Source organism: Poecile atricapillus, chromosome 1 (genome assembly GCF_030490865.1).
Source record: "Poecile atricapillus isolate bPoeAtr1 chromosome 1, bPoeAtr1.hap1, whole genome shotgun sequence".
Lineage (NCBI taxonomy): Eukaryota > Metazoa > Chordata > Aves > Passeriformes > Paridae > Poecile > Poecile atricapillus.
The window spans coordinates 86,519,987-86,639,792 of record NC_081249.1 but is presented as its reverse complement, the minus strand read 5'-3'; the positions used below and the strand labels follow the sequence as shown (position 1 = coordinate 86,639,792).

General features: G+C 42.7%; 3 protein-coding genes and 1 long non-coding RNA gene across 7 annotated transcripts; 1 reads left to right on the top strand and 3 right to left on the bottom strand.

The window, feature by feature from the left end:
- Positions 1–736: 736 nt before the first annotated feature.
- Positions 737–37,669, bottom strand: LOC131583301 (alpha-2-macroglobulin-like). Of its 4 annotated transcripts, none has more exons than XM_058847271.1 (36): positions 37,483–37,669; positions 33,310–33,493; positions 32,463–32,619; positions 31,864–31,916; positions 31,147–31,167; positions 28,651–28,819; positions 26,763–26,847; positions 25,946–26,069; positions 25,100–25,214; positions 24,865–24,974; positions 24,290–24,451; positions 23,811–24,038; positions 22,441–22,504; positions 21,047–21,189; positions 20,556–20,705; positions 20,179–20,349; positions 19,359–19,458; positions 17,889–18,015; positions 15,918–16,146; positions 14,732–14,858; positions 14,025–14,146; positions 11,595–11,646; positions 10,871–10,954; positions 10,586–10,762; positions 9,598–9,682; positions 9,257–9,413; positions 8,902–8,976; positions 6,644–6,809; positions 5,624–5,847; positions 5,040–5,258; positions 4,523–4,650; positions 4,083–4,173; positions 3,437–3,511; positions 2,919–3,021; positions 2,320–2,361; positions 737–881 (listed from the first exon to the last, which is right to left on the bottom strand). In XM_058847271.1, exons 1-36 carry the CDS (start codon positions 37,569–37,571, stop codon positions 856–858), a joined length of 4,434 nt encoding a protein of 1,477 aa, XP_058703254.1. In that variant the 5' UTR covers positions 37,572–37,669; the 3' UTR covers positions 737–855. The 4 variants fall into 4 exon arrangements, with proteins under 4 accessions (XP_058703254.1, XP_058703237.1, XP_058703246.1 ...); XM_058847254.1 differs by having other exon boundaries at positions 19,365–19,458; positions 37,483–37,631; XM_058847263.1 differs by having other exon boundaries at positions 19,368–19,458; positions 37,483–37,631.
- Positions 37,670–46,702: 9,033 nt separating this feature from the next.
- LOC131583331 (ovostatin-like) lies at positions 46,703–70,671 on the bottom strand. The gene is made up of 35 exons (XM_058847299.1): positions 70,592–70,671; positions 69,932–70,115; positions 69,435–69,591; positions 68,262–68,314; positions 67,379–67,399; positions 66,180–66,348; positions 65,511–65,595; positions 64,585–64,696; positions 64,113–64,227; positions 63,808–63,917; positions 62,494–62,652; positions 61,937–62,164; positions 61,565–61,622; positions 60,941–61,086; positions 59,719–59,868; positions 59,000–59,170; positions 58,557–58,689; positions 57,891–57,987; positions 57,158–57,386; positions 56,472–56,595; positions 56,031–56,149; positions 55,532–55,583; positions 54,797–54,880; positions 53,735–53,911; positions 53,153–53,234; positions 52,521–52,677; positions 52,030–52,104; positions 50,912–51,077; positions 50,441–50,661; positions 49,653–49,868; positions 49,116–49,240; positions 48,848–48,938; positions 48,214–48,282; positions 47,099–47,204; positions 46,703–46,764 (listed from the first exon to the last, which is right to left on the bottom strand). Exons 1-35 carry the CDS (start codon positions 70,654–70,656, stop codon positions 46,703–46,705), a joined length of 4,368 nt encoding a protein of 1,455 aa, XP_058703282.1. The 5' UTR covers positions 70,657–70,671.
- Positions 70,672–73,373: 2,702 nt separating this feature from the next.
- LOC131583335 (uncharacterized) lies at positions 73,374–81,433 on the top strand. Its single transcript, XR_009278495.1, has 2 exons — positions 73,374–73,427; positions 80,848–81,433. It is a non-coding gene; the product is annotated as an uncharacterized LOC131583335 (long non-coding RNA).
- Positions 79,466–108,851, bottom strand: LOC131583322 (ovostatin-like). The gene is made up of 36 exons (XM_058847286.1): positions 108,787–108,851; positions 107,103–107,286; positions 106,297–106,453; positions 105,064–105,116; positions 104,544–104,564; positions 103,623–103,791; positions 102,881–102,965; positions 102,095–102,212; positions 101,365–101,485; positions 101,027–101,136; positions 100,001–100,159; positions 99,026–99,250; positions 98,756–98,813; positions 97,600–97,745; positions 97,081–97,224; positions 96,309–96,479; positions 95,605–95,725; positions 94,435–94,525; positions 93,547–93,775; positions 93,207–93,333; positions 92,463–92,584; positions 91,757–91,808; positions 91,330–91,413; positions 90,161–90,337; positions 89,614–89,695; positions 88,567–88,723; positions 88,024–88,098; positions 86,567–86,732; positions 85,787–86,007; positions 84,482–84,697; positions 84,229–84,353; positions 83,953–84,043; positions 81,535–81,606; positions 80,877–80,979; positions 80,037–80,111; positions 79,466–79,584 (listed from the first exon to the last, which is right to left on the bottom strand). The coding sequence occupies exons 1-35, from the start codon at positions 108,849–108,851 to the stop codon at positions 80,059–80,061; spliced, it is 4,350 nt and encodes a 1,449-aa protein (XP_058703269.1). The 3' UTR covers positions 79,466–79,584; positions 80,037–80,058.
- Positions 108,852–119,806: the final 10,955 nt, after the last annotated feature.

Below are 119,806 nucleotides of genomic sequence, written 5' to 3'. Positions count from 1 at the left end.
GAGGCCTGTAGACAGTTTTATCAAAGCACCTATATGATTTAATTGAATGTACCATTTAAACTAGGCTTAGGCAGGTAGGTTAGTGGCAAATGCCATTAGCTGCTCCTTGGGAATCTCCCAGAAGCAGCAGACATGAGATAATGGAAGCTTCCACAAGAAGGCTCAAGCTTCAGCTGGAGAACAAGCCACTGTAAGTTAGCAGCTGAAGGCATAACGCACGCACACATCCCTCCTGACCCCGAGGCACTCACTAATCATTGAAGAGGGCAAACTATGTTCCCTCCCACTCTTCTACAAACAAGAAACAATCCCAGGAGGGGTGTCTACAGGGAATATCACAGAGGACGAATTTCATGTAATATTAGTTGATCTTCCAGGCTGTATAATGGTGGTAGGCATGGATAGGCCTCTGCAGAGACCAGTTCAGTAGAGGTTATGGTTTGTAAGCCAGGGGAGAGAAATTTTTCCCAAGAACTACCTATCCTGCTCCATTGATTAGACTGCATCTCAGATGATAAGTTCAGAGAACATAACACAGAGACAGATATATTAGAAGGGCTGACCCCCACTTACATCATTCTGCCCTCTTTTTTTCCCTCACTTGTTAGCCTTATTTCCCTGCACACAAGCATTGTTAGATGGGTTACACTTTAACCTAAGAAGCCAGGGAGATTAAAGCTATGGCTGAAATATGAGCAGGAAAAATCAGAAGTGGAAACAAACTGTTCAAAAATAATTGGTGAGTATGGTTAATTTATTTGTAATGTTCACTTTCCATTCCATGTAGTCATTATTAATCTGTCACACTGTGTGGTGGTGGCGAGGCAGGCGGGTTCCTGCATCTGGGAGTGTTCTTCAGTCATTTCCCTGGTCTACTTCCTCTGCAAGGATGAAAGAAGATGGGAGGGAACAGAAGTCAGACAGATATATCCATCTGCTTTCTAAGGCTGAGAGACAGAGGGAGCAAGATGTGGATGTGGAAGCCAGGTTGTGTGGGAAGCACAGTACAGGACAGAGAGCTGCTGTTTTACCAGGGTGGAGGGTCATCCACAGCACTCACTACTTGTGTCACCTTTGAGGTAGTGTGAGATTGAGAGAGGGCTGAAATTCTCCCTGTCCCACTGAGAGAGAGAAGCAGAGTGGGATTTGTCATGACCAAAATGTACACAGGGGCACAGTGTAAGCAGGCAAGGCTGGTCAGTGTAGCAGGGAGACATGTTCTGTTTATTTCTCTGCAAAACATGGCAGAAATATACTGCACTCCTACTATACAGGGCAGGGAAGGAAGCTTGGCAACTGGGATCTGCCTTTTAGTCAGTGCGGGCCACCTTTGTACATTTAGACTAGTGGATGAGCCTCTTAGGTAGCAATTTCCTATCAACCTTTCCAAAGAAGATAAAAATCTCTGCTTTTTAACAGAACTGGGGAAAAGTAGCCTAAAATCTAAGGTTTCCCCATGAGTCTCACACTGGACAACCAGACCACACCAAAATACCCTTTGGAAATGTTTTACTGTCCACTCAATGTTTGGACTTATGCACATGTTTCCATGAAGGGAGGCTGCAGGTCCAGAATTAGCAGAAAACCATTGCACCTATGGACACAGTCCAAATTAACAAGCAGTATGGAATTGAAGTGTAGGAATTCAGATTATTTTCTACTTTTTCAGATAAAACCACAAAAGGAGATAAACGCCACCATTTACTACCAGCAAAAGGCAAAGCTTTTGCCTTCTCCAAGTCCAAATCACTTTTTCTCTGTTCTCAGGTGTCACAGTCATCAGGTCCTGTGAAAAACCTTTTCCCAGGAACTCTGCTTTCCAGAAGCCTCCATATTCCAAACACCTGGAACTGGGCAACTGATGGAAAGCAAAACCTGCCACCCTTTGTGCAGTATAGGACAGGAGAAATAACCTTGGTAAGAGCTTTTTACAGAAGCTCCTAAATTACCTGTGCTCCTAAGCCAAATACACATGGCCTTGCATTGCAGAGAATCCCCCAAAGATGACTGTATTCTGTCCTGCCAGCTCAGACTCCAAATCAAGACTGAGGGCTGGTTACCCAGGGCCATGAGGCACAGCTGCCACCTGAGAAACCCTGGGGCAGCAGGAACCTAAGCAGGAAGCAGCTGTTCCTCCAAACAAACCAAAGGCAAACTTTCCATCTCTGTAACTCCCATGCTCTCTGATTTATATCCAAGATCTGTGCCTGTAAGTTGGGCCAATGTCATCCAAATTCAAACAGGAAGAGAAGCACTGGCTGGATGACCAAAAATACAATGAAGAAGATGTGGAGAGCAGTGAAGGAAGCAGTACCCTACCTGTGGTGCAGGGAGAGCTGTATTCCTGTGTGGCAAACTCATCTGGAAAAGAGAAGGGAAGGCAGAGTGAGCTGCCATGATCCCTGGCACTGCTGGCAGGGGGATGTTTTTCCCAGGCTCCCAGAGCAGGCTGGTGCCACCATCCCAGTTTCCCCCAGAGATCCCAGCTGGGGTGGGGACAGCCCCAGTGCCAGCCCTGTCTGGCGGCAGTGGCAGCAAGGCAGAGTCACCCACACAGGCAGCTCCAGCAGGGTATCTCCAGGGCATCTCCACCCCAGGGTAGCCAAGGGCTGCTCAGACACCTCCTGCCAGCACACTGGGCTGAGGTGGGGACAAACTGCTCTGTCAGTGCCAGCCTGGCACAGCAGCCAGGAGAGCAGAGGCACAAGGAGCAGCAGGTCTGCCTGGAAGCACAGGCACGGCCACGCTCCAGGGCCAGAAATGAACACGGCACCCCCGGCATCCACGGCTCCACCCCAGCCCCTCTGCACTGCCAGGGCTCAGGCAGGGCTGGGGTGGCAGTGCCAGGCTGGGGGCAGCTGTGGGTCCCCACAGCCCCCGTGCCCCTCCTCGCTCCCACAGGCACTCCAGGCACTCACCTGTCTCGTAGTAGTCATAGACCTTCACCTGGGCTGGCTTCAGGCCCCGCACGGGGATGTCCCGCTCCACCGTGAAGGAGAAGCTGAGGCTCTCCCTGCCCAGCTGGGGAAGGGAAGCAGTAGAGGCTCAGGGGGGCTCTGCACTGCAGGGGCTCCCCTGTGCCTCTGCACTGACCCCAGGCCCCCGTGCTCTCCCCTGCCACCCATGCTCAGGGGGGGACACAGGGCTGTAGGACTGGCTGAGGGGCAGGGGCAAACCCTGGGACCCTTCCCCACCCTCGGGGAGGCTCTGCTGGTGGGGAGATCAGAGCCTGATCTGTGCCCAGGGTGGAGGCAATGCCTGCTGAGGGCTGGGAGAGAGTTGTCCCCTATGAGACTGACAAGGTGAGTGATTTGTTTATGCTCTGTGCTTACAAGCCTGGAGATGTTAGCAATGCTCTCCACCCCCATTTTGTGCTATCGCCACTGTGCTGTAGAGCTCAACACGTGCCCAACAGCGGCCCTGGGTTCGTCCTCACCTGCTCGATGTACAGCAAAACATGGTTTGTGTTCACTTCTGTCCGCTGGATCTGGTGAAACCGTGTGTTTGTGAGCTGGAAAAAGGAGTTGTGGAGGAGGTTGATGATCTGAAGGGGAGTTAGTAAATCCTCCTGACTTTCTCCCCACCACTAAAGGCTCACTATGTAGGTGCTGAGAAGTAAAGCACAGGAAATGCACTTCCCAGAGGACTTGTCAAACACTGTGGTATGAAGTCCCATGTACTAAGTCTTCCCTTAACTCCCACCATCTCAGGCTCTTTCACCTTCTTGACACAAAAATTGAATGAGGGACCAGAATTGTCATGGCTGTCATGTATCTCCCAAGGCCCCCGAATCCCTGATAATAGATCTCATGGTGCCCTTCCAGCTTTCGATCTGGGGCTAAACAGCACATATAACTGCAAGCTACCACAAGAGCTTGAGGAGAAGGAAGGGAATGCTGCTGCTGGCATCCCTCATTCACCCCTACTCCAGAGCTGAGGGGTAGAAGACCTGGAGGAAAAGATGGACAGGTCTAAGAGAGAGAAGATACAAGGAAAATAATTAAATGCTAATTTAAATAATGAAATTGATACTCTAGATTAAGGATAAATATCTTCAAGAAATGCTTCACACAACACCCTACCTTCCTCACTGAGGACTTCAAGGGGACGAATCCTGACAGCATCTTCACATCAACTATCACCATGTTGGAGACATTGCGCTCCCCTGTGTAACTGAGGAACCAAGCAACAAAGATTCAGTGCACATCAACCCAGAGCTGGGCACACTTCCAGCTTTTCCATAACACTTGGCACCCCACTAATGCCAGGCAGTGCAGCACCTTCCTCTCCAGCTGTGCCAGGTTCTGCTAGTCACCTACACAGCCTCCCACTAGCCCAGCCTTGGGCTGCCCACACAGCAGGACAAGTTCTTCCTCCAAAGCCTCTCCTCACAGAACATCTGCCTCCTGCCCACCTTCCCAGGAATGTGATGCACTCCCAGACTGCCCCACCACAGGGACAACCAGACCTCCCCCAGCTCCCATGGCTCAACAGGAAATCTCAGACCAAAGCACAGACTCACCTGACATTTATGCCAATGTCAAAGACCTTGTGAGCCTTGGAGTCCACACACACCTCTGGGATTGTGTACACACGGAGCAGGAAGGGCGCCTTCTCCTGCGTGGGCTGCACGTTGTACCTCAGGCTTGTCTAGGGAACAGCAGCAGCTCTGTGTGAGCGTGTGTGTGTGTGTGCTCAATGGGGAGAGAGGGGACCCTCGCCCCACACAGCCAGCCCACTTCTCACAGCTCTTCCACACTGCAGAGCCTTCCCTCCTCTCCTAAACTTTCTCCTCCACATTCCTCTAGTCTTTCTGTCCTCTTCCCTTTACCCACAGCCTCCCACTTCTCCCCTCTCTCCTGTTCTTCATTGTCCTCTACCTCAATGGAAGGACTAAATGACCTTAGAGTCTTTTGGCTACTGATCTAGACTCAATGATCTCAGGCTCTTTTCCAACCTGGATGCTCCTACGATTCTGTCCTCTCCAGCCTGGCCAGGAACTCCCCTCCCAGGATGCCAGCTGTCCCCATCACCCTCACCTGCAGGTAGACGCATCCTTCACCAGACACCTCCACGCTGTACTCCCCTGGCACCTGGGGAAGGGGCACGCGCTGCAGCAGCAGCCGGTTGCTGGGATCCACTTGGAAGTCGTGCTGGAAATCCCCTCCAGACCGCAGGGCCACTTTGGATGCCGCCCCGCTCTTGGCATAGGTGGCAGCTCCATACAGGGACAAGGCTTGGAGAGCCACCACTGTGTCCTGAAAGAGATGAGTCCCAGCAGCCAGGGGATGCAATTAGTCTCTCCACAGCCTGTCCTCTCACAGGCTGCCCTTTCTGTCAGCTGGCACCCTCCCCTGCAGCCTCACTTTCCCCAGTGAAAGACAAAGAAGAAAAGACAAAAGGAAAGAGCAGCTCCAGCATATTTCCTTTCCCAGGGGCACTACCTGACATATTTGTCTGTAGCCTCTGGAGAACCTGACAACCATGGGAGGTACTGCATGGATCTATTGCAGGGTTCCAGTTCCCACCTTCCTGACAAAACTTCCTGTGCTCCCACCCGGCTCTCTGACATGTCCCACCTTCTGACCTTGATGTGTGGCGTGGCCAGAGGGAAGCAGCTCACCTGGGTGGAGGAGAAGCCTCCACTGGGATTCTGCTGACTGCTGATCCACTTTGCAATAAGGGATGCAAACGACAGCTCCTCCTGGGCAGGGGCTGGCTGCGAGCTGAGGTGAGCCAGGAGCACGTAGGCCGTCATCTCCACTTCCGCAGAGGGAGCTCGGTGGCGATAGTATGGGAGATCAGCCTCGGGCTCCTTGCCAGGCCGCTGCCAGTGAACAGACCCATCTTCACAGGAGCCAGGGACAGAGACAACAAGCAATTGTTACTATGAAATATTGCAAGGGGCTTCTTGAGCTGCTGCTGCTCCAGCTGGGAGGACGGAGCCTCCAGGATATGTCTGTCATGAAGGGTGAAGTGGGAAGGGTCAGGCTTACACATTTTGCAGCTTTACAATGAGTATGGGAGTGCTGAGACTCATCCAGTACTTTGTCCTCCACACTCCACACTCACATTTATGGGCTACTGCTCACTGCTTGGCCAAACCCTCTGTCCAGCCTGATTTAGGCAGAATAATTCCAAAGAATTATAGGATTTTCCCTGACAACTCCGAACTTGTGCCGTGGCCTCCAAAATGCCCTGTGAGCTCATTTTTTCTCTCAGCACACCCATCTCTTCTCTGACTGACCTGCCTTGTCCTCTGCAAGGTCACCTTTGTTCTGTGTTGAGCCCTTGGCCTGGAAGGAAGGGATGTTCCTGAGCGTTGCTAAGCCTTTGCTAAGCAGTGCTGGAGTGGTGAGAGCAGTGGGCTGAGGAGAGGTGGGAGCAGAGCCACCCAAGGGCTCAGCACCAAGGGGATGGTGCCTGGTGCTTCCTGGTCAGCTCCCTCTGGGCAGAGAAGAAGGACCAGGCCCTGAGAGGGACTTCTCAGAAAAGTAATCCCTTTGCACAAGTCTTTCCTCTCCCTGCACCTTTCCCTACCCACACTGGCCAGTGCCTGCTGCCACTGCCCCACCAGCAAAAGCCATTTCACCAAGGGAAGGTGTAAGGCTGGTGAAAGGCATGTCCCACCAGGAACACTCACCCTTTCTCACTGCTTCCTTTTCAAGTGAGTCAAGCAATGCCTTCCGCTTCTCCCTGTTCCCTGCCAGGGCAAAGGCGTATGCCAGCAGTGCCTTGGTGTACACATGGTTTTGTTCCTGATTGGCTGCTGTTTCCAGGCAGAACAGCGCATTCCGCACCACCGAGTGCTGGAAGAAGAGAGAGGCTGAACTGGAGGTTATCATAGTGAGCTCCATCTTAGAAAAACAGGAATAGGGATGCTACCTGTGGACCCTTAGCATCCTACTCTTTGACCTGATAAAGATTTTACCATTGAAAAAGATAAAATTCCCTCCAGACCTAAGAATTCTTAGAAGAAAATGGCAGACAAAGGCTGTTCTTTTTCTTGAATCTAATTTTTTAAATATGTCTTGTTGTAATGGTTTTTCTGAGTTTGATTTCAAGACTGTGAAGCAGGGCTCCAATCCTTCTTCCTTGAGAAGAACTGGCCTGGTTGTGTTCTGGAGTAAGAGGAGTTCTCTGAAATATTTCTTTGCTTTAAGCATACTAATTACGTGCTTTCCTCCTGCAGCTATTATCCTGAGACTCTTCTGTGCTTTCACCCTATGCTTATTTTTGGTTTTTTCCCCTTTTCCAGGGCATTTTTAAAAAAATTCACTTGCTTGAAATAATGTAGATTCTAGTTTGGTGGTGAACCCTGCACAAGATAAAAATGTGTGTTGTTTTGTATTTTCTACAATGTTTTTTGTGATGTTCACATTAGCAAATCATGTATTGGTTTAAGAGTGCAATCACTACAGTGAAGTAAAATGTAGCTACTTTACATGGTGTTATGACTAACAGACATTGTTACGCCACAACCTTTCAGCAAGACACAACTACTCCTCATTTGTGATGGAAAAGCTGCTATAAAATTGAAAAAGTAGCTCTGCAGGGAGACTATGCCATGACCTGAAAGCTAACAGCACATTTACAGCTTAATAAAGGGTCTAGAAGGAAAAGACATATTTTTCTGTTGCTTTGTGCTTTGACTTTAACTGTGTGTGTACTGGAAGATGAAATAATTTGTGATCCCTTTTGAAGAAGCAGTTTTAAGCAGGTTTTAAGAAAGCAAAGAATAAAACCAAATTTGGTTGTGTCTATGCCTACTACTGTTTGTAAGGTAAATGCTGGGGAGGAGTGCAGTCTAATGGCAGGATGTGGCAGTAGACATACATGCTAAGGACAATGCTATTAAGGTTTTTATGAGGGTTTAATATGGCCTATTTTACTTATAGAAATACTCTGTATGAGCCTTAATTACTTAAGGACTGTGCTAATCTTAGTTTAACTTGAAATGCTCCCATACCCCACTCAGATTGTGACAAACCCCTTCTGTCGCATTCAGTGGCAGTTTTGGACTCAGAGAGGGAGCTGGAAAACATCCTCATTATCCAATACAGTTCTGCCTGAGAGCTTGGTTTCTAAACACAACATATAACAAAGAAAGAATGGTCTTCTAGTGAAGTTAGTGTCATCCATGTCACCTTACTGACAAAATATTTCCTTCTGCTTGTTCTTGCTACACACGAAAAAAACTTCAGACACAGAACAGTCTCTACTACGTTTGGAGTAGAGGGATTGCAACAGCCTGGCAACCACACTGGCTCAGCAATCCTTCTGCTGTCATTCATACCCCAGTTTTACCTGCACCACTACCTTGCCTCAAAGTGAGTGGGTCAGAATGACCAAACCCACACTGCTCTTAAGTAGGTCACAGGCTTTTCATAGTGCCATGATGGTATTCCCTATAGGTATATCTTATTATTCAAGCATTAAGGATGGGGATTTCCCATCTAGAAGAAGTAGAGAAAATGACAATGGATTCCTGAGTGTGCCATCCTTTTTTACAGACCTGTGGTGTTGTATCCGCCCAATAGGCCCAAGAGTGGTTCAACAGGATTGTACTATGCTAAGAAACAAAAGGAGATTTCTGTAGGTGTAGAAAACCTATTTGGCTCACTTCAAAGAATCAAATATCACTTAACCCACTGTCAGTGCAAGCTGTATGGAGCAAATCCACTAAAGAACTCAGAAAAATGTTAAGTGAAATGTGTACACGGGCTGGGACAGGAGAGGAAAATGGAGGAAGATGTTCCTTCAGTCTAGGCTTAAATGAAAAGATTATTCAGACAGGATTTCTTCTTTCCAAAGGTAAAGGGACCTGATAATCTGGGTGTGGGGACACTAGTTGGGCAGGTTAGTACCATCTGTGGCTCAGGTTGGGGTGCAGACACGTACGGTTACAGGCAGAGGAATCTCCAGCAGTGCAATAGTGATGTAGGCTGCCAGTGTGACCTCGTCATTCACTCCACCCTGCAGGGAAACACAAAAGGACTTGTTGATCCCTCACAGTGCCACTAGCTTCTCTCTGTGCTACACATCTACATCCTGCAGGGACAAATTCTCCCTGGCCTCCTTTTCATGCTGAGTCCTTCAGAAGACGCTGCTGACTTCTTCCTGCTCCTGTGATAGCCCACATATATAACTCCTCATTCCTTCCCACGCCCCAAGTGCTGAAGTTACTCTGTCAGTGCCAGAGTGACTTATGGTCAAGTTCCAGCCTGACAAAACCCATGTGGAGCCAACACTTTACCTTCATAGCATTGTTCAGGAGCGTCCCAGAGCTGCGGAAACATCCATTCTCCTTCTGCTTTTGAGTAAGCCAGTTCAAAGCATCCTGGATGTGCTTCTCCTCTATGAAGATGTGAGGCCGGGCCTGGGCAAAGGACTTGAGGACAAAGGCTGTGAGCCTAAAAGTGATAGAGGGAACCAAGACATCCTGAGTAGGTCCTGTATCAATCAGAGGTCATAGGGCCCATTTAACTTCATCTCCACCTCCATTCCAAATTTCACAATGGACAAGTACAAGAATACACTGAAGAATGAGAGGACATGAGAAGCAGGAAGGAAAAGCCAGAGGTGCTGAAGTCTTACCAGGTATTTCCAGCTTGCCCATAACGTGGCCCAAAGGTGCTGTAAGAACCATCCCGGTGTTTGTATTTCAATTGCCTCTGATACCCTGAAATGAAGAGTGAAAATATATTTCAGTTTCCACAGTGCTTTTCAAGGAGCAGTGCAAAGGAAATGCAGCAGACATGGGACACACTGTCCCCTTTGGCTATGGCACAGATATGTACTAATGTAATACTGCTGCTCAGTATTAGAAAGGAAGTTCAGGGAAATCCCCAGCTCTGAATATCTCTATTCTTGTGCTCTTCCTCTCTCCAAAAACACCTGGAAACTGACTATCTGCAGTCATTGCTGCTCTCTGCCCAAGACTTCATGAGGATGCAAATGCTTCCTAGACTTGAGACAGATGTGAGAGTGGTTCCCAGAGGAGAGCTGATTAAAAATGTGACTCTTACACACGATAGGAATGCAGAAAACAGGATACTTTTCTCTGGAAGAAATGCAATTTTCCTGCAAAAATTTTCCTGCAAAAATACTGACTCACAACAGCCCCTTGCTAGTTGGCAGATGCTCATCATGTGTATATGTCCTGTTGTGTCTCTCATCATGCCCTAGCTAATGTGGTAAAATTCTACCCGATTCAAAGATGAGCAGTACTTTCTACACCTCAATGCTAAGGAGAATTCAAGATCTACATAAGCAGCTGCCATGATTAATGGTAACAGTCTGATTTATGTATTTCATATAACCCTTTTCTTATGAAGAGAAATCCTGAGTTATTGCCAGCCCTGGACTTTTTCTGTGTTCTTGTTTGGATGCTGTTGTCTCTCATCCTCTACCTCCAACTCAGCTGAGTGTAGGATTCCTTCTTACAGATACTGTATTGTATAGCCCTAACCTGCCAGTACCTGCTCCCTTCTAGAGACAGCTTCCAACAGATCATCCAGGCCAGTGGCCAACAGTGTCCTTACCCAGTAGCCAAGGGAAGGGATGAACAAAGGCGAAAGCTCACCGCTCACTAAGTACCCAGTGGCCTTGGACTTGACCTCTTCACTCAGCTGCCCTGTCTTGTTCAGATAATCCAGGACGTAGATGTTGGGTGCAAAGAGGGCCATGTTCTGCTCCCCACAGCCAAAGGGCATCTGGAGGAGCTGGTGCAGGTTCTGCATGGCAGTGCCCATGATGTCACCTGGGCAAGGGGACAATTAACAGTGTGTGAATTGGCCATTAGGCTGAGAACAGCCTGAAGGGCAGTGTTCTAAAATAGTATGTGACACTACAAGGAGGTTTTACTTACCTAGCACTGAGAAATATGCTCTGGCTGAGTCATCCACCACAGTCTCTGGGAGAACCAAGGAGACTCTTTCTGACACTGACTCTTCTGGGATAAAAAGCAGATAAATTTGGTTACAATTCCAGATGGATCTACAATGCATGGGTAGCAGCTATCCATGGGTGAGACACTATCCCTTGAAGAGGGGTTTCCTGACTTAAACAAATCCATTCATCTGTAATTTTGTTGATGAATTTCCTGTCATGCAAGTTTTGTATTGGGCCTGCAATACCCTCACATGCAGATTGTCATGGACTTCTACATGGCAACATTCAACCAGCCTTGACTGACAAATACACCTTTTCCTGCCTATTTTTCTGGCATTTTCTGCTTTGGTGGGCAGACCTGGCTTACTGCAGAGTCTGGTTTGTGATTTTACATCTGTTAAATGAAAGGTGTTAGAGACAACTGTATCAAATCCCAAATACTCTCTCCTTGCATTGACCTGGCCAGACTAATTTCCTAAAAGATGTGCTCCTCCCTCTCTAATTGCAGACATTATTACATCCTCAGCTCTTCTTCTACAGGAAGAAATGTTTTCACTAACATCTGGACATACATCTAGTTTGTTCAATTTTTTCAGATCCCTACATCTTTCTTCTCAGTAACACTCACTAACCTTTTATTCCACCTTTGTCTTTAGTTTCTACCTCAGCAAAGAAAGTTTTGGAAAACAAATGGCTCTTACCAGATGCACAGAGCAGAGAGTTGTACGTGGTTTCCACTTCAGTCCCTTCCGGCTTGGGGAAAAGGGCAAGAAAAAAAAAACAACAAAAAATGAGAAACAAAAGCAACAGAAAAGGAAGAAATATCAAAAAGGAAAGTAAAAGGCATTCTTTGAAAATTGCCTAGAAATTTTTCTCCTCCACGTGCTAAACTGAGAGTAATTGAGGACTGTAACATACTGGCTAATTACAAGTATGAAATGTAATAAATTTTCTCTTCTTTTTTATTACTGAGAGAGGCCCTGCAGCTTCACAGGTTGTGATGGAGATAACATGCAAGGTGATGTTATCAACAGAGACATGGGACCTGGTCATCCAAGTTGCCAGTCACAGTGGCCCAGTCTAGCAGAGCTCTCCAGGCTGTGGTGATGGCTGAGTGCCTTGCACACTGGGTGGATATGTATGCAAGAACTTTGACTGGTGGCAGCTACAACACTCCAATGCACCTACAAGTGACATGCTACAACAACCAAAATTTAAATGCGTGCCACAATCAACTGGTTTATAAGTTCTAGTCTAGACTCTGAAGTCAGAAAATAATCCCTCTTTTCTGTTGAGATGGGTGAAAATATTTTGCAGAAAACTCATGTATCAAATGTTTACAAGAAAACTTTTTTTTGGTTAGAATTTATTTTAGTGACATCCTTGCACCAATTTTTTAACTTCTAAATAGGACAGTTCCCATTGTTACAGTACTGGTTTCCAGTTTTGCCAGATGATATTTTTTCCCAGCATGTAAACAATGGTGTTATTGTCTTCACTTTCTCACAGTCAGAATATGTTGTCTCTCAGTCTTCAGTATGAAAAGACAGAAGAGTATTAAAAGAGCAGGAAAAAAAAAAACAAAAAGAAAAAGTTTTTTTTTATAAACTGTAACAGAGTTAAATGCTTCTGTTTGAAAAGTCACCTTCTTGTTTGTTTTATGTCATTCTGATATGCAAATAAATGAGAAATCCATTGTTTTGTTTGATTTTCAGCAGGAAATTAAAACATACAAACTGAAATTGTTTGAAAGATCTTCCTTTCAGAACAGATGAAAATTCCTGGGTGAAAAAAAATCCCTTTTCTAAAGAGCTCTCAATGAGGCTTGGATTCTTGAGGGGCAGAAAGATGCCCCAGGGCCTCTGGCACACTCACTTCTCTCTCCCTCTGGGATGCACTGCCTGCTGCAGGGAATATTGTCATCCATGTGCTCAACACAATGCAGCTTCACCCCAAGCATGTTACACTGCATCCATCCCTGCTAATTAATTGTTCAGCCTTGGATGCTAATCTCCAATTCCATCCCATCAGGGCTTGCTGTAGATTAATTACCACATTACAATAACAGGATAGGATGAGCAATCTCTCAGACACCCTGACAGAAGTAACTCTAGTACTTGTTCAGTAATTTATATTCCCCTGCCATCTGCGAGAGAAGACTTTACAGTGCTCTGTTTTCCTGTATCTTCAAAGAACAAAACAGTCTTTTTCCTAATGCATACATGAAATTAGGAACATTTCCTGAAATGCTGAACAGTTGTTCGTGTATTATAAATTCAAATCCATTTATAAATAATTAAAAAAAAAAAAAAAAAAAAAAGTCTGCCAGATAGGAATGTTGTTCCATTATTACATTCTGGTTAGCAAAACATTTCCTGAGGCTACATGAATCCTAGCTCTTCCTTACTGAAAACTGGAATGTCTGCAATGTAAAGAGGACTTATTATATGGATTTCCCTATACAACAAGCTGGTACTTTTTGTTTGCTAATGTGTAGCATCACTGGGAATTTTATGCTGGGGATTAATTTTATGACTGGCAACTTATGTGAAAAGCTATGTTTTTCATTGCAAAACACTGCTTAAGAAAAGAAGTCTACAAAAGAATGTGAAAAAAAAAAGGTTAGTTACACTGTTTTGAACATTCTTAGAAATGTAATAAGCACAATTCAAAGCAGTGATGGTAGTTTTGTTTAGAAATATTTGTAGATTGTAGTGACTGTTCCATATTCCAGAGTACTGGCCATGGGCTGGAGGAGAAACATAAGCTTTCTGGTTAGTGTTTCATTCACAACCTATCCCTGTGATTTATTACAGGCAAACCCAAGGATTTCTCATTTATCTCTGATACAATGTGTCTCAGAAAAGCCTGTCATTATTGCCTGTGTTATTATTCCTGTCCCTCTATGTAATGTAAGACTCTGCTTTGTGAGATGGCAACATTATGAGTTATGGGCTCTATTGGCCTGTGTTAGATTCATCAGTGCTTCTTCTGTAAAAGCTTGTAGAATAAGAGTCCCACAAGCCATTATTGCTGCTCCCACAGCTACACCAGAAAACCTTTATCACACAGCACCTCTTGCTGCTACTATTGCCTCTTTTCTGTGCCACCAAAATTAGCAGCCCACCTACCTCCACCAGCAGCTGTCTGATGACCGTGTCCTTCCGCCCTTTCTTAGGGGTCTCCACAATGTAGTTCCCACAGGGCTGCTGGCTCTGTAGGGCCTCAGTGGTCACTGAGAACTCCACCTGCCCTGGAGAAAACAGGAGTCAGTCAGTCCTGCCAGGCAGAGTCAGGGAAATATGGGTGTGTTTGTGCTGGGAACTCTGTGATGCATTACAGAGAAGCTTTTCCAAGAGGAGAACTGAATCTGAGACAGGGTTTTATGTTGATGCAGATGCAGCCTTCCAGTTCCCCTCCTTTGTGATGCCCACCCAAGCAGGTGTTAGTCCACTGGCATGAAGAGTAGTGATGGGCTCATAAATCAAATGGTCTTTTTCTGTGAGGCTTCAGAGAAAGCAAGCTTTGATTAAAAAATTTCAGACCCAAACAGGTTAAGACAAGACATTCTTAGCTCTACAGCTGGAATGACTGGGTTCTTTTCATGCATTAAGGTGATTTATGATTTCTGTTAGAATGTTGGGAAAGCCATGGCCTGTAATGTTTGTTTAGGACCTGGAAACACTACGCCCAGTGCCCTGTCTCAGCCTCAGGGTTGGACTTCTAAGAGAAAAGATCCTTCCAAACAGATTTGGAGTCACTAAGATCATCACACCAAAGATCTGATGCCATACACTGACATCTGACCCCAGTATCTCCTTGTCTTCTGGTCTCTTACCTAGAGATCTTGGTGTTACTGCCCAAGCAACAGTTTTCCTTTCGTTCACACAGATGCAGTAGGATTCTTCCCGTTTCCCCACTGGTACAGCCAGGAAATTGGTAGATTCAGCCAGAGACACACTGACCTGCCAGGTGTGCACAGAGGCATCATGAGGTTTGGACTTGCAGAGAAACTGGAGTTATTGCAGACAGTGCAGTACATGGAAATAGGTAGTGGAGCTGGTTATACCATGGTTTCTGAGGACATTATGGGAATTGCAGAGCAAGAACTGCCTGATAAAGGAGGAAATGACTGAAATTTGTACAGTTGTAGGAGATCAGTGTAGAGAACAGGATCTCTGGGGAGGAAATTGATTCTGGGAAAATGAATAGCACAGACCAGTTGTGCCATGAATTAAAGATCTCCCTCATAGTTGTTTAGGTGAAGAGATAAAACACCAGCAGTGGGAACAAGTAAAGGAACAAGGAAAAACAGAATAAGGGAACAAGGAAAAGTGGAATAAAGAGCCTGAAAATAGCAAACAAAACAGGAAATACAGGGACATAAGTAAGAGTGCATTGGAATGACTGGATAAGTGCCCCTCCTTGGTTCAGCTTCATTCCTTTTAGAATAAAAATCTGTACTTATAAAAAACTAAGCAAAGGTGATTGAGATTCTGTATTAATCCTTTCCAAAATTTTCTCTTGTCTTTTTTTTTTGCTAGAAAAAAATGCAGGTAAGAATGGCAAAGCCATATAGCTCTCCTATAGTATTTTAGTGACAGATGCAACAAATTACAGAAGTCTGCACATTCCAGAAAATGTTCTGTGAAGTTCTGTGATATGAGACTAAAGGCTGAACATAAATATCCACCCTGGTGAACCTGAAATTTCCATTTGGGTATGCAATGATTCTGTGATCTGTGAAGTTCTCTGTTTCTGTAGAACAGTAACATAAATTTGTGATGACAAGGCTGGGTGTCTCAGTAGCAGAACTTCAGGCTCTGAATAAAATGCAGCTTTTGAAACTTTGGCAGGAAAACACATTCCCTCTTCATTGAATACAGCAAGGATTTGCACATATACACACCTACATGAAATTACATTTGCAGGTCAGTCATCTGGCTTGGAACAGCTCGTTAGAAATGGCCCATTGTAGTCTCCCCATGGCTGTTAGGCTGAGCAGAGCTGTGAGCATCCCTTACCCTGATGCAGGCAGGCAGGTAGTTGAACACGGTGGCTTTCAGTGTGAAGGACTCCCCACGCACTACAGAGTAGGGCATGGTGAGCTCGACAAAGAAGGGCTGGAAAGCTCTGAGGGACACTGTCGGGGACAGGCCAAAGCCTGTGTCTGCTGAAGTGCAGAATGCATTGGCTTTCCACTCAGTGATGGTGTCAGGGATGGTCACTTCCAGATCAGCTTTTCCCTCAGGGCTGGTGAGGGACAGAGAAAATTTCAGTTATATTCTGGTGTTCATCTATTCTCCTCTCAGCCTACTGAGCAACATCTGCTGACAGCAAACCCCTGACCAGCTGGGATATAGGCATTGGCTTTTGCATATTCCTCTAAAGCATCCTGTACATAATCCTTAAAAATCCTTAAAAAGTCCATTTGTCTACTAGAAATATTCCTCTCACTGAAATACCCATGCATCCACTGAGGCTTTAACCTAGTCCAAGGCTTTGGTCTAGTGACCTGTCATAAAGTTCCTTTACCTTTAAGAAAGTTAAAGTTGCTGGGGTCTCCTGAGAGTCTTTTCTCTTGACCAATTATCGGTCATTGCTGAGAATTGACCGCAGTTTTAGCCATTGAAAAGTAGAATCAACTCGTGAACCCCACCTTGAAGTGTACACCCAGAAGTCTGTGGTGCTCTTTTGTTTTCCTGACTGTGAAGCGTGGCGGAGCTCGGGCTGGCCTCCGGTTCCCTGCCCAAGCCATGTGGCCGGGCAGGGGCCGGGCCGGGGCCGAGCCGGGCCCGCCGCGTCTCTCGTCTCCCGGCCGGGAGATGAGGCTTGCCCCGAGCTAAGTCGGGCTGGGCCGGGCTCGGCCCGATCTCTGGTTCAGCTGGAGGTTTTGCTGTAACTACATTTACTAGAAAACTGCTGAGTGAAAGAAGAAAGGAACTCTGAGCTTGCAGCAAGCAAAGACAGAGACCACGCTCTCTAAAAGCAGCTATGAAGAACTTTCCAGCGCAGACGGCTCTAGCTCCTGTTCAGCAGAGATCACCGAACCATCTACAAAAGCTTAGGCAAGATTTTAACTCTTTCTTATCCAGATGAGACTTGCGGATTAATCTTTTCATCCAGAGAGAGAAAAGGAGAGTGATCAACATGAAAAGAGACTTTATAAACTACTAGTGGCAAGAAAGAAAAGAGACTTCAAGAAAGGTAGAGAATTAAGGAAATGCTTTAATTAAGCTGAAATATCTTTCTGTTAAAACTATGGAAATGGACAATGAAGTCTTGAGAAAAACCCCTTTAATTCATAATAGAGTATAGAGAAGAATAAAGTGTTTAAAGTGTAAATTTGAGTAATAAGTGAAGTAATTGTGGTATAGTGAAGTGCTGAGAAATTTGAAACCTTGAGAGGCAATGAGAAAAACTGTTTCTTAGTGAAGCTCACAGAAGCAAATAAAGAATACTTTTTTTGCCTTTGACTAACTTATCCTTAAAAATGCTATCTTCAAACTCATGACCCATAACACATTTTCAGTGATGTAGAATGGGAGGGGTGGGCTTTAATAACAGTAGCTCTGAGCAGCTGATATCAGAGAAACGAGAAACTATAACAAAAATAGTTTTCTTGTGACAAACTCCATAAATTAACAGAAAAGAACTTCTGTTTCTCTACAGAAACTGAAGAAAAGACTATGGAAAGAATTAGAACTGTTTAAACCATCAAAATTATACAGTTTTTTGTCTCTGTTGTCATGTAAACAAAAGAATAGTGAGCAGTGAGAAATGAAAAAGTTTTTCTAAAAGTTTATTCTAGTGTTCTTATTCTTGTAGTTTGTCAATAAACTCTTCTTTATTCCTTTTAAGTTTTTATGCCTGGTTTGCTCTTATTTTAATCCATATCTCACAGCAAGAAATAAATAATTCCTTTTTCCCCTTTTTGTTAATTACTGGTTTAAAACCACAACATGACCATATTCTACATTCCCTTAAACACTTACTTGACTGAAACTATGTCCCAGATCCATGTCTCAGGGAAGTATTTCCGGACTGTGTCCATAGGATTGCCATCAACCATATCTTCTGCCATGTGATAACTCAGTTCTCCATGCAGATTCATTGTAGTGACTAGCAAATTCATTCGAAGACAGGAAGAAAGGAAAAGATGTGTCAAACTCCATTCCAAACCAGGAACATACTTTCCCTCTAGGTAGTTGTTATTCTTAGGTCAAATTTTAAAATTGAAAGAACAGCTTTGACATCTTGGCTACTGGAAACATTAATTTCTCTCTTGCCATCTCAGTATTTAATTTTTCTTAATGCTGCTGCTCTTCTTACAGAGGTTGGGTGAAGGTGAGCATTCTTCCCCCACTGCCAGCAAACCCATTGTGCCAAAAGAACCATGAAAGATCCTGGTTTTGGGGGTATATTTCTATACCAATACAGAATAAAACATGAAACTCACTGTCTCCAGACATTACCAGGACACATATTTCAATAATCTGATTGAAGAACTGATTGCATTTATACATGACCAGAAACAGAAGCTACACTTAGCCCTCTCTCTAGGAATTTAAAAAAAAAAAAAGGATACGGGTCTTTATATCTCTGGCCATTAGCAAATACACAGGAAGATGCTTTCTCACAGTGTTGCATACTGTTGTGCCTTTTTAAAGGCTTTTCCATCAGCCTTAGAGGAGTTTACATCTTCTCAAAATAGACAGCTGTCTTGAGCCATACTCTGATGACAAATCCTCCATTTCTAAACCAAAGATCTGATCTCTTAGGTCAAATTGAAAGAAGGCCAGAAGCTGCTACTTGAGCCAAAGCTACAATTTTTTAATTGGAACTGGGGTACTGCACCATAGAAATCAGTAACTGAAAGTGATATAGGTGAGTCTTTTATATAGTCTTTCTAATCTCAGATCTGTTAAAGGAAACAAGCAAACAAAAGCAACATCATTATCTTCAGTCACTGAACCTGTAGAGAAGTGACATGACCTACCTAGCCTCTCACAGTCATGTAAGTGGGGAAACTGGGAACACAACCAGATTTCTCAGCCCCCAGCAGTAAAACATTGACCCATGGGCTTGTACCACCTTCTCATTTGTCTTTCCCCACTTTTGCTCTAGTTGTTTCTCTAGCTATTGCTAGAATGTGGCTGCCTAGAAGCAGATGCTCCTTTTATAGGTTTTCATAGCTGGACTCAGATCTGATGGGAAAAAAACCAAAAACCCACTGCTTTGTGGTGAAAGACTCTTTTAGTGCCTAAATGCCCTCCCCTGTTGTAGGGGCTGGTGTGGGAGTCACCAAGCACACACAGTTCCAACCAGGCACATCTGGCTGCCTGGGAAGATGAACACAATCAGATCTGCCTGTGTAATTAATATTCAAAGATTCAAAGAGGGAAGGAAAGAAGCAGGGTGGTAAATTTTAGGAGGTTGTGTGAGAGGTAAAACCAAGAAGGTACTAGAACCACTGTAACTCCTTTCCATCATGTGTTCTGGATAATGCTCGCAGAGTTCAGGCTTATGGATCTTGCTGCTAGTGAAGACTTTTAAGCCCAATTCCTAGTAAACAAAGAGAAAGAAGAACAAAAAAATATGCAAAGAAATGGTTTGAAAATAAACTTTATTTAGTATGTCAAGAATGGATGTACCTAAGTCTGGTATTTATCAGAATAACAAAGGATCGTTTGTAAATTCCAGATAGGCTGGTTTGACACAGGTGTGGAGTCTCTATCATGTTATTTTCATACTAAAGCTAAATGCTGGCATCATTAGATGGAAAGGTAAGGCCACAGACCTACCTTGGGGACCTGGGTGAAAATGGCATGTGTGAAATGCACTGGAGTGAGGGTACCCAAAAAACTTTGTGCAGGACAGTTTGGATGGGTATGCTTGGATTTGTGGGTTATCAAATTAATTGATACTTTAATAAATACCTATTTAACTGGAGGAAGGAAACATGAATAGATGAGGAGTTTCTAATGTTATGGCACTAGAGGTAATTTCTCAGGACTGTTTCCTTACCAAAGCCCATTTGCAGGTGTCTTTGCTATGGGGAGACCTTTCAAAGTTTTAATGGTTTAGGCAAGCATTCAGTTACTATTTACGGACTAAGTAGATGTGGGAACTGGGCCTGGTTATTTTCTTGCATACAAACATGAGCAAGTTTACAGCAAATGAGCTTATTTTTTTATTAAGAAGCCCTTCAGGGCAGGTGAGAAGAAGAGAGGAGACTGAATTTGAAAAGGGTAAAAAAAAGAAAAATGAAAGGCTGATGCTTACTTTGAGAATTTCATAGGCATCCCCTTCACCATCAGAAGAAATGGGTATGTAGAGAAATCCATTTAATGACAGATTGTCAAGTGATACACATGGATTAACATTGTCTTCTTCCAAGTAGTAGTCCCTGAAGCTATAACCCTGGCTTTCCTTCAGTGGAAGAAGCTGATACACCTGTGGAAATGCAAATAACAGGGAACAATGCAGCAGGTCACAACTTACAGGGACAGACACAACCTAACACTCCATTGGTAAATGCCAGCTTCTAAAAGTGTAAGGAGTGCAACTGTAAACATACAGAGCCCCGTGTCTATAGTGGTGCTAGTGGGTACTTGCTTGGTTCCTGTACTTGCTCATCACCAAAAGTAGCCAAGACTTACAGAGCTGGGAGAAAGCTCATTTTCAGGCTTCATAAGGAGAACACTCTTGTCCACTGCATGCAGGGCACACAGGGATCTTGGAGAGGTGTGGAGTTGCAGACGTGTACTGGAAGCAGGAAGACCTTCCTTGGGTGCAAAACTCAATCTCACCTGCAAATCCAAAAGGAAGTTCAAGCAACCACATTTCCAGACATTGTTACATTATTATTCTGACACTTCTAGCCTTGTGAACTGATTTCTGCCAGTGTCTAATGTATATTCACCTTTTATCAATGTAATTGGTAAGGATGAGTGATTCACTTTTTGTTTCTGTCTTGCCCCACTTTTCATTTTCACAGCTTTGTAGCTTATTCTGGTCACCAGTTCTCAGTCAACATCTGGTCAAAACATTTCATGAACCCATTGTGAATCCTGCTTTCATTCCAGAAATCTAAACTGAGCTGCTGTCCACAAGACAAACATGGGTTGCATAAACCATGTCTTATACTCACTTTATTGGGGAGGCACATTTCAACCTGGAAATCTTCTGAACTGGCGATGACTTCCCCACTGGGTGAAGTGGTGTACACAAGCATCTGTGCCACGGGAGCAATCGCTGCCTCAACAGAGAAGCTCAACTGAAATGTCCCAGAAGCTAACAGAGAGAACAGAAGGCTGTTCAATCAGCAAGAGGTTCCAGTATATGCATTTGCCTTCCCCAGATAAAAAATGTCAAGTTCACTTATGCTGAATATTTTTAGTTCTCAGGGGCTGGAAAACTGACATATGACTAAAATCTATGGCTGCTGCTGAAGACACCTGCAATCAAAAACTTATTGTGAATTGACAAAAGACATGAGTTTGGAGGGCCTCAACTTGGCTTCTAGATTCTCCCCAGTTAACATGTGGCATAATTTCTTGATGTTCACAACCCTTTATTCCCTCAAGCTCCAAGATCTTAAAAAAAAATGTTGATGCAAAAAATAGTAACATGACTATTACAAAGGGTGACAGCAGTCAAGGTTGTAGAGTGGCTGAAAGAATAACTTGGCAAGGATACTGCAAAGCAAGTACTTATCAAGCACACCAAACTATTACTCCAAACACAGTAGAAAATGCCCCTCTGTGCTGGAAAACACTATCTGTGCCTGAGCTTTATGTCACAATCTAGACAAGGTGGCAGAACATCCCTTGGTACCAGCCCTGGTGGGAGTTTAGTCACTGCTACTAGTGGGGATACAGAACTTTGTACAGCACACGAGATCTTTTACTGCCATAATCTGTTTATATCCAATGCAGTGCAGCTCCTTCTCACAGACTTACAAAATATCTCCCTCTTCTCATTGTCAAAAGACATTTAAAGTTGCATCACAGCCTGTATCTGTTACTGAAACGTGTAATCCTTGGACATTCATATGAATAAATTTAAGTGTGTTGATTAGAATATAGGTATGCATGTGTTTACATGCTTACAGGGCAGGAACAATACAAAAAAAAGAGAAAAATTAGGGAAAGTGAGAGAGACAAAGAAATGGAGGTACACTCTTCCTGCTTGTTGTACATGGGAGTCTGACAACCCTGGTAAGCATCCAAATCAGAATAGGCTAGAGTGGACATCAGACAATGCTGCTTTTAGGAAATGTCCAAAACATTATACTTATTTTTCATTGAATTTTCTAACATTTTCTCATTAAAAAAATAGCACCTGTTGGAACCTGTTGGAACTCAGAGAAAACAAAACTAACCAAAGCCACTTCATCTAAAAAGGCTTAATTTTGAAAATTCAAACATTATGTGTAAAGTTTGAATGAAATGTTAAATTTAGTGTTTGAATTGAAGTCATGTATCTACATCCCCCTGCCCCAAATTACCATCAGAAATGTTAAAAAGGCATAGATCTGCTCACCCTCTCCAGGATTCACAGTCAGCTCATGGGTGTCAGCTAATACGATTTGTCCCTTGGCCATCACCTGTGTAACAGAGAAATCTTCCTGGAACTGTTGTTACCAGTGTTGAAAGGCAGGAGATATTCACTGGGTAATAATTGTAAGAGTGTGAGCAACACCAAGAAGATGCTAAATAAGTGCCAGGCTGGAATTTACTGGGTCTTTGGAGACAGAAATATTTGCCTCTAGGAAGACCACACTGATCATACTTTGCTTTTGTACGTATTACATATATAGATTAGGTTCAAATGCATTTTGCCTCTAACCACACATGACTTTGGGAGTCATCTGCACATTTCTAACTATCTGGAACAGACTAGAGGTCAAAAAGTCTCCTCATTCCTCTCTCAGTTGCATTGTGAAACAATATGAAGAAAAATTTCACCAGGATTAGTTTTATAACTACACAAAATTGGGACAGAAGACCACAGGCTGCAAAGTATAAGAGCTTGAACAAGGTATCTGAAGTCAGGCAGTAAGCAATCGCCTAGATGCTTCCTTTAATTCCCTCATTTCTAGAAAAAGATTCCTTTTACACAGTCAAAAATGCTTTCTATTCAGTTACTTTTGATATGGAATATTTATTCCATAACTTCATATTTGAATTTCAAATGTGGGATCCACATCTGTAAAAATGGAAGTTCTCTCACTGTTTGTTTACCTGCTGTATGCACATGCTTAAAATCAATTTTCCCATGCAACTGGGATAAACAGGTATCTTGTCCTTCCATTAATTGTTAGTAGTCTTGAAAATAAGCACATAAGCACATCTCTAGCACAGGTTTCTATTTTCTTTTTTGGATATCAGCCTAAGTCCCCTGAGGTTCTGTTCAGTGCACCAGAACGGAAGTGTCTCTTCTACTGATATTTTTATTGCTCTCCAAAGCTACTCTCCTCTTCTCTGCTAGTGTCATTAAATGGGATAAATGGGAAAAAGAAATTTAGGGAGAAAGACATTCTGTTTGGATATTCATGTGATTCTTCCTGTTCTCCTGAGAGAGACTGACATGTCATTGTTTGGTCACAGTTCAATTAGTCTCTCTCCTATGATCCCTAAAATGAACAAATTTGTAGTTCTTAATGCCAGCATGTTACAGTCCATTCTCATTACTGTGGGCTCCCAAAATTCTGCAAGCAGAAGACGGAGAAAAGAGAAACATTAGGGAAGTGTATTTAGATTGCACTGTTGCAGGCCACACTTTCCATCTTAAATGCTCTCCATCATTACTGGGCATCTAGCAGTGCTCTGGTTGCTCATCATGGAACACAGCTAGGGGCGACACACTACTTTCTGTGTCTGTAGATCAACCCAACCCCAAATATGTCTTACCAAATAATAAATGACAATTTTCTTCTGCTCGCCTATGGCCTCTGGTGTGAAGATATAGTGCACCTGGACCTCTGCTGAGGAGCCACAACTTAATGTCTCAGGCTTTGGCTCAATTTTGAGGAAGCTCTTACTGAGAGAGTAAGAGCGAGTTACTCTGCGCGTGGTATGCTCATAGGATGGTGTCATCCAGTCACTGTCATAACAGTTCAGTTCAGGTTTATGATCTGCCTGAGAAAGAAGAATAAAAGGTTCATAGCCAAACAAGATCAGGTATAAAGTCACATAAAAGTCCACTGAAAAACTCTGTATTTCACATTCTTAGGGGATTATGGATAACATGCAGAGAAGACACAGAGAAGTGAGGTGACCCACCAAGAAACTTGCCTTGCTTTCCAACTGGCAGAAAAGACTGATAACCCATGGATAGACATTTCCCCTGTTGAGAAAGACAGAGGCTCACCCCTGTCACTGCCACTCACTCGAATTTCCAGGGAGAGTTCTGTGAAGCTGATAGTGTCTATGGAAAACCAGGATTGTCCCTGTTCATCTGTAGTGTAATTCCCTTTGTATTTGTTTCCACCCACAGTAATCGTGATGGTTTCATTGGCAAGTGGAGCATCAGTGCCATCGACCAGCTTCACCTAACAAAGCAATAACAAACTTCAGGTTTTAAACTAGCAACAAAAAACAATTCCCAAGTAATACACCCTCTCCCCTCTTTTCCTCCTTGCCAGGCAGGATATTTCTTGATAGAGAAGAACAAAGGAAAAAAAATGTGGAAATGTGTGAGGCATGCCCTGAGTTGTCTGAGGGAACAACTGAGAAAATTCTCAGCAAAACAACCTGGTCAGCCCATGGAAATTATCTATTAGGATCCTAAGTTCCTCAGTAGTTTTAACTCCCCCAGCCAGCTTCCTTTGGAACCTCCACCATGTATCACCTGCCTCCTGAACCACGCAACCTGCACACCCCACTACTGAATCCCCACTGATGGGATTGTGCACTTGTGTGTTTGCTGTGCCATTCATTGCCCATGGTCTCAGAAGTTCCCTACCATCCCAAAGAGAGGGATCCCTGGTTTGTACACATAATCCAACAGGTCAAAGTGGATTCTGCTCATGGTGGACGTGATACCGCAGGAGCCAGTTCCAGTCATCTCTATTCCTGAGACAGAGCACAGTAAAGAGGGATTATTAATGAATTTCTAGTCATGTTACTCCACTTTCCTCCTGTTTGCCAGTTCCTCCTGTCAGCCTGCCATCACTTTGCCTTCTTCATATCCTACATACCTGTGCCATCTTCTGTGATTTTGCCTTGTACCTCAAGGCTCATCTCATATCCCTTGCGTAGGAGCTGAAACACCTTGGTCCTCACCACACCAGAAACACATCCACGAGCATCTGCCTAAGCAAGGGATTGAAGAGAAAATTGAAATTCTGTGAAGAGAGTTTATGCCTTGAGGAATGAGAATAGATACCCCAAACCCAACATGCTTAGCTTCTGTTCATGAAATTCTAGAATTTCTTCAAGGGTTGTGTCCAAGACCAGAACTTGTGTTCAGCCTGTTTCCTAGTGTTTCATCCACATATTTTCTGTGATCTGTTAGGTTTCTGACACACAGTTTTCCAAGGGCCACACTGGTTTCCTTGTCAATTCTCTCCTGCCCTAGTTCTGTTTTTCTTTGTTTCTTCCATTGTCTCCTCTCTTTATCATGTTGCTCTTTCTCCTGTATTTGTCTCATATGTCTCACAATACCACCTCATCTTTGTTCCTTGTTCTCTATACAGCCTTCTTGTTTTCTCCTCATCTTCGCTCCTTGCTTGCAGTCAGTCCCTCTCAGTTAGAAAATTCCTTTAAAGTTTCTTTTCTCAGTTTGTGGATTAATACCAAAGACCTTATGGCTGGCAGCTGGAGCTTTGTCACTAGTTTCAATGGGGTCAGGTTTTCATCATCAGTCCTGTTTCCAGTTTAATGGTCCTTTTGTTAAGAATGCCTTCCTCTGGCATTCTCAGCTTTTCCCTGGAGAGAATGCTATCTCTGATGCCCTACTATATTCCAAAACATTTGATCTCTCTTGAGACAACATTTCCCATTAACCTTCAGAAAAACCACTACATTTTGATCCTGGGACTCACCTGTCTAGTGAATTCTTCACACACAGATTCTGCTTCTTTTCCATAACAACTTGAAGCAGACTGGGAAAATTTCCGGCATACCTGGACATTCACCAGACCAGGAACAGGCTTCCCATAGGTGTACCTAATCACAATGTGTTAAAAAATGTATCAGATAAGGAGACAATCAGTCACACTCAGACACATCTCCTTAAAGACCTCTGTGGATGATTTCCTAATACTTCTTAAAGGCTGACTAATCTGACATTTTAATGATTTCCATCTTTTCCATAGTGACATTCTTCCATCATCCATGGAAGATACATTCATCCTGCTCTAGGTGGGATGCCTCTGCAGAGAAAGGCTGACTTCAAAAATTATTTCAGCCAGGAGCATTCCTGTATTACAAACTGCTCAGGGTTCAATGAAGGAATGGAAAGGCAATCAGGTACTCAGAAGGAGTGATTTGTGAGTTAAAAATGAGAACACTGGGTTTGCATCAGCAATTTAAATAATGTCTTATCTGACATCTTGTAGTATTTGAGGGTTCAGTATTGGCAGAGAAGCTCTGAAGAAATGTAAAGACAGGAAATGTGAAATAAACTGGGAAGAGAAGGATGCAGATTTGTTGAACATAATCTTCTAAGGAATACAGGGAAGACCCTTCACTTTGATTGTTCAGGCCAAGCAGCAGGTTTAGGACTGACAGAATGAAATAAGTGTTCACTATATGCCTGGGAAATGTTTAAAAACCCTCCCCGAGCACTTCTCTTGGTCCTCAGCAAAAAGGCAGAGTGAAGGATAAGCAAGAGAGATTTACTGGAGCTCTGTGACTCACAGACCACAGACAGACACTGGAAGCTCGCTGTCCTTAATCGTGATCATCTTTGGGACCTTCACCAGGACCTCGAACCTGGGCAGCACTAGACAGAAGAGAGAAAGTCTGGTGTGAGAAGAGTAAATGAGAGCTGTGCACTACACAGAAACTCAAGCACAGAGCCAGGTTCATCTACATATGAACCTCTCTGTGGTCTTCAGTATTGCTCTCTACCCCTTCCATAGGTTTTCTCAGCTTTCACCACTGTTTGGCCTCAAAGGCAATTAAGGAAGTTTGTAGTCCTTACCTTCCCTTATTTTCAGCACAAGCTTATGTGGCACCAGACAGCTGAGCAGATCCTTCACCTGTGTCCATTCAGAAGGACACGCTGGTCCTGTGTGTTGTGTTCACAATGCATAATTTGCAGGTGGGACTTGGAACTGCACATTCACCACCTTTGTAATTTACCACATTGAAATGCCTCAGATCACTGATCCTCTTGGCTGATTCTTACTGTTCTGGAGATCCAGAGTTACTCCTGGACACACTAGAATGTGCCATGGGATATCGTCCTGCATACCCAGAGAGTGCAAGTGAATCTAGCCACAGACCCTCAGTCCGATATTTTCAAGTGGAAGAGGCAGCACTAAAGCCCAGTATAAAGGGGCACAAGTAAAATACATATTTTGCTCCTGACGATTGAATTACATCCCTCTTCCCATATTGCATCCTGCAGCCCTATGCCTACAATTCCTCATGCCCAGGACTGGACTGAAGCATGCAATGTCCTGCTTCCAGGTGGGGCAGCTGAGGGCTTTTTCACAGTGCAAAGAAATAACAGCAGAGTGGGTGCACATCCAGGAAATGGAAAATAACCCTGGGTTACATGGTTTGGACATAAATTTGCCTCTAAGATGGGAGGCAAGGCTTAATGTTTCAACCCCAGGGCACGTTTCCTCAAAAGACTGTAAGAGAAACAGCAATAGGAGAGATTCATAGGAAAAGGACTGAAAAACAAAGAAAAGAAAAATCAGTTTAGTAAGAGGCTAACAAAGGCACATATATCTGTGATTTTGTGGGGCATCTGTCACCATGGCAGGTTGAAGCCTATAACCTGTTTTGTGGTCAAATTATCCACCATGCCTGACTCAAAGCCAATTAAGTCATCTCCCATGGACTTCAATGGCAAGCTATGGTCTGCATATTCCAGAAACAGCAGGTCCTGATCAATATTTGGTAGAGTCAGTAGAGTCAGTGGAGAGCCTGGGAGTGTGAAGCACTGGGCAATCAGCCTTTTCAAATGCGTGCTATGGTCAGAATACACATCTATGATCACCCAGAAGTTTTGTTAGAGAACTGGGGGTTAAAAGTCTCCCTGCAGCAGCATATTTCTCCTTACTCAGTCTCTCCTAGCAGCCTGTTTGTAACATTCGTGGCTTGTTCTTCAATCACAAGTTTTCTACCAAACATGCTTTCTAAGCTTTCACAGAAACAAGAGCAAAAATAGAGAGGTTTATGAATGGAGAAAGAGATCCTATGCAGATGATGAGAGAAGAAAAAGAGAGTCACCAAAATACTGTCATCTCTTCCTTCATATTTAGTGCTACTTGCAGCAAGCTGCTGAACTGGAATCAATTAAGGCAAAGTTAGCTGAAATTGGTGCCACAAGCCATGCTCAGGAATTCTGGTGTGTCCTGTGCTCCCAAGGGCACTATGAGCAAATACAAGCTCAGGCAGGTTGTAGAGATGCCATAAAATCAGCAACCACTTCTGATATTTAGTGCTTTCTGGCTCAGCCCCTATGAACCTCATTGCCTGTTATATTCAGTCCCTTCCTTCTCCATGTTGTTCCCAGAAAATTCCAGAGTGGTCACAGTAAAAGGCATTACTGTCAAATTCCTCTCCTTACCAAATTCCTCCACGCTGAAGGAGTGCTCCACATGGGATGAGAAGCTCTTCTGCACGACTATTTTGTAGGAGCCTTGGATGGGATCCGAGGTGAGGGGGAAGGAGAGCTGTGTAAATCCTGTTTCTAGTTCCACCCCTTGCCACTGGTACACGCGGTTCCTCTGGGGATCCTGCAGGTGAGGGTAACAGTGTCACAAGACAGTACAGGAGAGTGCCAGGGACAGAGCAGTGCAGTGCCCAGGATATGCACATCCCAGCTGGCAAATACCTTTCTGTAATTATTCAACAATCTGTGAGGTTCTGAAAATACTTACCTGTCAATTCTGCATACCTTGCATGCTTTTTAAACACTTCTTACACTCAGGGGCGTTGTCTCCCCATCTGCTCTACCTGTAAAGGATGGGGCCAGGAAGCTAGGCAAGACAGACTGGCAGGATAACAGAAGGGAGCAGAATTGATATCAGAAGTAAGTGGAAGACATGGAGAAAAGAGGGAAGTTTCAGCTTCCTTGACTGGCCATACAACATGCAAAAGTTTTGGTTTCCCCTGCCTGGAATGAAGACTGCTGAAGTACCAGTACACAATCTGCTGAGGAATCAGACACCTGACTTATCTATGGGACTGAGAAATGTACATGTTTAAAGAGTTCTAAGATAGTGGGCAGGTGGGTTAGATTAGGTATGAAGATTAGGTATGGTGACAGGAAGAGAGGAAAGTATATTTTCACATATAGGCATCCAGCTGAGGTTCCTCCCTTGTGTCTTCATGCTCCTAATGTTGGAGCTGAAGTCTCACCACTACTATATTTGTGTATTGCTCATTATTGACTATCAATTATTGATCCCCTCAGCCCCAAATTTCCTGTAGAAGTCACTGAAAGAGCACAGTGGTCCTGAGTAGTTTAATGTAGCCTTTTCAGGCTCCTCGGCAGGATGGTTAATGTTTATAGTCTTTCATTTTCTGCCTGCTCTTTGCATTGTACCTTGGCAGTCACCAAAAGTTTATTTACTCTAGATAGGTGTGTGACTCAAGGTATGTGACTATGTGCACTTACTGCACTGAGATATTATCTCAGGGCTTAGGGGAAATGGAGATGTGAATGACATCTCCCAGCTGGAGAACATCAGTCAGGGGGCAGAAGAGGGAGCCATGCTCCTGAGAAGCCACCTGCAAGGGTGGCACAGTCAGTAAAATGCATCTCATGGCTCTGACCAAACCTCTTCATCATCACATTTCAACCCTGCTGAAAAGCTCACCACTTATTGTGAGGGACACCACTGGGCTTCCTCGCGAGAGGAATTCAAGAAAATGTTCACATAAATGTCTACATTTCAAGCTGGACTTGTGAACTTGTTGCCATTCATGTGATGTATCTGTAGGGAAAGCCTGAAAACCAGTTTGTTCTCTTCCTCAGGAAGGTGTTCTATTTTTTAAAATTACATAAACAATAGGTCATAGAATAATAGTTCAGAAGTAGCAGACTCATAGGATCTTCTGCCTCTGTGCTTCACTAAGATAAATTAGTGACATATAGGGTGTGAATTGATGGACATTTATTTCCTTACAAGTGCTGACTCTAAGGCTGTCACCTTTCTTCACTCCTGCCACTCTTTCCTTTGGTTCAGTCCAAGTTGCATGCAATCATGTGGTAAACTGCACTGACAGATCTGATCTGGCTGAAGAAATTACTCTAGAGTAAACCGGTGAGTTTTCTGCTATGGGAGCTTCCCAGTCTACAGGAGTGCCTTCTAGACAGCTGTGAAATCCAAAGAAAGGGCAGTACTGGACTGAGAAGGGGTATTGAGGAAGGGAGAGGGGATGGTGAGGAGGAAGGACAAGGCCTACATAAGCTGGCTTAAACAGCACAGACAAATGCCTTGCTTTACAGACTAGAGCTGAAAACACAGATGTCCTTCCTAGGGATTTAAAATTGAAGGCTTTCATGGTATTGACACATCCTCACATAGGTTATGAAATTATTCAGCTTGCTAGGCAAAAGTGAGTGCATGAATCATTCCAACATCTTCCTTTCTAACTTTTGCCTGCCACTGAAGTTCAACCATTTAAAAAAACAGCAAACAAAAAGAACATGCTTGGGAAGACAGGGATTGTCTACTCACCTAATTTTGTTTCTTTGGTTTTGATAGCTTATTTAACACTGGTCTCTAATTTGAACCACACTTGGCAGACAGAAACTCTCAGTTCTGACTGGGAAGAGCAATAAGCCATTTTGATGACCTCTAGCCAATAGTAGTTCTGTTCATAGCATGGCTTGTAATGATCAATTAGTTTTCTTTTACAGCTCATTCTGTGATCAAAGAACCATTGCTGGAAGTTATTTTGATGCCTGACTACTCAGCCTTTCTTTAACCAAGGGGAAAAGGTCACATGCCTGTGATCTTTCCCTTGCCCCTCAGCCTGAAAACACAACTGCTGGGGACTGGTACCTCTGTGCCTGCACGTTCTTCTGCAAATAATGTTGTGGTTATCCACTCACCTGAACGTAGACAAAGGGAAACTGTGGGAAAAGAGCAAAAGAAAATCAGTGTTAGAAATATTAATCACACAGAAGCAATTTCCAGATTTGGACTGAAGGGCAGAAGAACAAACTTCTTAGAAGTCCTTTGGTTTTGTTTCCTTTTCTGTACTTGCTCCTTTTCCTTGGTTCTTGATGGCTAAGGGAATCTTTTCTATAATATTTTAGGGCCCTGACCTTTTGTCTTACCACAGTATGAAGATGTGACAAAGCACAATTTTTCAAATAATTTGTCTGCATGAGGAACTGATTGTCAAATAAAATAAAAGGTGGGCTTGCACCTCTCACCAGATCCATAAAACCAACTTCTTGTCACGCTGCTCTCTAAGTGTGGGATTGCACCCACTGCCAGAAACAGCTGCACACCTGTCACTACCAATGGAAACTTGTCCCACACATTTTTTTTCAGTAATGACATCCCTGCCCACATGCTTAACCACATACATTGAGCTGCAAATCTGCTTTTAAACATCTATATGCTTCTGAAAAAGGGGATTTTTTTTCAGCCAATAGAGATGGGTGGAGTGTGTCCTAGGATAGAATATGGAGCAAGTAAAGCATGGTGTGAGAGAGTATCATATGTTTTAAAGGCTGTCATAAGTGGTTCTGGATGATGACAACAATGGTGTTAATTAAGGATTAAATCTCCTGGCTAACAAGAAGCAATTAAGGCTCTACCTTCTCATTCAGCGGGTAGAAGTCTTTGTCCAGAGAGACGATCCGAAACTGAACTGAAGAGTGCAACAGAAAAAAATGGAAGTTCCACTGTTAAATTTGTAGCCATCACCAGGAAATGTCAATGTTTCAATAATTTATAACTCTGATCAACAGGCTCTGAATTGAGATCTCTAAGTAAAAGAAACAATTACTTCAGGTTCTTTCTCTTGCAGGTAGTGAGGGGCAGATAAATTTAGATAGATAATCAGGTCTTGGCTGAATTGAATTATCTCTTGGGAGTGCCTGTCCTGCTTTGTTGATTCTGGTGCAACCAAGGGAGACTATGCCTGGCAGTCATCCCAGTTTTGTGCCTCTGCTTGAGCAGAATGAATCAGAGCCTGTGCCTACATCTGGCTGAGATGCTGTGCCTGGAGAATGAAGACTAGGAATGATGGAAGTGCCATGAACTAGACCTCAGCTGACACAAATAAGATTTACTGAGCACCTTAGATCCCCCCATAAAGAAATCTGAGACCTTTAATAGAAGTACGGCACTTCTGGAGAATGGACCCCTTAAGATTTTATGCTGTCAGAGTCAACACCAGCACAGTTCCTGGTACCTGTCTGTCCAGGCTTGTAGATAGGTTTGTCTGTCTGGATGAAGACCAAGCTTTCAGAATTCTTGATCAGCACTGACTTGCGGCTCTTGAACTGCAGTGTGTCCCCTGTCACCGTCACAGTGAGAAACGCCACCGATGTGCTATTGGATTTTGGAAGCTAAGGAGAATGAAGAGGATAACTGCTTTACTGATTCACCCCATTGCACTGAGTCTTGAAGGAAGAAGTGCTAGCTGGGTCAGAAAGTTCCCTTAAGGGACAAAAAAGGCTCAGTGCAGGGAGCAAGAAAAAAACATGATTGCCTTCCTTCATTTATATACTCAGAGAAATATTGAACCTGATTTTATTTTAATCCATCACATGATTTATCAAAAAGAAAATTAACCCAGATTCATTAACTAGGGTATAGAACCTGTTGCTTACGTTACTCACCAACCACCCTTCTGCAGTAAAAAATTGTGCATAAGCTGCAGAAGCAGCCATATGACTTCATGGACCTCACTGTCTTTAACAATTCCCCAACTTCTACAGTTTTCACGCTATTTTATTCTCAGCCTTACACATATCAAACAAACATGGGGCACATTTTGTCAATCAAAGTTCCAGAAGACTTCTCTAAGACATGCACGCAGAGAAGTACCACGTGGGACACAGAATTTGATAATGGGGGAAGATCAGTCCTCATAAGACTACCCCTGTCAGATATCCACATTGAGTTAATCCTTTTGTTTGACTTATCTTGGGGGTCTCTGATTGCAGCATGTCTTATTTCTCGTTTCTGGACTGCTTGTATCTACTATGCCACAACAATGAGCACAACAGGTCATCCCACAGGGATGAGATACTCACAGAGAAAGGGATACAGGTGAACACATCTTTCTCTGACACCACATCATCAATCAAGCTCCTGTTCTCCCCTAGGTACTCGAGTGTGGCACTCAGCGTCACAGACTCGTTCAGGTGAGTCAGCTGAACACAGACTTTCTCTTGAGAATCCGTGTGTATCAGAAAGGGCACCAGCACCAGGTACTGCCTGTGAAGAGAGGGAAGCAAGACAGATCAGAAACGTGAAACAGTTTTAAGGCAACCGTATTAAGTGAAAGAAAATTAACAAATCAGCATGCCTAATCCATTGTCATCCTTTCGAATTGCAGTGCATATAACACGAGCATTCATTTTATTTTGGGTTTATACATATTAAATGGTCTAACTAATTAGCCTAAAAGCAGGAAAATGCTTGCAGTAGAAGGAACAATTTCTATGCTAATAGAGAGTGCTTTACAAAGGATGTTTTGTTTGCCTTCACAGCAGGGGAGTAAGGATGGTTTGAAAGGTTTCAGGCTGTTAATTGAATTTTGTATATCCCACAATCTCCTTTTGAGACTCAGTGGCATTAGCTAAAAACAGCTGAGGAAAGAAACCCACCCACTTGTCTGGCTGCTCCAATCTTTGCCTATGCAGGTTTCCAAATCCTTCACATGCTGAGCAAAGATGTGAGTGCTTGCAGTTTGGGACCTTATTAAGACGAGCACACAAAGGATTTCAGAGTGTAGTGTTTTATTGCAACTCAAGTGTACTTGCATCTTCAAAGAACTTTTGACAAAGGTCCCTCACAAAGGACCTTTAAACTAAGCTGCCACTCAATAAAAGGGATCATTTTACTAATAAATCAAATTATTAATTCTGTCCTGCATTAATTGGTTGAAAGATAGGACAGAAGGGGTAGGAACCAGTGAAAACCTCCAGAGTTTGTGCTGAGACTCCTGCTCTTCAGTACAAACCTAAATGATCTTGGAGGTACATTTTTTTTCATAATTGTGCAGGAAAAGAAAATTCTAAAAAATTGACTTACACATTTGTGGGAAAGATTTTTTGTATGATAGAACTGAGTAGCAAAAATGGCAAATTAACTGTTCATAAAGGGAAAATAATAAGTGAGCTCCTACCACTCAGGCTTGAGCACTGTTGGTCAGTCTTGGAAAATTCTCAGTCAGTAATCAGTAACAAATAGACTACTCAGAAAGGAATAGAGGACAAATACAGCTGCATCCATCCAGAGCTACATTTTTACCTGGGCTCTGAGCTTTCTGGGGAGTCCTAAAGCTATTGTGGAGGCAGTGGGATCCAGGCAGTACCTGCATTTCCTTCCCCATGAGGCAGCACTGTGATGAAATGTGGTGAGGAGCCTGCTCTGAGCTCTGCTCAGCCAGTGCTGCTGCAGAAGCTGTGAAAAGAAGGAACTCCAGCCTCCCAGAGAGTGAGTTACAGCTTGTGACTCTCTACTTTCTCCAGTGTTTCCTTTCTTCCACAACCTTCTTACCACGGCCTCAGCCCATGCCGCTTCCCCTAATGCCATTCCCCCTGTCAGTGGCACTGGCAATGTGACAATAACATCCAGTCTGCAGAAAGGACAGCATGACCTAGTTCGTGGGGAATTTGGCCTCATTTCTCTTCCTGTTCACTGTTCTGCTGAAATTTTGGCCAACTTGCAGAACTTCCCCTTAGGCTGGCTTCCCTGCTTTTGAAACAAAGATATAAACCATGCTGTCTATAGACCTCTCTTTAGGTGTTTTGGGATGTGTTGTTGAGAAGAGACAGATAAATTAAATTACTATGAGCATTTTAAGTAACTTTGGTCACAAAATCCATGTATAGACATTCCGGGACAAAAAGCATCTGGGCTGACAAAAGAGACCTCAGCATGCAATGAGCTGTTCTGACAAGAGAGGTGGTGACTCTGACAGAGGCATGCATCAAGGAGGAATAGGAAACCATAGAGATGGTGGCTGAGGTAAAAATGGTGAGTCTGTTTATATGGAAAAGGTAATACTGTAGCTTAAGGTAGAATAATGTCTATCTGTTTATTGACTCTCAGCTGCTTACTAGAAAAAGCACCCAACCAAAGAAAGCAGTGAATTTCATCAGCCCAAATCCATAACTGCCAATTCAAGTTTCATTATGACCAAATGCAGAGTATTCCCAAGCATGTACACTGCATTGTAAAACAGCTTACATGCACAACCAGAATAGGACAACAATACCTTTGGCTGCATTCTTCCAAAGTCATAGAAGTTTTGGTTACAAAAGATGTCTGGATGTCCCAAGCCCACCTTCCCCGCTGCAACAGGACCTTTGCAAAGGACGCTATACATGGAATTTCTACCATCTCACTGGGTTACCTCTTCCGGTGCTGCACTAACTTGATGAAAGTGTTTTTTTTTCTAATACATAATCTTAGCCTTAATTGTGTCTCCTGTCCAGCTGGCCACCTCTGAAACAGAAATAGCAGCAGCAATTTCTGCTCAAAGAAGTGATACCACTACTTGCATAGGGCACAGTAAGCAAGTCTTGGTTGGAAGTTTAATTTTTGTCTTCAGTTCAAGGGTTGCTTCCTTTCTGTGTTGTATACAGCTATCTGTGATCTATCCTGCACCTGCAACAAAACCACTACCATCAACTACCTAGCAGCTCACTGCTCAGAACTGCCTCCCTACTGGGCTCCTGTCTTCCTTCTGTAGGCCCAATAACACCCTTCTCTCTCCCACCTCTCATCCTTTCTTTGTTCCTCCCTCCCAGAATGGGGCTCAGGTAAGTGACAAAAAGTACCCAACAAGAAAGATGGAGAGAGACTATTGCCAAGGGACAGGACAAAGGGGAATGGAGACAAACTAAAAGAGAATTGGTTTAGATTAGCTATTAGGGAGAAAATGTCTTCACTCTGAGGGTGGTGAGGCAGGGGCACAGGTTGCCCAGACAAGCTGTGGCCACCCCATCATGAAGTGTTTAAAGCCAGGTTGAATGGAGGTCTGGTCTAGAGAAAGGGGGTTTGGACCTGGATGATCTTTAAGGTCCCTTTCAGACCAGGCCATTCTGTGGTTCTATGATTCTATGTTGCCCATAGGTCTGAGCAGTATGGTTTCATTCCCTTTCCCCCTGATGTTGGGCAAGGATGAATTAAGATTAAGTAATCTTCATTACTTAGTGACATCAGATTACTGTAGGGAGACCAGGGAGCTCTGCCTGACCCCAAAGCAGACTTGGTTGGCTGATCTACCCCAGAAGCACACCAGCAGGGCAGATGGATGAGGGACTGATGGTACAGTGTGAGCCAAAGGTCCTTCAGGCTGACCCAGTTACAGCTTTACCTCTGACCACACAGTAAGTGGCAGCAGCAATGCTACACCTCCTGCCAGCACTATGGCAGCGCTCATGGGCATAAAATCTCTGCATCCAGCATTACATTCTCACCGTGCTGCTGAGAACTGCGCCTCTGTCAGCACAGCAGGAAGAACAGCAGACAAGGTCTGAAGAGGGAGACTGCTCCCACCCAGACAAGAGGCTTTAGAGCCACACGCTCTGGTGGGCAAGGCTGGGGCGGGCATGCCGGACTCCAGCCCGCCGTGCCATGCCCGCTGCCCAGAGCCATGGGCACAGCTCGAGGTGCAGCTGCTGGGCTGCACAGCCCTGGCGTGGATGTCCCGGGAGGGCGCTGGCACCAGCCTCCCTGCTGCAGGAAGAGAATCTAGGTCACAGATCCTCTCTGAGAACGAGTACATCTGATGCTGCCAAGGGAAACAAACTGGCAGGAGAAAGGGGAATAAACTGGCTTGAAAGCAACAGGAGAATGGAGAGAAGTAACTCAGTGATTGAAATGAGGATATTCTGGGAAAGGTAAGCACCTGGATTCTAGCATCATGCCCGCAAAATCCCAGGCCCTGAGAGGTTTCTGGGTAGAAACATATTTAGGCAAATACTGAGGAGCCAGGTCTGCACTATCAGTCAGCTGCAGGGCAGGACTGAGGGCACTTGAGCAGAGACTGGGGAGAGGGTGGAAGGAGGCCACTGGCAGAGGTAGCGGTGGAGAGGGGGCCCAGGGCTGGACAGCCAGGGGATTACAGGATGGGAGTGGGGAGCACTGTCAGAGCTGTGCAAAAAACTCAGGGCTTGGTTATTAGTGGGAAGAAAACTGAAGGAAAAAGGCAGCGCTTAGACATCCCTCCCCCCTCCGCCTGTGTAGCTTACGGTTCTGTGTTGAGAGGAGTATTTCCAGGAAGGAAGAAGAGAAGAAGGAGGAAGATGTTTGGTTTGCTGGGCAGCTTGTCCTTCCCCATGGAGCAGAGCAGGTCGTGGTGAGCCAAGCAGTGCTGCTGTTTTCCTGCACCTTGTAATTCTCCTCAACTCTGTGCTCTGTCAGCCTCTTTATAGCTGCTCTCTGCAAACAGCCCGGGGGCTGGAGGAGATAAGGGCTGGGGGCCAGGGCCCATCCGGAAACAGGGAGAGGCAGCAAGGAGGAGCTGGAACAGAGGGACAGTATTTGGCCAGGGACTCTGCAAGTGGGGGAAGGGTATTTATTTGGATAATGCTTATATTAGAAATCTTTGAGTGATTCATGCCCTGCTTTCCTTAACCCATCAGATATCCACAGTGTTGGGGATATGAACTGTGTTCGGCACATGGTAATATTCCCTGTGGGCAGCATCCAATCACAGCAATCTGATTTAAATTTCCACAATATTTCCTTCATGGTTCCTCTTCATCAGCACTTTAAAATATATTATTTTGACTTGGAATGATTGACACAAAAGATTAAATTAATAAGTTAATACAGGCCATCGTGAATATTGATAAATTTCAGTCACAGCATGCCTTATTCTGCAAAGTTTCATCTGAGCTATACACTCCTCACTTCTTTGCCTGGCAAAGATGACACAAAAATTTGATGTGTCCTACACCTCCAAGTCTATGACCACTGTGGAAAACACATTTTCACTTGAAGATAAAGTAGGATATTGAGCTGTGTAATTTCAGTCACCTTAATCCAGTTCTGGTATACTTTCCACTGATTTCTTTTCAGTTTCTATTCTTTAGCTTTGTAGGTGACTGCCAATTATCCAAAACTAGAGTGGCTGGCTGGTGATTGCAACTGCAGGAAGAAAAGGTGTCTGTGGTTGGGTGTAAATACTCTCAGTACTATCACAACAGTGATACATGGGGCAATCCTTGTCTTCTTCAGGATCTTAAGCAATTTTGGAACCCCTGTTACCAAAAGCAAATAATCCCAAGAAAGACACTTGTTTCTCTAATATGATCTTGTTTGATCTCCTCAAGGACAGTAGCACAACACTCAACCCTCAAAGCCAAAGCCAAGCAATAAATTGAACTTTAACCTTTGGCTTTGAAGAACAGCCGTGTGTGGAAAGAAAAAGCTGAAGAAACATTTCTTGAAGACACTGATATCATGCCTGTGGTGGTCCATGCACTTTCACCTAAGAACTCCTGTTGGAAACCAGCAGCTCTAGTAAAGGAATGTCTCTCTTTAGTGCCCACATCAGCTTGTTATGTGACAGGTTAGAAAAAGTCTTCTGCAGATTTATAGAAAAGCTCTTATATAAAAGAGCTCCAGTTAAAAAAATGCATTAGCTGTTCAGCTAAAGGCAGAAAAAAATACTACAGAAGAAAAAAAATCAGTATTGTTATTTTAAAGGAAATACAGATGATGATATTAGTTTTCCCAGTCTGTGAATATAAAGCAAAAAAAACTCAAAATAATTTATTTTGTATAAAAAAAAAAAAGTATGACTGGAAAAGGTCTTTGGATAAATCTATAGGAATAACAGCAACATCCAAAGATGAAAAAAGGGGTTTGTCTTTGTATAGTAGACAAAATACTTCACAGACCACAGTGAAGGGAAGGTCATCTATCAAAAAACATCAGTCAATATGAACATTTTACAAGTTGCAACAAGCAGGGACAGGAAGATACACAGTGAAACGAAATACCATAAAACAGCTTCATCAGCTAAACTTCAAATGAAACTGAAAATGTGAGTATGAATAAAGATCATTCACTTTAGCTGCTTGTTGAATAATTTAACTTGAGAGAAGGGCCTGGCAGCAGATGAACTGCCTTTCCCAGACGTGGACAGCTGGGTTGTCAAATATAACTCATATTTCTGTGCTGTCATATGAACAAATGAGTAAATTCAGGCATGACAAAACCATCAATGAATTATTTTTATTTTAATGCACTTTGTAGATTAAATTGTGAACCAGATTGGTAGCTGAATTTTATAAATGATCCTGTGACCATATTTTGCATGATGTGAAGAGGCCATCTGTAGGGTAAGCCCTATAAAAAGCAGGAGTTTTCTGTCTCTCTCAGCTAGATTATAACAAATATCCACTCTATGTATAATCTTGGTCTTGCCTTAGAAGAAATTGATACAGTGTGTTGCAAAAAAGGTTATAAACAAGATTGTTTACCCACAGGCATGAGAAATCTTCAGTGTGTCTGTTTGATACTTACAGTACACAGCACACGCAGAGTAGGATAAATTGTTGAAATCGCCTTATAAAATCCATCTAAGGTAACTAGTGAATGATATCTAATAATTTTAAAATGTGTAAACAGGAAACTGCTTGCATGTTAGCCGATATTTTTGGATATTACAGAGAATTGAAGATAATCCCTGATGTAGTAACAAATGACAAGTTATTTTAATTTATACTTTTGTACTAGAATTTTGCCCAGGAGGTAGAAAAAGCCAAAACATTTACAAATGTGTCTCAGAACAGCACTCAGGACAATCAACTATGCTCTTTTTGAGTCATATAACTCTTCAGATAAAAATTTACAATGTAAAAAGATATATTAAATGTATATAGACTTTCTGTTTAGCTTTGGCTGTTAAATTATTGTCTGGGCTATGTCTCCTCAGGTACAGGCATCTCATGAAGGTTCTTCTGCTGGCCCTGAGGTTATGTTCAAGTCAGGTTGAATAGTGTTGGAGCCAGGCTTTCTTCAGAGGTGCGCAGTGGCAGAAGCGAAGGCAATGGGCCAAGCTTCGTACAGAGAAACGATGAGGAAAGGAAGGAAAAAAAATGTTTCTCCCAAGGGCTATGTAACAACAGAACAGGCACCCACAGGGGCCATGAGACATCCATCCCCAGAGACCAGCCACTCTTCATGGCACAAGGCCATGAGCAGAAGTGCCAGTGGAGAAAAAACACCCATAGTGTCCAGGCATTCCAGAGATTTCTGACATTTAGATTTAAAATTCACTTAGCTAGAAAGCAGTAAAACTCCAAATCACAGCCTCCCTCTGGAAGGCTGCTTGAGGTGCCAATGCCACCTCCCTGTGGCACAGCCTGTGCTGTACCCCCTGGAGTAACACCCACCTGCTCCTCAGCCCTGCCTCCCAGAGCCTTCTGTCTGAGCCAAGGGGGCCAAGGGGAAGGGCTTTGTGCTCAGCTCGTTTCCTGACTCGCTGGGTAACATAATGCACGGCCATCAGGCTCTCTCTGTGCTACAGCTAGGCCAGATGTTTGGTGCCCAAGTCATCAGCCTTTTCCCAGTGCAGAGAAGAGCTGGGGCTCAGCTGGTGTGCTCATCTGGGTTTTGAGATGGAGGATGCTACAGGAAAGCCAAACAAGAAAGTCCTAGTGGAGTATGAGGCAAGGAAATCAGATATTGTCATATTTCTTTCTTTCCCCTGCACCTCTGCTTTGCTCTGTTTCAACTTATTAGGCAGGGCAGAGCTGAAATTTCAGGTCAGGGGAAGGTGTATGAGCCTTGACACAGCTGGAGAACAAATCCATTTATCAGGAATCTTTTTAACACAGTGTCCTGCTACAGAGCCTGTCCTGGGGACAGGACAAGACCTCTCCTAAGCAGCCATGAAGAGAGAGCCAGCTGTGCATCCCACAGTCGATGCACAGGACTTCCCAGATGTGCTTTACCTTGGCACAGACCTTGGGGACACACCTTGCCTTGACAGCAAGGACAGCAAGGGGAACCAGTGGGACCTAGAGCTTATCACAGCTGGAGAAGTGAAGTAGAAAACCTCTGGCACAATTATGCAATTGCTTCCAGTAACAACCCAGCCTTAACCTCCCTATGGGTAGTGAGCCAAAGGGTTGGAGGCTGAAAAAATGTGTGAGGTTAGCACTTTAGCAGAGTCCTGTCAATAGCCAGTGGTGATTTTTATTCCCTTTACCTCTGACTGCCTTGTTATCTACCCTCTCTTTTCTCTCAAACAGGACTTTTTAAATCTCCAGGTTATATTTACACAGTGTGACAAGATGGGGTCCTGAAGCCCTGCTGAAATCATCTTCTTAAGGGAGATCCTGGTTTGCCCAGCAGCAACAGTGATGTAGCAGAAAGGATCTCTGTGTGCTGGGCTGCAAGAATATCAGAAAGGGGAAGAGTGAGATGTTCCCTTGAAGGAGTCTATTAGGTCTTATATTCAGTGTAATGCCTTGCTTTTAGGATTTTCTTGACCCTCAAGAGGTGACCTTGTACAAGGTCAAGCAGAAAGGAACTTCCTCTTGCTGTGAGCTACAGAATTAGCTTACACTATGTTGCTTTTTCACTTGAAAAGGTCTCGAGGAAAGTTATCATTGTTGCTCTGAATAATCAAAAATTGAAGTGTATGAGGGATGTTCCTCAGGAAGTCCTTCTCTGATGCTCAAAGTTTCACAGCCAATGGTGCCAGAGATGTGACCACACTTCTGTGTCACCTGACTGATGAATCAGATGGTGGGGATCAATTCAGTACAGACAAAGGCCTACCTCCCTAATTGTCCACCAGGTACAAATGAACTCAACAAAGAAATCATCAGAGAACAAGATGACAGAGCAATTTGACATTGCCATTTGTTGGCTGAAGGATTCTGACACATTTCTGGTCTTCTCTGATCATTGAAGTGGTTGGCCATTACTTACACTTCATATTTGACACAGGTGCTGAGAAGACCTGAACATCAAAATGATACAGGTGGGGTCTTGCTGTGCTGTTGTTAATAGCTTGGCACTATTACCTGTGACACTGCAGGGATCACAGAGGATTTGAGTGAAAAGATGGAGCAACCAAACTCCCTGGACCAAGGACTCCTTTGTCTGACCCTAGCTAAGCATTTGAGGGATGTAAGCAAGAAAATGCTTCTACACTAGAGCTCATTCTTCTGGAGAGACCCCTTTTTTTTCCTCTAGATTTTGCATCCTGCTGCCTGCACTGTGGATGAGACTAATCTTCTACTGTAAAAAAGTTGAGGTTTACTTTTCAAAGCAGGTATGATCATTGTAAGTCCTCTTCTTAACTAGGGCATAACATCAGCTTCTTGCAGATCCTGGAGTGTGGACTCCACATGAGCAGCAAATCAATTCCCAGAGTACAAATAAATTCTACAAATAATTATTTAACACAAAAAGGAAGTAATCTTGCCAGAGCATTTTAGTCAAAGACATTATGATGTGATTACACGTTGTTAACTCTTCTTTATTAATAAGAATTGCATTTCAGAACAGCTTTTAATGTACTTCCAGCAGAGCCATGCATGGGCCCATAGGAGATCCAAAAGCTTCAGAGCAGGTACAAGGACACTGGCAGACACCCACAGTGAAGCTGGGAGTTTCCCATTTATTGTAGTGTTGCTGACTCAGTTCAGTGTCCTACACAGCAATTTCAGCTTTTTTCAACTGAGATGTGCAATACCAAGGACAGTAAGCCAGTGCATGAGCCTTTGAGTTGGCAGCAGTAAGGTACCTCATTGCAGCTCTTGGGCCAGTGAGCCTGATTTTATCACATTGGACAACAGAGTTTGCTTAGTTTGTAAGTCTTAAAAATGACAGTAATTCTACCTTCTGAGGCCTGGAACACTCCCCAGATCCCTGGCACCTCAGGATTATGAGATGACAGAGGAAGAAATGACATTCAGTCTAATGGGTGTCCCAGGCTTGTTCAGTCCGCAATTAATATACTTGCTTCAGTTAGAGGTGTGTGTGACCTGATTTTTTGAGCCTGTAAAGGTTTTCAGCCTGTCAGTGAAAAATTCTCTTCCCAAGGGAAAGTTTCTTGAGAAAGTTTCTCTCTTGAGGACTATTTTTATAAATAGTTTATAGTTCTCAAAACAATACTGTACAGCTGTGTTGAGTGTATTTTCTCTTGTTCTACCAATGGGACTAGAGAGGTGTTGTTCCCTTTACCAATCATGTCAAACCTGTATTGAAACACCTTATAAAAGGGGCTGAAAGGTCCTGAAATAAAGCCCTTCTGATGATCCTCTTTCTGCTGTGGAACTGAACTCATGCTCCTTATTTCGTGTCCAACAGCGACAGGTGTGCAGCACAAAACCTAGAGCTGAAACACAACACCAAAGTTCCAGACATCTTGGAGGTGTTGGAATGTGTTTTAAGAATACTGCTGTTCCCTGTGGGAGTGGAAGCCAGGGAGACATGATCTAGATGTAAAAATCTGGAGGGAGAGTGTGAGCATGGGATATTTATTAGATCTGACTGCAAACACCAATTATCTGTTTGAGTTGAAGGATAAAATTGGGTAACAAACATTACATTTCAGCATGCAAAGGAAGAGATTGCAGTGGGAAATGAGCATTTCATGTTTTATTAGTTAGGTTTGGCCTAGCAGGAAGATAAGGTTTCATAAGTATGATAAAAATGCACTTTTTTTTTTTTTTTTTTTTTTTTTTTTTTTACCAGGACCTTGTTTCTTCCCAGGAAATTATGTTTGGCAGAACAGAATAACATATTTGGCCAGACCTGAGGGGGGATTTTTATGAGTTCCATGTGAGATGCTGAAGCCTTAACTTAATTGGTCTTACATTCCTAAGGAAGATATACACCCTGTATCCACATCCACTCAGTCTGCTCCCCTTTTCAACCTGGTTACTGTAACTATTGATTTATCTTGCTTTAGTCCAGCCCAATGCTCATGTAAATCAAGTCAGTTGCTACAATCTGGGCTGTGTCAGGAATACAAAATTCACAGACTTTCTTGCTTTCCTCCTTTTCCTCCTACTGCCAGTGATGTTTTAATTCTGCATGGAGATCAGAAATGTACCCAAAGCTATTTCATGTCCCACAGATTTCTCATCTGTGGAATTTAAGAAAATGGTTTTTTATAACACCAGTATCATGCACATCCTGCATAGCCAGCCCTGTGGAATTCTAAACCTCAAATTTTTTGCTGCATTTTGAAAAAAAAATTATTTGGGTGGAGGAATATCCTGTGTTGACTGGATGATTAATTTTCACTGGGGGAAAAAAAAAAAAAGCAAGCCTGCATGCAGCTTTTAGCAAATCTCCTGGTGGAATGAATAGATCCTGTCAAAACACATCCTAACCCTCGGCACTTGAGCAGTTTGCACTTAAATTCCTGCTCGGGCCCCTGTGGGTCCCATTGTCCCCCCCAGTGCCCGCCTTGCTCCATCCCTGCTCCTGGGAAGGAGGAGCAGCATCCGTGTTTCTTTCCCGAGCCCTCCCAATGCTGCTGTGCTAACGTGTTAGTGTTTGCAGAAACTACCACGACTCCAAGCGTGACAAAGTAGGGGATGACAAGAGGTGCAGGAAAACAGGGAGGCTTGCTGCTGGTGGCCTGGTTTGGACAAACTCTGACCAGACTTGTGGACTGGAGGCCCTGATGGGGTGAGATCCAGGATGTGGGACCAGGTGATCACCAGGCCAGGACTGCAAGCTGCCCCATTCCTCACCCTGTCCCCTGCTAAGCGTGATGCAGAGTCACTCTGTGATCATAGAACCACAGAATCACAGAATCACACAGTTGGAAGAGACCTTCAAGATCACTGAATCCAACCCGTGCCCTAACACCTCAAATAAACCATGGCATTGAGTGCCACATCCAGTCTTTTTAAACACATCCAGGATGGTGACTCCACCACCTCCCTGGGCAGACCATTCCAATATTTTATCATTCTTTAAGTAAAAAACTATTTCCTAATATCCAACCTCTATTACCCTTGGTGCAGCTTAAGGCTGTGTCCTCTCGTTCTGTCAGTTGCTGCCTGGAGAAAGAGACCAACCCCACCTGACTACAGCCACCTTTCAGGGAGTTGTAGAGAGTGATAAGGTCACCTCTGAATCTCCTTTTCTCCAAGCTAAACAACCCCAGCTCCCTCAGTCATTCCTCACAGGGCTTGTGTTCCAAGCCCCTCAGCAGCCTCGTTGCCTCCTCTGGATGCACTCGAGTGTCTCAATGTCCTTCCACACCTAAACCCCTATTCTTATGCTACAGGGGCAAAGGCAGTGCCCCCACAGGGCTGGGGAAAGGTGAGGGGTTGTCCAGCAGCCATGAGCAGTGGGTGCCATCTCTGGATGTGGGGGGACTGAACACGATGTGTATTGCAGTAGTGGCCAGTGGTGGGAAAGTGCTGCAGGCAGGACAAGCGTGTTCCTCTCCTCATCCTCCCCCAGGCAGAAGTCACGACACATGGACTATCATCAAAATGCCTCTTCTGTGACACTGAAATAAAGCCAATGCCCAATGTAAAAGGGAGGTTTATTGGTGGAAAGTTATACATGATTATGCTACAGAACTGGAGAGATGTGATGTGAAAGGAAACAAAGAATCAGACACTAGCTCGATCAACATCACAGAGTCCCACTGTCATTCCCAGGGTGCAATGGCCCTTTCCAGGACTTCATGACAGAAGAACATAGGGTGCTTGACCACTTGTTCAACATTTATGGTGCTCCTGCAGGCAAAAATCCAAAAGAAAATAACCTCAATGAGAGCAAACAAATAGCTGCAGGTTACAAAATACGGGTATTTTTAAAAAGAAAAATACAGGGTAGTCGGTTCTTTCTGTGCGAAGCAGCAAAAAGCTGGACCAAGGTCTTGCAGCAAGCTGTGCCTGGACCCCTCAGAAACTGCTCATCAGATAACAGCAGCAGAATTTCTGTGCTGAACAGGATGCAGACCTGACCTCCTCTACAACCAGCATCGTATCTCTGACCAGTTATTTCACCACCTCCATGTTTCATGTCAGTTTTTTTCTCCTTAGATAAGGCATTTATTGTCCCAGAAAAAGTTTCTGTTATTCCATGTGGAAAACCTTGCTTAGGCCTGGGAAGCATAGGCTCCAGAGGGAAGACTTTCAAGGATAGACAAAGGTAAATGGTTCTTTGCTACATATCTATGCTTTTGAGGAAACTTTGAAGGTATTTTGCAGTCTTTCCATTATTCTGCACTTAGAATTTTATTCTAGAAGCTGAGTCTGCCCCATGAACCGTGATGTGGTCCCCACTTGGATTCCACTGGTGTCAAGGGACAGTATCTGGCCACTGTCTCTGCCTGCTCTCTGAGAAGCCTCATGAAGACTTTGTTTCTTTGAGAATAGTTCCTGTTCAGCCCACTCTGCTCTTGCTGTTTTGTACTTCACTTTCTTATCTGCTTATTTTCTGACTTTCACTTACCTTTTCAAATCCTTAGTCCATTTCTGCAGCAACATCTTTGCAAGGTGATGAGTATTGAGCAACAGCATACTCTTCTGGAGAAGAATAGAAATATTCTTGTTACCCTGGAGAACACTTCTTGTGCCTTTCCCTGGAGGTGGATATAACCTATACATGCTTAAACTGGAGATCCTTGAAATGTCCTTTACTCTGGTGCATGTATTTTCATAATTTTCTAGTCATGCCTGTTGGTCACCTTGGGCATGAGACCAAGGTCAATAAAGTGAAATGAGTCTCTCCCCTGGCCCTAGATTCAGGTACTGATGGAGTTCAGAGGAGTGCTGGTGGCAGCAGGACTGGTTCAGGCATGCTGTTCAGCTGTCCCTGTCCCTCTCCCACACTTCACACTGGTTCAAACCTAAGACATACCTGTTTCATAGTAGTCATAGATCTGCACAGCAGCTGGCTTGGGGTGGGTAACTACAAAGTCCTGCTCAACCGAGAAAGTGATTTCTTTCCTTTTCTTCTGTGAGATCTGAAATGGAAGGTCAGAGATCACATCAGTCTTGTTATCTGTACAGCACCATCTAGAGCAGACAAGGGTGGTAACTGCCAGGCTGCATATTCCAAATACCACACCTACAGATATGGGACAGCCATTATCTAAACGTGTTTGGAGAGTCCAAAGTGAAACTGAGCTGAAAAGTTAATAGATTTTCTGTCCTGCTTGTATCACCCAATTCTGTAATTATTACATATCCAGTTGCCAGAGGTGGGAAAATTGTCCAGAGGTGTTGCCGCTGAAGATGAACAGATCACACGGACACAGGTCGAGGTGTGGTGAAGAGAAGAGAAAAGCAAGCTCAGAAGCTGAGTTTTCAGGGCGACACAGAGGCACTGAGTTTAATTTTCCAGGGTCTCCCAATGGTCAGGATGATAAAGGCTAGTTTTCCAATCACTCCCATTTCAGACGTGCACATTATGTGCCACCAAGAAACTGGGAGTGAATTTACAGCACTGGGATATTGGCTTCTGTTAGTGCCCTGAGCAAACTGTTTACTGAATAAATTCAGGGATTCAGGGATTGGATTACAGGTAAAATTTTGCAATGATCTAGTGTAAGAGAAGCAAAGAAAATCTTTCCAGAGGAGAATGAAAGCAGTGTTTCCTGTGCTGTTGGCAAGATAGAGGTTTATAAGAAGCCTGCCAAATAGACATACACACAAGGGAACCTCTTTTCAGGCATTTATCTGCTTTTGACTGAAAGGAGAAAGAATTTTGATTAATTTAAACATGCTTTTTTTATTAATTTTTTTTGTTTTTTAGTTGCTGGTATCACTTTGAATCTGTTTGGAAGGTTGGGATGTTACATGCAGTTTGAAAAGTAACAGCTTAGTGATTACAGTAGAAAACTGTTGAGGAAGAAAACATGATATATGCACCATATAGGGTATATTCATATTCATATATTCATATAGATTCATACCTATTACATGCTGTTTCCATCCTTTGTGAAAATCAAATAGACAGTAACCAGAACTTACATTTTGCAGATAAAAGAGGACGTGATTTTTCTTGTTTTCTACTTGCATCACTGTATGACTGTCAATGAGCTTCAAAACAAGAAAATCAAGATTAATATATTTGTAAAATATTGCAAAACAAATGCTGCTTCAGACCCTATTGCTGCATGTCTGTGGTATTCATTCTTCTCCTAGTCAAGTTTCAAGGGCTGATAGCTGACTTTTAGAGTCCAAACATTGCTGAATAGATTGAAAGAATGGACAAAAACCTACCACTTGACTTAGTTGGGGGTATGAGCTCTTTCCAAATGCACAAGTCACTGCAATTCACTTGGGGAATTCTGCCTGACTCTGGTGTGATCTATGTTTCAAAGCTAGTCTGAGAGGTTTCCCACCCTTTCTCCACCCAGGCAGTGCCAGCTCCTGGTTACAGCTGCCAGCTGCTCAGGCTTGAGCTGAAGCCCTTCCTAGTTTCAAATATAGGAGGGTCTGTGTGTTTGAAGTTCCCTGGAGGGCATTCCCTCCTCCCAGTAATGAGCAGTGCAGCCATGCAAACCCTTCACACAGTCTGTGGCTGAATGGTTCTTAACCATGCCTCTGGTTTTCTCCTCTGTCCCTGTGGAGAGTAATTTAAGCCTTGCTCCTCTAAGTTTACCTTATCCAGGGAAGACTTAACAGGAACAAAGCCAGAGAGCATCTTGACATCAATAATGAGCATGTTGGAGCTGCTGCGTTTCCCCGTGTAGCTGAAACAACAGAGTACCCTGTCAGCGGTCTTCTGGGATACTGTGTCTTACAGGCTGATATCATCAGCATATCGATCAGCTTGTGGTTCTTGACTTCATAAGCTGAAGTGAAAACACACAGCAATGCTCTCTGTGTGTCTTGTCATCTGCACAGCTGGTTTGCTGATGGCACATTACCTGCTTATGAGGACAATATCAAATTTTGCTGGTCTGTCCTGTGGGCAGGAAGCATTTGATGTCTGTACGGAAAGCAGAAATCCAAAGGATCCCTCTGGAAGGTGAATATTGTATCTCAGTGCTGCCTGGAAGAGGAAAAAACCTTTTTGTTCAAGAATGCCAAAGATTTTCTTTGCATTCCAAAAAAACAATTGTCAGACTTAGTGAATTTTTCTGGCAATGTTGCACTTTGTTTTAAGTGGAAGATCCTTGCTTATATCAATGATGAACACCTAAGATTTATACTCTTTAAAAATCAAGGTGCTTGTACCCAGAGTCACCTCCCAGAAAGAAACCAGATGTTGGTCAGAAAGGACTCTTTTTGCATGCCAGAACTCCCAGGAGTCAGAATGTGGGATGGGGAAAAGAGTGTTTAAATGGTTTAGGGAAATCAAGCAATTAGGAAAAATAAATAAAAGTCAGCTAGAAAATCATCAAAACAATGGCTATCTTGTATGCAAAATGTGAGACACAATGAAGAAGAAAGCAGACATTTACTTGCATAAATACACATCCGCTGCCATTCATTGTCAGGCTGTATTTCCCAGGGACCTCTGGAAGGGGAGTCTGTTGCAGCAGGAGCCTGTTCTCATTGCTGACAGTAAATACCTTCTCAAAAGGCTTTTTGGAAGTGATCTTGACTCTGTTTTGTGAAGCAGAGTTGTAGGTGGCCTCACCATAAGCAGCGAGTGCTTGAAGGGCAATGACTGTGTCCTGAAGAAAAAGAAAATAATGAAAGACAATTGGCTACACAGCGTGACCAGTGCAGGGGGGATCAAAGTCACTGTTGCAATCCCAATCGCAGTTGCTCCGTCCTGAATGTGTGTATAACTCCAGTGTTCCCATACAAAGGAGCCATTTCATTCTCTCATGTATGATTTAGGGTAGAAGAATCTGACTCCTAATACAAGGGTCTCAGAAAATAAAATATGAGCAGCAGAGTGCGCTTCTAGAGCTTTTCATAGTGATGAAGCCTGTGTTTTATGAGGACCTACACAGAATTCATGGGTCATTTAACAGATGGAACTTGGTGTTTTCTAGGCTCACCCCTGACACAAATATCTGTGTTTATTGCTAGTCAAATTACTCTTGAGTGGTTTTAACCTTTCTATAGTTAGGAAAAGGGAGAAAGAAGTATTTTGGTCTCCTAATATAAAGGTTTGGCTTCTCTCAGAGACAACAAGTAGAAAAGAGAAACAGGACTAGGTAGTCAGAGGCCTGCTGGACCCCTGAAAGAGTGCCCCAATTCCTAGCACTAGCTGTGGAGTGGAAAGTAGTTTTGGCACCTGGGTAGAGGAGAAACCTCCATAGGGATTCTGCTGCCTGATGATCCACTGCACAATCCCTGAGGCCTTTGTGAGATCCTCTTTATTCCGGTTGGGTTTGTGGAGCAATGCCAACAACACATAACTGGTGATCTCAACTTCAGCTGAAGGGGCATGGTCAAGGAAGGAGGGAGATTTGTCTGATGGAGACCTCTCCTCCTGCTCCCAGTGCAGTGAGCCATCTGAATAAACAAAGAGAGGAACCAATATCTATTATTCACTGCTCTGTACTGACTTGGAGTCTCACTGCATCCAGGCCTCTTCCTCAGAAGGGCTCTCTGCAAATCAATGAATGCACTGCAGGTTAACTCCACAGATTATTCGTGCGGTTTGGTTCAAGTGCCCACACTCTCAGTAGTGTCAAGGTTAGACCATCTATAAGATCTGTTCCATCTTCCCACTTCCCAAATTCCCCAAATGACTGAAACTCACCAACTTCCTTTGCTGATTTCTGTAACTCTTCAAGGAATGATTCACATTTTTCTGCCTTGCCAGCTAAGCAGAAAGCATAGGCCATGAGTGCCTGAGTGTAAACTTCACTGATACCCTTCTCAGACGCAGTCTCCAGACAAAAAAAGGCATTTCGGATTACAGGGTACTTAAAAACAAAAAAGCATATGGGTCTAATTCAGGACAGTAGTCTTCACCTGCTCAAAAATTTATTTTCTTTAAACATGTTCCTTATCCTATCACTATCACAGCAATGAGAGTGGGACTTCAGCTTGTATAATGACTTCAGGAGAGAGAATACAGCATTCTTCACGGAGGGATTTTGCAGAAAACATCAAACAAATCAAATAGCTTTCAATGGTGTCCTTGATGAGGTTAGTCTATACGTTTCACAGATAATTCCTTCTGTTCATCTCCATGATAATTATTTGCTCTGCATTTCTATAGCCAAGAGTTTGTTGTCTTAAACAAATCTAACTTAGTGGTTCCTATTCTCACTGACTTCGGTGTAACTTTAATTCTGCAATGCTGTACTAGGTTTACACCTACAAAAAATGTACAGTTTGACTCTGTGTCCTCAGAAAGGATATGAAAAAGTGGAGGCTAACTCCTGTATTGAAGTCTAACATCTCTGTAGTACTGCCAACTTTTTGAAAAGGACAGATCAGCTTTTGCTCTGATGGGTATTTGTTTTTCCAACATATCTTTTAGTTCCATTTGTAGATTTTATAAATTTACCTGCAACAACTTACTTTCTTGACAGGGCTGTCTTTGAGGCTAAGCCATAGTGTGTGGGTTTCTACCTGTCAAGTCTTTTTATTGGAAACTGAAGGGTGTCATTGAATGTTTTGTGTCTCACAAATAGAAGATCTGATTCCACTGAGGTTTGTACAGCTTCTGCTCGAAGACTGGTGATTTAAGAGGTATAGAAATGGGGATTTTCTCTATCATAGCAACCAGTGCAGATGCAGAGCATGGTCACCTACTCTGGGAGCTCTTGCCCTCTCTTTGTCTCTCTTTACTAGCTGGACAATTTAGCAGATGCTGGACCCAAGGTAACAACTAGGGACCAGTTCCATCTGAATATCAGAGCAACTTACCATACTGGCGTGCCCAGCTTCCAGCATGGCAATGGTGGTGTAGGCAGAAAGGGACAGCTCGTCATCTACTCCTCCCTGAAAACAACACGGAGAGAAGAATAATCAGTAAATGCCACAGCTGAGAGCCTTTAAATATGAATTGCCATGTCCCATCTGAAAGAGTATGGTGAGTTCTGGAGGCAGCCCAAAGGGAAGGAGAGCATTCACATAGCTCTTGAATAGCTCACAAATCTAGAGAAGCCTTTTGCTATTAAATCCAAAAACATAACTTTTTCAAGCTTACAGTCCTGTAACCCTATCTCATGTGCACATAACATGTAAAGTAAGTGTACAAAAGCTGACTGAGCTGAAAATAATAATTATAAGATGTGGAGAATTAGCCCTTGGAAGAAGACAGGCACTTGGAGTGAAATATAGTCTTTGGCAGTAGCAGGAGAACATATCCTTAGTGAATAAGTATAAATTTGACCAAGTAGTAAATTCTCTGCTACCTTCAGGGCATTGTTGAAGAGTGTCCCGACACTCCGGAAACAGCCATCTAACTTCTGTTTGCTTGACAGCCACATCAGGGTTTGAGACTGGACACGGTCATCAATATAGATTAAGCGACCAGCTTGTGCAAATGATCTGTACACAAAGGCAGTGAGCCTGCAAGGGAAAGATGAAGCTATGAGATGAGTGCTGGAAGAAACAGAAGAAATCAGCCCTCCCGTTTGTGCTGTTGAAGAGCATGAAGTGTCACAGCCAGTGTGTCATGGCTTGCTTTCTCTGTGTCTGCTCCTCAGAAAGAGAACAGTTAGAGGAGCAGTAGCTAGATGGGACACGGGAAGGATGTCCAGCACACCCTGTGGCTGATCCTGACTATAGAGCACCACAGTGCAATGGGTTTCATAGGAGACAGCAGGAGTATGAATCATAAAGTCAGATGGGTCTTTAGGGATCAACTTCTTCTGATGCACCTGGCCTGGCAGAGGATGGAGAGACTTCTCCTTTAGTGCTTTTCAGTACTACAGTCCTAGACAGCTCTGTACATCTGATCCAGCCAGTAAAGCTGCCTCTTACTTGCACCATAATTATTGAATGTAAATTCATCTCTGAGCCAATTCTGCTCCCAGTCACTCACCAGGTGTTCCCTTCTTTATCTCTGGTGCCAAAGATGCTGTAGGACCCATCAGGATGTTTGTATGACAGCTGCTTCTGGTAGCCTGCAAGAACATGGAAAAGGAAGTGTTCTTGGAGGTAAAAGCAAAACCCTATTTTGTTTGCTAACATATTTGTCTGAAACCACAGTGGGAAAGAATGGAAAGGAAATGTATATCTACCAAGCAGGAGAATAGCTCTGAAGGGTTCTATTAATGGAACACCTTGTCTTGCAGAAACACTGAGAGAATTAGCAGAACTCTATCAGCTCTGTGTTCCAACTAAACATACAGGATCAGGACACATGCTGTGCCTGTGTGGAAAGAGAGAAGGGGACTTCTCTCAAAAACCTCAAAGGAAACATGGCAGCTTAATGTCACCAAAAAAGCATAAGATAAGAAGATAAAGGAAAGTAAAAAATGTATTGTTCAGGGCAAATCCTTGGGTCTCTGGGCTGTGCTACCACAGTGATGCCATTTGTCAGGGTAGCCATGCTGCTGCTTCCACTCACTGGCCCTCGACGGGAATTCCAGCACACACTGTAAAGGAATCACAAGGATCTCACCGCTCACTAAGTATCCAGTGGCCTTGGATTTGACCTCCCTGCTCAGCTGCCCTGTCTTGTTCAGATAGTCCAGGACGTAGATGTTGGGTGCAAAGAGGGCCATGTTCTGCTCCCCACAGCCAAAGGGCATCTGGAGGAGCTGGTGCAGGTTCTGCATGGCAGTGCCCATGATGTCACCTGGGGAGGAGGAGATGGGAGGGGGGGATTAGCACAACTCATGGCCACTGAAATTACCAGTAATTTCCATTCCACAGGCAGAGTCATAGAAGCCTCACAGGGGTTGGGAGCCTTCTGAAGAAACTTGAAGTTCTCTGTGCTGAGTTCTGTTGTGTTTTGCAGACAACAAATAATCCCTTCCCTGCCTCTCCTTACATAGTCTAAATTGCCCTTACCAGAAACACTCCTTATTTTGGTGCCACTTCAAGCAGATACTTCTTGTTGGAAATTAAAGAAACTTACAGGAAACTTCTGTTTCCAGAAGATGGAAGGGAATAGCCACAGCTCTTTATTGAAAACATTTATTGCAAGATTAACAGCTAATGCTGCAAAGGGACTTTGATAATGCAGAGGTATCACAGACCACCTCCTAACTTTTATTTCTAGGAAAGGTAGCACAGACCCAGCAAGGGATTTCTGGAATGAACTTCTAAACGTCACCAACATTAGAAAGCAAGAATTTTATGGCTAGTGAGTCATGTAACCAAATCCACGTCCTGAAAAGACTGAATAGACTACTGGCATCTCTGATTTGTAGGTGGGTGCATAGAAGAATGCTGTACTAGCATGAATCTGGCTGAGGTCATAAGTTAGAATTGTGCTGCTGCTTCAGAGAAAGACTTTCAAATGCACTAAATTTAAACAGAATAGTGAAGAGTGGTGCAACTGATATTTAAACTTTATCTTGCTGTTGCAGAGCATTGCTGGACAAGATGAGAATCAGTCTCTTTTCTCAAAAGTTTCCCACACTAGGAGTGGAAACTCACATTTTGAATCCTGAAAGAACTTTCATGTTACATATTCTATATTTTCTTTTTTGAATGTTTTTTTTAATTATATATTTACCAACAACAGAAAAGGAGGCTCTGGCTGATCCTTCCAAAACATTTGTAGGTAGCTCTAGAGCTATATCTTGAATAACTACATCACCTGTGGAGAAAAATATTTGTCATTTTTATAGGAATATTAATTATAACACTGAAATGGTCCCAGTACAAATTGCACAGTACAAAACTGCACAAGAGAGCAGGGGACACAGCAAAATCAAAATTGTGAGGAACAGATGAAATGGTGTAGTCACTGTCATTGCTCAATAGAAAACAGTAAAACACGGCATGGTGCACACAGGTTGTAGTATCTGTGACCCTTGGGGATTCCTTCAGTGACACAACCAGCACTGAGATAATGTGGAAAGGAACATTACATTCCCTCTCCCATTCCCACCAGAGGTAGAAAGCTGTAAGCTACAGGTATCCATGGAATAGAGGACAACAGTCAACACGAGTGAATGAAACACAGGACATAATTTGCATGGAAAGGTTGTCTCTCTTTGAGAACTTCATAGCAGCCTTCCTGAAGCATCTGAGCACATCTGACCAAGGCACAGGTGCTGCCTCAGTGATATGCACCAGACCACACAGGAATTTGGTAGCAGGGAACTGAGCTATTGCACTCATACTAGCTGTCATATGGACAACTCTGGGGAAAAGGGGAAGGGAAACCATCAATAAACACTGCAGGAAAGAGTGCAGACTCCCACTTCCTTTCAGTTCTCAAGACAGTGGTATGTAAGACCCTTACCTTCTGTACAAATTAAGGAGTTTTGAGTCTTTTCCCTTCTGATTCCTTCAGGCTGCATGGAGATGGAAAGAAGAGACACATGATATAAAGATGAGACAAAAGCATGCAGAAGAAATTCAGTGACAAAAAAGCCACCCCCTTCCCCAACCTCCTACATCATGAAACAGGTGAAGCAACAGTTTACAGTTCATGTATGATGTGCTGTTCCCAAAAGGAAGATCACATCAGATGGAGTCCCTCATTTCTAGTTTCTCCTCTGCATGAGGGAGTCATGCACTTGTCAATACCCACTGATCCTCACTGAATAGATCACCAGATAGGAGTGGACTTGGTCTTAGATTAAACAGCCAGACCTTGTCCCAACCAAATGAAGGTGGAGCCATACCAGGACTTTTTTAGGGAACCTGAAAAACTTTTACTTTCTTTTGATACTTCTGCTTTGTTTTAGTTTTCTCATGAAAAGGAGTACAGGACAAACAGTAAGAGCTGTCAGCAGTACCTCAACCAGCAGTGTTCTGATCTGGGTGTCCCTGTAGTCAATACTGATGTTCCTGGGAGCTTTATTTCCACAAGCTCCATCATCCTTGGTCTCTGCAGTAATGCTGAACACTACATTACCTTAAATAGCAGCAAAAAAAGGGAAAAAATGGACCTCTACCATGCAGGATGATTGACAAAGTAAGAAATTTCATCTGATGAATAAGATGTAGTTCAACATAATGAATAGTCAGTCACTGTAGATGAGACATATGGGAAGAGAACTGATCTCTAAAAATGGCAATGATAAACACACTGAAGCTGTGGAGAAGCTCTTTAACCTAGACAACTGGAAAGAGCAGTGGTAGACCAAGCTGTCCAGGTTGGAAAAGGATTAAGCTTTTTAGGTTATAAATTAGTATCAATCCTGGAACAGAAAACCAGGTAGATTCAAAGCACTTACCAATTTCTTTGGGGAAAATATTCCAGACATAGGTCTTTCTTTGCTTGGCACATACACATCCATCATCCTCTGAGGAGATGAGTTTGGCTTGATAATCAAGGGAATCCGACAGTGAAACATTAATCTGAGAGCAGAAAGAATAGTGTAATGGGATGAAGGTTTTGTACCATATTGCAAACAGTGCTTTATTATTTGAGGGGGTGAGACACTATCTGCTTACATCTAGAATTAAGTGTAGAGCAGATTCAAGGCCTCAGATGATGCTGTTTGATTAACCATCCATCAGGTATAACCTGAACAGTTTTCCCTCTTTCCTCTCAACAGTCTCACTGTTAACGTAGGATGTTAAGCATCTTAGGCACACTTTTTCCTTAAGGAAAAGGCCCCAATGAAACAACCGATGGCTTGCATAACCATGGGTGGTGAATGATACTCTGCAAAGCACTTTTTTCCTTTCTCTGTGGATCCTGAGAGCATTGCTTTACAGGCCTGCCCTAGTCACAGTTCACAAGATCTCCCTTTGCTCTGTACTGGTTTCAGAGGACAAATCCAGACAGAGTAATCTGTTGTCAGCTAGAAAGAGCAGCACCTCAGTCAAGAGCAAATCCAACCACCTGCACCAGTCATTTTGCTGCAGCTTCTTTGGAGATGGGGTAAGGTTTAAGAATGTGGGCAGAAGTACACACCTTAATGCACTGGTCAAGGTAGTTGAAGACAGTGGCTCTAAGCAGGAAATCTTCTCCTCGTATGACAGAATATGGCAAGGTCAAGTCAACAAAGAAAGGCTGCAAGGCTGTCAGGGTGGCAGGCACAGACAGGCCAAATCCAGCCAGCTCTTCCACACAGAAAGCACTGGCTTTCCATTTGGTGATGGTGTCAGGGATGGTGTATGAGATGCTGGCTTTTCCAGTAGAGCTGATGGGAATGGAGGAAGGATGAAAGTTTTAGAAAGGGTAAAGTTCAGAGAACTTGCTTCTCAGTAGAGGCAACAAGTTTTGAAAGCCAGAACTACCCTTATTCTATCTGCAGAAATCCCATGTACAGTCCCTGGAATTTATCACTAAAATTTGAGAAAAGTCCATTTGGAAGTTCTTCTGCCCATCACATCCTTGAGTTTGGAAAGACAACTCAGAGTTCTTGTTCTGCAAATTGGTATTTTAAATACAAGTGTCCTTCTTCTGAGGAAGGGAATATGACTCATGGTACACACATTGTGGGAGCAGGTGTTCTTTAGGGACATCTTTGGTAATTTGGTCACCGGAAAGAGAAGGCCAGATGGGCAGCTGATGATTGAAAAACTAGGTCTTCTGGGCCACAAAGGAAGAAGAGTTGGCAAGAGATTGCTACCTTGCAGGACATCAGAGAACATATTTAGTAATTCCTAAAGCAAGGCAAAGATATGAAAGAAGCAGTACTCACTTAATTGGAACTATATCCCAAATCCAAGCTTCAGGAAAGAATTCCCGAATAGTCGCAAGGATGAGTCTCCTCTCTTGTTCCTCCCTACCAGCTTCAGCTGGTAAGAGATAATGAGAACTTAGTAAAACCTGATTCATATAATGGAGATGCCCAGAGGGGACAGGTTTGAATGTGCATGGGCCAGTACAAAGGACAAAAGTGTTTTACCATTTCCTTGTAGCTGAGACTCTGTATAATGCCACACAAATATTAAATGTTACTAATACACCCCTCAGTTAGGTATAACCCAGTGTCAAAGGAAAAAGAAAACATTGCTTGAAGTGTTTTGGTCTCTCATGAGCACGAGACCTAGGGCTAGAACTCAGGTCTTAGCTCTGATTACTGCTCACACTGTCACATAATCTTTTCCAACTAGCTCTGGTCAGGAGGGAATCAATGTCAACAGTGTTAGTTTTGTGTGACACTGCAATTCCCAGTGTGAAACTGGAAATTAATCAGAAGTGTAGACCTGAAAGACTCTTTTGGGTATTGGCCATTAACTTAAGCTATCTCATTCTATGCCAGGCCAATATTTAACACCAAAACCAAAGTTGGTGACTACTGTCCATGTGCATAACAAGTCCTTTCAGGAGAAAGGTAAAATCTGTTTCCTGTGCTGTGTATTACCTGGTGATTTGACGTGGTGTGCAGAAGCCACATGTCCTGCATTCACTACATATGGCTGACGTCTTACAGTCTCACTAGCACACACAACTGGTTGTCGAACCTTTGAGTTGGTAAAAAACTTAATTCCCATATCCTGTAAAAAAACACATTTTAGCGTTAGCCGTAACCACACTGTAGCTGAGATTTGTTCCATTCTTTTCTCTTTCCCATTCCTCTGTTTCCACCACAGAGGTGCCCAGAGACAGGTATGCAGAAACTTTTGGGAGAGGTTTGTGTGTGGGCTGGAAAATCACAGTGGGCACCAGAATCAATTGAGAATAGAGGTCTAAGAGGAGAGCTTGTCATGTATGAGTTTTACTAATAAATAGGGTTGTTTGCAGAATCTAATGCTACATAAGCAGAAACTCACTTCAGCATATTTTAGTAATGTATAGGACATTTACCCTGAGGAATTGATACACATCTGGGCCTAATCCAGACATTACAGGTGTGTAATACAAGCCTTTGTGAAAGATGTGGTCAGATGAGACACAGGGTTCTTTGGAGTCTTCTTCTAGATTGAACCCGTGGAAGACGTAGCCTTGTAAGTCTCGTAGGGGATGCAGGCTGTATACCTGTGAGGGGTAAGGAAACAGGAACTGTGTGTCTGTAAACATCAACCTTACACCATCAAATACTGAAAATTGCCAAAACTGAGATGCCAGCCATGCCATCTTTCCTGGACTGAGAAATGGCTGAGTGGCTGGGATTAGAAGGCAGTGATCAGTGGCACAAAGTCTGGTTGGAGGCCAGTAACTAGTGATGTACCACAGGGTGCTCCAGTACTCACTCTAATCTTGCTCAATATCTTCCTTGATGATCTGGATGTTGCAGCAAGGGTCTACCTTCAGCAAGTTTGCTGATGGCACAAGACTGGGATTAGTGGATATGCTGGAGGGTTGTGCTGCCAGAGACCAGCCACAGGTTAAACTAAACCCCACATGAAAGAGGTCTTACAATCCACAGGAAACAAAAAATGTTTATTGCCTACTAAAGATGGCTTGTGACAGCACATGCCAGAAGCTGTGGAACTCTAACTCAGTGTAATGATCTCAAGTGGTGAGAGGCACTGTGATGGAGGAGAAAGAAGCAGTAGAAGGAGACAAGGCATTTGGCAGCTTACCATTTCCTTTGACAACTCTGTCTCTGGCCTCAGGAGCAGCACACTCTGATCCACCGCCCTCACAGCACAGAAGGAGTTGGCAGCAGCTTCAATGACCAAACTGACTTTGGAAGCTGGGTACATCTGCTTTTCAGAGAATTCCAAATGGACCTGAAATTCATGAAAGAGATGTTGGCATGGCTAGCCCATGCTGCTGGGGCTGCTCTGGTGGTATCTGTGGGTGGAGAGCAAGAAGGAGAGTGGAGGGATTTTCTGTTAAAGTGCAGAAGATCTGCCTGGAGAAGGATGTTTAATCTCCACTGTAGCTGTTGACCAGGCCTCTGTTGTAACAGGGACTTAGGCAATAAGCACACTTAGATTCCTGTGATAGCTTAAATGAAGCCTACCTCAAGTGATTTGAAATGAAGTGTGATTCTTTTGCTGTCATTATCAAATCAAATCAAGCCTTATTTTGACGTGACTACATGCAATAATCCCTACAGTGAACAAATTATATTTTTCCTAGGTCCATGGCCCATGTTAGCAAATATGTAAAACAGATTTTGCATCTATTAAAAAAAAATCTATTTCACATTTGTTTTAGATAAGAGGAAAGAAACAGGAGGGATAACTAGAAATGGGCAGCTAGAAACATTTTGTTTAATGTCACTTGGTTTGTCTTCTGTAGCTTGATGCATTTTAGCTTCTAGGAGCTGAAGATTAGAAAAATCTTACTGGTGAAATCTGAGTTTATAATGATGAAAGAAAATGTGCCATAAAAAAAAAGAGGAAGAAATATTAAATCCCAGACTACCCTGACTTTCTTTTCTGTGTATATTTAGTTCTGGTAAACCCAAACTGCATTTTTCAACAAAAAAGTGTAAATTAGATTGAATGAAGAAGTGGGATAAGTCTAAAGCATGTTCACTGTGTTGAAGAATAGAAAGTCTAAAATCTGAATGGAACAGTAGTGAAGTTTAAGAGAGGCAAGAATAATTTGGGATTTATGTGGGTCTCCTGAAAATTTTTAATGTTAAAAGAAGGTATATCTTTTGACAATAAGGCCAGGAGGTGGTGGTAAAGAAGTAAGGCCAAAGAGAAAAAAAGAAAAATGAAAGGAGTAATACAGAGAGAAGTGGAAGGAAACAAGAAACAAAACTGGAAATCTCTTGTGGATGTATACACAAAGAATTTGTATTTATCTGATAGCAGGTATGGTTTGCTATATTTTAGAGCTTCTCACCTTGTGTTTGAAGCACTTCTCAACTGGCAATTGAACACTGTCTGCCACCAGCTCCTTGTCAGGGTGTAAGGTGTACACCAGCAGCCGAAGGGCTGGAGCCATTTTCTCACTGATCACAAGTGGAATGGTGAAAGTGCCATTTTGACCTGTTAGAGAAAATAAAGGCACCAATAAGGAAGGAATATCAAAGATTTACTGTAGTAGTAGTCAAACTCAACAAGTATATAACTGTACCAGTCAGTGGAGCGATCTGGACTTAGATGATAAGCTGAACAATTTTCCAGGAGGTGACAGGCTTGGGTTTAATCCAGGTGGTCTCAGATTTATTGCAGATTTGAACATGTGCCCATATTCAGTTAGGACCCTAAAGCAGACACTCTGCATTCTCTATGCCATCCTTTGGGAAGTTCTTTAGAGAACACTATTTGACTAATATCAAATTAAGGAATTGCTGGACTAAACCTGGCTTTATAGTGATCTTAGTGGTAGTGCTACTACCATGCACACATGAATGGGTGGAGAGAGATACAGCCCTCCTTATAGCTGCTATGTTCAACCATCTATGTGATTGTTTGTTTGTTTGTTTGTTTGAATGAAAAAATATGGATTGGCAACTTAACTTACCAGCTTGGATGTTAACTTTAATTTCCCCTGTAAGGACAATCTTGCCTTTTGCCATGCCCTGTGCAAAGATCAAGACATGTATGGGTTGGCAGAACTTGGAAGGAGAAAGCAGCAATCAGGTTCAAAGTGTATCAACATGACAACCTACAATGAGATTATCTCAAATGCTTAAACATAAGCCTTAGGGCATGCTGCTCACACTGCTGCTGCTAGGGACCTTGTTGCTGGTCACAAGGCAGAAGCAAAAGGAAGGGTAAAGGTGGACAGAGAACACCATGAAGAGCACTCACTGCTGTAATTCCTGTGGATGGATTGCCAGGTAGCTGTCCAGTAAAACCATTTCAGCAAACCAACCCACAAGCTCATACTCACCACATAGTAGAAGTTCATGGTGGTGATTCTCTTGTATCCTTCTGTGTTTAAGACATAGTGCACAGTGATCATCCTCTTCTGCCCACATTTCAGATCTTTCCACAAGGGCTCAATCCTCAGAAAACTGCCAGTCCAAGAGTAGAAGCGCTGGACGGAGAGAGATGCTTCTGGGTAGTAAGGCTCTATCCAGCCTTCATAGTGGCAGTGGTCACTGGTTTTATAAACTGCCTGAACAGGAGAGGGAGTGGGGATGAAAAGGAAAACAAACATATATCACTAGGGAAATCACCATTACATTCTGACATCAGAATGATTAGTTCACGTAATGCATATAGATAAGAACTGTGTCTAAAGCCAAACTGGTAAGGAAAGAGCAGCTTTGCAACAAGCCATTGCATCTTCACTCCTGGTAGTTTTTGAGAGCTCTAGACCATGAAGAAAGATGAAGAAAGCATATTTTTATTACCAGAATTAAAACCTCACCCATCTTCTTTTGGGTTCATTTTGAGAGCAGCCATCTCTCTCTGTGTCTCTATTCAGCCTTATTTTGTACTCACTTTCAGACTGATCTCGGGATCAAACATTTCGGATGTGTCAATGCTAAACTCAGCAACACCGTTATGATCCGTGGTGAAGTTGTCTGTATTCTTGTTATTGACAAATAGCTCAATAACCTCATTGGAAATTGGAGAGTTGTCTTTGTCTACCAGCTTGATCTGTAAAAGGGGATGTGAAGCATGTTGAGTGTATTGTCTTTCTGTATGTAGATACTGATATTTTGCACTCGTTTGCTCTCCAAACAGCAGAATTACTTTTCCATCTTCCTTCAACACAATACTTGACAACTGAAAAGTCTCTCTTCACTTTCTGGCAACTATCTGAGCTGTCTTATGAGGTTAGGAGCAGGAGCTTCCTCAGCATCTGCCACACCATTGATTGCCACACCACCTTTTGTGGAGCAAGAACTTCTGTGTCTCATCTCTTCCCTGATCAGTCCCTTCTGACTACACATTTCCAGTTTAAAAATATATTTTCTTTTCTCTCTTTTTTCCCTTCCTTAGTCTTGAGAGTCTGCTCCTGCTGTTTTCAGTGTCTGAAAACCTTTTCTCCACTTCTTTATTTTGAACATTTTTCTGGTTCTGTCTACACTGTCTCTGCTGTTTGTGTCAAACGAACAAACAGACAGCAAAATAACAGATCCCTTTAAGTAAATTCTATGTTGCTAGAAAGGAGCATTCATTTTGATTTTTAAAAGAAAAAGAAGAGAGTAGGAATGGGAACCGAAAAAGAAAGTTATATAGACTTTACAGTGGGGGAAAAACCCACCCTTGAAAGACAGTCTCCTCTCCTTTCAGTGCTACTGGTCCTCTTCTATCTTTTCCTCATTGACAAAAGCTGAAGGAGAGAGATTTATCCCTACCCTTTAAACCACTGACAGAGTTATGTGGGTATTGTCATGAAACAAATGAAAAACTTTTCTGAGACAAAAACTGTTGTTATTTCCTTTATTTTTTTGTGTGTGTCTTAAATTCCTTTCCCTCTTTATTCCCTCATCCAGCGCTGTTTTTATTCATGTCTGGTTGGCATGTGATGGTCAGTTCTGAAGGGAGAGGCAGTGATTTATAGCAAGCTTAAAATGCAAGTTAGAGAAATGCTAGTTAATGGTTGTTCTGATCTGAAGTATTTCTGCCAGAATCAGAATAAACTAATAGTCTTCAGCATTCAGAACTACCAGTAGGGCATTGCATTCAGTAAAAGAAGATTGGGGAGACCACCCCCACCCCAAACAGTCTCCTAGATGTTGCCATCATTGTTGTTATGTGATGGCCTGCCAGTCATCTTCAATACAAGCCCTCCAATCTCTTGCTTACCTGTCCAAAGTAAGGAATTCCTCTTCTGTAGTGGTGATCCATGTTCTCAAACCGTATGGCGCTCATCACCCGAGTTATGGAAATAACCTGAGCAGCTGTAAATTGCAGGCCTGGAAGACATGCCCAGAGTCATGAGGAGATGAACTTTGTCCTGCACAGAGCATCATTAGATGGCCACTGTGCTTGTAAAAATGTGCCTCCCCTCCTCATGGAGACATCCTTGTACTCAGCAAGAAGAGGCTGTCTCCTACTCTCCTTCTGGACCACACTGCTTTTGCTGTTCCTGTCTGTCTGCAAGGGATTACCTGTTCCTTTTTCTGTCACAGTGACCTTCACATCAAGGTGCCTCATGTAACCAGTGCGATGTAACTCAAAGATGCTGGAGCTGAAGACCTGGGAGAGGCAACCCTCTGTCTCCAGCTGGACAGGAAAGAAAACAAATCCTGTTGTCAAGGATCATAGCTTGCAAAGAGTGTTGACAATACACAGGATCCTTCTTTAGTGAGTGAAGCATTTTCCCAGTAATTTTAACATGATTTATGCATGTTTATGGGAAACTGAGCCATGAAGAAGAAAAATGTCAATCCTTCAGGCCTGCAGGAAGCCAAGAAGAGAAATGAGGTGCCCTGAGCTCCTAGGTAGTCATACAAGCAAAGAGAGGAGTAGGGTGAATAGAAGAATCAAAGACAGAAAGCAAAGTGTGATGGGAAAAGAGAGAGAAACAAGAACACAGAACAGAGGACAAACATGACGAGGAATAATAATTATGTAACATACATTTTTGGTAAATGATTGACAAACTGGGCTTTTCTTACACCTCCCGTATGAATCAAAATCCCTGCACACACTGAGCTTGACTTTCCCTTCAACAGGCTGTCCATAGGTGTACCTAGGGGGAGAGGAAATATGATCTGATGAGGTCTATGAGCTAATGCTTGAAAAATAATCTTAAGCTAATGTGTGCAGGAATAGATCCAGGACAAGCAGTGAGCTGGGAAGCCAGAGCATGGAATAGTTTCACAGGTTTTTCCTAACTCTCCTGCTTTAACCAAATAGAAAATACAACTCAGAAATCAAAATTAGTTCTTTTTCACACCTAAACCTATGAAACAAAGCTACACTTTGAATGTAAAACCAAATACCTTTATAAACATAATGAACAGATGAGGCTACTGACCAAATTAAGACACTTGTCTCCAATCTTCAGCTTAAACTGGAGTTCCAGGCTCACTGAAATCAAAGCAAAACTCCTCATATCTGCTAGGGAATCAGAATTTCAACTCTGGATCCCAAATTACGAGATTTTGGTGTTGGTGTAGGCAAGTTCCTTCTGAAGGACCAGGCTTGGAAGGGAAGTTAGACAGCTCTGACAGTAACACCCCAGCTAGAATTCAATGTTGTTCTGCTTTATGAAGCAGTGTCTCCCTCTGAAGTGTGTTGTTTGGAGTGGACACATCCTACTTCACCAGGGAACCTCTCAAAAGGTTTATCCACCTCATAGAACACCATGTGGAACCAAATACTTATACAATAAAAAGAGATGAGCACAGAAATAAATGAAAGCTCCAATGACCAAGTCAACCCTCACCAACATCTTCTGGGGCCCTATTTTGGCTTTTCTCTAAGCCCTGGCTCTTTCCCTAGTCCTTGGGAAGTTCTTCCACTTCAGCACATTTCCTAACCACTCTGCACGTGGTACTTACAACCCACAGACTTTCACGGTGAACTCTGAATCCAGGATTGTAAGGCTTTCTGGTGCAGTGACTGTGACATCAAACTTTGGCAACACTAGGACAAAGAGCAAAAAGAAAAAAACCCAACACTGGGATATGGTAAATTTGCAGACCCTCCTAAGATGAGAGCAAAAATGAGGATATATATTTTATTGTTAGTCTGTATAGAGGGAATGGGATTTCAGAACCAGGGTGGCAATATGGTTAAGAACTGGCCTGATCTGCAAAGGCTTACTAAAGTATTTCTGCAATACTTATAAGAAAAGACAGGACTTTTAAAGTGAATCCTGTTTTTCTAGATGTCTTGCAGAGCTTTGGCAAAGAAAGTTCATGGACATAGCTGAGTAAATTCAGTGAGACAAAATTTTGTCTCACTGAAATTTGCAATCAACTTGCTGATTTCTTATGCAGATTATTTTGCTGGCTGAGTGTGTGAAAAATTGTAAATTTTTCTTGGTTTATTTTTTTACTCTTCTCTTTCTTTTTTAATCTCCCCAGTTCTTAATGACAACTAATTGAAGCTGCATTTGCCAGGAAGCTGTTTGAAGTTTTAGCAGTCAAAAAGGTTGCTTGATATGGACTCATCTCTAATATTTTCTACAATGAATAAAAAAATATATTTTTTTTGGTGGCATTTACCGTATTCCTCCACAAGGAATGAGTGATTTATTTTGTCTCCTGACTTCTTTGCTACAATAATTTTGTAGTTCCCCAGGATAGGCTCTTCAGTGAGTGGGAATTCTAGCTGAATAATGTTCATCTCTGACGTCACATTTTGCCACTGCAAGATCCTGTTGCCCCTTGGATCCTGAAGAAAAAAAGAATACAGGCTCACAGTTTTTTGCCTTGGAAATCTTTTGCTACTAGCACACAAAACCAGCAACAAGAAGAAAATAGAGCAGGTTGCTTTAACTCCCTGGAGAAGCTGCTTAATGCATGTGCATTGAGTTAAATTGTGCCTTTGTACTCTGATTATTCATGTTATTATTAATGTTGTTAGATTCTCATCTATTGTTCCCAATTTAGGTATTCTCTGCCAGCCTGCTTATTAGTCTCAATCATCAGGGAAGGTTGCACAATGCTGCTCTTTCCTGCTCTTTAGTATATGTTGCTCTAGATTTGTGTCAAGAGGGGAGAGAAAGAAAATCTTCTTTGTGCTTTCACTTCAGCCAAGTTTATCCCACACAAATCTTGGCCTTTAGCAACCCCAGCTTTTTTTTCAGCTTTTGCCAGAAGAAGGAAGGAAACCTTTATTTCGCATTCACTGGGGTGGCATTTCCCTCTCAGTATATGTTATGCTAGCTAGACTAAAGAAAACTCATTCACACCATTTCCTTGACTCTTTACAGCAACAACTGGAAGAAAAACATGTGGAGGGCTCAGAAGATGTATGTTCTCACTTCAAAGAAAATAAAGTCCTCTGACTTCATAGTGTAACATGGAAACTTGTAAGTATGCTGTCTAGACACGAACTGCAGTTCTTTTAAAAATCCCCAGAAAATGCCATGAAAGTACTGACATAGTAGTTGTATTCACAGCCTCTATTTGTTCATAGTTTTCAGCAGCACTAGACTTACAAAAAGATACACCCCCAAAATAAGTTCAGCAAATGGGGGAAGGGGGGATGAATCAAAGGCAGACATAAGAACACTACAGATTTCGACTGCTGGAATGATAGGTGTGCTTTCCATGTCAAGCTCAAAGAGCATCCTTGCTTTTTGTGGAGTTTCTGTTGATTTCTGCTGGTGTACCCAGCAGCAAGATCTGTGTATGGACATGTTCAAACTCATGTAAGGACGTGCCTGGAGTAATGCAGTACAAGGACAAAAATTTCTTACCTGAATTGTAATCAAGGGGTACTGAAAGAGGAAAAAACAGAATGGAAGAAGATATTAGGTTGCTGATCAAACACAAATTATTTTTCCTCAGGACTGTGAGAAGTATATAACCAATATTCAGTATAACACCATTAATCAGAGGTCCTCATCTCATATTTTGATCAGTTTAACAGCAATTTTACTTCAATAAGAAGCTTGCATAAAGGAGACAGATGAAATGAAAATGGTGGGGCAGTTTCTGACCATACTGGTTTGAGTGCAGTCTCAGAGAGTACGAGTGAGCAGAGTTACAGAGGTGCACACAAACCATGATTTGGGCTTCTTTCTAGCACCAGCTCTTTTTGCTATCACTGTGCTGTCTCCTCTCCTAAGAGGAGGCCAGTGAAGACCCTTCCATTAATTTCCTTATGCATTATGAGCATGAAGAGCAGTGGAAAGAACACCCCTGAAGAGATAAATAATTGTGGTAGCAACTTGCTCTTTAATTTCCCCCATTTCTAAAATGAGCAAAGTGCCAGGTGGATGATTTACTGACATCTGCAAGCAACATTTGCTGAACTGTGAGAGCAGGAGACTGAACCATGGGCTTTCTGGTCAGAGCTAAGATAATGTCTGTGGCAACAAAGTGGAGGGGGTTTTGAGCTCCTTTCCAGCGATCAAAGAAGGTGTTGAATCAGGAAGTCAAACTGCTACACACTTGCCTTCTTCCCTGTGACTCTAATGAAAGGGTGGATTGCAGCATGTGCTTAGGAAATCAGGTTAATTCTTTGGCATTTAGTCTCTGCAACAACTCATTTTAGCCACAGCAATCCTTTATGTAAAATTTGAGAAGAAGTTGTCTCCCAGCAATTTTAAATACAGGGGAGTTTTAATGGTCACTCACCTTCTCCTGAACAGGTTTAAAATTGAAATCCAGGGCAACAACACGAAACCTCACTGGAAAGGCAAGGAACAGGGTGTTAGCATTGACCATAGTTTGTTTGGCTGAACATAACATTTTGCATTCATTAGTACTTCCAGTTTCACAGGGTCTTCCAACAGTCCTGCTTGCACAGGATGCACATAATAAAATGCATCTGAAGGTAGAACAACCCTACACAGACTTTGATTAAGGGTCTTTTTCCTAGCATCAAGTCCTTGTACTCTTTCATAAAAGTTTCCTTTAATGTTAGCAATGAAAAGTCTACTTTCATTAAACATCACAGAAAGGAATGACTGAACAAATAAGAACTGCATTACACTTTCGTAATTTAATTTTTGTCTGCTGCTTGGCCCAGCTCAAAACCAAGCTATTTGACCAATAAACAACCCATACTGGACACCTTGGTGGCACCAAATTCCAACTGGTAAGCTTTCTTGCATACTATGTATCTGTGTAGATAGAACTGACCCTAATTAAAGTAAAACTAATCTAGCCTAATGGCTGCATTATATGACTAATATATGGGAAGAAGTCTTCTGCTGTTTCCCTATAGTGTGTGCTAGAAACCTTAAAACCTAGAAATGAATTGAGGAATGCATCTAGAAAAATGGAGCTCTGCTAATGGCCATGTGAGAAGCATGGATAAGGGGAAAGTGTAAGTGCAGGAATACAACATGAGAATCTAAAGTCCAAACACACCGGAGGCAGAAGGTAAATAGCATGATTTTGTCTTTAACAACTTATATTTCATTTCAAAGTAACAGATTTCACTCTGTTTGGTCTATTTTGATGCTGACCAGCACCACAGAGGGAAGAATCGTTTTATGCCAGGTATTGATCTAATCACCTCTCCCCACTATCCTAGCCTGTCATCAGTAATGAAACAGCAGCAGTGATAGCTTATGTCACCTGGGAGGAAGGGACAAAGAAAATGACAGAGATCATGGAATGACAGTCTCCTGACATCCTGAAGATGATTCCCTAAGCTCCTCAGCAAAGAACTGTAATAGTTTTAACAAAAACTTTGAGGAAACTACCTAGAATGTAACTCAGCCTGGAAAACACCAGACAGAGAAATTCTGTCTGAAGAAATTGCCTCCTAAGGCCCACGTTATAGACAAAGTGGACATTCACCAGTCTGTCCTGGTTTGTAGATGGGTTTGTCTGTCTGCACGAAGACGATGCTTTCTGCGTTCCAGATCATCACTGAGCGCCGCTCCTCCAGGCGGATTGTGGTGCCCTTGGCAGAGAAGGAAATGAAAGCCAGTGGTGCAGAGTGGACAGGAGGAATCTGTGAAGAAACAGGAAAACATGAGGAGATTGTTAGTCTTGAAGTAATTTACTCCAGAACCTGTTGAACAGCAATATCTGTGGCCTGGGCTCCTGTGTGACACAATCTCACTTCTACCAACTCCATCACCTTTCTTGGGCTTTATCTTATTACTTATCTTATTTATCTTATTACTTATGAATACAAAAAATGCCTCCTGTTTTGTTTCCTATGCTTCCTTTTTCCTTTAACAAGTCTTCCTTCTTTCCCTGTTTGCTCCTTTCCTGTCCTCCCTTCTTTTAATTTTCTTGTCCCTGTTTACATTTCTTTTCCATGGGGATATAAATTAAAATTAACTTACCTTGAACTTGAAGCATTGTAGACCACTGCTTTCTGTCACGGTTTTATTCAAAATAGTGGTATTAACAGAGCTGTATTCTAGGATTGCTCTGACGGACACTGTCTCGTTGAGGTTAAGGAACTGCAGGCAAACCTGACCTGGAGAGTCATTTTGGAGCACAGCAGGCACCATCAGGACATACTGCCTGTGAAATCCAAACATCAAAGTGACCACATTCATAGGTAAGGGAGAAACAGCCTCAACAGGATAAAGTGAACACCAATTACTTTAGATTAAATAGGACACACTGCCAGTGCTTCTCACTCTTTCTCAGCTCTGAACCAGCCCAGTCCCGGTACTGCCCACAGCTCCCAGCTCTTGCCTTTTTGCCCTTTATCTGAGCCCTGGGCCCACCTGGTTTTAGCAAAGCACCCTGCTGTCACTACTGCTAGTGCCTTTTCTGGACACATGTCAACTTCCATGGAAGTTCTGCAATAGGTGAAGGTCTGATCATATTAAATGAGAACGATTCACTTGCCATCCCCATTCCACTTTAGCTCTCCAGATATAAAATATGAGCCCTGGATTGTTAAATTTTTAGAGAAAAATTAATAACATTGATTAGCACTGACTTTAAAGCCTTTTCACAAATACTAATAGTAGTAATAGAGTGGTTCTTACGGCTCAGGTTCCTTTGCAGCTGTTACATGCCAGAGAAGAATAGCCAAAAGAAACTTCAGCCACATTTTTCTCACTGGGAGACAGAAGAAAGAGATAAGTTCTCTTCCCATGAAACAATTCCTTGCCTACTAGTTTAACAGCTCTGCAGCATTCCTCATCCAGTGCTCCAAAGGAAAGGAGTTTGCTCTTCAACTCCTCCCTGGCTCCTTCCTTTGATGTTGGTGCCTTTATAACTGCAGCAAGGGGTGGAGATCCCAGTCTATCCTATTCCTTGCAAGAACCTCCCCTAACACTACTGCAACCAAAAATCAACCCACCATCTCCAGACTGTAACATTTCACTGCACTTCTCTGAATGTCTGCACAAAATGCCTTTAGTGGGTTTTACACTGAGACTTGTCACAGAACTGAAAAGCACAAAGTGACGCAAACCTGAGTAAATCTGTCAAAGCAGATTAACATTTGAGGGTTATCCCCATTGTTGTAATTTACCCACTGCATTGACAGTCTAGGTGAAGTAGATCAATTTTCTATACTTTGTCACCAGATTCTGAGTAAAATAATACACTGACCTCTCTTTTCCCTTGCTTCATAGGTATTTTGAAAATTGTTTAAATGGAAAATAGAGAAGCTAGAAACAGAAAGAGATCTAAAAAGTCTTAATTACTTCTACCTTAGCCATTGAGAACATGACAGCACCGTGGAAGTTTGATTTCATTTCAGCTTGGAATTAGCCAGTTGCTGGGTCTATGGGAATTTGTTAGTTCCCCAGGTTTCCAGTTTTCACACCTGTGTGGAAGCTAATGGAGTTTTTTATTAGGGAGAAGGAAGTTCTTTTGTTCTTCTGTACTCTGAAGAGAAAACAAAGCAGTCAGGTGGGCTGCTCCCCACAAGAAGAACAATGCTAGAGAGCAGTTACATGAAAACTCTAAATAATTTTTTTCCATTAATGTTGGTACGGGGTCTGTCTAGCATGAGGTTATGAAGTCAGCTTTCTCCACAGTAGCCTGCTGTGCTCTGCATTTGAGGCTAGAACAGTGTTCTTAACTCACCAGTGTTTTGGCTCTTGTTAAAGAGTGCTTGCAGAGTGTCTGGGCTTTCTACCTCCCCCACCTCCCAGCCAAAAGCCAGGGGGCTTGGGGTGGGCAAGGGACTGTGAGTGGCCACAGCCAGGACAGATGACCCAAACAGGCCAAAGGGATACCCTGTACCTACCACATGACACCATGCTTAGCAAAAACAGGTGGGGGAAAGGAGGAGGAGGGACATTTGTGGTAATAGCATTTGTCTTCTGAAGCAACCGCTGCCTTTACTGAGGCCTTACTTCTTGGAGTGGCTGGACATCTGCCTGCCAATGGGAAGCAGTGAATAAGTCCCTCTTCTAGCTTCTCTTTCATGTGCACCTCCTGCTTTCCTTTTTAAACTGTTGTTGCTTCAACTCATTTGACTAAATTCTAGTTTCCTTCTTGGAAGTGAGTGAAAGATTGGGTGGCTGATTGGCTGCCATAGAGATATGGTTCCAAGGGCAGAGTACCTGTATGGGACCATGATTTTCTCTAATATCCTGATATCTTTTATGACTTTCTCTTCTAGTTTCTTGCTAGTCTGTGAAAATTTCAATAGAAACATAGGGCACGTAGGGTGGCTATGACATGTTCTCCCTTATGACTTGTAATTCTTCACAGAAGTATCAAACCATATGGAAACGGAACACGGCAGAAGGAGCAGATGGCTCCCCAGAGGCCTCTCTGTGGCATGGTGTGGGTGCTTAGAACACAGACAACAGAGTGAGGTTCTGTTCTGAAAGCCCACCTCATTGTCATTTCTATTGCAGAGGATCTCTACAGATTTTACAGTTGAGGAGCTTCCCTAAGGATCAGGCATTATTTTCTCTGCAATGGAATACCCATACTAGCAGCTGCCAAGAACAGAAATTCACTGAGAAGGGCTTGAACTTGAGCTGGCATTGTGGAAAAAGGAGATGACCGGTATTGCAGGTTCTTGCTTTTCTTGGCTTTCTGAGGCAGTTACAAACTTATTGCAACTTATTGCAAGTGTTCAGTCCAAACAAGTCAATTTGCTAGTCATCACAATCCAGAATCTTTCTGAGTCTACCTTTGAGCGTTTAATCAGAGGTTTGAGTGGGTTAGGTGACATCCAAAGGTATACAGAGAAGGGTGGTTTTGTGTAACTTACTGTTATAACGAGCAGACATTTTGCCCCAAATTCAGGCTGGATTGTGGCTTTGGTCAGAAAGTGCACTGTTGTATCTCCAAGAACTGGCACTAGTCACGATGTCTTCTGTGCACATATACATTCTGAACAGTAACCAAATGAAGGACAAAGATTATCCATGCATCCTATACCCAGATCATCCACTGCACTAGTTCAAAACCTCTACTAATCACAATGAAGAAGGTGCATCTGGTAAGGAAATAAACAAAAAATGCAATAATCTGTAATAGAGAAGTTATTGAATTAATAGGTTTGCAACCAAACAAGTCTCCTGGATGAAAAAAATAATCCGCTGTAATCTTATAACAACAAAGGAAAACAGAGGTCATCCAGTCTTCTTGGCTACAGCATATAATAACTTGTCTTTCACAGGAGAATCAAACAGTGTTCCATTGGATACAACAAAAAGGTTGTTTTCAGGGCAAATTTTTATGAAACCATTGACATTTGTTTTTCATGATTTTTTTAATCATTATTATTTGTTGACTGCATGTCTTTGCTATTCAAATCCTACCCATTCTTTCTAACTCAACTGCATATGTTCAAGAAGCTTGTGAAGATTGCTCTATGGGGAGGTCAGAGAGAAGAAACCTCATCACCAGGTCAGTATTTCATAGAATCATGGAATGGTTTGGATTGAAGGGGACCTTAGAGATCATCCAGTTCCAACCACCCTGCCATGGGCAGGGACACCTTCCACTAGACCAGGTTGCTCAAAGCCCCATCCAGCCTGGCCTTGAACACTTCCAGGGATGGGTCACCCACAGCTTCTCTGGGCAACCTGTGCCAGTGTCTTACCAAGTTCACAGTAAGGAAATTCTTGCTAATATCTAATCTAAACCTGCTCTCTTTCAGTTTGAATCCATTCCCCCTTGTTCTGTCACTATATGGGCTTTCAAGTAGTCTTGCTCCATATTTCTTGTAGCTTCAGGCACTGGAGGAGGTTCTTGGTTTTGGGTAATGTTGGAGAAATGTCTGTATACAGACAGATTATCTTGAATTCTTGACTCAAAAGGAGGCTTTTGCTGGCCCAACTTTGAGTGTTAACTGAGCCATAACTTCAGACCTCAGTTACTTGTGCTTAGTTGTAGCACACAGAGTTTGTGTGTTTGTAGATGGAGAACAATGAGAGGGAACCTTGGCAACAGCAGAATGAGCTGTTTGATTTAGTTAAATTTGATACAGTTATCTTTGTTAAAAAATGCCCCACCAGCTAAGTACAGGTGTCTTTCTGCCACTGAAACAGTCCTGCTGCTGCTGTAGTTAGACACCAAAAATGGTGCCTTTATGGTTGTGGTTTGGTTTATTTGAGGCATTAGATATGTTCTACTAGTACAAGATTATCTTTACAAACAAAATCTGTCTTGCTGTGAAAAGCTATAGTAATACTACTCAACTGCAATTCATTTTTTTCCTTTAGGGCTGCTCACTCACAGTAATTTCTGTGTCTTTCTGTGTGATTTCTTGACCTCAAATTTCACTCACTATTACTGAAAAGAGCTGTGTTTCTCTCCTGTGAGAATCCTCAAATGGCTTTAGAAAAATTACAACAGTCTCTGGAGCTCCCTGTTTTTTTTCCTGTTTTTGAAGCATTTGTGGCTGCTAATACTTCATATAATTCTAGTACTCCTTCTCACTCATGCAGTCTAAAAGCAAACTTGGATGTGTCTGCAGGATCTGTAACCATGTATTTGTGGTGTAGGCACTGTCAGCTTGTGAATGGGTTAATTGCTGCATTCAGAAGAAGATTAACACAAAGAAACTTGGTCATTACAGCTACAAAAATTAGTTGAAAAGCACTGAATCAATCTGTGATTTTTGCTGTGGCTACTTCCTATAAAACCATCTTTAAGAGGATTAGATTGTAACAATTTGTTTAGCCATAGTAAAGGTCGAAATGCTTGGTTTGGCCCAGGTGTTTGGGGAACAATGCTGAAACATGGTAACTACAGATAAAGTTCTACTTGGTCAATAGGGTCTCTAGTCAAGCGTGCAAGATTGCTTTCATTGTTCTAAGATATGTGAGTCTTGGCAAAGTCCCCTAGCAGCTAAAAAGATGGTGAGGTCATAAAAGAAAATACATATATCCCTAGTGGAACAGTCACAGCTTGCAGTGATTTTGATGAGTGATGGAATTTCTTTCAACAAAATGTGGTGGTGGGGAGGACTGAAGTTTATTTCAGTGGTCTATAATGCCTGGAAAAGGCAGCCATATAAAAGATGAAGGTAGTTGAAGGTCAGCCACTTATTTGCAAGATTTCAGTGACTATGTTGAGCGTGGATGGGTCATCCATAACCTGTTTTCAAAACAGAGATGTTTCTCCACGTGTATGTAGAGGCTGAGATCTGAGGAGGAATAACTGTGAGCTAAAGTATTAAACCTGTCTTTGCTGTGCAGTTTTGGTGACAAATGCCAGTGAAACCTGGAATCTGACTACTGTCACCTACACAAGCCTCAGAGAGGATTCTGTGGATATACAAATGAAATTATCTTTCCTAGTTATACACAAATTACCTGGCAGCTTTCAGGCTAAACTATGAACGCAGTGCTATAGTTAGGCTAATAAGAGAGTTTGCATTTCTTTTGGGAGGGCTTTGCAGTTTTACTGTCCTTGCATGGACAAGAACTAGAGTTTTTCAGCCCTCCTTTCTTTGTGGTCTTTATAAGCAGCATCAAGGGTTCAGTTCAAATGAGAAATCACCAAGAAAATATCTGAATAAGCCCCTCAAAAAATCTCAGGTACTTAGTAAGTTCATTCTTCACACTTGCAAATATAAATCAGGTTTTTATTAACGGGGAAAAAGAAAGTACTTAACAATGAGTATCAAGTGGGGAACATTTGACATGTAATTCATAAAATGTAACAAGTTAAGGTGGGAGAGGTAGTCTGGCTGGTTCCCCCAGAACCTCCCATGCCAGCAATCAGCTCATGACTGGTACTGAGAAATAATCTTGTGTACCAAGAGCTGATGTGAGATGCACATGATGTCATGTTTTGGCTTTTCTGGCTACCAGAAAGCTGCCTGAGACCAGTCATCTCTAGCATGCTGAGGGATGCCCAAATCATTCTCTGACCTTTTCACCTCTGATCAAACCCCTAACCCTTTGTTTCTCTTTCACAGCTGTACACAACCATCCTCACTTCGTAGCTGCAACTTCTGTACCCTGAGGTGAAGCATTTGCTTTTATTTCAGGTGACAACTCATAACAGGCATAGTAGAAAGAAGCAGCTCACCGAGGCTTTCATATTGCTTTTCTCTGCTTTATGGAAAGACTGTTTTTTAATTTAATTCTGCAGAAATGACTCATTGTAATGACAGATTTGTAAGTGTTTGGGGCTCCATTAGTCCCTCCTATTTTCTTCTCCTTCCCTCCATCAGCTTAGAGAGGAACAGCCTTCCCAGGCTGGTTGTCCTTCTTCTCTGGATTGACTGGAGAAGGGTCATACAGTTCTGCTCTCCCTTAGGAATTCAGCCATCAGCCTACAGTTCCTACAAGAGTTTTACTGAGGTAATCATACCTCTAAAGTCTTTTCCTGCAGTTTCAGGCACTGTTGACATGAGAGACTTGAATCACCTGAACTGCAGGTTGGTCTGTGAGAACTATGGAGGAGCAGTGTTTTTATGTGTGTCTTTGGATTCAGCTTTATGGGCCAAATGAAATTTCTTGGACATATTTTTGAGGGAAATGCTGTATGTCTAATCCAAGTGCTCTGAGAAAGGAAGGGTGGATCTCACTTTAAGGCTGAAAAATGATGTTATCAGAACCAAGAGTTCGTAGATTAATGCAAGACATAAGACCTACATCTTGTAGTGCAGGGATTACCTCTTCTCATTTCTTTGAAGTCTATCTTCAGTGTAGGCATGATACTGCTATGACTTGAACGGGGAAGAGAGTTTGGGCTTAAGATTCTCTCACAGCTGGCTGATAACATTAAATGTTGGGGGGCTCAGTCTCCTTTTGAGTACTTTGATCTTTTTGCCATTGACCAACATCTTGCTTCTAAATCCATTTTTTTGTTGTTACAAAGAATTTTTCTTTCCACCACGACATCCCAGAAATTGAACTTGTTCCAGACACATTATGGAAGGCGTGCAAATGCTATTCAGAGCCTGTAGCTTTCTCTCCCTTTATCTGTTATTATCTGCTTGGCAGCAAAACAATACTCTTGTGTTACCTGATATATTAATTGCACCACTTTAAGGATGCCCCCCAGGGAGAGCCTGTTTGTGCCTTCAACCCCTGACCTTATGCCTGAAAAGTTTTTTGATTAATTCCCCTCACATAAAGGCTATTTCTGCTTTGTCTCCAGTGAAAATATATTCTGCAGCTATATATTGAACTGCTGAGCACTGTACAGAGCAAGCTGGAGGATGTGTCCTTGATGAAGACTTGTCAATCTTTATTATCTTTTATCATCTTTTATTGTCTTCCTAAACAGCTGAGGTCGCCAAGTTGTCTCAGGGCAAACAAGCTGGCCTCAGGCAAAAAGGGAATAAGAGAAAGTCCTGATTGTCCTCTTTTGAAGAACTAGGGGGTTTTGTTGCTATTGACCCATAAATGAACAGCACTAGGCAAAACTGTCTGCTGGAGAGTGCTGTGTGGAAATGAGGGAGTGACTGGAGCATCACATCCATGTCTAGTGTCACTCATAGTTGCTCACACCACAAATGCTTTGCTATTACACAGAACAGTGTCAGAGTCCTGGCAGTTTATACCTCTGGGAAAGACTTCCAGAGCCTGTCCTGGCACATTCCATGGACTACTGCCGATGGGTGCCTTAGGAAGTGCACCTTTTTGCTGTTCACTTTTTTGCTTTTCACTGAAAGTGAAAGGGAAGACTGATTCGTGGTAATTTTAGAGTTCTAGAGCATCTTTCTAACTATAGCAAACAAAGAAAACTGAGTGTAAATGCATTTGCCATTTTTGGAGATGGGATGCAGCCCTCACCATTTTCTCATTGATCACATGGTCCTACAAGCTCAGTATCTGAAGCTCCTTTCAATTGTTACATCTTTTCATCTGACTTGCATTGAGGTTAAGCAAACTGAATTTGTGAAGCAGAGCAGCCTCACATGATGCAAGCTCTATGAGAGCAAACATTGGGTCACTAGTTGCACTGCAGTTAAAGGAGTTAAAGAGGCGAAAGAAGGCTGTAAAATGCAGATTTTGCTAGGTACTGCTGGTATTGTTCCATCCACTCCCTCTCAACCTAGTGTTTTGGAAATCTGTAGTAAAATTTAAATGCTGTGCTTTTGAAAGCATCTGCATTTCATATCAGTTTCCATCTGACCAGGCTTGCAGTTGGCCATTCACTGGAATGGCATTAAACAAAGGCTTTTGTTTAGCAGCAGGCTGAGTTTACACAGCTGAGGAAGGTGGATTGAAGTAGCCTGACTGACCTCTCTTGAAGCTCACACAATCTTTTTTGCTGACAGGGATGGGAGAGCAAGGGGGAGTTTGGGGTCACTTAGCTCCTTAACATCTTCAGAGTCATAACTTACTTCTCAGCATGTGTCTGTCTGTATCAAAAGTCACCACAGGTCTCATGCAAACATGGAAACATTGCTTTCAGTGTGACTTTTTGGGTCAAGGGTTGTGCCCAGGGATTGCTTCTGATGGGAAGAGAAATACCAGGGATTGAAACTCAGTGTTTTGAGCAGAATTGACAGACTTGAAAGCCACTCACCTCACAACATCTTTTCTCAAGATGTTATCATTTTTTTCACTAGGTAGAAATTCCACCAGAATTCTCAGGGAAGAAACTATTCTTGTTTCTTGGTAAACTAAGTTTATATGCAACTTAAGGAAAAAAAAGCAAGAAAAATAAAAAGAAAAATAAGAAAAAAAAAAAAAGCAGATAACTCCATTCCCTTACTTTTGTCCATCCTAAGGAGAATAACCAGAAATATACATGGCACATGTGCTCATGAATGTTGTTTTATGCATCCAAGTGCCTCTTCAGGCTCTCCCGCACGCACAGTGCTACCATGTGAAAAGCTGCTCCATGCCTGATGCTTTCACATGCCAGGTGGTGCATTTAGAGAGCTGAGAGAATCAGGGCATGGGGCCAGGTTCTCAAGGGTGTTAAGGCACTTAGCTCACATCAGCCAGAATCTAAATTCACAAAGAGCCTTAGGTTCCTATGTCAAATTCCTCATCTGTTTAGAGCAACTCTCTAGCTGCTTCCCAAGGTTTCCTGGGTCCTGGTGTTGCTGAATTGCTAAAATGTGGGGTTTTTTTGCTGGACCCCAATGCCACTCTCAAGCTGACACACCCTTCTGCCAGTTAGTTTCTGTTGGGCATTTCTTAGAACAGGAGACTGAAGTTGGTGGTCTCCCCAGGTCCTTCCAAACCAACATTCATGTCCTCCCACAGCTTCCAAATTTCTTTTGCATCCTTCTGGGATTACACTGAGCCTGAGGGGTTCTGTCATGACTTCCCACTGTCACAGAGGTTCCTGCACTGTGAGGGAGGATTAGTTCCACTTGAGCTATCTCTGAGCAAGCCTAACATCCTACTGAACACTGCTCTCCTACCATATCCTGCAGTGTTGTGTTCACCCATCTCTAGATAAACCAAGGAGTGAAGACTGGGACAAACACCATTGCCAAGCAGAATGTTTTATTACAAAGGGCAGTAAAATATGAGGTGCTAATCTGAAGAAAATATGTCTTTCTAGATAGAGGCAAAGCTTGCATAGTAGTTGTCTTCCTGGGATTAGAATTCTGTCATCTGTAGATGATTCAGTTCAATTGCTGAAAAAGGTGAGGATCAAAGTAAGTTCTTCAGGATTTTCCTTCTGGATTATGGAAAGACCAAAACAAGTAAAATCTGCAGAAGCAGCAGTACATTATTCTCTGAGATTAGGATTTCTTAAGAGGAATCTACAGCCCAGAACACATCTCAAGCATTTACCTTTACACAGATCTCCCACTGGAATATGTAGTAAGTTTCAAAACAAGAGGGACGGTCAGAGTCAACAATTGCACAGTATCTCCCTTGTCAGGAAGAGGACTTTATCTGCAGTTTCTAATCCACATTGACCCCAGTTCTGTTTGAAGTGTGGGTCATTCTGATCTACAGCAATATGGGATTTGCTTATTCCTCATTATTCTACATGTTTTTCATTGTGGTCCCAGAAAAAAAGCAAGCCTCTTATCCTCATCTCATTCTACAACTGCTTGCCTGATACTTTTTGAATCATTACCTCTTCTGGCACACATCTGATTTCAGCTGGAAGAAGGGGAGCAGGGTGTGTTGTACTCTGAAAGGGCATATTCATCTGGAAAGAAGAAAGGAAGAAGACATTTGTATGAGAGTGAGAAATCATTCTGACCCCTGTCTGTCTGCACCTGTCATTAACATGCTACAAAACAAGACATTTGATAAATTTTGTGGTAGACTCCCAGTTGTCAGGGCACCCAGTTGCAGGGCTGCATAGTCAGAGACCAGTGTGCTCTGACCACGTTTGCCCGGACACATCACTGCTGTCATCATGTAAGATGTGGATCAGGTGGCAGAAAATGCACTCCAGGGTCAATTCTCTGACTGCTGCTGCTCCTAATCTGCTGGGATGCAGTTCAAACAAGGTTGTCAGGCATTTATTTTCCTAGTTCTAGTTACTTAAACTCCTACTAAGTGGGACTGTCATTCCTACTTAAGTACTTGAAATCCACTAAGGAAGATCTTTTTGCTGAAGCTTGCTATGACAATATTAAGTAAAAAAATTAACTAATGCAGTTCAGGTAAATCAGGAACACTGCTGCCTTTGAGTTATTGATTTTAACAATCATGTCCAAACTGCGGAAAGAAAGTGGAACCACACGTCTTTTTGTATGTGTTTTGTAAGAGAGAAGCTCTCATGTATCACTTTCTTATCTGCTTCATGTTGAAATGAAGCAAGAAATGTAAACACAGGAGGGCTGGAACTGTTTCTGCTCTGCAAAACCATTGCAGTCTAGTAATCAAAACCAGCAGAATTCCAAAGTGGGTTTCTCCTTGTCTCTCCTTTGTCACAGGTTTTACAGAGGCCTGCTGGGTCACCTACCTGTTTCATAGTAATCATATATATGTACAGGCACTGGTTTGATGTCTGAGACAGCCAGGCTTTGCTCCACACCAAAGGAGAAGCTGATTTCCTTCTGAGAGACCTGGAAATGGCGAGACAAGAAGATGCATCAGAACTTTTCATAGCCATCCCTGAGGCTGAGGTTGAACAGATTCATTTCTGAATCAGACTGTGTGACAGTGTGCCATTCTACATCTCCCTCCAGTTTCTAAACTTGATGTTAAATCAGATAATTGTTTAAAGGCTGTTGCTAAATATGTTTTGTTGCTAAAATTGTGTGCTCTTTTCTTTCTTCCTCTTCCTATTTCCATTGCCAATTACCCCAACTTAATTCCGTCAGTGTGGTTTTCAGCACATCAGCATTCATTCTGCAATCAAAAATTGCTGTTAGTTTCTTTCTTTGCCTTTTCCCAGCTAAAAGCACCTTCAGTACCCCTAAGAATCTTCTCCCTACTTTTCTCCCTTTAATTACTTTGATGGCAATATCTCCATTATCCCCTGTGATGTTGGATTGAATAAAGTACCTCTTTAAGGCATGGGTATTGTTAATATGCTATTAATAAGATTTTTCTTTTATCTGGGAGCCTGTATTTAACTTCCAGTTTAATAAAACTGAAAGGGAACCTCTCAAACTTACCTTCTGAAGGTAGAAGAGTATGTGGTTGTTCTTGATGTCTACACGATCCACAACAGAATTCTCGTCCCGAAGCTTTAAATAAATCAAAGTACAGAAATGTTAGCACGGGGGACTTGCCAAGGAGACTTAGAGATTCCACAGCAAAATGCATTCCGAGTGCCTGCCGTGCTCCTTTTATGCCACCCCGCCATCTAGCCGCCAAAAAACGAAATGCAAGTTGAGTGTTTTTATAACCAGTCACAGTGATAAACAATTCCACCAAACAGCTTTGGTACTCATCACTTTCATCATCAACCTAAGAATTCTTTCATTTCAGAGAGAATTTACAATTAATTTCTGCAGCTCAAGTTGACTCACTTAAAGAAAAGCTTAAAAACATTTTAAAGAGAATGTGAACAAAATTATTTTAATATCAAAATATACAAAGCAAAATAGTCCAAACTCTAAAAACCAGCTATTTGTCCCAAAGTGTATATGAAGAGGAGTAGGATGTCAAACAGAATAGCATCTCAACAGAAAAAAATATTCCAAAGAAAATTAATGAATTTAATATAGCACTAGCCAAAAAAATTCAGGCCTGAATGCTGAATGATTATAAATACAAAAATGTATGAGCAAACTCTACAAATAATTTCATTCTTTTTTTTAATCTACTTGAATACTGTAGCTCATGACTTGAAGGGAACTCATCTATTGTGAACCTAAATTGTATTAGGAACCTCAGTGAAGTGCATATTAGTGTTGTCCCCAGAACTGTCATCATCATAACCACATTTCTGGATAGTAAAGGAGGAGGATCCATAACCTCCTTGTTTTGGTTGTTTGTTAAACTGTACTGTAGAGCAAGAAACAACCTTTGTCAAGGGGATAATAATGCAAAATGCCAATTAAAGCAATTTAACTATGGCAGAAGTATTTCTCACACAGATTCTGTTAGGCCATGCACACAGACACTGAGGAGCACAGGGAAACCCCTGGGACCTGAGCAGAGCCACCTGCTTCCCCTTGGGGCTACCACAGGGCAGTGACCAGCCCATAGTCAGAGTGTGAGACCCACCAGGGGAGCCAACAGCAGAATATCCTTGGGTCACCTTGCAGACTGAAGAGGAATGCTGCCCACAGACCACGGGGCTGAGAATGGGATGCTGGGACTCAAGAGTTATTACAGGGTGTTTAGGGGAAGAGCCAGAAGTAACAAAGAGAGGGATAAAATCCAATTGGAAGGAAAAAGGGTGAAAAATGAGATAAAAGAGGCCAATTGTGCGTGAACAGATTGGTGGTCAGCACACTTGTCTGCCCTGCACCTGATCACAACAACCTCTCCTGCCTTCTTATTAATCTCTGTTCCCGGCAATTTTCCAGGGTAAAAGGCTCTCTATTCTGCATGAACGTGTGTGTAGGGGGTACAAGTCACTGAAGAGAGGATCAGAGACCACAGGGACAGTGTGCCCACAGTGCCAGCATCATGAGACACCAGTCTTCATGCTTGGAGTGGCAGGGTTACGTATGTCAGCGTGTGGTCACTGGTGATAAACTGCAATAGTAGCCAGCTTCTGAGTCAGGCATTAACCGCACCCAAATGCTGGAGACACCAGAGGATCCAACAGCTACCAAAGGGACCAGGGTGTCCAAACCTATTTCTGGAGAAACCATAGAGTCTTGGAGGTGGACATTGGTCTGGAGCAGGTAGTGGAGAGTTATTTGCATGTCTGTGTGCATGAAACCAGGCGACCCCAGCTCATCTGCTGCATGTTTAAGAATGCTTATAGAGGCCCTCATCATGCATACATATGGGTGATGGGGACCTCAGTTCCAGGCCATGAAGTGGGGATCAGGTCTTGAAGAAGGCATATGTCAGCAAATCCACAGAACAAGGGTCCAGGGACAGCTGCTGGGCAGCTGGGCAGACTGAGTGCCTGAGGCCAGCTACCATAAGGAGCCACATTGTGTATTTACATGGATGTATGTGCTTGTGTATATTTATGTATTCGTTTATCTTTTCCACAAATGAGATTTTAATCTGGTCAGGCAGAAAAGGGAACAGGATAAGGCCATTTGCGCTGTGTTTGTGGAAATGCTGTCTTTCCTCTCTACTCATCTGTGTGGCACCTATATCATGTATACATGGATATATATGTGTGAATGTCTGCTTATTGGGAATATGAACTGAACTTTGCTGCTGGTTGGACCTGGGGATATGAAGTCTTAGCTTTCCTGGGTTACTGGATTTGGCAACTCCTAACAGATCTGTCTTCAACACATAAACAGCTATGAATTTGAAACACAGAGTATGTGAGAGAAGGCTATGCCCAGGGACATTGCAGTATTCCTACGGGCTCATATTTGCTAATCAGAGACTGTGTTTATCAAATTCCTGTGCTTTTAGGCTTTATCATTCACACTGGTCCCATTTGTTACCTTTTTCAGGGAAGATTCTTCAGGAACAAATCCTGAGAGCATTTTCACATCAATAATAGCCATGTTGGAGATGCTGCGGTTTCCTGTGTAACTAAAATGAGAAAAGTTCTGTTAGTCTGGTCTGCAAATGGAAAGGAGACCAGTGAATGACATTTTTAGCTCTCATTTTTCTTCCTACAGCTGCAGAGCAGCAGTTAACTGCCTGTACTTAGATCCTTTCTTGGGTGCTTTACCAAACTGTGAATGCAAGGGGGTAGGCCAGCAAAAGGAAGTTACCTGGCAGAGAGGACAAGGTCAAACTTTGGTGGATAGTTGCCTGTGCAAGACACATTTGCTGTCCTTACGGACAGAGAGAATCCTGCAGCTTTTTTTGGCAAATGGATGTTGTATCTCAGGGTGGTCTGAAAGAGACAGAAAGTGTGAGATGATCACAGACCTAAAGGAGACCACGACATACGGAGAGGAATAAAGCATGGAAAGCCCACTGCTTAGTTCCCAGAGGATGGTGCTGAGTTCCCAGCTTGCTTACCTGCAGATAGACACAGCCAGTGCCATTCACCTCCACACTGTAACTTCCTGGAATAGTGGGTAAGGAAGCCTGCTGCAGTAAGAAGCGGTTCTTGTCATTCACCTGGAAAATCTTACTGGGGGTCTCCATGAAGTGGACTTTGACTGTATTAAGACTGTTTTTGGAGAAGGTGAGATATCCATACTGGGATAAAGCTTGAAGAGCAACCACAGTGTCCTGAAAAGAATAACATGGTCCCAAATTAGATATGCAGGTGTAAGATGGTGTGTGGGATTAATGCAGCTCCTATTTCCCAATGCTTTGTCAGTACTGATAAATGCAGGGGGGCTTTGCAAAGAGCCAAGGAGACAAGACACAAGTTCTTGTAGAACTCATCCTGGTGGACAGAAAGCTGTCGCTGAGCCACCAATATGCTCTGGTGATGGAAAGGTCCTTCTGCGGTGCATTAGGAAGGGCTTTGGCAGTAGGTGGAGGAGATGATCCTGCCCCTCTGCTCAGCCCTAGGGAGGTGTATCTGGAGTGCTGCGTCCAGTCTGGGCTCCTCAGTACAGCAGAGACATGAAGCTCCTGGAGCAGGTCCAGAGGAGCATCATGACAAGAATGATTAAGGGACTGGATCATCTCTTACAAGGAAAGGCTGACAGAACTGGGCCTGTTCAGCCTTGAGAAGAGACAGCTGAGAGGGGAGCTCACAAATATCTGAAAGGAGGGGGTCCAGAAAATGGATCCAGGCTCTTCTTGGTGGTGCAAAGCTATAGAAGGAGAGGCAATGGGCAGAAACTGATGCGCAGGAAGTTCCACCTGAACAGGAGGAAGAACTTCACTGTACGGATGACTGAGCACTGGAACAGGCTGCCCTGAGAGGTTGTGGAGTCTTCCTCACTGGAGATATTCCAGAACCATTTGGACACAATCCTGTGCCGTGTGCCCTAGGATGATCCTGCCTGAGCAGGGAGGTTGGAACAAATGACCCCCTGTGGTCCCTTCCAGCCTGACCCATTCTGGATTCTGTGATTCTGGAGCAACAGATTTTAATTACCAAAGGAGACCTGGGATAAAGTCGTGTCAGCAGTGACTGCTGTCCATGGATGACTTGGAATTCAGGTAAATTCTCATTGTTTAAAACCAAATTATGTGTAAAGCTATGAAGATCATGGTGTGCCTTTGACAAGGCAACCCATGCAAGCACCAGTTATCCAGTATTATTCAAATCCATACACAGTCAGAAAGATTTGGCATTGGTCAAGGTTCAGCTTGCAGACTGTACTGCTCCAAGACTCTCTTTCTACCACACCCAGTTTTTACCTGGCTGGAGGAAAAGCCACCATATGGGTTCTGTTGTTTGATAAGCCAGTACACAACACGGGAGATATAAGATAAGTCTTCTGGAGTGAGTTTGGTTCTGTTGAGCAGAGCCAGGAGCACATAGCTGGTCATTTCAACCTCAGCAGAAGGGGCACGGGAATAGAAGTCAGACAAACGTTCTGCTGGTGGCTTGTTTTCTCTCTGCCAGTAAATAGATCCACCTGAAAACAGAGAAGTACGGTGTAAAAAGCATGGAAAAAAATAAGTTTTTTCAGATCTTGGTGTCCTGAACTAGGTACATTTTACTTCTGAGCTGGAAAAGAAAACAGGAAGGGATGGAAAGGGAATTAATAACAGCAGGCTGTATAAGACAAAGAGAGATTGAAGTGAAGGCACTTGACCTTTTGTAGAAGGATGCTAAGGCAATTGAAAAGAGGAGCACATGACACAGCCAAGGGAAGTGGGATTGTTCAGCATTACAAGAGGAAAGTAATTGGAAAATTAGGTACAATCTTCCAATACCTTGGGCTGAGACATGCAGGGGACTCTCTCTCCCCCCCCAAAATTATTTCAAAATTTCATAGATCAGGCCACGGCTCAAATTTTTGTGAAGCTAAAAGAGACAGACAGAAAAACTCCTAGAGATAAATTCAGTAGCATAACAGGCATGAAATGGGAAGGGAGAGCATTCATGACAAAAGTGTGCATCAGAGAAGCTTACATGATGTGACAGACCATCCCATCAGTGGCACTGCCTCTACCACGGCCATGTGCACTCACCAGCCCTGACAGCTGCCCCGTCCAGCTGCTCGAGGAAGAACTGGCGTCTTTCCTCTCTGCCAGCTAAGCCATAAACATAGGCAAGGAGGGCCTGGTTATACAGGTTGTGGACCCCACTGTTAAATGCAGTCTCCAGACAGTTCATGCCACTCCGAACGACAGGATGCTGGTAATGCAAAACACAGTAGGGTGTCAGGTACCTGGATTTGTGTCTCCACACAATACCTTTTAAACACTTCCATCACTGTTTAAGCTGCAATCTCTGACTCTTCATGTTAGAAATATACAGGATCCATGGCATATTTAAGGGCCTACAGAGTGTATCCTGTTAAAAAAAAAGGCCCTTCCACTCATGCTGTCTCCTTTCTGCATTTATTTAGAAACAGCATGGATGGAATAAGAGAGCACTGTTTCTTTCCCTGACTCATGAGATGACCCTATTCAAGTGGAACCTTTGTCCCTCAGTTGCTTTAGCAATAAAATGTGGACACCATTTTTACAGAACTACGTAAAGTGTATTGAGACCTCATGATTAAGCAGGCTCTCTCAAATGCATATTGCTCATTTGCTAGCTATAACTACCGAGGTAACTCTTCAGGCCTTTTAGCCTTATGGACTATCTCTGTGAACTCTTCTTCATCTCGGACATCACCAGCACACTACTAACAATGTGGTCTCTCTGCAGCTTCACTTAAACCTGTGGCACCAGATTTTGGAGCTTCTTATGAAGATATTGGAAACTAAATTCTTGTTGCTATAGAACTATTTGATTCTGCACAATGTTTTCATCCTGTTGGTCTCGTGTACCTTGATGATGGCCCATACCCCATATCTGAGGGATGTTCAAAAAATCAGCACATCTAGAACATGTCTGTCAGATTTGGAACAATTCTCCTCGTCCCCATTACATAAAGAACAAAGCATAAAAACAAGGTCACAAGGATATGCAGGAAATGTATTAACAGAGAACAGAACTCAGCTTGCATTTCCCAATGCCTAGTACTACAACCAGCAGCTCATAGTTTCCTTCCATTATTAAGGTTTACATAGGGAAATGGAAACACAACTTGGAACTAAATGTGAAAAGGGAGTTTGTAGATGGAAGATTTTGATAGCTTGAACTTTGGACTGGTCAAATTCAGAGAAAATTCCAAAGTGGACTCTGTATGGAGTGGGCCAGTTAGTCTGGATTTTGCATCTACTTAGACTACCATTGTCTAAACCAGCTGGATTCCTCAGGGATTTTTCAAGTGAATCCATGGGCACTGGATATGTAACTGATTTGTAATACTCATTAAAAACTTGCAGGGGATTGCAGGGCTCTGAAAAAGACTGTCTACAGCTACTGTCCTACAATCAGTATAGGAGTTCCTCATTGGGAAAGAATGCTGATGTGAGGACTGTGACTTGTGCAGTTTGACAAAGGGCTGACTGAGCTCACAGCACCAAATACCTACTGCAGCAGAGTGTCCAGCCTCCAGCAATGATGCCACAACATAGGCTGTGAGGGAGTATTCAGCTTCTTCTCCACCCTGATGAAAAACAAACAAAGAACTGGTTAGGATGAATGTCCTGGAAGGAAGCAACGTATGAATTAATTCATAGTTTATATATCAGTTATGTTTGAGATCAGCAGTAATTTCTGTCTCCATGTGTGCACAGGAGCAAGAAAGATCAAGTTCACACAGGATAAAGCCAAAGTAATTGACTGCATCTTCTTGACTTTTGTACATGTGTAATAGAGCAGACAATAGCTTCTGGCTGAGCACACAATTCAGTGGTGGAAAATAAAAAACCTGAGACTTACAACTCAGAAAGTTCTACTTGTTTTTACCTCATCATCAAGAGCACACATAAGATTCATGCCCTGCTTGTATAGGAGAGACACGAGATAACAGTACTAGGAAGAGTAAAGGTGTGGTGAAGAGTAAGCTTGTGTTTTATCCAAATAAATCCAGATGTCAAGACAGGAAGTTTATGGCTATACTTATCTCAGTTACCTTCAAAGCATTGTTGAAATGTGATCCAGCATTTTCAAAGCAGCCATCTGACTTCTGCTTGCTTGCCAACCAGATCAAAGTTTGAGACTGGACGTTGTCATCAATGTAGATGTAGCGTTTGGCTTGCTCCAGTGACTTGTACACAAAGGCAGTGAGCCTGCAGGTGATCCAGAAACAGAAAGCAGGTATGGTGTAAACAAGACCAAGGACATTTACCAGTGCATAGGATGTGCATAGAAAATGACATAAAAAGAACTTCATAATGTTTGAGATAAAAGAAGAAAGTGTTTTCTAAGTTTTAAATAAATAATATACATAAAATCCTGATACTAAAAATTGACTGGATATGTCTCCATTACTGTGTTGAAACCATTGTTTTACAGCAGTGGTAAAGTATAGACACAGCTTGATGATTGATGTTAGCAATTTCTAGTCTTAGTTAATTGAATTATGAAACAAACCAGGTTGGAAGGGGCCTTTGGAAGTTTCCTGTTCAACCAGCCGCTTAAACTAAGGCCAGCTTCAGAGCTGTGTCCGGCTGCTCAGTCTTTTGTCCAGTCATGTGAAAGTCTCTAGGGATATAGACATCCACATCCTCTCTGGGCATTTGTCTCAGTGCAACAGTCTTCTCCTAGGGAAGATGTTTAGCCCTTCTACTCATTTTGAGTTGTCTCTGTAGCAACTTGAGTAAGCACAAACTCTTGCCTTTACTCTGTGCAGCTCCGACAAGAGTCTGACTGTATTTCCTCGGTCCCCATCTAGGCAGCAGCAAAGTTTACCCAGGTCTCCCATTAGCTTCTTCTTCTACAGGCTAAACAAACCCAGATCCTTCAGTTTCCTGTTGAACATTATGTACTCCAGCTCTCAACAATCATACTGTCCTTTTGTTGACCTCTTTCCAGTTATTAATTTCTCCTTTACTAAAAGGTTCAAATTAATTGAACTATATTCATTTAGGCTATTAAAAATAAGAATCACTGAATACTTGGATCCTTTTTCAAAGCCTAAAGGTCCTGTGCTGGGGAAATAGAAAGTGTCATCACTTACCATACACTCCCTTCTCTATCTCGTAACCCAAAGGAGCTGTAGGATCCATCCCGGTGTTTGTATGATAGCTGTTTCTGGTAGCCTGGAGACACAATAAAGAAGACACATTTTCTGATCAATTTGTTCAACTGAAGCAGCAAGACTTTTGGATTTAGTATCAGGTAATGTATGTCTGGCAAACAATGCCAGCCACTATGAATCCCAGCTGCTTTTGCTCCTGGAAGAACGACTTGCTGCTTTTGGGGTGCTCTCATCGCCTGCTCCTACGCAATTACTGTGGTACTGGAATTCAGAGATCAGTGCTTGCCATGTAGAGCTGAAGAGTTCAAGGCAAACAATCACAACACTAGATCACAGAATCACAGTTTATTCTGAGTTGGAAGGGACCAACAATGGTCATCAAGTCCACCTCTCAAGCATACAAAGGACCCCAAAAATCACACCATCTGCCTGACAACACTGTCCAAATGCTTCTTAAACTCTGTCAGGCTTGGTCCTGTGACCATTTCCCTGGGGAGGAAGATGGAAGAATCTGAAAACCTCTTACCTGTGGATAAATACCCAGTACCCCTGACTCTAATCTCTTCAGTCAGCTGTCCAGTCTTATTCAGATAATCCAGGGCATAGATGTTGGGTGTGAACAAGGCCATGTTCTGTTCTCCGCAGCCATAAGGCATATGGAGGAGGTTATCTAAGTTCCGCAGGGCTGTACCCAAAATGTCTCCTGAAGAGTGAAAAATGCATGAAGTCAGCTCAGTTCAGACATGTTTTTATTACATAGCATTATACATTGCTCTATACTTTCTTATTATGAACCCAAGGGCAGTGACTAATATAGAGTAATCATAGTAACCAAAGACACATCATAGAAGACAAGCGCTAAACTGTCTCTGTTTTTTCATTTCTTATCTGGGTGATGGAAACATAGGAATCTTTGAGAAACTGAGAATTTGAGAGAAAAAAGTGAGCACCGCTACAGGCTGGCATGGCTTCTGAGAAACAGCTGTGAATCCTTGGAAGGCTTAGATTTCCCTGCCCTTTACAACCTGCTTCCTGTTTTTGCATGTACATGTGAAAATGTTGTGTGGGGTATGATGCTGATGGGCTGCAGAGGCTGTAATTGCACAGCATCAGCACACCTCACACAGACACAGGCACCCAAACCAGCTGTGTTTAGAAAACAATCCGAGCTCAGAACCTCAAAGAATTTTCACTGAAGAGAACCCTCAAGTCTTAATAATGACTTTGAGATTAACAGAGTCAATTGGAACCTGAAACTTTTATTCTATGGGAACTTAATTGACTTACAAATGTTTTTCATTATGCAAAATGATAAATTTTAAATTATGCAGTCAGCAAAGTTCTGAAGATTTCTTTCCAAGAAATTAAGATAATTTTTTTCAAAGAAGTCTGCCTTACGGTACTTTTCATCTGAATCAGCTGTTTTACTACACTGAACTGGATATGTTAATGCAGTATAATCTGAAACGCAATATAAATGGAAATTATTGGACCATTTTGTTCACTCTTGATATGAGAGAATTGTGAGCAAATTTTGTCTCTCACTGCCATTTTGCAAAGGAGAAAACTTACCTTCTAAAATCAGGCATAATTACTTCTTCAATTTTACATAAGGTTTGTGTGTGTATACATGATGACACTTGGTGCAGCACAAAAGAAATGCCATTTTGCATTTAGTCTATGTACTAAACTTACCAATGACAGAAAAATAAGCTCTGGCTGATCCCTGCACTAGGTTTCTTGGCAAGCTGAGAGACACCTGTTCAGAAATCTTTTCACCTGATGAGAAAATGTAAAAAGAAGAGTTGTTAAAATTACAGGTTTTTTTACAGAAGTTTTACTGTTATAGTCTTCAGTCTGGGTAAGGAAAATGCCACATAGACTTGTCCAATGAGCCAAAAGTATCTTAAAATCTTGAATTTTAGCCTTGCACCCTGACCCTGTGTCCTGGTTACCCTAGGACACCTGAATATCTTTTTCCTCCCCTGGATGGGTCTGTGGTTTTGTAGGACAAGATCTACCAGACAGTGAAGTAATTCCACTTGACTCCCTGGAATGAATAAATGAACGAACGAATGAACAAACGAATGAACGAACAAATGAATGAATGAATTTGCCTTACCCTTTGCACAGACGAGGGAGCTCTGAGTCAATTCCTTTTTAATACCTTCAGGCTGTTTGATTGCCGTGAAGTGGTCAGGAAGAGAAAGAAAAATGCAGAACATCACCATGAAACCATGACATTTATCAGGGTAAGACAGTATGTGAATATGGCTGTCCAGACAATGCACCTCTTGTACCCAGTCCTACCCTAGCTCCACTAGAATATCTCTTGGTCCATGGCTCCCTCTCTTACACACCATCCTTTTCCAGAGCACCTTCCTACTCAAAGAGCAGTTAAAAAATAGGTATTTCTAGACTCAGAGAGGGACTCTGGCCAATTAATCCCATGTAGCTGTTGCTTTATGATGCTCAAGACAAGCCCTTTTCCTTTTATATCTTCCCTCCATCCTCCTCCCCAGTATTTGAGTCACATGCTGAAGGTGCTTAAAAGTAAGGTATGGAATCTCCTCCCTTCTGGCAACATGGGCTGCCAGGACACGTGCTCATGGTCCCAAGAAGGAGACAGAGGGAGGAGGACAGTCGATACCTGTGACCACCATGACTTTCACCCTTGTTTTGGTATGGAGAAGCCTACTGTGCACAGGTACTGTTCTCCCTCCTCACTGTACTGCACTCCCTCCCCCACTCCTGACTGCTTCTAACCCTCAGCCACAGGAATTCCAGTTTCCACGAGGTAGAAAGCACCTACAGATTTCCCACTGTACCTCAACAAGTAGGGTTTGAAACAAGGTGTCCCTGTAAATGGTCTTCTCCTCTGGAGATGTGCTGTTTCCAGTACCTCTGGTGCTCAGTTTGGCCTCAGCAGTAACCACAAATTTCACCTCACCTGGAAAGCCACCCACCAGCCCAAGAAAATGAAGTTATCTTCAATGTCTAAAACTACCCCTGGTTTTGACTGCCCCTTCTAGGCTGATGAACTCCTGAGAAATGATTTTCTATAAAGACAGCTCAGTAAAATCCAATTTTATCAAGATTCCTTATCCATTTGTTAGTGGAAAGGAGTGCTTGCCCGGGGCTCTGGCATGGAGAATGAAAGAGGGGTCATCCTGGCCAAAAAACAGACATTCATTACCAATTTCCACTATTCTTAGCCTTGTACTGAATTTTCTCTGGCCTAGGGCAGCGTTGCAATAGTTTAATTGTAGCTCTTCTGCCTTTATGCGTATTTCAACTTTCAGAGCACTTACACATGCAAGTAATTACAGCTGGTTTAAAAAAAAAAAGGCAATGTGGACTTGAAGACAGTGCAGATTAACACAGCTATAAAACTGGGAAGGAGCAGTGTCCTAATTGCCCATTGAGAATCCAGTCCAAAATTATTAGCAAATTATTAGCAATTGATGGAGCTGTCCAGAAATACCTGCTTGTGGATTGTTAATGCTGTCTTAAAGGGTGGGAGTAGAAAGATCAAACAGGGATATATCAAGGTGGCAAAAAGACAAACTTACCCAGCTTTTTGGGGCTAACAGCCCAAATATATGTTTTTCTTTCATTGGCACACACCGTTGCTGTGTTGCCCTCCGATGAAAGGATCTCTGCCTCATAGTCACTTGACTGTCCCAGTATGGCACTGATCTGAGACAAAGAAAGAAGGAGCAAGATTACAAATGAAAGAGAATGACCTTAAAATCAGGCTGCAGAGCAAAGGAGGCTGCTGCATTACTCAGTATTTATTGTGTTAGGCACAGCACAGTACCCAGACCCTCTGCTGAGGTTCCTCCTTCAAGAGCAAAAAGATCTGTGGGAAACAAGCAAACCACATAGGAAGTAAAAAGGAACTTGATATACCTGGACACACTTGTTGAGGTAGTTGAAGACATTGGCTATTAAATTAAATTTTTCTCCTCGAGTGACAGAGTAGGGCAGGGTGAGGTCCACAAAGAATGGTTGGAATGCTGTCAGGGAAACGGGTGAGGAGATGCCAAACCCAGCATCATCCTGCACACAGAAAGCGCTGGCTTTCCATTCTGTGATGGTGTCAGGAATGGTGTAAGACACATTGACCTCTCCTCTGGAACTGAAGAGAATAAGAAACAAAGAATGAGAAATGATGTCTGGAATTTTTCAAGACAAATAGAACAGGTTTTCTGCTTGTGTTAGAACTTCTGTTTTCATCTCACTTTCTACAAGACACCTTTCCATATATTAAAAATAATGTTATAATGCTTGAAGTAAAGATAAAGGTGCTGGTTAACTACATGTTAAAGCACTTAAATACTCAACACTTTAAATTTAGAAATACTAATTGTTGAAAAACCAGAATGCCCAACCACACAGATTAGAATCAATAAATTTAGATTAATGTTCTAGAACAACATCTGAAGGCATAGTTAAGATGGAAATATTCTCATTGCAGAAGCTGTGATAGCCTGAAAGAAAATAAAATAAACTGAATTTTTAGCTGCTGAATTGAAATTTGGATGAAAAATAACAAGCTCCTTCTCTCTCCTTAAAAAAATACTTTTATTTCACTCTTAGCCCTTATTTATTTCTCCCCATCAGAATGACAGGGAACAGAGCACAGAATATTTGTTTGCAATTGTCATTGATCAAGACAGGAAAAGTAGACCCACATCTACAAAGCAAATATATATTCTGTGGTTCCTTCCCAGAGTCCATTTTAGCTAAATGAATCAACTCAAAAAGGAAGAAAGTAGTGAAGATAAACATGCTTACTCAGTGTCCACCAGTTCCCAAATCCAGGTCTCAGGGAAGTATTTCCGAACACTGCTGAAACCACCACCCCCACCAATAATTGCTGCCTCACCTAGAAGTGGGGATATGGTTAAAGGATAGCATTGGAGACGTCATGTGAGAAGAATCTGAACTTGTCAGATATGCTTCACCACCACAAACAAACACTAAGTATCTTGTTTGAGCATTTATTGATTTCCCATCCCCTCATATAACAGGGAAAATTTGAAGAAATATGGGGATATGCAAAGAAACAATTTCTTATTCATTCTCTTTTCCCGTGGGAAAATACCAGAAATATTAGCTATTTTACAAGATATTTCACTTCATTTCATTCTGAAAGGTCTTGTCATTCAGTTAGGAAAGTGTGTTCCCCATCCTCTTCAACTACCTCTCTTTGATTTGCCAGTGGGCACTAGCAGCCAGTATTGTCATCAAAGCTTATAAAAGCTTTACAGTGACTTAGAATCACAGAATCATTGAAAAAAAAAAAAAAGAAAATCTATGTTGGGTGCAAGCCCTGTAATTCTCTAGTCCAACTTATTGAAGTAGGACTAACTTCAAAGGCAGTTCAGGTTGTTTCCTGTGCAGCACACTTTTGAAAACCAGCAGTGATGGAGACTCCAAAACCTCCTGGAGATTCTCTTCCACTGTACTGGAATTCTCATGAGGAAGAACGTTTTCCTAATGTTGAATAACACTTTATTTTGTGGCAACTTATGATTGCTACTTTTGCTCTTTTGCTGGTCAATCTGACTTGATGGAGAGATAATAATAACTTTTGCTGATCTATAAAGGCTTTGGAGACTATGTGCTGAGTGTGCCACATGCTGTGTGAAGTCTTGACTTTTAAATATTTAATTGAATTATGATTCGATGAAAGGTTCTGACCTGAAAAGCCCTGAAAAGGCAAATATCAGTTTATAAAAGAAGCAGCATCACAGTATTTCCCATCTTTTCTATATGCACCTGCACCTGAAACAAAATTGATTCTACTGCAAGGACTGCCTGAAGGAGATTACAGGATGTAAAATGGAACACACAGGCCTATTTCCCAAAACCCTCCAGAATAATGACTGTTTTTTTATAAAGGCAACAGTTTTAAAGACCAGGTAGACTGAGGCTGGAGATACAGGATGAACTTTCTTTTACCTAAGGCCTTGAGATTGGCGCCAGAGTAGTGAGAAGGGTAAGTTTCCGTATCTGGTCTCTCCTCATTGCACAGAACTGGTTTCCGTAGCACAGAGTTGGTGAACACTTTCAGACCCATATCCTAAATGAGAAAGAATCTATCAAATCACTCAGGGCATTCACTAGCTGCCAGTGCATATCACTGATAATCATTCCTTTCATTTTCATTTCTCCCCTCCCTCATCCCATTTCATCCCATTCTTTCAGCCTTGAATATCTTCACCTCACCAACCTCTGTGTATTTCTTATGGAGCAGTGACACCTTGTGTTCTGCAGAGAGCAGTGATGATGAGTCTGATGTTGGCCTTAGGGCACAGGGCCAATGGGCAGTGGAGCCCAGTGTACCAGGAACCAAGTGGCCTGAACCACAGACACAGATCTGTACAGGAAAGGCCTGAAGTCATGAGCCAAGGCCATGGTCCTGCTTACGAAATGTCTGCTGAACTATGGGCAGCATCCCAGTTATTTTCTAGCAGTGATTTTCAGACCTCCTGAGTAAGTGATGAGGAAAAAAAGGCAGAAATTGGGTGATTGGAGGCTTCAGGCAGTTTCAGGCATCAGCTGCCTTCTCTCAGCAAGAACCACCACCTGAGAAAGTTGAATGCTAATGTAGATGAGTTCTGGAATCCCTCCCACTTAAAGAGCCTCCCACACAGACCACATACCCTGAAAATCCTGTAGACATCTCCATCACGGCTGACATTCACAGGTTCAAAGTACAAGCCATCAGAAAAGATGGTTTTGGATGGGGTACACATCTGTGGCCTGTCATCGTCCAGCTTGAGCCCATTGTAGTAATAGCCATATAAATCACCCCCACCAAGCTGGTAGTACACCTGGAGGTGAGAATGACTAGTGTAAGCACAAGGAAGGTCTCAGGCAGGTGCAAAATCACAGATATTCAATGTTTATGGTGGTCCCTGAGCAATCCTGCAGACTTTGGCTTAACTAGTGATGTCTACCTAGAGATGAATAAGCAATTTGGCCTGAACTGTACCCTGTTCCTTCTGAGCCACAATGGTTTTGTGAAGTGAACTTGAGCAGAAAGCATGGAGGTACACTCTTGAGCTAAGCAAAGAGAAGATGAATTTTACAAGACACTAGCTGTCATCCACAGCTTTTGTTCTGAGCCCAAGGCGTACCTGAGCTGTAAAAATGCAATTTTGACATAATCACTCTACAGTGAGGAAATAAGCTGTCAAGGATTTACATAAGGCATATTCTTATAAGGGGTATATGTTACACTGCCATGCTTCCCAAAAGTAGTGTTGTGCCATCCGTTTCTGTCTTTGAAGTATATGATTGCCTTAGTCCTGCCTTTAAACACAGATGTCTGTTTCCAGAGGAAAAATAAAAATACAGTCAGCAGCAGAGACATCAGGTAGGAACTGAGTTGTTCCTTGCTCAAAATAACACAGGACTGGGGATGTGACTTACACTCTCGGCAGATAACTCTTGCCCAGACTGAAGAAAGATGCTCTGAATTGCTCGCAGGGCACAGTGAGAGCTGGCAGCAGCTTCCAGGTGGAGTCCAACTTTAGAGCCCGGGAGACCCTGCTTCTCAGAGAACTTGAGCTGGACCTGGAAATCAGAACATCCAAGACAACGCCACGGAAATAAGGTGAGTTGGACTGGCACAGAGAAGTAAATCTCCCCTTCCACCGGCACTCACTGTTGTCTGTAGGACAAAGCTCCTAACGCTAGATGGCCTTTCCAGATCCGTTCGTAAAAATTCACATAATCCCCTAGCCACCCTTCTCTCTCCACTGTGTGAAGAGTTTTGTCTGAGCCTGACCATATGTGCCAGTTCCAGGGACAGCTTCTCGTGATCCCAGACATACCTGCGCCTTTTCCATTCCTAAATGCCATCCCCAGTGCAGGGCTCTTGAGATCGTTTCCTGACCCTTTTTCAGCAAACCCTGATATATCCCTTAATAAGAAAGCAAAGGTTTCCACCTTGTTTTTGAAGCATATATCACTGTGTATCCTGGAGCTGTCAGCCACTATCTCTCCATGAGGATGCACCGTGTAGAGCAGCAATCTGGCGCTGGGGCCAAGCTTCTCAGTGACAGTCAGTGTGATGGAAAACGTACCTCTGGGAGCTGTGGAAGGGACATGGATCAGGGGAGGACAAGCCAGCAAAAGAGCTTAGGCAAACATCAGCTTTGGTGGAAGGACCACATATTTATTTGTAACCTATAAGCACTTTTAAAACCCAGGGAATTGGATATTGGGAGATTCATCTCTCAGTGACTGAGGGACAGCTCCCATCAGCAAGGTAACAGATACAAGCTGGAGGATGCTGAGACCAGGGTGCTTTGCAGAGAGAGTTCTGCTCTGGGAAGAAGTTAAACATGGAAATCTGTGCACAATTGCTATGAGAAGAGCATAACATTGCCTTTAAACTAGAACCTCCTACACCAGAGGAAATAGAGCAATATCCTGGGTTAAAAGAGAGTTCCCTTAACACTAAGAAATATGAAATTCTTCTCTACATGAATGAAAACCACAAGTGCGTGGACAGGGAATTAAGCTTAAGACCAACAAATGAATATGAAAACAAGTCCTATGTATGGAGAGAGGCTTACTTAAACCACCTCCTGAAGTGTGCAAATAGACCAGGTTCTGCAAGAAAAGTTATTTTTAACAATGAAAGAATGAAGGTCAGGATCACTGTCATTTGTGGGTATTTGGAGATTTCTGAAAAACAATGAATTTCAAGAGCTGGCTGCTAAATATCCCTTTCAAGTGGGACACTTATTATTCTAAACCTTAAAACCTTATTATTCTAGTTGGTGAAGACTAGGATGTCACACAATAACTGTGAGACCATAAATACTCCTTGGCATTATAAAATAATACAATAAAACAGATGAAGGTTGCATTCCATGTGTTTGGTCCCCCCCAAAAAAATATCTTTCTATTAATAAGATAAAATTAATTATGATATGGGGGGTTGGCTAGATGCTGCAGCAAAAGAAAATGATTCTGTGAGAAGTAACAGGTCATGGGGCTTTAGGAACTTGTACCTGATTTAGCCATAGTTTTCTGCTTTCATCACTTGCAAAACTTACGATGCTCTGAAGTATGAGTAGTATTGTCTGGAACTTACCACCAGAAATGCTGACTTGCTTCTGGCCACTGAGAGTAATTTTTCCTTGTGTCATCACCTGGGAATAGAAAAATCTCATGAAAGGGAATCAAAAGCACCTTCTCCCTTCCACCATGAAATAATTGATTTTGAGTATTCTTCTGAGAAGCCTTGAAGGACATCAGGTTGAGCCCTGATCCATAACCACTGTCTGATCATGAGATTTCTGCCTTACAGGGTGTTCGAGAGAAGGTGAAAAAAAGGTGTTTTAGGCGTAACATTAGGACTTACTACATAGTAGAAGTTTGTGTGTGTGGCATTGCTGTAGCCTTCTCTGTTCAGGACATAATGAACATTGATTGTTTGCTGCTGGCCACAGCTGAGCTCCTCTGTCACTGGCTCAATCTTCAGAAAGCTGTTGGTCCGTGAGTAGAAACGCCGGACAAGGAACGAGGCTTTGGGCTCATTATCAATCCCCCAGATAAAGTCTGCACATTCATCTGGTGCCTGTTTGACCTGCAAAACAGTAAACCATACATGTGGAATCAACAGCATGGAAGAAAAGAAAATGCAGAGCAGGTGAGAGGCAAAGACATCTTTTCTGTAAAATATTCTGTTGGGAAACTGAATTGGGAGGCTGTTTAAGCCATGAGTAAGACTGTGTGTGAAAAATTTGTTTCACCAGTGCAGAGTGAGTGGCCTTCTGGACACTTGTAGGCATCCAGATGCCTGTGGCACATTGCAATAGGGGGGTTATTTCAGTTTCTTTTCAGGCTTGGGACCAGTTACATAAACTGCTGGGACTTACACTGAATTAGAATGGCATTGTACTAAATGACACAATTTTTCTCAGCTCTTTCCATCATACCAGAACAAAGGCATGACAATACAAGAGGACCATGTGATGATAACAGGCATGAGTTTGTGCCAGCAGAAATGCAGGGAAGCAGTCAGCAGCAGTGAAAGATGCTGGCACGCACCAAGGCTAGATGGGGAAGGCAGTGCAGTGTCTGAGGAAGGTCCTCTAATACACAGAATAAAGAGATGGAAGATGAATGCAGAAAGAGCTTCTAAAGGGGAGAGAAAAGCAGGGTGGGACTGAAGATCACTACAACTCAGAGCCACAGCTGGGATGCAGTGTGCCTCTTCTGAGGCGTTGAGGTGTTTTCTCATATGATTTTCACAGAGTTTGCAGGTGTTCCTTCTATACCCTCTCTCCCATGAAGTATTTATTAATGAATTAGGCTGTAGCCTGTGTTTACTTACTGTCAGCTTAAAACTGGGATCAAAGAAGTTGGAGGTGTCAATGGAAAAAGCAGCAGTGCCATTTTTGTTGGTAGAATAGCTGGCCAGATAATCTCCATTGAGCTCCAGCAGGACAGTGCTGTTGGCAACAGGCTCACCATCCACACTTGTCACAGTGATCTGAACACAACGAATACCAAAGGGATTCAGGAAAAAAAAAAAAGAACAATAACAAAAGAAAAGCTCTGTTTACCAGAGGATGTTCACTTAAACACTGAGGACTGTTGCAGGGAGTAGAAATAGTAGTAGTAGAAATAGCAGTGAAATGCATTGAAGAGGCAAATGCTCCTCAGTATTTTGAGGGAGCAGGAGTTCTGTGACAGGAAAATTCCCATCAGTGGGAAATTCCCATCAGTGCAGCATAACCTATGTGTCACAAAGGGAGGAGGAATTTTTATTGAAGAACATTGATTAACACAGCTAAAATAACCAGATGACTTCATGGCCACAGGCAACCTGTGGAGCTCAGTAGCACCTTTCAACTCCTACACATCTGTGCACACCCACTGTGTGCATGGCCTGTCAGGATGATGCTGTACAGGTCATTGTCCTTTTTGTGCCTGGTTTATCCTGCATGTGTAGGTTGCTAAGAAGCAGGAATATGCTCCAACATCTATACTGCTATAAGTAAACATCCCTGGGATTGTGTGATTCAACACAGGGTGAATTCTACCTTTAGTTTAGGCGTAACCATTCCTGAAGAATTTTCTTGAAGACTCCTGTTCCCCACTTATGTGACCTTCCACTTACTCACTTTTTAGGCATCCTCTGACTATAGCAGAAAAGAGACCCTGACGTGCCAGGTGTGATACAATTTTCTTTTTTTTTCTCTAGGAGTATCAAGAGAACTGTGCAGTCACTGTTATGCAGCATTATCATGGGAAGCTGACAGCTCATTCAGGTGACAGCCATACATGGGGCAACACAGAGATCATAATGCTGGATCTCAGGGAGTTTGGGCCTAAACGTATCCTCTCATGTACCTACCTCACCATGGTAAGGAATTCCCCTCTTGTAATAGGAATCCATATTCCTGAACTGCACTTGGTGATTTTCTTGGTTGACTGAAACATAGTCATAGGCCTTGATCTGGATACCTGTGAGACACACCCAGTATAAAGGAGAGGAAACAGAAATCAGACACTAGCAGAAAGCTGTTCCTTTTGATAAGCTGTATGGAGTGGGGATGCTCTGGAGGGAGAGCTATGCAAAGAAAACCATAATTGCTGCCTGTTCACCACACAGATGCTGATCCAGGGGATTCCTCTCAGGAAGATCCATGCATTAGCTTTAATCAGTTACTCCCAACATCCACTTGGTGTTACCTGTCCCATTTTCAGTGACGATGCTTTCTATATTGAGGCTGGCATACATCATGGCATAGCTGCGGTAAAGCTGGAGTTTTTTGATGGAGATGACAGTGCTCAGGCAGCCATCCTTTCCCAGCTGAAATAGCAGCACAAAGGGAAAAAGACATTTTTCTAAAGGTTTGCAAAATTGCTCCTCATTATATATTAGTGGGTCTCTGAATAGCTCCCCACCTACCTTACATTTCTTGCTCCCCAGCTCCCATCCCAGATGACTGTTTCAATATCATTTACTCTAGCACCTGGAACTTCTCTCCTTATCCCCTCTAGTGTTCTCTATGCTCATGCTCCTTTTTAAACCCATCTTGCATAATGCTTGTGCTCTGTGACCACAACACAGTGAGTCTGAGCTAGTTGACAAATTATTCATTTGTTTAATATTAAGTGTTCTCAAAGACTCCCAACAGAGATCTTCTGATTGGATTTGATAAGAACACAGCCCCAGTGTTTCAGAAATTATTACAAATTTACAGTTTCATAAGCTTCCCTCCTTCCTACTGATTCATTCTGAGGGAAAAATCAGTCTTTTAGTGAGTTCTCTCAGCATTGTGTGTGAGTGAGAAAAACACACCACTGAGACTGTCCTTCTGGTGTTCCCTTGGAAATTAATGATGCCACCTAATTCTGTGCTACATGGGTAGTAAAGCTGACAGGGAAGAAAGGACTTGTTATGTAGCATGTATCTCACCAGTCCAGTGGCAGATTCACAGTTTTTTTTCCGGTTTTGTTGACACAGTGGACTATAAAAGCGCTGCTGACACACATTTATTCGGGCATTCCCTTGCACTGGCTGGCCATAAGTGTACCTAGGAGAGGCAGAAACATGGGAATTCAATCACGTGGATTTAATATGAGACCTGCAAAAGTTGCAGAGCAATGATGACTCTAAATCCCTCCGCAGTACCCAGAGCACAGACAGAAGAGCAGTTGGGAGTCAGTCAGCCTTAGAAGAATTCCCTTCTACTATTTATAGGCTGTTTCTGCCATTTTGTTAGAAAAGCCCTGCTTCACCATTGTTTTGGTGCAGTCATTCTTTAAAGAAGAATGAAGCTGGAAAGGAGGGTTGGACTCAGGGTATCATTCCCTGCAGCTTTTTCTCATTGGTCTTACACAAGGCAGAACATATTGCAGAAGAACCCTATTCACCCTTTTAGCTCCTGGCACCCTGCACTTTGGCAGCATCACAGCACAGCAATTTTAATGATAGATTCTCATTTTCTGTAATAATAAAACACAACAGCTAGCAAGTAGGAAGTGCTTGATTTGGACACACACAAACTCTCCCAGTTTTAATTCTGCTATGTAGTGGGAAAAGAGTTATCCTATTTTATATCATGAAAGTCATAGCTAAAGGATTTGCTCAAAGCCAGATTCTGAACCAGCAGCAGGGTCTCTGCTTCCCAGCACAGCCCACCATCCAATGCCTATACCATCTGTTATGCACAATCGTGCTGTCTTCAGCTCTGATACTTACGTGGCACAAACGTTCACCCTGACTTCCTCATCAAAGAAAGAAATTGCCTTTGGCCCAGTGGTTGTCACTTCAAATTTTGGCAGCACTGAGAATGGAATGTGAATATGACTGATCAGCAATTGTGTGCCATTCACAGGTATGTGTATGTGCGTGTGTGTGTGTAAGGCAGTAAAAAAACAGTTGGCAAAGACATTTTCACCAACAAGGCGGAGGAAATGGATCAAAGAAGATCCTAACTAGGAAATGGCTGTAGTATGTTACGATAGAAAAAGTAACCTTCAGTGGTAAGATGAGTAACTTCCTTAAAATTAAATAATAATGATACTAATAACTATAATAGTCACAGCAAAACCCATGATAAATCACTTTAATCTCTTTTCTTAAAGAAAAATGAGTAATGCCAATGTCTCAAAGTAGTTCAGCCTTGGAGAACAAAAGTTATTATGCAATCCAGTTGCAGTGAAGGAGAAAGGCAACAGATTAAGTGAAATAATAAAATCAAATAGATTGCTGACACCTCCTCTCTTCAACTTCTCTTTTATCCCAGGTCACCAGCAATAATGACAACACAGCTGGGAAAGGCCTGTTTCTCATGCACCAGTCCACCCAGCTCTCTCCTTGTCTTTCTTTTCCAGGCATGACACAGAGAATTCAAAGGACTTAAACTGTGCACTAGTAGCTTTTATCTGACTTAGGCAGAGCCTCACTGCTAGCACAGGGTAGTTTATGAGCCTTTGCTTACCATATTGCTCCACTCTGAAGGAATGGTACTCTTTTTCACCTGACTTCTTTTCCACAGTAATTTGGTAGGACCCCAGAATAGGCTCTGGGATTAGTGGAAAGGAGAGCTGGACAATTCCATGCTTGGATGTCACCTCCAGCCACTGGAAGATCTTGTTTTGCTCTGGATCCTGGAAGAGTTATAGGAAAACATTTATCACCATTTCTTGCCTTCTTTCGAGGCCTGTCTTCTGACATATTTCCTAAATGTGTCACAGGCTAAGAGCGCTTTGGGGCTGATGACGTGACTTTTCATCTCTGCTTGTGGATTTAACAAACCTAAGTTTATGTTTAACTGGGAATTAGCTGCACTGACAGATGGCCTCAGATCATTCAGAAACAGTTCCTGATTGGGACATAGGTTGCATATGGGGCACAGGCTGCCTATCTATGACACTCATAGCACAGATCTTTCTGACTCAACTGCCTTTGTAAGGCAGGAATATTATGCTGGCCTCTCTCAGAAAGCGCTGGGAGATGTAGTGATGTGAAATGTAGAAGATGATTCATTGTTAACCCATCCCCATGAGAACATGGCATTTCAGAAAGTCACCATTCTTATGCCTGTGTAAGAGAATGAGGCTATTTCCCCAGTTATTTGCTGTAGTTCACCCAAGGTAAGCCTGGACAGAACACTCCTGTTTGAACTCTAATGAAAGGCAGAGCAGCAACCCCACTCTGTCTCTGACTAACAGCTCCAGTTCTGCTGATTTCTTCTCCTCTGGTGCTTGATAGAGGATATTGCCACTGCTCAGCCTCAAATCCATTGGCTCTAAATGGTGTGCTCTGGATGAGCTTCCCTCAGCTGTTGACTCTATGGGGAATGATGGAGCATAGTCTTTCCAAAGGAACTCGTGCTTTAATTTCATGTTGTATCTCTTACCTCAATGATGATTCTGGGATACTGGAGGAGGAAATAAAGGGAGAGAAAAAAATTTATCAAAACAATAATCTAACAGCAGAGGTTGATAAACACTAGAACATAAGGAAAGCTGTGAACACCTTTTTGTGGACAGAGAAGGCTGGGCAAGCAAACAATTTACAACTCATGAGATAAATAAAGTAAATAAAGAGATAATTTTAACAGGACAACCTGTTTGTGAATTTATCTTTTCTGCAAAAATATCCAGTCGTTTTCTACATATCTGGGACTACAAAATATGTGTGCTGTGAGAGATTTCCACAAGTGCTTTCAGAGCCTTGCCCTCCACAAAGACAGGGAAATGATGGAATGCAAAGGTAAGGAGTCACAGCAAATATACAAAATACAAAAAATACAAAATATAAAATCTATTAGGAAGCATATTCCAGGCCCTTCTTATTCAATATCTAAGTGAGAGAGTCTCAGTGAAGAGGTACCTCAAGAGGGTACTTGAAAAGTTTTGGCTATCACTCACACTCACCGTCTCCTGAACAGGTCTGAACTGGGTGTCCAACGTGATCACACGAAACATCACTGAAAAAGACACAGGACAAAAAAAGGATTACAGAATCATCAAGGCTGGAAGAAACCTCCAAGACTGTCTAGTCCAACTATCAACCTGGCACCAAGTGTCAGATCTCCAAGTGTCACATGCTGATGCCTCTATAATTTATTTTATTAGCAGTGATAAATCATTTTCAATACACAGCTTTGCCCAGGCTTTTTTGGAAAACTAAAGAGCATCCAGGGAAAATGAAAGGAGTGTCTTAGCCAGTGAAAAAATAAAACAAATATAAATGTCAGCTGAAATATCTTTAATTATTACCCACTTGGACTGAAGCAACCTCATTAGTGAATGCAATTTACTGCCTTTAATCCTTATTGAAGAACTCTGTTCTTTGGAATATTTCCTACAAAACCCACCTGTTTGTACAAATCAGTTCAATGAAAAAATCATTTTGAGGAAGAGAAGGCGAGAAGGAGAGAAGGAGAGAAGGAGAGAAGGAGAGAAGGAGAGAAGGAGAGAAGGAGAGAGGAGAGAAGGAGAGAAGGAGAGAAGGAGAGAAGGAGAGAAGGAGAGAAGGAGAGAAGGAGAGAAGGAGAGAAGGAGAGAAGGAGAGAAGGAGAGAAGGAGAGAAGGAGAGAAGGAGAGAAGGAGAGAAGGAGAGAAGGAGAGAAGGAGAGAAGGAGAGAAGGAATTCTTTCTTCTTTGAGAGAAGGAAGAATTTGTCTTTCTTCTAAGTGTAGACTCTGTGCAGCATTGAAGTATAATTATGCTAAAGAGATAGCTCTACCACAACTAGTACTGCCATTTAAATATTGTAATGGAATAATTTACAATCTTTGAAATAGATCAACCGTTAAGGAGAAAGAGTTGCTGACAGGAAATGAGGCGTTTGCTTCATTTTTATATTAACTTTATCAGCTCCAAACTTAACCTAATATTTTCTGTATTTTTAAGGATACTTTTTATGCGACTCTCCTCAAGTAAACCTGACAGAACCCGGGATCCTGTAAATGAAATTAACTAAGTACAAACACATGGATTCTACTACTTCGTTGTGCTGCTGTGAGTTGGTTCTATTTTTCACTAACTTTGATGATCCCAAACTCAGATGAGGTTTTTATTCCACAAGAGTAAGTTTCTGTCATCCTTGACCCACCCTTGCCCTCAATTTCTCACTTCTCTAGATGACTCAAACCCTTCATCTACCTGTTTGTCCTGGCTTGTAGAAGGGTTTGTCTGTCTGGATGAAGACAGCACCATCCACATTCTGAATCGCCACTGATCTTCTCTCAGCTAAGACAACTCCGGCACCTTTGGCTGAGAAGGAAATGAATGCCAGGGGATCAGAAGTAGCAGGAGGAACCTGCAAAGGAACAAAGCCCCAGAGGAAAAGTGGTAAATGAGACATGCTGAGGTTCCCTGATGTGCAGGGTTTTAGACTAAGATACTGTTAGTTGAGTCATAAATGGCTTATGGAAAGTCATGAGAAGCCCCACCTTTGTCAGTGAGATAATTTCTGTGAATTTCTCCCGTGGAAGGCCCATAATCTGTCACCAGGTAATAAGATTTGAAGCTGTGCCCTGTCCTATGCATTTCCTTCTTAAATGCAGCTTGCCACAGGCATATACCTTTAATTCTGAAGTGTTTTCTCCTGCTGCATTCTGGAAGACCTCACCTGGGGACTCTTGTGTGTGCAGATCTTGCAGGGTCATGTGAAAGGGAATAACTGCAATGCCTCTGAGTTCTCCTGCTTGATACTTAAACAGTTCCATAAGGAGCACACAACTGTGATGACAATCTAAAGCTTTTTTCTATTCACTCTGTGAATCGAGATGGAAAGTCTTTCTCTAGCTCCCTTCTACAGTCCATAGGTCTTTTTTTCCCCCTATTTTGTCAGCCTTTCCAACAGTTTTTAAACACTTTGTCTTCTTTCCCTCATTGACAAGGAGAGTTGCAATCAGAATTATTTCCAGCTACTACACCCTCTTCAGTAGTTTCAAAAGACAAAATACCTTGAACTCGCTGCACTTGAAGAAGTCATTCTCTGTCATGGGTTCCTCAAAGAGGGTCTTTTGGACACTGCCATATTCCAGGACAACGCTCACGGACAGGGGCTCGCTGAGGTTGTGTAACTGCACACATGCCGTCTGTGGAGCGTCACTCCGCACAACCGATGGGACCAGCAGCACATACTGCCTGTAAGACCAGATCAGAAAGTTCAGCCAGGCAGGAAACTCAGAGCAAACAGGAGAGGAAAATACCACAGAAGTGCCATAGGTGTGAAGGAAGACATGATCCAAGGGTTGCCCAAACCAATGGAAGGATTTAAATTTCTTTCAGTGGATTTTAAATAATATGCTATGAAAATACAAATGTCAACTTTTCAATCCCTCACAATTCTTTCTGAGCTGAGGGACTGGCATCCTTCTGTGCAGCGTCTTACCCAACATGATACTGCACCTCTCACACAGCCTTACACAGCTCCAGTTGCTGAAGTGGCTAAAGCATAGTTGCATTTGTCCTCCCATTACCTGGGTGTGTACTTAAACTTCTGCAGCCTCCCATAAGGAGGAGCGATATTTAGCTTCTTCTTGGGATCAAGAAAAATACTAGTTAAGGGTTGCAACAATCTTTAAATTTGTCATTCTCTGGATATCTCTCAGATAAGAACTGACACAATTCAATCTATTTTATGCACAAGAAGTGATCTTGCTATTCCATTTTGTAGAAAATTCCAGGAACTGCTCAATCTAATCTGCATCCTCAATTCTGTTTCCATGCTTCTCCCTGTGCTGTTCTCTTTGTTTTCTTCCACTGAAGTTATTTATTCACACTTTTTCTCTCTATAATTAGGGCAGCCTTCCTTCCCCAAAGTACTCCTCTAAAAAACCTTTCTTCATATTTGCTATGTTTGTCTAAAACTCTGTTGCTGTCCAACAGTTTCCTACCCAAACAACTCTTTCCAAATAATGTATGACAGAATTCACAAGTTGGTTTTGTAGCACAACATGATTCACACAATCTTTTCCTTCTGATCCTTTCCCTTTTTTCCTCCCACAGATTTGCCAGCTTATATTGCCTTATTTCTATTTCCACTTGCCCAGTTCGGGCTGCATGAAATTCAAAGACCAAAATGAAAAGTATTAAAATGAACAGTGTATTGGAGGAAGCTAAGCTGTTTTTCACAGTGTTTTCCTTTAGAATTTTTGAGAAGAGGGTTTAAGCTCTAATGTTGGTGGATTTTTGAATACTGTGGCTGAAATCTTCTGTTTGTATAAAGGTGTGGACACTGACAGTGCTAATATGAATACTAATTGTACTGTGTTTGCCATTCAGCATGGTCTTAGCTCCAGCCACTGTCTGGCCTCTCTCTGTGCTGCTGATGCATATCAATCCTAATTATTAGTATTACTTGTTAGTCTAGTCCTGAGTCTCCTTGCCACTTTACCCATGCACATCCCACTTCAGCTACTCAAGTTCCAGGTTTCTGTCATCCACACTAGATTTCACAGCAGTTTTATGATGGAGAGCACCATTCCAAATCATCCTTCAATGTCATCTACTTCCAAATCAGCACATTTAAGGATCTGTGTCTCAAATATCCTGTTTATTATATAGCAGTGCCTCAGAAGAAATAAGCTGGTGGAAAATACAATAAAATGTTATCATAAAGACACAGCATGTGTGACCACTTACGTTTCAGAAGACACTATGGGAAACCAGTTCAAGGACAGAATACCAAGAAGAATCCTTGACCACATGTTTGTGCATGGAGAAATAGAGAGACTGATCCTGAGCTGACAGCCTGTCCCTGGTTTTTAAACTGGCCTGAAATGGTGCTCCTCCTCCACGGCTTCAATCACCATCTAACAAAAGATATTTACATAAAATTTGCATACGTTCAATTTCCTCAATACTGTCTGCTCTCACACTCCTTGAACTCCCAAACAATAGCTTTGGAAAGCTCTCATATTTCACATAGCTCTGTGAGGTATTGCAAGCCAAACCGGTTCCTGCCTATATGATTGTTTCATTAAAGCTTACCTCTTTGATTATCATGTCACTGGCGAAAGATTCCCTAATGTTTCAACTTGTTAGTATTTGCCACTGCTTAATTATTTCCTGATTCTGCAAAGGTGTCCTGTAGACATGTCACACAGCAGAAGTAATCATAACAGACTGCTTTTTCATGTCTGCATGGGGGCCAGGACAGGTAAAAACACACCAATACAGCTACAGCTGCCTTCAGAATGGCACTACAGGAAACTCCTGTAATGATAATTACCTGTAATGGTAATCTGGATTTCTTACTGCAGACACTAACATTTGGCAAGGGATGGTGCTGGCTAGTGGTCTACCATTTTTGCCAGTGGTCAGGACAAGTACATTTCTAGGGAAAGGAATCTGATAACATTACTTCATTTGTTCGCTCATCTGTCTGTCAGTCTACTTTTTCCCCTCATCTCTGCTCCCCCTATTAAATGACTTGTTGTTCATGAATTTTAGTAAATCTGAAAAGAAGTTTCAGAATACTTAATATACAGAATCACAAAATAATTTTGATAGGAAGGAACTTCCTAACATTATGTGCTCAAATCTCTCAAGGCTAGCTTCAAAGAAGTCATGTTTTTGTATCTGGAGGAATGGGGAGTCCACATAATCTCTGGACATCTGCTCCCATGCTTAAACATCTATGCTGTGAACTCTTCCTTAAATCAGAATTTCCCAAATTACAGCCTGTGCCCACTTTTTTGTGCCCTTTCATTGTGCACCTCAAGGAAGAATCTGCCTCTTTCTTCTCTATAATCCCACTTTACATTGTGGAAGACTGAAATTATGTTCCCATGTAGCCTTTGTTTCTCCAGGCTGAATTAAATGATACTACTTCCTTCTGCGGGTTTGTCCCAGTCCCTGATCATCCCAGTGACCCTCCACTGGACTCCTTTCAGTCTGTCAGTGCCTTTCTTGTACTGGATGCAGAATCTCATTGTGGTCTTCCAACCACTGAACACAGGGGAAGAATCAGTTTCCTGGACATGTTGGCTAAACTCTTGATTATATTACCAAGGAAACAAAATAATCTATAGTAACTGGGGATTGGATTCACACCCTTACATAGGAAATGGAAAAAGAGCCAATCTGAAAAGAAAATAAGGTAGGCCACACAAAAACAGTCTGTAACTGCAACCTGGGGAAATAACAGGCAATTTCCTTTCTACTTTGTCTTCTCAACCAAACAGAAGATGAATGTGAAGAGGAAGCTGAGTATACTCCAGGAGTAATTAGGAGCATGAAAAGGAGCTGGGGGCACTGAAAAAGGTGTTGAGCAATGCAGAGAAGGCATGAAGTTACTTCAGTGGTAAAAAGTATGAGGAGGAAATGGAGACTACTATAGCAATGTGGTGTAGAAATTGATGTATGCCTGTTAAAAGCCAGATTCTAACAATTTCAGCTTTAATGGTAAAGTACATTCTTTCAACCTTCTAGCTAATTATTCAGCCACATTTATTTATTATTAAACAATAAATTTAATAATAAATTAAATTATTCTTTCTATCAGCACAGCAGATGTTTAAAAATACTTGTGCCTAACTAGGTTACCTACTCATCTTTCCTAAAACCTTTCTGATGACCAAGATGGGACACAAAGGAAACTTCCCAGGATGCTGCTGGAGCTGTGGGAACTACTGTTCCCACTATGTTACTAGTGAGAACTATGACACAAAACTTCCCAGAATGATGTGGCCTTACAGTGACAATGATGAGTGGCAGGTGTGTGGTTTGCAAAGAGGGCAGTCACACTGTGAAGGAAGCTGCTTGCATTAGTAGAAATGATGTCAGAGACAGTTAACACTACGTCATAGATATCTGCAGATTTGAAGTGCCTCAGACCCCATCTCTTATTTTAACAGGTATTAAGTAATAGGCAAAAAGAGTTAAGAAGGGAGGAGGAAATAGCAAACAACCCCAGGATCCAGAATTGCTCCAGAAGCTCACCCTTTATTTAAGTGCAGTGTGGCTTTAGCAGGATGGTAAGAGGGTTTTCTTGTTAACAACCAGGCATGGAAAAGAAAAAGATAAAATTTCAGAGTTTCAGAAAACTGAAACTCTGGAAGAAACTATGTTTAGAACAATTGAAAAGTACTTGTTTCTCTGGAAACAAGCTATTGAATTTGCTATTTTAGTGAAATTGCTGATTCCAGAGGACCTCTTTGTATTGTCGCACTGTTGTGATAAGAGCACATCAGTACCAAAACAGGCATAATACTTAAGATCCCAGTGCAAGGAGGAAACTATTCCAGGTGCCTTTGGTAGAGAGGGAAAATGAAGAAATTTTCAGTTGTGTGACTAAGAAACTAGGAGCCAGAGTGGATAAATCTAGAAGCACAGAGATCGGGATTTAACATGGAGGGATAATGAACCTCACACTAAGCAGCATTTACAAGTAAGACACACAAAAAGTTCCTTGATACTGGAAATCTTAAACCAGTCTGTGGACCCGCTTTTTATTGGCATAAGGAAAGATATAACTGGATATCATAGCTTGGCTAGAAATTTTATGAAATGAGGAACAGTGTCAACTTCAAGACCAAAGCAGTGCAAATACAGAAGTATGCTTGATTTTCAGAGTAGAATCTTGTCACATGCCTTTTGGACAGCAGAAAATCAGTATGTCTTCAACTCATTTTGTCCAGACTTCAGAAAGTAGCTCTCTGTTACTATCCCATTTTATATACACATACTTTCCCCCTGCTCCATTCTTTCTCTAGATGAGTCAAAGTGATGATTGGAGTTGCATTGAAAACATGTTTTTCACAAGTTAATTTTCTTTCTAATAAAGTTGAATTTGTCAATCCATTTTATCAGACTAAATGTGCTTGCCCTCTTTTCTCTTTCCAACTGGGCACGTATACAGGCCAGGGCAATGTGAAGTTTTTCAAACAAAACTGAATCCACTCATTTTCTGTGTGTATTTTCAGTGTTTAGCATGTACACTGCTCTAGCAGAGCATTCTGTGAGGCTGTGACTAGTCACATACAATACCCCAATTAGCTTGGGTAGGCCAAGTCAAATATCCCTACACTGTCCCAACATGCCCAGCATATCTGGGTACATATCTGTATGTACAGGATCTAGGCACTAGATACAGTCACAAATGAGAAACTAAAGCATTTGAACAATATCTATCTGGCATGCAGATTGCTGTACAGTCTGAATGCGGAGCCGAGACATTCAAATTCTTGGTCAATACGGATCTAAGTCATGCCTGTTTTCCTTTTTGTCAGAGAATCAGCAGGAAGTTGATGAGAAATATGAGCAGCTTTTAGCAGTGAAGCTTTGGATTTTCCAGAAGAGTGAGTAATACATAATTACTCGTTTCTGCTCTATGGCTTCACTTTATATTTGCCTAACACTGCATAGCAAGGACTGCAAGTACTTCCTAAGTCATTACTTCATCTGAGATGACGTACTGACAATTCACCACACCCCACACACTACAATACCCGTTTTATTGCCTGATTTCTTTACCTACAAGAGGTGGATATGGCATCAGAGCCCCAACTTCCATCTGACTTAGGCAAACACTCTCAGAGCAGTCCCAGGCTATGTACTAGCCTGTGATTTTCTCAGGAAATTATAATCTGAAATATGCTTTCCCACAACATATTGATCAAATGCGCTGTGATGAAACATCTTGATCTAAAAAGCCAACAAATCTCTGAAAAGTGTTGTGCATGTTTTAAAGTTTACATGCTTTGGATAAATTTGCCCACACAGCTTTCTATTTTTCCAAGGCATATAGTTTTCTGCAAGCTTTTAGGTTTGCAAGTGAAAGTATTTCTCAGAATGTTCGCTGGCAAGAGGCCACAGTGTGGTTGGTATTCTGTATCATTTCATGTTGAATGGATGGAAATTCTTTCTAATGTTGCTCATTTTCTGCAGTGATAAAAATCAGGTCATTTTAAGCATTGTAACACTGTTCTATTGAGAAGAGCAAACCATAAACTATTCAGTACCTGAAAGACCTATTTTTTTTTCACACATAGACTGTTAGTAAATTAACTGCTAAGCTTTCAACACCATATTTATTGGATATGTTTTAGTTCTGCTTCTGAAAAATTAAGTATTGCAGCTCCATATGTCATGAAATACTTGAAATACCAACCAATTTTCTTTATCTGTAAAGTAATGTAGTGTATACAGACATCCTTGAAAAATGCTTGCTGTATCTAAATGATGAAAATAGGAGAGTGTAAACATAGCAGGGCAGGCTAGGAAAAAGAAAGTTTAAAAAAGACCAGCAAAGACAATCAACGCCAGTCATCTGTCTTTCTTCAGAAACAACAGAACTAGGAAGCCTGCCAGAGAATCCACAGGGCCATGTAATGAGAAGAATATAAGAGGTCAAACAGAGTGCAGGAACAGTGCAAACAATCAGTATTGTTACTTATTGGTTTAGTTACTCGAATTATTAATGAGTATTACTGTATTTAAATGAACAACTTGATATAAAAAATTCATTTATCATAAAACTATCTATGAAGAAGGCAATTTCTATGCCTCTGTTGCTGACATTCTGAATTAGCTCGAAATTGTGAAAAAAAAAGGACATATTCAACTCTAAGATTTGATTGTTACAGACCTTTGTCATAGGAAACCACGAACATGTATTTCATTTGATCACAAAGGACAAAAATCTGTGACAGTGAGCCTTTTGAAGAGTAAAAGCAATTTTTACTTCTGTAGAAAACTTTCCTTTCTTCACTGTTTTCCTTGCTCCCTTATTCATATTGTTCTTCACTTTAGGTCAACATGGGCAGACTGACTCACCAGGCTTTAAAGCACCCAGACAGTAATGGAGTTAAAATAAAGGGACCTGTTTGAGAGCTTCCTTTTTGAGATATCATCTCAAATTTTGTGTTCTGATACAAAGAAAATGAATCAGTTCACTCCAGACTGAGGTTCTGGATAATCTCCCACTCCTTGTAGTTAAAGGACCTCATCTGGGTTTTAAATCTTTTTTTTTTTAAAGAGAGCAAGGAGCCCCCACACTAGCCCACTCATACCCCTCCCATTTAATGGACTCGGGTTTTACCCTTTCAGAAACATCCAAACTCCACCAGTCACAGCAAGAGTTTGCAATCTTAAGAAACTGAGATCAATACCCCAAAAACATTGCTGCTTTTACTTCTTTGAGTAAAAGAGTTGACCCAGTTCTGGGTCCCTCAGTTCAGGAAGGGCATTGAGGTGCTGAAGCATGCCCAGAGAAGGGCAAAGGAGCTGGCAAAGGGTCTAGAGGTCCTATGAGGAGTGGCCAAGAGCTGGAGTTGTTTAGCCTGGAGCAAACAAGGCTCACGGGAGACCTCCTCACCCTCTACAGCTGCCTGAGAGAAGGTTGGAGCCAGGTGGGGAGTGATCTCTTCTCCCAGACAACCAGCAATGGGATGAGAGGAAATGGCCACAGGTTGTGCCAGGGGAGATTCAGGCTGGACATCAGGAGGAATTTCTTTGTGGAAAGGGTTATTAAACATTGGAATGAACTGTTCAGGAAAGTGGTGGAGTCACCATCCCTGGAGGTGTTCCAGAAATAACTTGATGTTCTAGCTGACAAGGTAATGGCCAGTCAGAGGTTGGACTTGATGATCTCAGAAGTGTTTTCCAGTCTTAATGATCCTATGATCCTTGCCAACAGACATTTCACAAGATCTGCTCAGGCTGAGGCTGTAGCTGGCCCATGAGCCAGGGAAGAACTCTCTAGAGCTCACTCTAGAGCATCAGCTAGAGTTGAGCTGGAGCAAGAACCTGTGGGGATCTCTTCCCCAGCTGCAAGGTCCAAAGAAATAAAAAGACAAGGGGACTACGCCATGCAGGTAACCAGGCATCTTGATCATGAAATTTCAAACTATAAACACTACAAAGACCACATCACTTAAATGGATAACTTGAGAACTGTATAATATGATCTTAGCCAGTTGTTCAGGAGAACTGAAAGTTCAAAGACAGAAGAGATCTTGTATAAAGTGAGGTGATCCCTCTTTGCATGTTAAGACCTCATTTTTTCAGTCTTTTAAACAATGTATAAGTGATGGCTCCAAGACAGGCCTCGCAACTCCAAGATTTCCATTTAGTACAAAGCATTTTTCACAGATGTCATTTAATCTAACAAAGGCTTATAGGCTTTCTTCTGGTGATGTGAAACAACTGCCACATGCAGTTTCAAGGCATATGCACCTGCTGTGTTGTCTGCTGTAATTCTGCAAGGGGCAGCACTTGATTTAACTAATTTGCAGGCAAAAGAATGCTGGAGAAGGCTTTAAGAGTGAGTCTTCAAGCAGCACAAATAAGTCTTTTGTATTTCTCTTCATTTTTCTGAAGAGCCAGTCATTCTTCCAGTGAACAGGGACCAAAGACTGCAGATCAAATCACTTTTTGTGCCCATCTCACTTTTTCCAAGCAGTAAGATTATGCTGCAGGTTGTTCCCTTAAGGACCTTGCATTTTTTAGGAGAATCACTTTTGGTGCTACAATGCCCTGACAGCAGTTGATGCCATTTGGGATCATGGGAGTGATCTGCGTGTGTCTGTGTAGAAGATCTGTGTGGGGGCCATGCATTTATGTGGATCTGTGGAGTGTGTGTGCATGTGCCTACCAGGAATAGCAACCTCATCCTCACTACTAGTTGCACCAGGAATTTCACCTCTGCTGGCTGACAAATTCTGCCCTACTTAACACTCTTCTGCACTGTGTCCTTTAAAAGACACATTTAAGGACTCAAGCGCAAGAAGAGGGCTCTGTCTTCTATCTTATTAGGGAAGATATTTAAGTAGAAAGGATGTTGAGGACATGATCAGAGCTTGAAAACATGTTACATTGTTTGCAGGCTTCCATGTAAATTCATTATTTCAGTCTTTTCCTAGGATGCAAAGAAAATGAACAGAAGCACCAGTGTCCCAGTGTCTCTCTATTCACCTGTGAAAATCTTCGAAATTTTTAAGCACTCCTAGCTGCTGAGTTCCTAAAAATAAGGCCACGTAGCAAAAAAAAAGTTCCATAAATTAACAAAGAAATGCTTTGATACATATTTTGTATTCAGTGTTCCTAGAAATCCTCACATGTAACTGCATGACTGAACATGGGGAGCCCTTACTCTGAAGACCATGTCTCTGGAGGCAGCATATTACTAAGTAGGGGCTTTACATTTTTGTAGCCAAGAAACATGTCACCTTCCAGTCTCCAATCGATTTTTCTGGGTACTGGTGCAGTACAAAGAGGGTATTTCTACACACTCCTGTTATATAGGTGTATACTCATTAAAATTCTGGATCACACTCTTGTGTTGTAGCCTTCTGACCGTAGTTCAGGCTCCATGAGAGCTAATAAAAATAGCTGCTCCTGAGTGAATACAAGAACAAGTCCAGCTACATAACTCAGGACTCTCTTGAACAGGTGGGAACGATGTCCTCCAACCACAGACCAAAGCAGAGCTGGTTTGGAGATGATTCTGCAGTAAAGTCTCCTCCAACCCTAGTGAACCACACTAACAAGGTGTGCAGGAATACCATCAGCTCCGGATTATAGTCTCCGGATGACTACCTAGTAATTAATGAGCAATCAAGCAGAGCTCTTGAAATGTCCCCAGCCATCCTGGGGCTGTCAGGAATCGGGAGTGGTGGCCATGGGTGTGTTGAAAATGCACAGACAAGCAAAGATAAACTAAATGCACAAAGAACTGCTAAGGCCAACTGCTGTTAGGCCTCAGTTTCCCTTGGCATTCCCATCCAAAGCTACAAAACCAGAGTTTTGTCTCTGCTCTAACACCTAACCACGGTGTTAGAGCTAATCACAGCCAGCAAGAAAAAATCGAGCTGCCAGCTAAAGCTTACACAAAAGGAGTGGGCATCCCTGACAGCTATTGCTATTGACAGGCCATTTTCTAGTCCCACCCAAACCAGAGCTCTAACACCTAATCATCACTATCACCTGAGCCTGTTGAAAGGCTGCAAAGTCAAGATGAAGAACCTAAATGCACCATGGATCTGCAACTCTCCCTAAATACAGATCCAAAACTGAAAATACCCAGTGAGTGCTCCCACAGAAAGGTGCCAGGAAGGTCTTACTGGCTTTTGCTTTTTCCCCCGTAGCTTTTCAGCAGCAGCACCAACACTAAAGGCTACGTGCTTGCCTAGCCAACTCAGTGTCCAATCACTCTCTCTGACTTCTAGAGCTCCAAAACTGAAAGTGCCTGGTGACTGCTTCGACATAACAGGTGACAGAACAGCTGTTCCTGCCATGTCCTTCCCCGTCTAGCCTTTCAACAGCGCACCAGATGGCAATGTGAACTTGCCTAGCCAGCTAAATGCAACAGGACACCAAATAAGCCCAGATACTCAAAACACCTGGTGACAACTCCAAAACACCTGGTGACAACTCCAAAACACCTGGTGACAACTCCAAAGCAATAGGTGACAGATCAGAAAGGTGTTGCCGGCCTTTACCTGCCTGCCGTAGCCTGCTCTTTCCCTGTGCATCCTACAAAGTGCAGCACTGACACTGGGGCTGTGCACTTGCCTTCTGATTTAAGTTTACAATCACATTTTTTTCACCGTTTCAAGCAACTCCTGGTACTCAGTGAGTTCACCTGGGATCTTAGCCTATGCTGGTAGTGCAGTTTATCAACATTTATAGCAGTTCACAGGCTGCAATAGGAGAGTGAAGGCCAGCAAAGAGTCTTCCGTCCTGGCACCTTTTTCTGTGGGAGCAATCCGTGACTGTTTACAGCTTTCTAGCTTAGTTGCTGGCTATGAAAAAACCAGGATTGCACATTTAAGTGAGAAGGAAAGCACATGGCCCCACTTTTCTGTTTCTGGCGTGGTTTACAGCCTGAGTGGGGAAAGAAAAAGCATGCAGCAGCTTTCTAGCCTGGCGCCTTTTCTGTGGGAGCTGTGGCTGGAGATTTTCAGTTTTGGAGCTGGACTCTGACTCGAGTAAATGAAGTTTTGTGCCTTGAGGTGGGAAGGAGAGCCCACAGCCCCCGGGCTGGTGGAGCAGGCTATAGGCTGCAGTGGAGGTGCAGGTCAGCACCGCGTTCTGCCTGGCTGTTTCCTGCGGTGGCAAAGCGCCATGTGCTCGGTCTCGGGGTCCCTAAAGAACATCACGGGGCTATGTCAGGCGAGTCCCTCGCCCCATCTAGTGGTGACAGCGAGCGGGGCCGAGGGGAAGGCAAAAGCTGGGAACAGCTTCCCGACCGGCCACGTCTCCGGGGCTGTGCTGCAGCTCCGGAACACGGCAGCAGCAGAGGCACCGTGACAAGAAGAACGCCGGCCAAAACCAGGGTTTCCATTCCCACCCTAGCAGCTACCATGCCTGCTAGGACAGCACAAATAGCTGTACAAGACCTTAGAGTGTCCCCTTAAAAGGGACTTTCAAGAAGGCTGAAGAGAGACTCTTCTCTCAGGGTGAATGGTGCTGGGACAAGGGGAATGGTTTTAAGATGAAGGAGGGTAGGTTTAGGTTACATTACATTCCTCACCTGCCCCTAAACCTTCCCACTGAAGCTTTTTGGAAAATTCTGCCAAAAAATTGGGATAAGTTCAGAGATGAACAAAATTATTTTGTCTGGTGCTTAAAATTATTGATAATAATAATTTCCCCATTTCAGTTCCTACAATACATAACTATAGAATCAGGATCACAGAATGGTTTGGGTTGGAAGAGGCATGAAAGTTGGTCTAGTTCCAAACCCCTTGCCTTTGGTAGTCATGACACTCACTAGACCAGGTTGCTCAAAGCCCCATCCAAGCTGGTCTTAAACACTTCCAGGGATGAAACAGACACAGCTTCTCTGAGAGACACATGCCAGTGCCTCACCATCCTCAGAGGAAAGAATTCCTTCCTAACACCTGATCTAAACCTTCCCTCTGTCAGTCTGAGGCTGTTGCCCTTTGTCCTGTCACTCCATGTCCTTGTCAAAAACCCAACTCCAGCTGTCTTGGAGCCTCTTTAGCTACTCAGAGGGGCTCTAGCGTCTCCCTGGAGACTTCTCCAGGCTGAACAATCCCAACTCTCTCAGCCTATCTCTATAGCAGAGGTGCTCCAGCCCTCTGACCATCTTCATGTCCTTCCTCTGAACTTACTCCAGCAGGTCCACATCCTTCTCACTATGGGGATATCAGAACTGAACAGTTCAGTTTTATGTGATTCTTAGAGTATCACAACCTCTTGTGTAGTTCAGACCAAGGTAAGTCCTATCCAGGATCTAAGGTGAGTGTTTTGGAGCAACCTCTTTTTTCAAATCTCCTGTCCTTTGCAAAGCCTTATTTTTAAACAGATATGAGATTGAGCCTATCACAGACTGGTGTGTGCTCCCTGATGGTGCCAAGAATTATTTTTTCATTTTCTCTCTCTGAGTGCACCTCTGTGTTTCTAACAAATGAGCCATTGTAATTCACACAACTCAGGTTTATTCAGCACACTGTCTGACCTGAGTGCTGTCAGGCTTGTTTATTGTTTTATGTCCTTTCAGACCTTTTGTAGGAAGTCACAAAGAGTCTCTCTTTCAGCACGTACACCTCTCGTATCAACAAAGTGCTGACTAACACCGTCATCCTTCCTCTCTGTGTGATGGCTTCTTAAATAAAACCGATGGCTTGTTAAATAAAACCCATGGCTTGCTTTTGTTTCTGAATAATTGGTTTTGCTTTCATAGATGAAGACC

What these genes read in the sequence shown, in the direction of transcription:
- LOC131583301 (XM_058847271.1), bottom strand. Translation starts at nt 37,571, where the DNA reads ATGGGGAAGGACAAGCTGCCCAGCAAACCAAACATCTTCCTCCTTCTT. An exon ending in TGAAGTCCTCAGTGAGGAAG is followed by an intron (nt 3,512 to 4,082) that starts GTAGGGTGTTGT and finishes TCCTTTTTCCAG; the next exon opens with CTCACAAACACACGGTTTCA. An exon ending in CAGCTCTCCCTGCACCACAG is followed by an intron (nt 882 to 2,319) that starts GTAGGGTACTGC and finishes TCATCCTTGCAG; the next exon opens with AGGAAGTAGACCAGGGAAAT.
- LOC131583322 (XM_058847286.1), bottom strand. Translation starts at nt 108,851, where the DNA reads ATGTGGTCAAGGATTCTTCTTGGTATTCTGTCCTTGAACTGGTTTCCC. An exon ending in TCAAGTGCAGCGAGTTCAAG is followed by an intron (nt 106,454 to 107,102) that starts GTATTTTGTCTT and finishes GTTCCTTTGCAG; the next exon opens with GTTCCTCCTGCTACTTCTGA. An exon ending in TGTTAGCCCCAAAAAGCTGG is followed by an intron (nt 92,585 to 93,206) that starts GTAAGTTTGTCT and finishes GTGGCTTTCCAG; the next exon opens with GTGAGGTGAAATTTGTGGTT.
- LOC131583331 (XM_058847299.1), bottom strand. Translation starts at nt 70,656, where the DNA reads ATGTGGCTGAAGTTTCTTTTGGCTATTCTTCTCTGGCATGTAACAGCT. An exon ending in ATTCCTTGTGGAGGAATACG is followed by an intron (nt 65,596 to 66,179) that starts GTAAATGCCACC and finishes TCTTTGTCCTAG; the next exon opens with TGTTGCCAAAGTTTGATGTC. An exon ending in ACCGTGAAAGTCTGTGGGTT is followed by an intron (nt 64,697 to 65,510) that starts GTAAGTACCACG and finishes CTCTCCCCCTAG; the next exon opens with GTACACCTATGGACAGCCTG.